General features: G+C 43.3%; 7 protein-coding genes, 1 long non-coding RNA gene and 1 other non-coding gene across 18 annotated transcripts; 5 read left to right on the top strand and 4 right to left on the bottom strand.

Moving 5' to 3' along the window:
- Positions 1 to 5301: 5301 nt before the first annotated feature.
- LOC118384046 (mediator of RNA polymerase II transcription subunit 12-like) lies at positions 5302 to 49997 on the top strand. Its single transcript, XM_052512535.1, has 44 exons — positions 5302 to 5473; positions 6268 to 6372; positions 6484 to 6675; positions 7071 to 7230; positions 7504 to 7679; positions 12146 to 12256; positions 14292 to 14564; positions 14879 to 15025; positions 16134 to 16233; positions 16496 to 16632; positions 18396 to 18527; positions 19003 to 19129; positions 20489 to 20718; positions 20826 to 20885; positions 21061 to 21234; positions 21784 to 21928; positions 26050 to 26168; positions 28405 to 28548; positions 28783 to 28946; positions 31448 to 31579; positions 31774 to 32001; positions 32165 to 32309; positions 32504 to 32624; positions 34078 to 34188; positions 34310 to 34423; positions 34611 to 34774; positions 35496 to 35675; positions 36291 to 36362; positions 36655 to 36812; positions 38211 to 38372; positions 38624 to 38735; positions 39336 to 39425; positions 39919 to 40028; positions 40251 to 40386; positions 41763 to 41912; positions 42354 to 42719; positions 43485 to 43635; positions 44020 to 44234; positions 44522 to 44596; positions 44816 to 45036; positions 45460 to 45634; positions 46169 to 46564; positions 49235 to 49331; positions 49516 to 49997. Exons 1-44 carry the CDS (start codon positions 5372 to 5374, stop codon positions 49551 to 49553), a joined length of 6717 nt encoding a protein of 2238 aa, XP_052368495.1. The 5' UTR covers positions 5302 to 5371; the 3' UTR covers positions 49554 to 49997.
- Positions 49998 to 55255: 5258 nt separating this feature from the next.
- On the bottom strand, positions 55256 to 62415 carry mars2 (methionyl-tRNA synthetase 2, mitochondrial). Of its 2 annotated transcripts, XR_008125372.1 has the most exons (4): positions 61661 to 62415; positions 58032 to 58366; positions 56149 to 57646; positions 55256 to 55789 (listed from the first exon to the last, which is right to left on the bottom strand). XR_008125372.1 is itself a non-coding variant. In XM_035767570.2 (3 exons), exons 1-3 carry the CDS (start codon positions 61953 to 61955, stop codon positions 56453 to 56455), a joined length of 1824 nt encoding a protein of 607 aa, XP_035623463.1. In that variant the 5' UTR covers positions 61956 to 62415; the 3' UTR covers positions 55256 to 56452. The 2 variants fall into 2 exon arrangements, 1 of the variants encoding a protein (XP_035623463.1); XM_035767570.2 differs by having other exon boundaries at positions 55256 to 57646.
- A 622-nt stretch (positions 62416 to 63037) lies between these two features.
- zgc:101583 (uncharacterized protein LOC494104 homolog) lies at positions 63038 to 68072 on the top strand. Of its 3 annotated transcripts, none has more exons than XM_035767512.2 (6): positions 63038 to 63930; positions 64817 to 64955; positions 65104 to 65160; positions 65555 to 65645; positions 65908 to 66068; positions 66432 to 68072. In XM_035767512.2, the coding sequence occupies exons 2-6, from the start codon at positions 64817 to 64819 to the stop codon at positions 67094 to 67096; spliced, it is 1113 nt and encodes a 370-aa protein (XP_035623405.1). In that variant the 5' UTR covers positions 63038 to 63930; the 3' UTR covers positions 67097 to 68072. The 3 variants fall into 3 exon arrangements, with proteins under 3 accessions (XP_035623405.1, XP_035623419.1, XP_035623414.1); XM_035767526.2 differs by lacking the exon at positions 63038 to 63930 and adding an exon at positions 63956 to 64194; XM_035767521.2 differs by lacking the exon at positions 63038 to 63930 and adding an exon at positions 63956 to 64232.
- A 50-nt stretch (positions 68073 to 68122) lies between these two features.
- timm8a (translocase of inner mitochondrial membrane 8 homolog A (yeast)) lies at positions 68123 to 69562 on the bottom strand. Its single transcript, XM_035767555.2, has 2 exons — positions 69251 to 69562; positions 68123 to 68858 (listed from the first exon to the last, which is right to left on the bottom strand). The coding sequence occupies exons 1-2, from the start codon at positions 69365 to 69367 to the stop codon at positions 68697 to 68699; spliced, it is 279 nt and encodes a 92-aa protein (XP_035623448.1). The 5' UTR covers positions 69368 to 69562; the 3' UTR covers positions 68123 to 68696.
- A 91-nt stretch (positions 69563 to 69653) lies between these two features.
- Positions 69654 to 91938, bottom strand: btk (Bruton agammaglobulinemia tyrosine kinase). 6 transcript variants are annotated; one of them, XM_035767485.2, is made up of 19 exons: positions 91780 to 91938; positions 83520 to 83587; positions 82937 to 83095; positions 82005 to 82109; positions 80916 to 80997; positions 80588 to 80716; positions 80019 to 80077; positions 79708 to 79895; positions 76847 to 76909; positions 76380 to 76434; positions 75986 to 76062; positions 73734 to 73861; positions 73384 to 73458; positions 72912 to 73083; positions 71927 to 72146; positions 71226 to 71290; positions 70942 to 71060; positions 70560 to 70717; positions 69654 to 70315 (listed from the first exon to the last, which is right to left on the bottom strand). In XM_035767485.2, exons 3-19 carry the CDS (start codon positions 83075 to 83077, stop codon positions 70247 to 70249), a joined length of 1905 nt encoding a protein of 634 aa, XP_035623378.1. In that variant the 5' UTR covers positions 83078 to 83095; positions 83520 to 83587; positions 91780 to 91938; the 3' UTR covers positions 69654 to 70246. The 6 variants fall into 6 exon arrangements, with proteins under 6 accessions (XP_035623378.1, XP_035623352.1, XP_035623364.1 ...); XM_035767459.2 differs by having other exon boundaries at positions 69654 to 70318; positions 91780 to 91937; XM_035767471.2 differs by having other exon boundaries at positions 69654 to 70318; positions 83524 to 83587; positions 91780 to 91937.
- LOC118380572 (uncharacterized) lies at positions 70207 to 71899 on the top strand. The gene is made up of 3 exons (XR_004824887.2): positions 70207 to 70355; positions 70678 to 70731; positions 70980 to 71899. It is a non-coding gene; the product is annotated as an uncharacterized LOC118380572 (long non-coding RNA).
- A 599-nt stretch (positions 91939 to 92537) lies between the features above and the next one.
- LOC118380546 (60S ribosomal protein L36a-like) lies at positions 92538 to 97557 on the top strand. 2 transcript variants are annotated; one of them, XM_035767539.2, is made up of 5 exons: positions 92538 to 92684; positions 93996 to 94101; positions 94210 to 94277; positions 96556 to 96678; positions 97476 to 97557. In XM_035767539.2, the coding sequence occupies exons 1-5, from the start codon at positions 92625 to 92627 to the stop codon at positions 97494 to 97496; spliced, it is 378 nt and encodes a 125-aa protein (XP_035623432.1). In that variant the 5' UTR covers positions 92538 to 92624; the 3' UTR covers positions 97497 to 97557. The 2 variants fall into 2 exon arrangements, with proteins under 2 accessions (XP_035623432.1, XP_035623436.1); XM_035767543.1 differs by lacking the exon at positions 92538 to 92684 and adding an exon at positions 93801 to 93863.
- On the top strand, positions 96067 to 96203 carry LOC118384098 (small nucleolar RNA SNORA9). Its single transcript, XR_004825800.1, has one exon. It is a non-coding gene; the product is annotated as a small nucleolar RNA SNORA9 (small nucleolar RNA).
- A 1104-nt stretch (positions 97558 to 98661) lies between the features above and the next one.
- gla (galactosidase, alpha) lies at positions 98662 to 106522 on the bottom strand. Its single transcript, XM_035767502.2, has 7 exons — positions 106249 to 106522; positions 105438 to 105612; positions 104662 to 104836; positions 104448 to 104539; positions 104113 to 104274; positions 103653 to 103850; positions 98662 to 99370 (listed from the first exon to the last, which is right to left on the bottom strand). The coding sequence occupies exons 1-7, from the start codon at positions 106407 to 106409 to the stop codon at positions 99107 to 99109; spliced, it is 1227 nt and encodes a 408-aa protein (XP_035623395.1). The 5' UTR covers positions 106410 to 106522; the 3' UTR covers positions 98662 to 99106.
- Between the last annotated feature and the right edge of the window lie 17901 nt (positions 106523 to 124423).

Raw genomic sequence — 124423 nt, 5'->3', positions numbered from 1 at the left:
ACGGAAGCCACTCCTCAGTAAAAGGCACATGACATCCCGCTTGGAGTTTGCCAAAAGGCACCTAAAGGGCTCTCAGATGACGAGAAACAAGGTTCTCTGGTCTGATGAAACCAAGATTGAACTCTTTTTGGCCTGAATGCCAAGCGTCACATCTGGAGGAAACCTGGCACCATCCCTACAGTGAAGCATGGTGGTGGCAGCATCATGTTGCGGGGATGTTTTTCAGCTCCCGGGCTGGGAGACTAGTCAGGATAGAGGAAAAAATTAACAAAGCAAAGTACAGCGAGATCCTTGATGAAAACCTGCTCCAGAGCGCTCAGGACCTCAGACTGGGGTGAAGGGTCATCTTCCAACAGGACAATGACCCTAAGTACACAGCCAAGACAACGCAGGAGTAGCTTCGAGACAAGTCTCTGAATGTGAAAATAGCTGTGCTGTGCTCCCCATCCAACCTGACAGAGCTTGAGAGGATCTGCAGAGAAGAATGGGAGAAACTCCCCAAATACAGGTGTGCCAAGCTTGTAGCGTCATACCCAAGAAGACTTGTGGGTGTAATTGCTGCCAAAGGTGCTTCAACAAAGTACTGAGTACTTGCTGTTCAGGGTTTTAGGCTGGGTTTCTGTGTAGAACTTTGTGATATCTGCTGATGTAAAAAGGGCTTAATACGTACATTTGAGTAATTATATTAATTTAATTTAAGTAGCAAACAATTCTAAACCTGTTTTGATTTGTCGTTATGGGGTATTGTGTGTAGATTGACGAAACAAATCAACTTAATACATTTTAGAATAAGGTTGTAACATAACAAAATGTGGGAAAAGTCGAGGGGTCTGAATACTTTCTGAATGCACTGAATATACAAAACATTAAGGACACCTGCTCTTTCTGACGACTGACTAGGTTAATGCAGGTGAAAGCTATGATCCCTTATTGATGTCACTTGTTAAATCCACTTCAATTCAGGACACCTACAGCACCCGATGTCACAGGAAGGCCAAAAAGATAACCAAGGGCATCAACCACCCGAGCTACGGCCCGTTCATCCAGAAGGCATGGTCAGTGCAGGTGCATCAAAGCTGAGACCTAGAGACAGCTTCTATTTCAAGGCCATCAGACTGTTAAATAGCCATCACAAGCCGGCATCCAACCAGTACCCTGCCCTGAATTTAGTCACTGTCACTAGCCGGCTACCACCCGGTTACTCAATCCTGCACCTTGGATTATGTACATAAAATTGGATTATGTACATAGACATGGAGTCACTGGTCACTTTAGTAATGGAACACTGGTCAATGTAATAATTTTTAGATGTTTTACTAATTTCAAATCAAATTCTATTGGTCACATACACATGGTTAGCAGATGTTAATGCGAGTGTAGCGAAATGCTTGTGCTTCTAGTTCCGACAGTGCACTAATATCTAACAAGTAATCTAACAGTTCCACAACAACTACCTTATACACACAAATGTAAAGGGATGTAATAGGAAGATGCACATATAAATATATGGATGAGCGATGGCTGAGTGGCATAGGTAAGATGCAATAGATGGTATGAAATTGCATATCTTACATTACTCATATGTATATACTGTATTCTAGTCATTCCACTCTGACATTGCGCGTCCTAATAGTTACAGTATATATTTCTTAATTCCATTCTTTTACTTTTAGATTTGTGTGTATTGTTGTGAATTGTTAGATACTACTGCACTGCTGGCGCTAGGAACACAAGCATTTCGCTACACCCGCAATAACATCTAATTAAACTCAGAAAAAAAGAAACAGACCTTTTACAGGAACCTGTCTTTCAAAGATAATTCATAAAAATCCAAAGAACTTCACAGATCTTCATTGTAAAGTGTTTAAACACTGTTTCCCATTCTTATTCAATGACTCATAAACAATTAATGAAGATGCACCTGTGGAATGTCGTTAAGACACTAACAGCTTATAGACGGTAGGCAATTAAGGTCACAGTTATGAAAACTTAGGACACTAAAGAGGCCTTTCTACTGACTCTGAAAAACACCAAAAGAAAGATGCCCAGGGTCCCTGCTCATCTGCGTGAATGTGCCTTAGGCATGCTGCAAGAAGACATGAGGACTGCAGATGTGGCCAGGGAAATAAATTGCAATGTCCGTACTGTGAGATGCCTAAGACAGCGCTACAGGGTGACAAGACGGACAGCTGATCATCCTAGCAGTGGCAGACCATGTGTAACAACACCTGCACAGGATCGGTATATCCAAACATCACACCTGCGGGACAGGTACAGGATGGCAACAACAACTGCCCGAGTTACACCAGGAACGCACAATCCCTCAGACTGTCCGCAATCCCTCAGACTATCAGCGCTCAGACTGTCCGTAATAGGCTGAGAGAGGCTGGACTGAGGGCTTGTAGGCAGGTCCTCACTAGACATCACCGGCAACAACGTCTCGTATGGGCACAAACCCATTGTCGCTGGACCAGACAGGACTGGCAAAAAGTGCTCTTCACTGACAAGTCACGATTTCGTCTCACCGGGGTGATGGTCGGATTCGCGTTTATCGTCGAAGGAATGAGCGTTACACCGAGGCCTGTACTCTGGTGCGGGATCGAGGTGGAGGGTTCGTCATGGTCTGGGGTGGTGTGTCACAGCATCATCAGACTGAGCTTGTTGTCATTGCAGGCTGTCTCAACTCTGTGCGTTACGTGGAAGGCATCCTCCTCCCTCATGCGGTACCCTTCCTGCAGGCTCATCCTGACATGACCCTCCAGCAAGACAATCCCACCAGCCATACCGCTCGTTCTGTGTCTAATTTCCTGCAAGACAGGAATGTCAGTGTTCTACCATGGCCAGCGAAGAGACCGGATCTCAATCCCATTGAGCATGTCTGGGACCTATTGAATCGGAGGGTGAGGGCTAGGGCCATTCCCCCCCCCAGAAATATCTGGGAACTTGCAGGTGCCTTGGTGGAAGAGTGGGGTAACATCTCACAGGAAGAACTGGCAAGTCTGGTGCAGTCCACGAGGAGGAGATGCACTGCAGTACTTAATGCAGATACTGTTAATTTTGATTTAAACCCCCCCCCCCCCTTTGTTCAGGGACACATTATTCCATTTCTGTTATTCACATGTCTGTGGAACTTGTTCAGTTTATGTCTCAGTTGTTGAATCTTGTTATGTTCATACAAATATTTACACATTACGTTTGCTTAAAATAAACGCAGTTGACATTGAGAGGAAATGTATTTTATTGCTGAGTTTGTGTATGTGACCAATGATTTGACTTGAGATGAAGTGGACTAGACAAGCACCATATTTTCATGATGGCCAACATTTATTCTAATGAGGAACTACGTTGATTTACATTTTGTTATAACTAAATAAGGATTCAGTGTAATAAGTCAAATAATGGCTTAAAATGTGTGTTACAATAAGGACAACACACACACCCCGCACACACAATTTAGACAGGGGCACTTGGACCAGCCCATCTGGCGTTTCCCAGAAATGCTATATGGTCAGTCCTTCCCTTGACTGATGTGTGCACTATTCTCTTAAGACAAGAGTAGACATTAATTTATACTGAACAAAAATGTAAATGCAACAATTTAAATGATTTTACTGAGTTTTACAATTCATATGAGGAAATCAATAAATTGAAATACATTTTAGGCCCTAATCTATTGATTTTACATGACTGGGAATAGATATGTTGGATGCAGATACCTTTTTTAAAAATGGGCCTCATAATGGGCCTCATAATGGGCCTCAGGATCTCGTCATGGTATTTTTGTGCATTCAAATTACCTTAGACAAAATGCAATTGTAGTTTATGCCTGCCCATACCATAACTCCACAGTCACCATGGGGCACTCTGTTCACAAAACTTGAGACATCTGTGGCATTGCGTTGTGTGACAAAACTGCATGTTTTTTAAGAGGCCTTTTATTGTCCCCACTACAAGGTGCACATGCTGTTAAATCAGCTTCTTGATATGCCACACCTGTCAGGTGGATGGATTATCTTTGCAAATGAGAAATGCTCACAAACAGGGATGTAAGCAAATTTGTTCACAAAATTTGAGAAAAATAAGCTTTTTGTGAATATGGAAAAATGTTGGGATATTTTATTTCAGCTCATGAAACATAGGAGCATCACTTTACTTTTTGCATTTATATATTTGTTCAGTGTCGATGGGTTTTATAATTGTACCTTTTGTCCAGGTGAGAAAGGGCAGTGAGGAGTGCAGTAGAGATTATGTCGTCTGTGGATCTTTTTGGGGGTGGTATGCGAATTGGAGTGTGTCCATGGTGTCTGAGATGAAAATATGATGAGACAGCTTCTGAACAAATTGTTATCTCCATAAGCTAGGCCAGGTGTTCTCAAACTTTTTGGGGCCAGCCAGGGACCCCTTTTGTTATGCATCTTCATCAGGAACCCCCTCATAATCAGAACACAACTGAAGTGAGATAAACTCCTGATATGCTATTTTTAACTGACATTGGTCCAGGATGAGGAACATTTAAAAAGCCCTGCCTCTTGGCTTCAGAGAGGAAATTGAGCCGTTTTCAATCTAATTTCCTGCAATTCTACACATTTTGTCACAGGCATATATATATATTTTGTTGTTGTCTCTTTAAAGCTATTATCATACAATTATACACATTTTGTTTTAAATCTTACATTACAGTGCATTCATGTTAAAAAATATACATTTTGGGGAATACAAGAAGTATTGAGTTGAAAAATGTATAGTTGGTGGAGTACTGTGGATATCAATATCCTTGTAAACCTCACAAGCCCATGTTGCCCACGGTTAAAAACATAAATTGTAGATGAATTATAATACGTTGTATTGTATTACTCCCTCTAAATGTATTCCACGCATCCCTTGTCCAAAATTCGTTGAATCTGTTTTTGTTAGAGTATTAATAAATACCCCCTACAGTACCGCGGACCCCCACTTCGAGAACCCCTGGGCGAGGCTACATAATATTCAACCATCTTTCTGTTCAACAAATCCATTTATATCTTCAGCCAGACAGAGACAATTTGTACAATGAGAGAGACTGTTTAGCGGACAAACACTTTGTTGCAATATCAGACAGAGTAAATCCCACACTATGCATTAAACATACTGTTTCAGCCAATCAGCATCCAGGATCTAAACTAACCGGTTTATAAATAAACATATAGCATGAGTAAAAATGGGGGAAAATAATAAATAATTGTATTATTTTGTAGCTGGAATATGAAATGACATGCAGTGGGGTATTATGGGATATATTTGAGTTTTCTTGTCTGCATTGGTCTGCGTCGGCGTTCTTCCGGCTTCCAAGACTCGAACGGAAAGGGGAAAGCCTTGGCTGTGATGCCGCTGGATGATGGCTGCTTTCGGGATCTTAAGTTACGAACACCGGCCCCTGAAGCGGCCACGACTTGGACCTCCGGACGTTTATCCCCAAGACCCAAAGCAAAAAGAGGTCAGATAAACTTAAATCGTTTGTCAAACCAACGTTGCAAAGACAAATGGGCACAAAGAGCCTATTTGGAAATGAGCCCTTAGCTACGCTATGGTTGCTAACGTTAGCTAACGTTAATCCCCCCAGACGGCTATCAGGCCCAAACCAGTCTCTCTAGTAATAACAATGAACAGCTACTTGGCTTGTCAGTTTGCCTGATCGCACTGAAAACACCAACTAGCTAGCTGGCTATCTATCTTGATAGCTTTATATGGGGCTAACGTTAAGTCGTACTTTAGTTAACGCTAGCTAGCTAAATGATACGACAAATATAATTTTGGTTCACTTTCAAATTAACAAATATTTCACGAACCGTTGTTTGCATTTCAAATAACGTTAACTAGCAACACAACTAGGATACATTTGGAGAAGCTTGGGTAGATAGCTAGCTAACGTTAGCCTTATTAGCAACTAGCTAATGTAGGTTAGCTAGTTAAATGTCGTCATTGATGGTCATGATGTATTTAGCTACTTTGACATGTCACTTAACGTTTCTGGCATATATGGAATGGGATCCTAAGACTTAGTAAAACAAATAATAATAATTGCCCAACAACCTCAACTCAATTTGATCATGTAGCTAGCTAGTTACCTAGTTGGCAAAGCAGTCCCCCACTGAGATAATCATTTGTTTTGTAAACAAAGGTGGCGAATGTGGTATCCAGTGTCCAGTACATGTGCTCATTGGGTGACTTCATCAACTGCATGGTTTGAATTTCACAATAGAGAACTAATGTAAATAATTTGTGTTCCAGGATGAATTGACTGCGTTGAATGTGAAGCAAGGATTTAATAATCAACCGGCTGTGTCTGGGGATGAACATGGAAGTGCTAAAAATGTCAACTTCAATCCCTCAAAGGTGATCTTCTACTCATCACTGTTTCTTTGTCATCTGTATCAGACACATGTAGTGAATAATGCATGTTGTAGGATCTCTTGTTCATAGCATACGTTCCTATTACCCAAACAGATTAGTTCAAACTTCAGCAGCATCATTGCAGAGAAGTTGCGCTACAACACATTTCCAGACACAGGCAAACGGAAGCCTCAGGTCAACCAGAAGGACAATTTCTGGCTCGTTACTGCCAGGTCACAGAGCTCTATCAACAACTGGTTTACAGACTTGGCTGGGACTAAACCCCTCACCCAGCTGGCCAAGAAGGTAGGACTTTGTACCAAAACACCCTTGGGGGCACGTTCAGCAGAGCATCACATTGTGATAGAAATATGTTACTGTATGTAAAACAAACAAGACTTTGACATGTAGACTACGGAATCATACTGGCTCTATTCATGCCATTTATATATATATAGTTCCAAAATGTTTGCCTGCTGAACGTGGCCCTATTCTTCCTGTGACCAACTCAAATTTAACCGCAATATGTCTGCCTTGGGAGACTTATACACTATCTTTCTAATATTATTCAAAGTAACTATCTTTCTAATATTATTCAAAGTAACTATGTTGCGATTTATAAGACTGACTTGTAAATTATAAAAAATGTATGTTATTTTTCTGCTGCATCTTCCTTTACTGGGTTTGGGTTTGTGTACCAGGTGCCGATCTTTAGTAAAAAGGAGGAGGTTTTTGGCTACTTGGCCAAGTACACAGTACCTGTGATGCGTTCGGCATGGATGATCAAGATGACCTGTGCGTATCACGCCGCCATCACAGAAACAAAAGTCAAGAAGCGGCACGTGATTGACCCCTGCATAGGTAATCAAGCACTCCTTAAAAAATATATAGCCTAACCATTCTCCCTTGAACAACATCGTTTTTTTTTATGATTGAGCATGTTCCAGCTAGCCCCCTGTGGCCAAAGCTCCTCAATAATGGAACATTCCAATATCCTGAGTGTGTTCACTGCCATTTAGAAAAGATAGGCTGCTACATCTCTAGAATTTTGCTCAGTCATGCTGCATTAACAGGAGCATATGCCACTGGGATGAATTGAACTCTAACTGTATGTTATTTCTGTCTGCACTGCAGAATGGACTCAGATCATCACTAAGTACCTGTGGGAGCAGTTGCAGAAGGTGGCCGAGTTCTACCGCCAGTCTCCCAGCCAGGGCTGTGGCTCCCCCCTCCCGGCCAATCCGGCCGAGGTGGACACGGCCATGAAGCAGTGGGAGTACAACGAGAAGCTGGCCATGTTCATGTTCCAGGTTGGTTGGTCCTTTGGTTTGTCTGTTGTTTTTTGTTGTTTGTTTGCCTGCCTATCTCAGGTTCCACGTCTGTCTCCACCGGGGACCTATGTATTTACCATGTCTGATGCATTTGATAAGCAAAATAAATTTGCTTCAGTTGGTAGAGCATGACCCTTGAAACACCAGGATTGTGGGTTTGATTCCCGGGGCAACCCATGCATCAAATGTATGCAAGTCGCTTTGGTTAAAAGTGCCTGCTAAATGTTATATTATTTTTGATATACAGTGCCTTCGGAGAGTATTCAGACCCCTTGACTTTGGGGAGTTTCTCCAATTCTTCTCTGCAGATGCTCCCAAGTTCTATCAGGTTGGATGGGGGGAGTTACTGCACAGCAATATCAAAATCAAATTTTATTTGTCACATGCTCCGACTACGACAGGTGTGGTAGACCTTACCGTGAAATACTTACTTGCAAGCCTTTAACTAGCAATGCAGTTCAATAAATAGTTAAGAAAATATTTACTAAATAAACGAAAATAAAAATTAACATAATAAAATTACATAACAATAACGTGACTATATACGGGGGTACCGGTACCGAGTCAATGTGCAGGGGTACAGGTTAGTCGAGGTAGTTTGTACATGTAGGTTGGGGTAAAGTGACTGCATAGATAATAAACAGCGAGTAGCAGCAGTGTAAAAACAAAGGAGGTGTCAAAGTAAATAGTCCGGGTGGCCATCTGATTAATTGTTCGGCAGTCTTATAGCTTCGGGGTAGAAGCTGTTAGGGAGCCTTTTGGACCTAGACTTGGAGCTCCGGTACCGTTTGCCGTGCGGTAGCAGAAAGAACAGTCTATGACTTGGGTGCCTTTTCAGTTCTCTCCAGAGATGTTCGATCGGGTTCAAGTCCGGCCTCTGGCTGGGCCACTCAAGGACAGTCATAGATGTGTCCTGAAACCACTCCTGTGTTGTCTTGGCTGTGTGCTTAGTGTCATGGTCCTGTTGGAAGGTGAACCTTCGCCCCAGTCTGAGGTCCTGAGCACTCTGGAGCAGGTTTTTCTTGGTCACCTCCCTGACCAAGGCCCTTCTCCCTCGATTGCTCAGTTTGGCTGGGCGGCCAGCTCTAGAATGAGTCTTGGTGGTTCTAAACGTCTTCCATTTAAGTATGATGGAGGCCACTGTGGTCTTGGGGGACCTTCAATGCTGCAGACATTTTTGGTACCCTTCCCCAGATCTGTGCCTCGACACAATCCTGTCTCGGAGCTCTACGGACAATTCCTTCGACCTCATGGCTTGGTTTTTGCTCTGACATGCACTGTCAACTGTGGGACCTTATATAGACAGGTGTGTGCCTTCCCAAAATGTCCAATCAATTGAATTTACCACAGGTGAACTCTAATCAGGTTTTTAGAAACTTCTCAAGGATGATCAATGGAAACCGGATGCACCTGAGCTCAATTTCGAGTCTCATAGCAAAGGGTCTGAATATTTCTGTTATTTTTTTTATAAATTTGCAAAACTTTCTGAACCTGTTTTCGCTTTGTCATTATGGGGTATTGTGTGAAAATTGCTGAGGATTTTTTTTTTAATCCATTTTAGAATAAGGCTGTAAAGGAACAAAATTAGGAAAAAGTCACATGGTCTGAATACTTTCTGAAGGCACTGAGAGGAAACGTCCTCTCACTGTCAACTGTGTTTATTTTCAGCAAACCCAAAATGTGTAACATTTGTATGAACACAACAAGATTCAACAACTGAGACATGTACTGAACAAGTTCCACAGTGGGGGTCAAAATCAAAAGTAACAGTCAGAATCTGGTGTGACCACCAGCTGCATTAAGTACTGCATTAAGTACCGCAGTGCATCTCCTCACCAGATTTGCCAGTTCTTGCTGCGAGATGTTATATATATACACTGCTCAAAAAAAATAAAGGGAACACTAAATTAACACATCCTAGATCTGAATGAATGAAATATTCGTATTAAATACTTTTTTCTTTACATAGTTGAATGTGCTGACAACAAAATCACACACAAATGATCAATGGAAATCAATTTATCAACCCATGGAGGTCTGGATTTGGAGTCACACTCAAAATTAAAGTGGAAAACCACACTACAGGCTGATCCAACTTTGATGTCCTTAAAACAAGTCAAAATGAGGCTCAGTAGTGTGTGTGGCCTCCACGTGCCTGTATGACCTCCCTACAATGCCTGGGCATGCTCCTGATGAGGTGGCGGATGGTCTCCTGAGGGATCTCCTTCCAGACCTGGACTAAAGCATCCGCCAACTCCTGGACAGTCTGTGGTGCAACGTAGCGTTGGTGGATGGAGCGAGACATGATGTCCCAGGTGTGCTCAATTGGATTCAGGTCTGGGGAACGGGCGAGCCAGTACATAGCATAAATGCCTTCCTCTTGCAGGAACTACTGACACACTCCAGCCACATGATGTCTAGCATTGTCTTGCATTAGGAGGAACCCAGGGCCAACCGCACCAGCATATGGTCTCACAAGGGGTCTGAGGATCTCATCTCAGACCTTATGGCAGTCAGGCTACCTCTGGCGAGCACGTTGAGGGCTGTGCGGCCCCCCAAAGAAATGCCACCCCACATCATGACTCACCCACTGCCAGACCGGTCATGCTGGAGGATGTTGCAGGCAGCAGAACGTTCTCCACGGCGTCTCCAGACTGTCACGTCTGTCACGTGCTCAGTGTGAAGCTGCTTTCATCTGTGAAGAGCACAGGGCGCCAGTGGCAAATTTTCCAATCTTGGTGTTCTCTGGCAAATGCCAAACGTCCCGCACGGTGTTGGGCTGTAAGCACAACCCCCACCTGTGGACATCGGGACCTCATACCACCCTCATGGAGTCTGTTTCTGACCGTTTCAGCAGACACATGCACATTTGTGGCCTGCTGGAGGTCATTTTGCAGTGCTCCTCCTGCTCCTCCTTGCACAAAGGCAGAGGTAGCGGTCCAACTCCCTCCAAAGATTTTCTATGGGGTTGAGATCAGGAGACTGGCTAGGCCACTCCAGGACCTTGAAATGCTTCTTACGAAGCCACTCCTTCGTTGCCCGGGCGGTGTGTTTGGGATCATTGTCATCCTGAAAGACCCAGCCACGTTTCATCTTCAATGCCCTTGCTGATGGAAGGAGGTTTTCACTCAAAATCTCACGATACATGGCCCCATTCATTCTTTCCTTTACACGGATCAGTCGTCCTGGTCCCTTTGCAGAAAAACAGCCCCAAAGCATGATGTTTCCACCCGCATGCTTCACAGTAGGTATGGTGTTCTTTGGATGCAACTCAGCATTCTTTGTCCTCCAAACACGACGAGTTGAGTTTTTACCAAAAAGTTATATTTTTGTTTCATCTGACCATATGACATTCTCCCAATCTTCTTCTGGATCATCCAAATGCTCTCTAGCAAACTTCAGACGGGCCTGGACATGTACTGGCTTAAGCAGGGGGACACGTCTGGCACTGCAGGATTTGAGTCCCTGGCGGCGTAGTGTGTTACTGATGGTAGGCTTTGTTAGATCTTAGATCTTGCGTGGAGCCCCAGATCGAGGGAGATTATCAGTGGTCTTGTATGTCTTCCATTTCCTAATAATTGCTCCCACAGTTGATTTCCTCAAAACAAGCTGCTTAACTATTGCAGATTCAGTCTTCCCAGCCTGGTGCAGGTCTACAATTTTGGATTTTTTTCCCCCTCATTTTGTCTGTCATAGTTGAAGTGTACCTATGATGAAAATTACAGGCCCCTCATCATTTTAAGTGGGAGAACTTGCACAATTGGTGGCTGACTAAATACTTTTTTGCCCCACTGTATATATACGGTATATATATTGGAGTTGTTACTTGGTTAGAATTTTGTGACTTCAATGTTAGCTTTTTGTCATTACACAGCTGCCTGTCTTGGTAGTATAACCCTATTTCACTCTGTCACTGCGTAAGAAAAATAGCAGTAAACAGCTAGCAAGTTAGCTTCTATTTAGAGGGTGAGCCATTCATGTTGTCAACTAAACTATGAGGTAACTGATAAGACAATGTATGCATTTTATGACTTAAGGCCAGATAGAATCACAAGCACAACAAAACAGTTTAGGATTTTTTTTGGGTGATCGTCTCTTGCTCGCCCGCATCATTGTTTACACTGACTAATAGTGAAGTGGAGTAATTGCATAGCGTTAAAGATGCAGTCCGGAATCTTAAGCACAACAAACTTATAAATTGTACCAATTAGGTTTGTAACATATCATACGAATTGCAATAACAACAAAAATGCATGGTGTAACTTATCATAGGAAGTGGATCACGTAGTACACAAAAAACGGGGTCCTGCTTTCGCTCGTGATCGCCACTTTCAAAACGAATGGCTGAAATTATACAAAGTTCTGGAGCATCACTTTAACTTACCATAAATACTTCATGCAGTAGAAGAACAAGCAATTACAAACGGTTGTTTGCTTGTGTCCAGGATGGCATGCTAGATAGACACGAGTTCCTGACGTGGGTGTTGGAATGCTTCGAGAAAGTCCGACCTGGAGAGGATGAGCTTCTGAAGCTGCTGCTGCCCCTCCTGCTACAGGTAATGCCGATATACGATCCCTTTAGCTCCCATCTTAATAATAATTTGGTGGGTGCTTCTATTTGTTCTATTTCACACGTGTATTAATATGCATGTGTGAATTGGAAATGTGGTTTTTGCTTATCCCACTCTCCCCGAGACACCCTCGGAGCAATTAGGGTTAGGTTCCTTGTTCAAGGTCACATCGGCAGATTTTTCACCTTGTCAGCTTTGGGATGCGAACTAGCAACCTTTCAGTTACTGGCCCAATGCTCTAACCGCTAGGCTATCTTTCTCCTAATGCAGTGATGAATTTCATTCTCCATCCAGTAGCAAACCATGTATTTCATGTGGAAGAAGTAACTTGACGAGACACTCAGAGATGTAGTTTATCTTCACTAATCAGGGAAAGTCCAGGTTCTTACATCCTCTAATTATACAATTGGGGACATTAAAAACATATTTTTCAAATTCCTTTTTGTGCAACAATGGTACATTGTTAATGCAACAAATTATCTTGCAGGGTGATGGCAAGCACCAAGTAAAGTAGCAATCTTCTAACAATAACCTATCCAATGAAAATAAATTCTGACATATGCCCTTGGAAGTGCAGTTTAATCTACTTTAAAGAAAATGTTTTTACCTGAGCTGCAGTAAATGTTAAGTTTGAATGCCCCCAACTCTACATCATTGAGGCTGACCTAGCTACCCTCCCCAGTTTTTCCCCTATATTCCATTGCTGTGATTACTTAACAGCTCTGAAGAGTTAGAACTGACATTGTGAGTTGTGTACCCTCCCTCAGTACTCAGGGGGGTTAGAACTGACATTGTGAGTCGTGTCCCCTCCCTCAGTACTCAGGGGGGTTAGAACTGACATTGTGAGTCGTGTCCCCTCCCTCAGTACTCAGGGGGGTTAGAACTGACATTGAGTCGTGTCCCCTCCCTCAGTACTCAGGGGGGTTAGAACTGACATTGAGTCGTGTCCCCTCCCTCACTACTCAGGGGGGTTAGAACTGACATTGTGAGTCGTGTCCCCTCCCTCAGTACTCAGGGGGGTTAGAACTGACATTGAGTCGTGTCCCCTCCCTCACTACTCAGGGGGGTTAGAACTGACATTGAGTCGTGTCCCCTCCCTCACTACTCAGGGGGGTTAGAACTGACATTGTGAGTCGTGTCCCCTCCCTCAGTACTCAGGGGGGTTAGAACTGACATTGAGTCGTGTCCCCTCCCTCAGTACTCAGGGGGGTTAGAACTGACATTGAGTCGTGTCCCCTCCCTCACTACTCAGGGGGGTTAGAACTGACATTGAGTCGTGTCCCCTCCCTCACTACTCAGGGGGGTTAGAACTGACATTGTGAGTTGTGTCCCCTCCCTCACTACTCAGGGGGGTTAGAACTGACATTGTGAGTTGTGTCCCCTCCCTCACTACTCAGGGGGGTTAGAACTGACATTGTGAGTTGTCCCCTCCCTCACTACTCAGGGGGGTTAGAACTGACATTGTGAGTTGTGTCCCCTCCCTCACTACTCAGGGGGGTTAGAACTGACATTGTGAGTCGTGTCCCCTCCCTCACTATTCAGGGGGGTTAGAACTGACATTGTGAGTCGTGTCCCCTCCCTCACTACTCAGGGGGGTTAGAACTGACATTGTGAGTCGTGTCCCCTCCCTCAGTACTCAGGGGGTTAGAACTGACATTGAGTCGTGTCCCCTCCCTCACTACTCAGGGGGGTTAGAACTGACATTGTGAGTCGTGTCCCCTCCCTCACTACTCAGGGGGGTTAGAACTGACATTGTGAGTCGTGTCCCCTCCCTCACTACTCAGGGGGGTTAGAACTGACATTGTGAGTCGTGTCCCCTCCCTCAGTACTCAGGGGGGTTAGAACTGACATTGAGTCGTGTCCCCTCCCTCACTACTCAGGGGGGTTAGAACTGACATTGTGAGTCGTGTCCCCTCCCTCACTACTCAGGGGGGTTAGAACTGACATTGTGAGTCGTGTCCCCTCCCTCACTACTCAGGGGGGTTAGAACTGACATTGTGAGTCGTGTTCCCTCCCTCAGTACTCAGGGGAGTTCGTGCTGTCGGCCTACCTGTCTCGGAGACTGGCCTACTTCTGCACGCGACGTCTCAACCTGCTGCTAAGCGACGGGAGCCTGGGACCCGGCTCCGGGGGGCACCCGGCACACAGCATCCTGGCACAGGCGGGGAACACCCTGCCCCCCACACCCACCTCCCAGCCCACGGGGGGCAACCAACCCCAGACCCCCTTCACAGACTTCTATATCTGCCCTCAACACAGGCCCTTGGTGTTTGGGCTCAGCTGCATGCTACAGGTACAAACACACGGAATAGCCTTTCCACTGAATTGAATGGATTGTCTGCTACTGCAGTACTATTACACTGCTATTAATATGACTGTTGAGTCATGAGGCTAGAATAGTAAAAACTATTACACTACTATTAATGGTATTGTTAAGCCATGGGGCTAGTATAGTAAGTACATGGCTATGTTGGTAAACTAGCTCTGGTTACATTATCAAGTTTGGGATTGTTCCTGATAATTCTATTGTAGATGACATTTTTCCTGATTTCCCATATTGTCAATCACATCCCTGAATTCTTCTTTTGCTGGTCTTGGTTTCATCAGAGTATCGTGCTGTGCTGTCCCAGTGCCCTGGTGTGGCACTACTCTCTGACAGACAGCCGGAACAAGACTGGTTCCCCACTGGACCTACTCCCCATATCCCCGTCCAATCTGCCCATGCCAGGGGGCAACAGCACCTTTACACAGCAGGTAAGGCCCAGAGTCTGGTTCCTGTCAAGGTTTCTTCCCGCCTTGGAAGATATTCCATGCCACTGTACCTTTGGCATTGGCTTTATATTGTTTGGGTTAAGACTAATATATTTGTGGTTTAGATTATGACTAATGTATTTGGGTTTTGGATTATGACTAATGCATTTGGGTTTTGGATTATGACTAATGCATTTGGGTTTTGGATTATGACTAATGCATTTGGGTTTTGGATTATGACTAATGCATTTGGGTTTTGGATTATGACTAATGCATTTGGGTTTTGGATTATGACTAATGCATTTGGGTTTTGGATTATGACTAATGCATTTGGGGGGTTGGATTATGACTAATGCATTTGGGGGGTTGGATTATGACTAATGCATTTGGGTTTTGGATTATGACTAATGCATTTGGGGGTTGGATTATGACTAATGCATTTGGGTTTTGGATTATGACTAATGCATTTGGGTTTTGGATTATGACTAATGCATTTGGGGGTTGGATTATGGCTAATGCATTTGGGGGTTGGATTATGACTAATGCATTTGGGTTTTGGATTATGACTAATGCATTTGGGGGGTTGGATTATGGCTAATGCATTTGGGTTTTGGATTATGGCTAATGCATTTGGGTTTTGGATTATGACTAATGCATTTGGGGGGTTGGATTATGACTAATGCATTTGGGGGGTTGGATTATGGCTAATGCATTTGGGGGGTTGGATTATGGCTAATGCATTTGGGGGTTGGATTATGGCTAATGCATTTGGGTTTTGGATTATGACTAATGCATTTGGGGGTTGGATTATGGCTAATGCATTTGGGTTTTGGATTATGACTCATGCATTTGGGGGGTTGGATTATGACTAATGCATTTGGGGGGTTGGATTATGGCTAATGCATTTGGGTTTTGGATTATGACTAATGCATTTGGGGGTTGGATTATGGCTAATGCATTTGGGGGGTTGGATTATGACTAATGCATTTGTCAGTTGATTGATTGAATGCCTTCAACGCGCTGACAGGTTGACATCATTGCATGCCTATTGACTTTGTCTTCTCAGTCGTCCCGTCTGCTTATCTCAGTCTTATCTGTGCTTTTACCTCAGGTCCGTGCAAAGGTCAGAGAAATAGAGGAGCAGGTCAAGGACAGAGGGCAGGCTGTGGAGTTCCGCTGGTCCTTTGATAAATGTCAGGAGACAACTGCTGGTAAGGAAACTGCTCCTTTATGATTACATCAATAACACCTGTAAAATGACATGACATTTCATCCAGACAATGACTAAATGGGCTGGTTTCCCAGACGAAGATTAAGACTAGTCCTGGACTAATAATCTAATTCAACAGAGATTCTCCACTGAGCATGCTTTATAGCCCAGCACTAGGCTTCATCTTTGTCTGGGAAACTGGCCCTGGATGTATAAGGAAAAGGTAAATTAGTAACATTTTGTGTTTTACTTGCTTTTGCCAGGCTTCACCATTGGAAGGGTCCTACACACCCTGGAGGTTCTAGACAACCACAGTTTTGAGAAGTCAGACTTCAGCAACTCCCTGGATTCCCTTTACAACCGCATCTTCGGCTCGGGCCAGAGCAAAGACGGCCACGAGGTAAAGATGTTTTCTCTTAGATGACCACTCTTGCATATGTCAAGTCTGAAGACTTCAAAGGCCCAGTGCAGTTAAAATGTGATTTTTTTCCCCTGTTTTTTATATATCTCACACACAGTGCATTTGGAAAGTATTCAGACCCCTTGACTTTTTCCATATTTTCTTACGTTACAGCCTTATTCTAAAATGTATTAAATAGTTTCTTCCCTCATCAATCTACACATAATACCCCATAATGACAAATCTAAAACAGGTTTTTAGAAATGTTTGCAAATGTATAAAAAACATTACTTATCACATTTACATAAGTGTTCAGACTCTTTACTCAGTACTTTGTGGAAGCACCGTTGACAGTGATTACAACCTCGAGTCTTCTTGGGTATGATGCTTTTAGCTTGGCACACCTGTTTGGGGAGTTTCTCCCATTCTTCTCTGCAGATTCTCTCAAGCTCTTGTCAAGTTGGATGGGGAGTGTAACTGCACAGCTACTTTCAGGTCTCCAGAGATGTTCGATTGGGTTCAAGTCTGGGCTCTGACTGGGCCACTCAAGAACATTCAGAGATTTGTCCCGAAGCCACTCTTGCATTGCCTTGGCTGTGTGCTTAGGGTCATTGTCCTGTTGGAATGTGAACCATCGCCCCAGTAAGGTCCTGAGCGCGCTGAAGCAGGTTTTCATCAAGGATCTCTCTGTACTTTGCTCCATTTCCTCCAGATGTGACACTTGGCATTCAACCAAAGAGTTCAATCTTGGTTTCATCAGACCAAAAAATCTTGTTTCTCAGAGTCTTTTAGGTGCCTTTTGGCAAACTCCAAGCAGGCTGTCATGTGCCTTTTACTGAGGAGTGGCTTCCGTCTGGCCACTCTACCATAAAGGCCTGATTGGTAGAGCGCTGCAGAGATGGTTGTCCTTCTGGAATGTTCTCCCATCTCCATAGAGGAACTCTGGAGCTCTGTGAGAGTGACCATTGGGTTCTTGGTCACCTCCCTGACCAAGGTCCTTCTCCCCCGATTGCTCAGTTTGGCCAGGCGGCCAGTTCCAGGAAGATTCTTGGTGGTTACAAACTTCCATTTAAAAATGGAGGCCACTGTGTTCTTGCGGACCCTCAATGCTGCAGAATGTTTTTGGTACCCTTCCGCAGATCTGTGCCTTTACACAATCCCTTTTCAGAGCTCTACGGACAAATAATTCGACCTCATGGCTAGGTTTTTTCTCTGACGTGCTCCATTTCTAGTTTCATAGCAAAATGGCTGAATACTTATGTAAATACTTTTACATTTTTAAATTATTGTTGTCAAAAATTTCTAGCGCCATTTTCACTTTGTCATTATGTGGTATTGGGGGTGGTATTTAATACATTTTAGAATAAGGCTGTAACGTAACCAAATGTGTAAAAAGTAAATATTTTTATACTTTCCTGAAGGAAATTCGTGTTTGATAAATGTCCCTTTGCTAAGAAGTTATTTTTGTTTCTTTTTGACCATTTTAATTTGAAACAATCACTTGATGCCCAGAAATTATTTTGATATTGAGATAAAAATAGCTGCATTGGACCTTGAATGGTTTTCAATCACATATGAAAAGGCAAAATGTCAAGTGTGAACAAGAGGCCAACTAACACCATCTGGCCCTAACCATTACTGTAGATCACATAGAATTTCTTCTTCTGGAGACAATGAACTGTATTCTTATAGAAACACTACTTAGATGGACCCAGGCTTCCGTGCTGTATGGTCTTCTTCCTGACCTGTTTCTCTCTATTTAGATGTCCCCTGATGACGATGCCGTGGTGACCCTGCTGTGTGAGTGGGCGGTGTGCTGCAAGAGGTCTGGCCGTCACAGGGCCATGGTGGTGGCCAAGCTGCTGGAGAAGAGACAGGCAGAGATCGAAGCCGAGGTGAGACAGTGGCCCACGCTCTCGTGCACATACACATTTCCGATTCATGACTACAGCACTGTGACTGCCCCACAGTGACGCCTTGTCACTCGGCCACAGCTTTTCCTGAGTATTCTCAAGGATACTTCTTGCCTTCTTTCTTGTCTCGTGAGAACAGGTCTCTCTTGCAAAAGAGATCTTAATCCCGAGATTTCACCTGTGTAAATAAAGGATGAAGATGGCCACAGCCTTTAATAACAAGATTCTGAATTGTTTTAGAAGATGTGAGGTGTAGGTTTTTGTATTTCCTCATGGCTATTGTTGTGTGCAATGCTGTCTCAATCCATATAATTAAATTGTATTCCCTGCAAACGTGTGTATACAAAACTGAAGAAACTATTGTTCAAATGTTATACCATGCTTATCACAGATGTAAGGGATATTTGCTCAATGGCAGTGGTTCTCAGGCTGTGTGTGTGCTTGTCTGTGTTCACAGAGATGCGGCGAGTCGGAGGTGGTGGATGAGAAAGGCTCAGTTTCATCAGGATCTCTCTCGGCGGCCACCCTGCCTGTGTTTCAAGACGTGCTCCTGCAGTTCCTGGACACCCAGGCCCCCATGCTCAGTGAGTCTGCCCTTCACTTCACTTGTAGTCAATTATATTCCCTTATTTGGGTTGTCTGCGGCTGCTTCCCAAATCACACCCTATTCCCTATAATGTAAGGTGTCTACCCACTCTGCCCAGATTTCCTACCTTAATACTTCTGATAAGCACTGAGCTCTCTTGACAGAGTGGTGCGCTTTCTCGCAGAGACTTTTGAGGATTCTACATGTTGTGGTGTTCGTCTGCAAAGTTGTTTCCGCTGGTCGCAAAAAGCCAAATTAACATGAGACAAACTGAATTAAATGTAAAAGGCTTTGAAAATGAAAAGCTAGCTGTATGCTCAGTGCTCCGTTGGTGTTTCACAAATGTTTTTCTGAGAAATCTTTGAAATCATTAATATGAAAAGTGAATACTAGAATATGAAAATGTATATATTTCCACTATACTGTTCTATGTCCTCTGGGTTTGAGAAGAAAGATGAGTTCCACTTTGAGCCTATCCGTTAGCCTTAATTCTTCCACAGCATCCAGCCCAGATGACGCAATACTATTTTCCAGATTTTTTTTTAAAACATTTTTTTTTCTCTGACCTCAATTGATTTAGTCACTCTAATTTTAGCCATCCTACAAGAGTAAAAATGTTACCCATTTTTGGTTAAACACCATATATAATGCTCTACTTTTGATTAGGGCCCATAGGGGCACTTGACCACAGCTCAATGGGTCCTGGTCAAAAGTAGTGCACTATATAGGGAATATAGGGTCCCATTTATGAGCCCGCTAGGCTCTCTGCATCTCCTGATTCCAGCACTCTTTTGGATTTAGTCTGCCCAGCGGTTGAGTTGTTATGCACTACTATGGGTTTGGGACTTGAGCTGTACTGTACTGCGCTGGCCTGGTTACACATCCACCATAGTGCTTAAAAGCACAATGGTGAAAATGTAAAAATCCACAACAGCACAGTATGGATCAGGTCAGCAACATAGTGGGAAAAGGGTATTGGTGTTGAGTAGGGTGAAAGAAATCCAGGTTAGAAGATTCCTGGATGGAATAAGCAGAAACTTATGGAATTCCCCACAGGTATTTCTGGAAAACCTGCGAGTTTTTGGAATGTTACCCAAATTTTACAACCTTAGTGTTGGGTTAGCATGGCACACAGGGTCCTGTGTGGCTCAGTTATCAGAGTATGGTGCTTGCGAAGTCACGTTCAATTACCGCTTTAGCCACCCAATATGAAAATGTATGTGTGCACTACTGTTGGTCGCTTTGGATCAAAGTGTCTGTTAAAGATGATATTATAAAGGTTATGACTGGTCTCTTACTTACTGCTGGTAATGCTGGAGTGTATAGTGACAAACTATCCCCATATGTCCCTTCTCAGCGGAGGCAGGCAACGAGAGCGAGCGTGTGGAGTTCTCTAACCTGGTGCTGCTCTTCTGCGAGCTCATCCGCCACGACGTCTTCTCTCACAACATCTACATGTGCACGCTCATCTCCCGCGGTGACCTGGCCTCTGACTCTCACCTGCCCCGCCCCCGTTCCCCTAGTGATGAGCCTTCAGACGAATCAGAGCGCAAAGAGCAGGATGCAGGCAGCAGCGTCAAGAACGAGGCATGTTATGTGGTGGCAGCTGTGCTAGTGTCCACAATGTATCATCAGTAGTTACTCACTGCTTTTGAATTGATTTTGGAATGAAATGTGTACTTTTCTTTATACAGGACACTGGTCTTTCCGAGTTAATGGAGATCGATCACAACTCGAGCGCTAATTTCGATGAGGTAGGTGTATATGCATCATGCCAGTAGAAGTGGGCAGCTAATGTGTACTAGTGAATATTGTCCCTGGCACAACTATATAGTATTCTTACCTGTGCTCCATCAGACTGTCCCATTGACCGTGTGCTGTGTGCAGCCCTATTAACTTGAGCTGTCTCTTTTTTCTCTTTTTTTGTAGATGTTTTCTCCCCCCACTCACTGTGAGTCAAAGGGCAGCCCCTCTCCCGAGAAGCCTGCCCCGGAACAGGAAGGGAAGGGCGCCTGCAAAGACAAGGCCCTGGATCCTGCCTTCCCATTGGTGTACGAGCAACCCCGCCACATCCAATACGCTACCCACTTCCCCATCCCCCAGGTAAGCAGCCCTGAGAGAGGCTTTGACTCAGCTCTAACACGCAGATGGAATTCAATCTGGGTCATCAGTGCAACTGTAGACCACGATAGCCTTCTGAGCTAAAGCCCAGGCTCTGGGTGCTTTATAGTTTCAGACAAGTTTACTTATCACCACAGCAAAGCTTAGTGAACTACCGCAGCTACATTGGGACTGGTTGTTGGTCTAACTCAAGGCAATTTTAGCCCTTCAAGCTTAAACACACATTTTCAGCTTCCTAGCGTTGCTTTGCACCCAACCTCAACTACATAGCCTATGCAAAAATTGACTCACTTGACACAATTGGCCCTCTAAACAAAAGACAGACCTCAGGTGACTCATAACAACTGGGTGGCTCTGTGAACTACCTCCACTATGCATGTATTGACTCACTCCTTGACAGTTAGCCTTCTGAGCTAATGTCTAGGCATTAGCTATTAGTGCCGGCCTAAGTCCTCAGATCTCAGGCAATGTGAACTACCTCCACTACATAATGCACAGTGCACACATTGACTGACTTGTCATCGTCCCTAGGAGGAGAGTGCCAGTCACGAGTGTAACCAGCGACTGGTGGTGCTCTACGGCGTGGGCAAGCAGCGAGACGAAGCGAGGCACGCCATCAAGAAAATCACCAAAGACATCTTGAAGGTGCTCAACCGCAAAAGCACAGCAGAGACCGGTAAGAACAGTACTAGTTCCAGTTCTTATTTGACTCTTGTTTTTAATGACCTCATCTATGGGCCTTCTGTTTTCCCCGGAGCAATATGGCCTGTCAGTTTCTTTCTGCTGTTGCTTTTAGAATTGTTCACGTAGAGAGAAAGACTATGCTCGTTCTGGAAACTCCCGGCTTTGACATGAATTTGAGCACCAGTCGTGACGCGCAACCATAGATTTATTGAGTGAGGTTGTATATTCCCACAACTCTCAGCAGATGTGCCCCCTGTCTATCACATTACAGATACTGTTTGAGCAGATTGCAGTGAGACGTTATTTTGTTAACTTTGTTTTTGATGGACGCTGTGCCAGTTTTTAATGCCTCACAAACGGCACCCTATTCCCACTACTTAAAGTAGTGCACTATGTAGGGAATAGGGTACCATTTGAGAGAGTCTGCTGTTACATCTGCCTCCATCTGATCCCTTCAATAACATTTCCCAAGTTGAAAACTTTCCTCAGAAACCGTTCTCTTCTCCAACACTCTTTCCTCTCTGTTCTTCATTATTGAACACAGGATTTTTGACGATTGACTCCAGGGCTAACATCCTATATTCAATATTCATTTCCACCCTGTCCAATTTCTATGCTAGTAGCTGTAATTTGCTGCCACTCATCTTATCTCTCTTAGCATGTGACATTAACAAGGGGGATTTGAGAAGTTATAATTATGCAGCCTAAAGGGCTTTTTTCTTATGTCATTCAAGTCATTTATGTTCAGCCATATTCCTGCTTAGGAGTTGAGCAGATGGCCTTCTGGTTACAAGGCCATTTCCCTTGTGCTTTGCATAACCTTCTCTGTTCCTTTTTAGATTTTAAGCCATTTGAACATTGTCATTATAATGTGAACTTCGAAAGTGAAAGATCTTGAATGTGACATTTAATCCATTGTAGAATATTTTCCCTCAATCTGCACACGATACCCCATGATGACAAAGCAAAAACAGGTTTAGAAATTTAAAAAATATATAAAACGTAACACATTTGCATAAGCATTCAGACCCTTTACTCAGTAATTTTTTGAAGTACCTTACAGCCTCGGGTCTTTTTGAAGCAATTACAGCCTCGGGTGTTCTTGGGTATGACGCTACAAGCTTGGCACACCTGTATTTGGGGAGTTTCTCCCTTCTCTGCAGATCCCCTCAAGCTCTGTCAGGTTGGATGGGGAGCGTCGCTGCACAGCTATTTTCAGGTCTCCAGAGATGTTTGATCGGGTTCAAGTCTGGGTTCTGGCTGGGCCACTCAAGGACATTGAAACTTGTTGCGAAGCCACTCCTGCATGGTCTTGGCAGTGTGCTTAGGGTCGTTGTCCTTTTTGAAGGTGAACCTTCGCCCCAGTCAGGTCCCGAGTGCTCTGGAGCAGGGTTTCATCAAGGATCTCTCTGTACTTTGCTCTGTTCATCTTTCCCTCAAGACTAACTAGTCTCCCAGTCCCTGCCGCTGAAAAACATGCTGCCACCACCATGCTTCACCGTAGGGATGGTGCCGGTTTTCCTCTAGATGTGACGCTCGGCATTCAGACCAAAGAGTTCAATCTTGGTTTCATCCGACCAGATAATCTTGTTTCTCATGGTCTGAGAGTCCTTTAGGTGCCTTTTGGCAAACTCCAGGCAATCTATCATGTGCCTTTTACTGAGGAGTGGCTTCCGTCTGACCGCTCTACCGTAAAGGCTTGATTTGTGGAGTGCTGCAGAAAAAGTTGTCCTTGGAACTCTGGAGCTCTGTCAGAGTGACCATCAGGTTCTTGGTTACCTCCCTAACCAAGGCCCTTCTTCCCCGATTGCTCAGTTTGGCAGGTCGGCCAGCTCCAGGAAGATTCTTGGTGGTTCCAAACTTCTTCCAATTAAGAATGATGGAGGCCACTGTTCTTGGGGACCCTCAATCCCACAAATGTTTTTTGTACCCTACCCCAGATCTGTGCCTCGACACAATCCTGTCTCTGCGCTCTACGGACAATTCCTTCAACCTCATGGCTTGGTTTTTGCTCTGACTTGGAATGTCAACGGGGACCTTTTACAAGTGTGTGCCTTTCCAAATCATGTCCAATCAATTGAATTTACCACAGGTGGACTCCAATCAAGGATGATCAATGGAAACAGGATTCACCTGAGCTAAATTCCGAGTCTCATAGCAAAGTGTCTAAATACACTGCTCAAAAAAATAAAGGGAACACTAAAATAACACATCCTAGATCTGAATGAATTAAATATTCTTATTATATACTTTTTTCTTTACATAGTTGAATGTGCTGACAACAAAATCACACAAATGATCAATGAAAATCAAATTTATCAACCCATTGGCGGTCTGGATTTGGAGTCACACTCAAAATTAAAGTGGAAAACCACAATACAGGCTGATCCAACTTTGATGTAATGTCCTTAAAACAAGTCAAAATGAGGCTCAGTAGTGTGTGTGGCCTCCACGTGCCTGTATGACCTCCCTACAACGCCTGGGCATGCTCCTGATGAGGTGGCGGATGGTCTCCTGAGGGATCTCCTCCCAGACCTGGACTAAAGCATCCGCCAACTCCTGGACAGTCTGTGGTGCAACGTGGTGGCGTTGGTGGATGGAGCAAGACATGATGTCCCAGATGTGCTCAATTGGATTCAGGTCTGGGGGACGGGCGAGCCAGTCCATAGCATCAATTCCTTCCTCTTGCAGGAACTGCTGACACACTCCAGCCACATGAGGTCTAGCATTGTCTTGCATTAGGAGGAACCCAGGGCCAACCGCACCAGCATATGGTCTCACAAGGGGTCTGAGGATCTCATTTCGGTACCTAATGGCAGTCAGGCTACCTCTGGCGAGCACATGGAGGGCTGTGCGGCCCCCCAAAGAAATGCCACCCCACACCATGACTGACCCACCGCCAAACCGGTCATGCTGGAGGATGTTGCAGGCAGCAGAACGTTCTCCATGGCGTCTCCAGACTCTGTCACGTCTGTCACATGTGCTCAGTGTGAACCTGCTTTCATCTGTGAAGAGCACAGGGCGCCAGTGGCGAATTTGCCAATCTTGGTGTTCTCTGGCAAATGCCAAACGTCCTGCACGGTGTTGGGCTGTAAGCACAACACCCACCTGTGGACTTCGGGCCCTCATACCACCCTCATGGAGTCTGTTTCTGACCGTTTGAGCAGACACATGCACATTTGTGGCCTGCTGGAGGTCATTTTGCAGGGCTCTGGCAGTGCTCCTCCTGCTCCTCCTTGCACAAAGTTGGAGGTAGCGGTCCGGCCTCCTCCACGTCTCCTGATGTACTGGCCTGTCTCCTGGTAGCGCCTCCATGCTCTGGACACTACGCTGACAGACACAGCAAACCTTCTTGCCACAGCTCGCATTGATGTGTCATCCTGGATGAGCTGCACTACCTGAGCCACTTGTGTGGGTTGTAGACTCCGTCTCATGCTACCACTAGAGTGAAAGCACCGCCAGCATTCAAAAGTGACCAAAACATCAGCCAGGAAGCATAGGAACTGAGAAGTGGTCTGTGGTCACCACCTGCAGAACCACTCCTTTATTGGGGGTGTCTTGCTAATTGCCTATAATTTCCACCTGTTGTCTATTCCATTTGCACAACAGCATGTGAAATGTATTGTCAATCAGTGTTGCTCCCTAAGTGGACAGTTTGATTTCACAGAAGTGTGATTGACTTGGAGTTACATTCATTGTATTGTTTAAGTGTTCCCTTTATTTTTTTTGAGCAGTGTATATAATGTATGTATTTTTAATTTTTAATACATTTCTAAAAAACTGTTTTCTCTTTGTCATTATGTGGTATTGTGTGTAGAATGATGATAAACTATTTAATACATTTCATAATAAGGCTGTAACGTAACAATGTGAAAAGGGGGGGGGGGATCTGAATACATTTGAGTGGCCTTTTGTTGTCCCCAGCACGAAGGACAAATGCTCACCAACAGGAATGTAAATTAATTTGTGCACAAAATTCAGGAGCAATGAGCTTTCTGTGCGTATGAAACAAGTTTTGAATCTATTTCAGCTCATGAAACATGGGACCAACCCTTTACATGATGTGTTGTATAGATTTTTTAATAGGACTTTGATTTGTCTCTTCTCTGTCAGGAGGAGAGGAAGGACAGAAGAGAAAGAGGACTAAGCCTGAAGCCTTCCCCACAGCAGAGGACATCTTCTCCAAATTCCAGCACCTCTCCCATTTTGATCAGCACCAGGTCACCTCTCAAGTGAGACAACCCCCCCCCCAGCGTTTTAAGTGTGCTCCAAAACCTGCTATTGGAATCTTCAAGTTATTCGGTATAAAATCGATACTTATGATATGTCTGCCATTCAATTCTTCTGGTGGTACAGTTAAATTATTCTCATAAAACAATGTCTTTAACGGCAAACTGATTTTTCAATTACTTTACTAGAGTATACAATTTTATGGATATTCGGTTATGTTTTTACTGTAGGCCTGTGTAGTATTGATGAAGTTCGGCTCTTTACTGACAAGCCTTTTTGACTCGTTCAGTCAAAATAACCAATCTTTTGACTAATTTCATTAAAAGCACACAGGACCCCCTACCGCGAACGATGGAGCTGAAAACTCAAAAGAGTTATGATCAGGGTTGGAAATTAACATCTGCCAAATGCGGGTAGATTTTGTCATTGGTAGAATTTATATTTTACCAGCCAAGTTGGCAGGTGGTCACAGAGCATTTGGAAACTGTTTTGAAAAATCCAAAGCCCACATGTAAATGTTGGTTAAATTGTCAAGAAAGGCTACTAAAGTGTGACTTTGTCCTTGTGTTTCTTGACCAGTTACATCGTTCTGTTCACACGCTTGGTTTTTAAATGTTAGTTTGAGTTTACTTTAACTGTCTGCTGCAGTCTGAGATTATTTTCTTTTGATCACCGACAAGCAAGTGCCCAAATTACTATGGTAATGGCCTGTACCTTGTTAAAGGGCCATCTGTCATTTAAAAAAATTCTCACCTTATAATTGTGCTTGATTGAGCATGGATGACTCCCCCAAAAAGTATCAGCGTAGATCCCCAAACTAATAATAATAAATAAGCTGCATCACTCCGTTTTTTTGTGGCAGGGTATGCACTTTGTTGATTCTTGATGTTCATTTGTAAAACTGTTTATCTGTTTTAACATATTGGTTAAAAGATGCAGGTCACAAAAGTTAAATGAAGCTATATACCCCATTTACTTCTTATTAGTAAGCATGCTCATCTGTTTTTTTTTTTTGTGGTATAATTATGAAGAAAAAATATTTGGGCTGGTAAAAAAAATCTGAGTGGCTGGTAGATTTTTTAAAATCTACTTGCCACAGTGACTGTTGGACCAAAAAGTACATTTCCAGGCCTGATCATGATTCTACGAGCATGGCGTTCACCATAGGGGGCTTATTGGAGCTGTCATTTGTGACAGACTTGTAAATGTGTGCTTTAAACTATGTATATTGGTTGATTGCTAGGCATACAAATACAATTATTTATTGATAGCTTTGAAACAAGGTCTAGTTGTGGCCGCAACCAGACTAGATTGTGAAATACTCTTGGCGGAATGCATTGACTACTGTCAGGGTAATAAGTATCCTGACAACTCACATTAAATTCTTCCGCTGCTCTGTTGTTCGCTCCATACTGTACATCACATTGATGAGAAAAAACAAATATGCGTGGTGTAGTGTTTGGCCAGTGTAAGGTAATAAACACAGTCGTTCGCTAATTGAAGCACCCCAAATTATTCGAGTTTGTTGAGCAGAGGCTGAGGCTTTTGGTTCTTCAAAGCTGTGTCCATCATAACATTCAATAATCAATTAATTGCAGTCATTCTTGCTCCAATGCGATCAATTATCAGTTCTAAACACAGTGGTGTGTATTCATGTATGCACAGGGAAGCCAGGCTTCCCACAAAAAATGTACCAATTAAAAAAATATATCTTTCGTCTATCTGTTTCATAATTTTCCTTCAATTCGCAAGAGGCTGAATGTATCTCACAGGAGGAAGCATCTGAGCGAGCGAAACAGCACCCCTCTGTCTCTCTACGTGTTGGCCATCTATCTGATGCTGTCTGGTCCAAAATGAGTTGACATTGTTACCGCCCGTAGCATTGAAGACGAGGGATGCCTGCGATCATTTGGCCTTGTCCTTCCCAGTGATTTTACCCACCCACCGCTACTGTCTAAACATGTTTTTTTCTTCTCTATGCTCATGACCTATTGTCCTGCACGCATATGACCGACAGTTGGTGGTCGGAGCACGTCTCTGGAGCCGCTGAGCCGGAGGAACATGTATTAATCCTGCTGTAGGACTCATTGCGACCAGCAGGTCAAACAAATTAGTTACTCAGGGGGAAAAAATGACTCAAGTCAGTAAAAAGAGTTGTTCCAAATTAACTCATTGTTAGCGAACTGCACATCACTACTGTATAGAGGTAATAATCCTGTTGGCCTTCTCTCTGACTAGGTGTCCAGGAATGTTCTGGAACAGATCACCAGCTTTGCCTTAGGGATGTCCTATCACTTGCCCCTGGTCCAGCACATCCAGTTCATCTTTGACCTCATGGAGTACTCCCTTAACATTAGTGGCCTCATCGACTTTGCCATTCAGGTATAGCTTTGTCTCTAATGTCAAGGCATATAATCACAGCATTTAATTCTACTTCTCATAGTTATACAGTAATATTTCCTTTAATGTCTACTCTTATGCCTCGAGTCTGCTTCTCTCTCACCAGTTTCTGTTAGTGGTTGTTTACTGCTGTTCTCCCCCTTTAGTATCATTTGTATGAATCATCTTTCTATAACTAACCTTCTCTCTCTTCCCCGTGCATTTGTGTGTATCTAGCTGCTGAATGAGCTGAGCCTGGTGGAGGCAGAGCTGCTGCTCAAGTCATCCAGTCTGGTGGGTAGCTATACCACAGGTCTGTGTCTGTGCATCGTGGCCGTGCTGAGGAGGTACCATTCCTGCCTCATCCTCAACCCAGAGCAGACGGCACAGGTCTTTGACGGGTAAGTCTTACAGGCTTAACCATTAGGCTTTAGCCAGACTGCTCCGTGGAGAACGGACACCAAATTAGAATGGGTGAATTTTGGTCTGTGTGCGTGCTCCTCTTTTCTAATTGGCTAATGTAACCGTTGGCCTGTCAAAAGTTCAACTTATCTGAACTTTTTGTTCGTTGACCGACAACGTGCGACTCTCATTGAGAAATTATTGGAAATCACGGATATGGATCAAATCTACGGTCCAATTTGGCCGCGCCCTTAACCATTCACCTCTATAGCCTGGGTGCTAATGTTATCCAAGCCTTAACCATTCACCTCTATAGCCTGGGTGCTAATGTTATCCAAGCCTTAACCATTCACCTCTATAGCCTGGGTGCTAATGTTATCCAAGCCTTAACCATTCACCTCTATAGCCTGGGTGCTAATGTTATCCAAGCCTTAACCATTCACCTCTATAGCCTGGGTGCTAATGTTATCCAAGCCTTAACCATTCACCTCTATAGCCTGGGTGCTAATGTTATCCAAGCCGTAACCATTCACCTCTATAGCCTGGGTGCTAATGTTATCCAAGCCTTAACCATTCACCTCTATAGCCTGGGTGCTAATGTTATCCAAGCCTTAACCATTCACCTCTATAGCCTGGGTGCTAATGTTATCCAAGCCTTAACCATTCACCTCTATAGCCTGGATGCTAATGTTATCCAAGCCTTAACCATTCACCTCTATAGCCTGGATGCCAATGTTATCCAAGCCTTAACCATTCACCTCTATAGCCTGGGTGCTAATGTTATCCAAGCCTTAACCATTCACCTCTATAGCCTGGATGCTAATGTTATCCAAGCCTTAACCATTCACCTCTATAGCCTGGGTGCTAATGTTATCCAAGCCTTAACCATTCACCTCTATAGCCTGGATGCTAATGTTATCCAAGCCTTAACCATTCACCTCTATAGCCTGGATGCTAATGTTATCCAAGCCTTAACCATTCACCTCTATAGCCTGGGTGCTAATGTTATCCAAGCCTTAACCATTCACCTCTATAGCCTGGGTGCTAATGTTATCCAAGCCTTAACCATTCACCTCTATAGCCTGGATGCTAATGTTATCCAAGCCTTAACCATTCACCTCTATAGCCTGGGTGCTAATGTTATCCAAGCCTTAACCATTCACCTCTATAGCCTGGATGCTAATGTTATCCAAGCCTTAACCATTCACCTCTATAGCCTGGATGCTAATGTTATCCAAGCCTTAACCATTCACCTCTATAGCCTGGGTGCTAATGTTATCCAAGCCTTAACCATTCACCTCTATAGCCTGGGTGCTAATGTTATCCAAGCCTTAACCATTCACCTCTATAGCCTGGATGCTAATGTTATCCAAGCCTTAACCATTCACCTCTATAGCCTGGGTGCTAATGTTATCCAAGCCTTAACCATTCACCTCTATAGCCTGGGTGCTAATGTTATCCAAGCCTTAACCATTCACCTCTGTAGCCTGGGTGCTAATGTTATCCAAGCCTTAACCATTCACCTCTATAGCCTGGGTGCTAATGTTATCCAAGCCTTAACCATTCACCTCTATAGCCTGGATGCTAATGTTATCCAAGCCTTAACCATTCACCTCTATAGCCTGGATGCCAATGTTATCCAAGCCTTAACCATTCACCTCTATAGCCTGGATGCTAATGTTATCCAAGCCTTAACCATTCACCTCTATAGCCTGGGTGCTAATGTTATCCAAGCCTTAACCATTCACCTCTATAGCCTGGGTGCTAATGTTATCCAAGCCTTAACCATTCACCTCTATAGCCTGGGTGCTAATGTTATCCAAGCCTTAACCATTCACCTCTATAGCCTGGATGCTAATGTTTTCCAAGCCTTAACCATTCACCTCTATAGCCTGGGTGCTAATGTTATCCAAGCCTTAACCATTCACCTCTATAGCCTGGGTGCTAATGTTATCCAAGCCTTAACCATTCACCTCTATAGCCTGGATGCTAATGTTATCCAAGCCTTAACCATTCACCTCTATAGCCTGGATGCTAATGTTATCCAAGCCTTAACCATTCACCTCTATAGCCTGGGTGCTAATGTTATCCAAGCCTTAACCATTCACCTCTATAGCCTGGGTGCTAATGTTATCCAAGCCTTAACCATTCACCTCTATAGCCTGGGTGCTAATGTTATCCAAGCCTTAACCATTCACCTCTATAGCCTGGGGATGCTATTCAATAACATTGCGTTATTGGATGCAGAAACAGTCGGGTACCTAATCTATTCACTGCCAATAAACCCGCCTCTGTTTTTTTTACAGACCTGGGTCATAAAAAATTGTGGCTAAATCAAATATGCCCCTCAAATACTTTGAGGTGTGCACTTTTGGGACTATTCCATTGGTGCCCTTGTATCCTGCACTCGATTCAACCTATCTTCTATAACTCATTTAGTACAGAAAGATTTCTGTCCTTTGTTGTTTTGCATTGTGTTTGAATACTATTCATTGACCAGGTTACGCATCGTGGTGAAGTCGGGGGTGAACCCAGCCGACTGCTCCTCAGCCGAGCGCTGCATCCTGGCCTACCTGTACGACCTCTATACCTCCTGCTGTCACCTAAAGAGCAAGTTTGGAGAGATCTTCAGGTAAAACATAAACATGGACTAGCAACTGTTTAATGCAGTTTTATTGTATACTGTAGTTTCCCTGTGATGTTTTAGGGGGCCAAGTCATGTTGCATGCTAATATTGTTTTGAAACTAAAATATTTTTCCCCCGCATGGTAGCCATATAATGATAGAAGAACCAAACGGTGGCCTTTCTCTCCCTCTTTTGTCCAGTGAGTTCTGCTCCAAGGTGAAGAACTCCATTTACTGTAACATCGATCCGTCTGACTCCAACATGCTGTGGGACCCTGTGTTCATGATGGAGGCCATCGCCAATCCGTCGGCCCATAATTTCAACCACAGCATGGTGGGTAAGATCCTCAATGACAGCCCCGCTAACCGCTACAGCTTCGTCTGCAACGTGCTCATGGACGTGTGCGTGGACCACAGGGACCCCGAGAGGCAAGCATTGTTTTTCTATAAAACCATTATCAGCAATCAATTATTGAAACGTCCAGATGCATTGAAATAATACAGGATTCTTTACTTAGTAACTGTCAACTTACCAGGTATCTTACCTGAATTCAATAGTAAGGTGTTACGAGTTTAATGTGTATCTCTGCAGGGTGAATGACATTGGGATCCTATGTGCGGAGCTGACTGCCTACTGTCGCTCTCTGAGTGCTGAGTGGCTGGGCGTCCTCAAAGCCCTCTGCTGCTCCTCCAACAACGGCAACTGTGGCTTCAACGACCTCCTGTGCAACGTGGACGTGAGTGTTCACACTCGCAGCATACACATACAAGCCTTGCGCCTCTCTCTCTCTGCACCAATTAATGTGCGTTGCTCACTCAGGCTCTGAGAGGCACAGGTTAGAGGGGAACACTGACAGTTACATTCCAATAATTAGCAGTTCACATCAAGTGTGAACATTTCCTCTCTGTTTCCTTCTCTCTTCCGTCTCAGGTCAGCGATCTCTCCTTCCATGACTCTCTGGCCACCTTCGTAGCCATCCTCATTGCCCGCCAGTGTCTTCTTCTGGAGGACCTGGTCCGCTGCGTAGCCATCCCCTCCCTCCTCAACGCTGGTAAGAGCTCCTCTGTCAGCCCCAGACCCGTAGCCAGGGTCCTGTTCTTAGGCATCAAATGAAAGAAAACGAACTGAAACATTGAGGGACTACCTGGACTTGTCCAATAAGAAATGTACTAGGGCTGGGTGATATGGCCAAAATCTCATCCTGATAACGATACATATCACAATATAGCACATTTTCTGTAAATTAAATGAACGTTTATATGAAATGACCATGTAAAGGCCTATTTCTTATTACATTTTGAATTATACTCAAACAAATAGAGGTACTTACTCATATTTGATTATTTTTTAAATTTAGAACCTGTGCAAATTTTTTACTTAAGCATGTACAAATATGTATGTATAAATAGAAAACACTTCAACTACAGTTGCATATAAAAATAAATGTAGGTCTAAAATATATATTTGGGGGGGGGCTTGCTTATTATGCATGTTTTGCATGTTATTTTGGCATTAATACGTGTCACATCAATTTGCATTTGGTACCTTGAGTCGAGTGTTTGCACAAGCTCACGAAACACCCTTTTCTCGACCGTGCAAATTGTGGCCGTGTCTTTGCAGATGTAAGTTGTAACTGCAGCTGTTATCTCCTTCCATCTTCGTGATTCTTTGCCATATGGTGTGCCGCGGGCAAAAGCCTCTTGCAATGTCTGAGTCGAGGGTTTGTTTTGAGCACTCGACCGTACTTTTTGGGGTCTTATACGTAGACTCTCTGTTTTACATGATTCTTGTGTCGGTGGTAAAATAGCCTTAATGTAGCCTAGCTACCCAGCCAACAGGTCCTGTTAGAAATGATTGAATGGTACACCGAGGCCTGCCCTGCTTGAATGGAAGGAACTCCCTGCCCCATAATGCATTCCTTACTTCCGTCTGTCTGAGAGGGAGGTAAATGCCACAATGTGTTTGAGCCCACTCTGCAGTTTGTTTGCACACACACGCACATGTGCTGTGGCCAGTCAAGGCTGCCCCTTGCTCAGGGGACAAGGCCCCATTCAGCTTGTTTTTAAAGTCCCCTGTGGGCGTTAGTTACCACACGTACGGCCAGACAACCCCCTCCACCCTTCCCTTCTCCTCCTCAGCCAGCAGTTCGAATTCTTGTTTGGCGACACTCCTTCGCAGCCAGGCTCTGAAAATGGCACTTAGTATTTGGTACTCCTTAAAAGTCAATTTAGGACACCTTCCAAGTTCTTCAAGCGCTTCTGTTCTCTGTAGTTGGTGTTATTCATTTGCCATGTCATCTTGACAACTTGAAGCTCAAGGCTGTTAGTGTAAAGTCTATTTTTTTGGTCATACTGGCCCATTTCTTATGTATTAGAATTTGGTTTAAATTTGAAAAATGTGACTTTGCTAAAGGAGTCTTAATCCCCTTCAGATTCCTTGTTGAGGGTGTGTGTGTGCCCCTCTAACCTACCTTTCTACTGCTCTCTGTTTGTCTCTCCCCCCAGCCTGCAGTGAGCAGGACTCTGAGCCCGGAGCCCGTCTGACCTGCAGGATCCTGCTGCACCTCTTCAAGACCCCCCAGCGCAACCCCTGCCCCCAGGATGGAGCCAAGTCAGGTACACACACACAGCAATCCCCGGCTCCCCACACCCATTTGAACCCACATTGGAGCAAATGTTAATTAATTAATTATTTGATTTAATGATTGTTTTAAAGATACAATTTTATATTTTGCAGATAAATCTTCTGTTGGGATCCGGTCGTCGTGTGACCGTCACCTTCTGGCTGCCTCACAGAACAGCATAGTGGTTGGAGCTGTTTTTGCTGTCCTAAAGGCCGTCTTTATGCTGGGTACAACTCTCAGTATTATGCTATTATGTTGTCCTTAAAGTTGCATATAAGTCCACTTTGACAATTGAATGTGATTAGATTGATGTAATATAGACATTTAATAACTATAATTACAACTGGTCACCAGTAAGACCACATAACCCTTAAGTTATATATTTTGTAACATTTTATCTCCATCTCTCTCAAGGCGATGCAGAACTGAAGGGATCGGGATTCTCTCACCCCGCCGCCCTCGATGACATCGCCGATGACGACATGGGTTCCAAGAAGTCGGGCGGCCGCACCGTCTCCATAGAAACAGCCAGCCTGGATGTGTACGCCAAGTATGTGCTGAAGAGCATCTGCCAACAGGTGAGAACATGAGAAAGAAGGTTATCGTTCACACCAGGGTTACATTTTTCCCTCACACCAGAAGCTGCATATTTCCGAATGCAGTAATGTCCATTTCATTACAGTTTCATTTCAGTCAACCCAGGAGTAAACTGAAATTCAAATTTTTCAAATTGAAAGCTACTGGAAGTTCTGTTCACTTCCTGAATTGAAATGGAATTGACCCCTTCTCTGGTATTGGCACTCTATTTCTATGCATTTAATCCTATCCGATAGATAACTTTTGAAAACGGGTCACTTGTGCTCTCATGAGGCAAGGTTGACCCCCCCACCCGTTAGTCTGTTATTTTCCTCCACAACACCAACAATTACAAACTTGAGTCATGACCAGTACTTCTGTTTTCCACAGAGAAGCACATTGTCTAGTGGTAGTTGCTGAATGTCGACAGGTGCAGTCATTGTAAATCTCAATTTGCTCTTACCATAAATCAAAGGAGTGTTTGCCAAGCTGTTGTAGACAGATTGTGTACAGTGGAAAACTCAGAAAGTATTTTTAAATTGATGTCGTGAATATATATTTTTCTTCATATGATACAATAAGGAATTTTCAAATTATGATTTTAATTTAGATTCTCTTTCTGCATTGACTGAATTGAAAACTGAATTAACCCAAACCCTGTTCAGTATATACCCCTTGGTGATCTCTCTCTCGTCACTCATCTCTCCTGCTATCCTCTGTCAGGAGTGGGTGGGCGAGCGCTGTCTCAGGTCCCTGTCGGAGGACAGCAGTGCCCTGCAGGACCCGGTGCTGGTTAACATCCAGGCCCAGCGGTTGCTGCAGCTCATCTGCTACCCCCACCGCCAGCTGGACAGTGAGGAGGGGGACAACCCCCAGAGGCAGCGCATCAAACACATCCTCCAGGTCAGCACACACAAGCCCTATGCACTGACCACAGGGCTGCGTTCAGCCCTGTTGTGGAACGTTCAGATAAAAACTTTGTGGAACAAACATGCCTTTCTGTAATGTAGAATAAAGAAACATTACATTTCTGTCTGCGCTGAATGTTGCCCTGGCAACAGACAGCACTTCTCATGGGCAGAGTAGACTTTTCACTTTTCCATCAAGGGCAGCAGATGTATGACCTAAAAGCTTTTTCTGGAAATTGCTTTGAAATGGTTTTTTGAAGCCATCAAGGCAAGTTGTAAGTGAATCAGTGTCAGTCCTAGATGATCCTTGGGGATGGCTGAGAGCACAGCAGAAAGACTCACACGGCACATTCATTAGAAATGGGGGGGGGGGGGTTGTGGGTGCTAGAATGAATCAGTGGGTGAACTGTCTCTGAACCCCTGCCTTAGCTCAGCAGACCACATTAGGGTATATGAGTGTTCTGAGTTTTGTGAATGACATTACTGCCATCTGCTGACTAAAGCAGCACTACAGGGAGAGTGGAGCTAAAGGTCTCTGACTATTTAACTGCTTGGAGATGATTGTGTTATATACATGTCTAAACGTGGTGTCCCATCCTCCTGCCTCTAGAACATGGACCAGTGGACCATGAGACAGTCATCCCTGGAGCTGCAGCTTATGATCAAGCAGAGTACTAACAACGTAAGTTACCAGACTCCAGTGTCCTGTAAGGTCCTGAAAACACTCACAACACTGCCATCTAGGCACAATTAAGCATTTTGGTTTTTTTCTCAATAAAATATTGATTTAGAATACAATCCATCTGTAAAGTTCAAGTGTACCTTTGATTCAATGAAGTACATTGAGATAGTGGATTATGTCATAACCCTTCATAACTGTAGAATGTGGTGATAATGGCAGCCATCTTGTTCAGGGATCAATTCCCTGTGATTGAGGTTAATTGGACGAACTTGTCTTCCTTGTCGCCCTGCAGGAGCTGTACTCCTTATTGGAGAACATCGCCAAGGCCACTATCGAGGTGTTCCAGAAGTCAGCGGAGATGAACTCCACCAACCTCTCAGGGAACGGGTCAGCCGGCGCCGGAGGTTCTGCCTCCAACAGCAACAACCCAAGCAAGAAACCAGTGTTGAGGTGTGTATGTGTGACCTTTATAAATTCTCCCTCCCATTTTAAAAAATAGGCAGAGACTGCGGAACTGTAGGTAACCTCCCCCTCCCGCCCCCATGAATCCCTTTTCACCAGAGCTGAAGATCTGAATCACATTCTGCGCATGGGTTTCTTTGCCTCTACTTTACACACAGAGTAGAGGCATCATTGTCATGCTGAAAGACCCAGCCACGTTTCATCTTCAATGCCCTTGCTGATGGAAGGAGGATTTCACACAAAATCTCCCGATACATGGCTCCATTCATTCTTTCCTTTACATGGATCAGTTGTTCTGGTCCCTTTGCAGAAAAACAGCCCGAAAGCATGATGTTTCCACCCCCATGCTTCACAGTAGGTATGGTGTTCTTTGGATGCAACTCAGCATTCTTTGTCCTCCAAACACGACGAGTTGAGTTTGTACCAAAAAGTTATATTTTGGTTTCATCTGACCATATGACATTCTCCCAATCTTCTTCTGGATCGTCCAAATGCTCTCTAGCAAACTTCAGATGGGCCTGGACATGTACTGGCTTGAGCAGGGGGACACGTCTGGTACTGCAGGATTTGAGTCCCTGGCGGCATAGTGTGTTACTGATGGTAGGCTTCGTTACTTTGGTCCCAGCTCTCTGCAGGTCATTCACTAGGTCCCCCTGTGTGGTTCTGGGATTTTTGCTCACCGTTCTTGTGATCATTTTGACCCCACGGGGTGAGATCTTGCGTGGAGCCCCAGATCGAGGGAGATTATCAGTGGTCTTGTATGTCTTCCATTTCCTAATAATTGCTCCCACAGTTGATTTCTTCAAACCAAGCTGCTTACCTATTGCAGATTCAGTCTTCCCAGCTTGGAGCAGGTCTACAATTTTGTTTCTGGTGTCCTTTGACAGCTCTTTGGTCTTGGCCATAGTGGAGTTTGGAGTGTGACTGTTTGAGGTTGTGGACAGGTGTCTTTTATACTGATAACAAGTTCAAACAGGTGCCATTAATACAGGTAACGAGTGGAGGACAGAGGAGCCTCTTAAAGAAGAAGTTACAGGTCTTTGAGAGCCAGAAATCTTGCTTGTTTGTAGGTGAGCAAATACTTATGTGATTTTTCTGGATTTTTTTTCTCATTTTGTCTGTCATAATTGAAGTGTACCTATGATGAAAATTACAGGCCTCTCATCGTTTTAAGTGGGAGAACTTGCACAATTGGTGGCTGACTATATACTTTTTTGCCCCACTGTATGTTCTGGCCCACCGACCATCCGCTGTGACACAAATCATCCCGTGGCTGAATCTAGTTTCCTACCCCTAAGCTAAAGAATCATCAAACATGCTTTCTCATTGTTGGTGAAATCTAACCTCAGCGTAACAGCTTATTATTTTTCTTTGTGTTCCCCCCAGTTCGTCTGAGCGGTCTGGTGTGTGGCTGGTGGCGCCACTGATAGCCAAGCTGCCCACCTCGGTCCAGGGCCACGTCCTGAAGGCGGCAGGGGAGGAGCTAGAGAAGGGCCAGCATCTGGGGTCTTCCTCACGCAAGGAGAGAGACCGGCAGAAACAGAAGAGGTCAGATGACTCACCCTGACTATTTTGGGTCATGTCGATAATGCTCATTTTGTCAACATGGTTGTACTTTCATCCAGAAAGCGTGGTAATCTGCGTTAGATACTAAAAACAAATTGGATGCAGGAGTTATTATTGAAGCTGGGGCAAAAATGTTATAATTATCATGCAATTATGATAACATTTTTGCCCCAGCTTCAATATTCCCAAATTGATGGTGGATGTATTGCCCTTACACTTTTGTCTGTTTCCAGCATGTCTCTGCTGAGCCAGCAGCCCTTCCTGTCTCTGGTGCTGACCTGTCTAAAAGGCCAGGATGAGCAGAGGGAGGGCCTCCTCACTTCCCTCTACAGCCAGGTGCAGCAGGTAACACTCAACACAGCCTCTCCTCCATTTTCCTGTCTACCCAAACTCCACATCCTACGCCACACCCACAGAAGTTTGTTTCCTTTCCGCAATGAGTCTGGATCGGGGGTTACCTCCCTGACGATTTCGAGAACACAAACACATTCTAATTTTTCCGATTGCTCCCAGAAATTGATGGGTTGGGCCAGAGCCAGAACACATGTGGGTAAAGCAGCGGTTTGAAAATCCCATTGGTTTTAATACTCTGATTACTTAGAGATAATCCAATCACTGATGACTTTGTTTTGTACAACAGTCAGACTGACATTGTTGAAGTGATGTCAAAATGACAGAAGTATGTAGCTAACATAGAGCAGCGGAAGAATTCAGCTGGAGTCGTCAGACAACTCCCCCCGTCTTCTCCCACCTCACCTCTATTAGACTCAAATCACAACTTGAGATCTTTGTGCATAACTGAAGATTCCGTTGACATCAATGAACACACTTTTGTGTAAAAATGTACATCTCATGTTAGGATCCCCCCCCCTCGGTGTGCTTAATGTTGGCTAAATGTGCCGTCTCATGCTGACTGCGGCTATTGGCTGCGTTTCCATCTTCCAGATTGTAACGAACTGGCGGGAGGACCAGTACCAGGACGACTGCAAGGCCAAGCAGATGATGCATGAGGCGCTGAAGCTGCGGCTTAATCTGGTGAGGGCTCTTCATCACCGTCGTCATGTTGTCCCTGTCATGCCTGGAAGTGGTCACTTGTATCAGTTTGGACCAGATGGTATCGAAGGGGACAGAAATTCCTCACTAGGAAGGATTGGAAAGTGTTAACTTAAAATGACATGACGACTAGGTTCCAGTTTAACAACGTTTACTAAACCTTATTTCCACAGTACATGGTTGCCATTGCACTCAGGCCAGGTCCATCAACAGTGAGACTCCGGCGCAGACTTACTAATAACAGAGTGATAGCACCGTAATAACAGAAATATAGGGATACTTAAAACATGAACTTAACAGAAAGTATGTCTGCAAACGGATTAAACCCATTTACTTACTGCTACAGAACACTGTTGTTTTATCCATTTAAACTATGTAGAGATCAAATTATTATAATGTTGTTGTTTTTTACTCTCGCCCTTTGAGTTTTCATGCATACTAAAAAGAAATTGGATGTGTTATCTTCGATGTCCAGGTGGGTGGGATGTTTGACACGGTACAACGCAGTACACAGCAGACCACGGAGTGGGCCGTGCTACTCCTCGACATCATTAGTAGCGGTACAGTGGACATGCAGTCCAACAAGTAAGTCACAACACAACTGCTCACACATTTTAAACTTCATGTGTTCATTTGTTGTTATTGTAATGTCACCGTGTAATGCATCACTGTATAATTTCCCCCCTTCCCTCTCTCTCTTCTAACTCCTGCTCGCTCTCTCTCCCTACCTCCCTCCCGCTTGCTCGCTCCCCCCTGTTCTCTTTCTCTCTCTCTCTCTTTCTCTCTCTCTCTCTCGCTCTCGCTCAGTGAGCTCTTCACCACGGTACTAGACATGCTGAGTGTGCTAATTAATGGCACGCTGGCTGCTGACATGTCTAGCATCTCTCAGGGCAGCATGGAGGAGAACAAGAGGGCTTATATGAACCTGGTCAAGAAGCTCCGGGTAAGATCACACACATCACACTGGATGTACACTATATATGCAAAAGTATGTGGACACCCCTTCAAATTAGTTGATTCGGCTATTTCAGCCACACCCTTGCTGTATAAAATCGAGCACACAGCCATGCAATCTCCATAGATACACATTGATGTAGAATGGCCTAACTGAAGTGCTCTGACTTTCAACGTGCCACCGTCAAAGGATGGCACCTTACCAACAAGTAAGTTGATCAAATTTCTGCTCTGCTAGAGCTGCCCCGGTCAACTGTAAGTGCTGTTATTGTGAAGTGGAAACATCTAGAAGCAACAACGGCTCAGCCGCAAAGTGGTAGGCCACACAAGCCCACAGAACGGGACTGCCCAGTGCTGAAATGCATAAAAATGGTCTGTCCTCAGTTGCAACACTCACTATCGAGTTCCAAACTGCCTTGAAGCAACATCAACACAATAATTGTTCATCGGGAGCTTCATGAAATGGGTTTTCATGGCCGAGCAGCCGCACACAAGCCTAAGATCACCATGAGCAATGCCATCTGGCAGTACGACCGACGAATCTGTGTGTGGTGGATGCCAGGAGAACACACACTGCCCAATGCATAGTGCCAACTGTAAAGTTTGGTGGAGGAGGATTAATGGTCTGGGGCTGCTTTTCATGGTTTGGGTTCGGCCTCTTAGTTGCAGTGAAGGGACATCTTATTGCTACAGCATACACTGACATTCTAGATGATTCTGTGCTTCCAACTTTTGAGGCAAAAGTTTGGAGAAGGCCCTTTCCTGTTTCAGCATGACAATGCCCCCATGCACAAAGCGAGGTCCATACAGAAATGGTTTGTTGAGATCGGTGTGGAAGAACTTGACTGGCTTACACAGAGCCCTGACCTCAACCCCATTGAACACCTTTGGGATGAATTGGAACGCCGACTGCGAGCCAGGCCTAATCACCCAACATCAGTGCCCAACCTCACTAATGCTCTTGTGGCTGAATGGAAGCAAGTCCCTGCAGCAATGTTCTAACATCTAGTGGAAAGCCATCTCAGAAGAGTGGAGGCTGTTATAGCATCAAAGTAGAGACCAACTCCATATTAATGCCCATGATTTTGGAATGATATCCTTGACGAGCAGGTGTCCACATACTTGTGGTTATGTGGAATATATAATAATGTATGTCCTATGTAGCAGAGTATTCCACCATTTGTATTTTATTTATTGAAGTCAATAGAAGGGTGTTATGCTATGTGCTCGCCACAAGAGGTCCCCACTCACCTAGAATTCAGTTGAATCAAACTACTTTCAATGCTAAGAAACATTTCAATGAAATACTTTTTGTCTCGTTCTCTGCTCAAAGGTATCAACAACTCAAATGTTGTGTATTTGCAGAAAGAGCTGGGTGACCGGCAGTCAGAGAGTCTGGAGAAGGTGCGGCAGCTGCTCCCTCTGCCCAAGCAGACCCGTGATGTCATCACCTGTGAACCACAGGGCTCGCTTATTGACACCAAGGGAAACAAGATCGCTGGCTTTGAGAAGGAGGTACAGTACTATGAGCTCTGAGCCTTTGAAGGCATTGTCAACTCAATTGTTGCCTATATTACTGTTTCTCTGTCACCAGTATTGAGATGGACTTTTTGGCCCACACGGTTCTTCATAAAATCTTGTCTTTCAGCTGTTCACTAGGAATGTCTTCAGTAACTTTTCTAAATAGCAGACCTGGGTTTTAGTTCAAATACTTGATTGAGATTGCCTGGTGAAGTGGAACCAATGGAATAGTCCCAAAACTGTAAACCATACACTCTGTCTAGATGCAGTCCAGGCACCTTCAAATGCTCAAAGTTTCTGAAAACATATAGTATTTTAACCCATGTCTGCTTAATTTTCCTGCATCTTAATATCGTAGTTGTCAGGAGATATTTGTGGCAACACCACTAATTGTAATTTTTATCGATGTAAAACCATCTTCCCCCTTTCCGTCAGGGTCTCCAAGTGTCGACCAAGCAGAAGATCTCTCCGTGGGATGTGTTCGAGGGCCTCAAGCACTCGGCCCCTCTCTCTTGGGGCTGGTTTGGTACGGTGCGCGTGGACCGTAAGGTGACCAAGTTCGAGGAACAGCAGCGCTTCCTCCTCTACCACACCCACCTGAAGCCCAAGCCGCGCAGTTACTATCTGGAGCCCCTCCCCCTGCCCCCTGAGGATGAGGAGCCGCCCACGCCCGCGCCCCAGGAACCCGAGAAGAAGATGGCAGAGCCAGTGAAGCCAGAGAAGAGCGTCCCTGCGGTGTCGTCCGATTCAACCAAGAAGAAGACCAAGAAGAAGAAGACACCGTCCACCAACAAGACTGAGGTTAGTGAGACACTGCGACAGGTCCTGTCCAACAAGACTGAGGTTAGTGAGACATTGGGACAGGTCCTGTCCAACACTGGGACAGGTCATGTATTCTACCCAGGCAAGATCTAGAAATATAAAGTTACTCATAGCTTTAAGCACTCATGCGTGGCATCTTGACGAGGGATTTGAAGGCCTTGTTCTAAGGGTCCAAAAGCTGGATGATGATGTTATTGCACATATGACCCTTTTTTTTCTTTTTACTCCTTCTTCTCGCCAATTTCATGATATCTATTTGGTAGTTGCAGTCTTATCCCATCGTTGCAACTCCCTTACGGACTCAGGAGAGGCGAAGGTCGAGACCCATGCGTCCTCCGAAACACGACCTGACAAGCCGCACTGCTTCTTGACACACTGCTCGCTTAACCCGGAAGCCAGCCGCACCAATGTGTCAGAGGAAACACCGTACAACTGGCGACTGTGTCAGTGTGCATCTGCCCGGCCCGCCACAGGAGTCACTAGAGCATGATGGGACAAGGACATCCCGGCCGGCCAAACCCTCCCCTAACCCGGACGACGCTGGGCCAATTGTGCGCCGCCTCATGAGTCTCCCGGTTTGTGGCTGGCAGCAACACAGCCCGGTATCGAACCCAGATCTGTAGTGATGCCTCTAGCACTGCGATACTGTGCCTTAGACTGCTGCGCCACTCGCGAGGCCCACATATTACCGTTCTATATAAGTAGCTTGCCTCATAGAAGATGCATGTTTTCTCCTCTCTCCAGGACTATGTGACCCGTACCCAGGGTGGACTGCCGTATGGGACGTGTATACCCCCAGACCCCCTCATGGGCCAGCAGGCCCACCCCTACAGTAGGATAGGCTACAACCAGCAGCCCATGGGCATGTATGCCCAGAACCAGCCTCTGCCTCCAGGTCAGTGCCAACATTATCATTGTCTAAAATCAGGGTTCTGATCCACGATCAGGTTTGCCTTATAGATCATGACGAATAAGATGACAAGGACAGCGGGGGTGCGTGCGTACCTGATCTTTGGTCAGCACTCCTACTCCGATACTGATGAATACAGGCCCTGTTGTATTTATTACTAGTGTGTTTTTACATTACTATCAAGAAACAAAACACTCTGGAAACCTGTATTCCTCTCATGACCTTTGAATGTGACATGTTTTGTTCCAGCCCAGGACTAGATTTTAATGCTGGGGTGGAGCAAAACCCTGCAACCTTGTAGTTCCCCCGGGTCTGTGTTGAAGCTATTTGGAATTTTGACATTATAACGCTCATCTTTTTCCCCTTCAGGCGGCCCTGGTTTGGACACCCCGTACCGACCAGCCCGGAACCCTCAAATGGGCAAGATGATGCCCACGCGGCCCAGCTACCCAGGCATGATGCCCGGCATGCAAGGTGGCATGCCAGGCATGATGGGCATGGACAAGCAGTACCCGATGGGCTACAAGCCCCAACCCAACATTCCACAGGGTCAAATTCTGCGCCAGCAGCTACAGGTCAGACTGGTGAGTGTGCAGTAACTAGACTCCACTGGAAGGGGACAGTAGTGAGTACAGAGGTTATTCTGGACTGGATCTACCACAGTGTGCCTGAGGGGTTTTCTAGAAGTGTTATTAACATGCTCACAGAATAGGACCTTGAACCTGGCTTTCGCTGTACGCAGGACATGTTGATAAGTTAGAGTTGGAATTCACTCCCTGTGGAGAATAAAATGTTGGCCTTCAGGTGTAAAAAGCAGCACATTGCTTTTAGAGAATGTCGGAGGATGACTGTTGTCTCTTGTAATTTTCAGAACCAGAGTATGATAGGACCACAGATGAGGCAGATGACGCCTAACCAACAATACAGCTCCATGCAGCCAAGCCAGGCAAGTCTTTCAGATGAGACACTCTCAGCAACATTTCATGTGATTTTCTTTCCCGATGAATCCGTAGAACTTGTTTTCTTATATTTCCTCCACCTCTGAAATTGACCGCATGTATAAACCAGTGTCCTCTATTCCTGATCATCAGTATTCTACCCATCTCCTCCCTACATATTGGTCCTATTTTCATGAACATTCTGGTTTCCCTCTCTCCATGTGCAGAACATCTCCCAGGGATATACCACGTACGGCTCCCACATTGGGATGCAGCCACACCCCTCTCAGGCGGGTGGTATAGTCCCTCCATCATATGGGAACCAGGGCTTCCAGGGCAGCCACCCGGGGGCCAACCCGGCCGTGGTGGACTCTCTGAGGCAGAGGCCCAGCGGCTATGTTCACCAGCAGGCACCGGGCTACTCACACACCATGCAGAACACACCAAGGTGGGCAGGAGGGAGGGGTTGCAGAGGGGTGGGTGTGTGGACAATACACTCCAATAGCACAGGGTTGTCTACTGTCCATTTATTATGGATATTTAGGTTACTTTTAGCTCATATTGTGTTCATGGGGTTCCATTTTTCACTCCTTTTTCTTGCACATATCAAGGCCTTAAATATGTCACATTTAGCATCACTGCCTAGTATCTGGATACAGCGTTATCAGTCAGTCCCACCTTTAAACTGGACTCTTGATTTACTTTAATGAGGTAGATGGGAACATTGGACAGTGCAGTCACAGAACACGTCTTTGTTCCATGCTGTAGCACTATTGGACAATAGTGACCTTATTCAAGATATAGTGGTGTATTTATGAAACATTGATGATGTACCGGTCCACTGAATCTGTCTCTCTTCCACCATCTCCAGGTTTCCCCACCAGTCCATCCAGCCAGCTCCCGTCATGCAGCCCTTGAGTCACATGGGGGTCCACCCGGGCATGAGACCAAACCAGATGCTGGCCGAGCAGCAGCAGCAACAGCAGGCCCAGCAGCAACAAGCCCAGCAGCAACAGCAGCAGTACCTCAGACAGCAGGCACTCAGAGTATGCTTTGTCTAATTGTCTAAATACTACTAACAATCTCTAACACTACAGACCAACATGGAACAGTGGGCCAATACTATTGCAACAACACATGTACTGCTATTGCCACTCAATGTGCTATATATATCTACATAACCACTTGAACATTCATTCAATGCTTTACCTGATGATCTAACACAGGTGTGGACAAATTTGTTTGGCTCTAGGGCCACATGGGATTTCGAAATTCAACTGAGGGCCACACAGATTTTTTTTTTGGGGGGGCGATTTGTTCTTCAGTCTATTTACAGGCCAGAAAAAGGGCTGTTATTTGAAAGTATATAGGTCCCATTTCTACATACTTTCTATCTAGTTTTAGATGTTCGAGAGGCCTGGAGTGTTTTTTTGCAACCCAAAATAATCAACCCTAATAACATCCCATGGGCTGTTATTAGCCCACTGCTGCTCTAGCATCATAGACAGTGTTGGAATTCCTGTATAGTTGTACTATGGTCTAACCCTGCTCTTTTCCTGTGTTTGTCCCTGGCCCTATAGGCCCAGCAGCAGGCTCAGCAACAACAACAGCAGCAGCAGCAGGCTCAGCAACAACAACAACAGCAGCAGCAGGCTCAGCAACAACAACAGCAGCAGCAGCAGGCTCAGCAGCAGCAACAGGTTCAGCAGCAGCAACAGGTTCAGCAGCAGCAACAGGTTCAGCAACAGGTTCAGCAGCAGCAACAGGTTCAGCAGCAGCAACAGGTTCAGCAACAGCAACAGGTTCAGCAGCAGCAACAGGTTCAACAGCAGCAACAGGTCCAGCCCCAACAAGTTCAACAACAACAACAGCAGCAGCAACAACAACAACAACAACAACAACAACAGCAGGTAGCGTCGGCCCAGCCCCCCGGTACCCAGGCTCAGAACCAGGCCCTGGGCATGCAGCAACCCATGGTACGTTCCACTTAGAGGGTTACGCTGTCAAATTACCCGGGGGTGGTTCCAAAAAGACGGATCAACTTAGCCAACTAACTGTCCTAAATATTCACATTTAACTTAATCTTTTTGAGAAATATAGACTTGAAATTAGCATGGTATAATTGACTTGACAACCAACAACGTGTATTCAAGTTTATCAAAATGAACCAAAAAATTATATGTACAAATTTGTGTGTGTATACTATGTTTGTGCAGAACCAGTCAAAAGTTTGGACACACTTACTCATGAATTGTAGAATAATAGTGAAGACTTCAAAACTATGAAAGAACATATATGGAATCATGTAGTAACCACAAAAGTGTTAAACAAATCAAAATATATTTTATGTTTTAGGTTCGTCAAAGTAGCCCCTGTTTGCCTTGATGACAGCTGTGCACACTTTTGGCATTCTCTCAACCAGCTTCACCTGGAATGCTTTTCCAACAGTCTTGAAGGAGTTCCCACATAAGCTGAGCACTTGTTGGCTTTTTTTCCTTCGCTCTGTGGTCCAACTCATCCCAAACCATCTCAATTGGGTTGGGGTCGGGTGATTGTAGAGGCCAGGTCATCTGATGCAACACTCATCACTCTCCTTGGTCAAATAGCCCTTACTCAGCCTTGAGGTGTGTTGGGTCATTGTCCTGTTGAAAAACAAATGATAGTACCACTAAGCGCAAACCAAATGGGTTGGTGTATCACTGCAGAATGCTGTGGTAGCCATGCTGGTTAAGTGTGCCTTGAATTGTAAATAAATCACTGACAGTGTCACCAGCAAAACACCATCACACCACCACCTCCATGCTTCACGGTGGGAACCACACATGCGGAGATCATCTGTTCACCTACTCTGCGTCTCACAAAGACAGCAGTTGGAACCAAAAATCTCCAATTTGGACTCATCAGACCAAAGAAGAGATTTCCACCGGTCTAAAGTCCATTGCTCGTGTTTCTCAGCCCACGCAAGTCTCTTCTTCATATTTGTGTTCTTTAGTAGTGGTTTCTTTGCAGCAATTCGACCATGAAGGCCTGATTCACACAATCTCCTCTGAACAGTTGCTGTTGAGATGTCTGTTACTTGAACTCTGTGAAGCATTTATTTGGGCTACTATTTCTGACGCTTGTAACTCTAATGAACTTATCCTCTGCAGCAGAAGTAACTCTGGGTCTTCCTTTCCTGTGGTGGTCCTCATGAGAGCCAGTTTCATCATAGCGCTTGATGGTTTTTGAGACTTGAATGAACTTTCAAAGTTCTTGACTGACCTTCTTGTCTTAAAGTAATGATGAACTGTCATTTCTCTTTGCTTACTTTAGCTGTTCTTGCCATAATATGGACCTGGCCTTTTGACAAATGGGGCTGTCTTCTGTATACCCCCCCTACCATGTCACAACACAACTGATTGGCTCAAACGGATTAAGAAGGAAAGAAATTCCACAAATGAACATTGAACAAGGCACACCTGTTAATTGAAATGCATTCCAGATGACTACCTCATGAAGCTGGTTGAGAGAATGCCAAGAGCGTGCAAAGCTGTCATCAAGCGAAGGGTGGCTACTTTGAAGAATCTCAAATATAACATATATTTTGATTTAACACTTTTGCTTACTACATGATTCAATATGTGTTATTTCATAGTTTTGATGTATTCACTATTAATAGTAATATACACACAGTACCAAGAAAAAGTATTTGCCCCCTTTCTGATTTTTACTATTTCTGCGTATTGTTGATACTGAATGTTATCAGATCTTCAACCAAAACCTAATATTAGATAAAGGGAACCTGGATAAAAGGTGAGCCACTTTCATGGTACCGGTTATCCTTAACACCGAGTTGTCCGAAGTTACCTCGCTAACTCATCAAACCACGTATGTAGTATAGGGCTCTGCTTTCTGGAACACCCCACAAGTCCAAAATCAAACCCTACCTTGCCCTGATCTATTTCCAAATATCACGCTGACCTGAACAGTTATTTGCTAGTATATATTTTCACTGAGGTCGGTTCAGTTTAAGGTTAGCGCACCCTGCTTATGTCCAGCCTGGTTTAGTCAAGGCATGGCTAGTGAACTATGCCCCTCTAGGTTGGCACCAGCCATGTTATTGGATAGAGGTTTGGGTCAGCACGATATATCGAAAATGGATGTTATTCCTATATCGATAAGGATAATATGGGTGTAAGTAATTAGCAGGAAACTAACATATTAAAGCTGGCTAGAGGAAACTCCTGCCTTATTGCCAGTTGGGGCCCTCTCGCAGAGTACTGATATGAGATTCACTAGTACAAGACTGACGTAGCCAGACAGAAATGCATTAATAGGAATTTGTATCTTATAAATTCTGTTTTTTCCATTAAAAGTTACTCAAGTCAATTATTTTTGGGACGAGTTGCATATGCGCGAAGGCCTAAATGTTGTGTTTTTGGACGGACAATCTTGTCAACGGTCTCAAACATTGGTTCAATTTTCCGATTCTGAATCTCTGACCTCTCTTGCCTCATCTTTTTTTCTAAATGTGTGCTACTGGAAAGAGACAATGAGTCCCAAGTCATGGTCACAGTATTTTCTTTATTAGTTCATTCCTCTCAAATTAGGTATGATGTGAAGTTATAGTCTGTACGTTCAACCACCGAAATATGTGTGTGTGTCAGTTCCCACGACAGGGGATGCAGCAGACTCAGATGCAGCAGACTCAACAGCAGCAGCAGACCGCAGCACTGGTCAGGCAGCTCCAACAACAACTCTCAAGTAAGAAAGAGACTCATTGTGTCAGTGTACTTTAGTGAGATCTGCTATAGCCTTGTACTAACCCCAGGGTCACATTCATCAGGCACCAAACAAGAAAATAAATCCCTAAATGTGACATTTATTTTCACCATTTCCAGTCATTTTAGGTGTGTTGATAACAGGTGTGTTCTTTTCTTTTCCCCAGATACACAACCCGGACAGAACACCAACTCATATTACTGATAGTGCTTGTTGTATATTAGTGTGTGTGTGGAAGGATAGGGAGACCCTGTGTGTGGGCGTGTCCCCAGCCAGCCCGTAGATTGGCAGATAGATGTGTCCAATGCCCCGCAGACCCCATATTTAGAGGTGTAGGCTCTTAGGAGGGAAAGGCTGCTATTGGCCAAGAAAGACGACCAGGCGGAAGAACCCACAACTCAACCACAGAGGCCCAACATGCCATTCAAAAACCATCTCAACTTCAGTCATGGAATTTCTGAACATCCAAGGAGGGATTGTGCTGTGAAATATTATGATAATGGAGAATAATGGAATGGAAGAGTCTATGTAAAAAATAAGTACAAGAAATTATAAGAATAATGCAATTTTTTATTTTATTTCAATTTGTACAATTTTTCAGTTTAGTGTATTTCTCATTAAATATCATGTCAGTTTTTATGTCTTGTACTTGTGTTTGGTGCGTTCTTTTCATCCTGACACAGCATTTTACTAATCAGGTTGTGAATAATCAGGATATTATTAATGATATTGAAATACTATGAGTCATCATTATTATCCACTTATAGATAGTATTGTTTTCATTTTTTGTGTAGTCGGGTTCGCACAGGTCAGTGATTTGTTTTTGGGAAGTCATGGAATTTTCTGATGTGCATTCCAGAGGGATAGTCAGGGAATTTTGCATATTGATCACTCCTTGGAAATTAAATGATCAGAAAAATGTATTCTGTTCTTTTTCCACATTGTATTGCCCAGTGAGCTTTTGTCCATTGTCATGTACATTCTGTAAGGTATATGGAAAGTCATGGAATATTTTAGAAATGGGAACCCTGTTAGATATGTCGCTAAAACCAGGCAGTCCACTAATAAAAAAAATATGGAGGTTAGTCTTTTTTTCTTCATGCGAGCTTCTTAGAGGACTTTTGATCCAAAACCATGCCCCCGCTTCAACATCTTTATGACTTAACAGGGGCATGATGCTTTCATTGGACAGAGCAACAACAAAAAAACTATGAGCAGACTCACAGGGTTACTTGCGCTAACCAAAACGGTATGCTAATTACTAATTAGCGCGTCTTTTGAGACGCATCGTGTAATGGTGCAGTACATTTCACAATGGAAATGGTCTCTGCGTGTTGGATCCTGTGTTTTACATTATAGCCATTACCATATATACGATTGAATATTATCTGCTGTTGCCTTGTGTGGATGTATGTGTTATGGAAATGGCCTCTGTTCAAATGCGCCATTTTGGACGAACCCTTTCTAGGAGCCTCAGGAGGCACGCAGAGGCCACATTTTGCTCTTTACTGCATCGCGGTGAGCTTCACATTTTGCAACAATGCGGAGGGCTCCGCATTGACATGATTATTTGCAGGTAGGTGAGGGCGGGAGGTCTTGTATAAACACACTAACTTCACACCATCTCTGCAGAAGCCACATCACCATAAATGCTGCACGGCCAATACAGACAACAGATTGACCATGCGGCGCATTTCACTAATTACCAGAGACGGTGGAAACTGAAATGTCATGACCAGTGATGTACGCAGTGGAGGGGTAAACTCAGTTATGCACCTTTATTTTGTGAGTAGGATTTACATGGCCAGACACAGCTCCTGTTTAAAAACCCTTTATTTAGAAGAATTTAGATCATTGACATTTCCATCTTGGCCATTGGAGAGTATGCCCAGGGAAGCGTGGGGACAAACTTTCCCGAAAAGAGGGGAAAGTGTAACAAACCATGTCCAAGAAGGCCTGTTTCAATGCCCCCCCAAAAGGGTTAACTGTTAGATGATAGTATACTGTAGTGTACAGTGATAAGACAATTTATTACTACTATTGGTTGTGGGGTTTTGTTGTTGTTATTAATATAATTTTCATGTAAATCATTGTAAATCACTGATGCTAAGGCTCTCTTTGTTGCATTTTATTTTGGTAGCGGTTAGTTTGTTAGTATTACGAACAGACAGAGCGACGGCCCTGCCCTTCATGAGTCCCAGGCTCCCAGGCTCAGCTGGCCCGGCTGTCAGTACCTGGTAATGCATCATGATCAGTCCAATCAAAGCTACTGTAGATATGTGATTTTAAGTAATTTTATCTGTGTCCAATGACCTTCCTTGAGCCTTCTTGGATGGGCACTTCTAATGTAACTCTATGGCAGCACCCAAGGGGCTAGAATTTTAGAACTCTACCCTTAGACTTGGAGGTGACGTAGTGTCCCCATGAGTGACAACACTGAGCCAATCACGGCGCAATGCTCCATATTTTCTGTAGGCTTGCTCCACCACCACAGAAAGCACTGAGCTAGGCTGAAGCACCTGTTTGTATGTGCCTTTATTAACTCAATGATATATATTTTTTACATTGTTTGCAAACTGAGATGGGACACATATTAATGCCAAAATAACATGCAAAACAGGCAAAATGTTTGTTGTGCCTTCCTCACAACTGTCTTGGTGTGTTTGGACCATGATAGTTGAAACTTTCGACCCATACCTACATGTTCAAATTACCTCGACTAACCTGTACCCCTCGCATTTCAGCCCTGCCACAAAAGGACCAGCTGACATCATGTCAGTGATTCTCTCATTAACACAGGTGTGAGTGTTGACGAGGACAAGGCTGGAGATCACTCTGTCATGCTGATTGAGTTCGAATAACAGACTGGAAACTTCAAAAGGAGGGTGGTGCTTGGAATCATTGTTCTTCCTCTGTCAACCATGGTTACCTGCAAGGAAACACGTGCAGTCATCATTGCTTTGCACAAAAAGGGCTTCACAGGCAAGGATATTGCTGCCAGTAAGATTGCGCCTAAATCAACCATTTATCAGATCATCAACAACTTCAAGGAGAGCGGTTCAATTGTTGAAGGCTTCAGGGCGCCCAAGAAAGTCCAGCAAGCGCCAGGACTGTCTCCTAAAGTTGATTCAGCTGTGGGATCGTGGCACCACCAATACAGAGCTTGCTCAGAAATGGCAGCAGGCAGGTGTGAGTGCATCTGCATGCACAGTGAGGCGAAGACTTTTGGAGGATGGCCTGGTGTCAATGTAACAGTACAACTTTACGTCCGTCCCCTCGCCCATACCCGGGCGCGAACCAGGGACCTTCTGCACACAACGACAACAGTCACCCTCGAAGCATCGTTACCCATCGCTCCACAAAAGCCGTGGCCCTTGCAGAGCAAGGGGAACTACTACTTCAAGGTCTCAGAGCAAGTGACGTAACCGATTGAAACGCTATTTAGCGCACACCGCTAACTAAGCTAGCCGTTTCACATCCGTTACATCAAGAAGGGCAGCAAAGAAGCCACTTCTCTCCAGGAAAAACATCAGGGACAGATTGATATTCTGCAAAAGGTACAGGGATTGGACTGCTGAGGACTGAGGTAAAGTCATTTTCTCTGATGAATCCCCTTTCTTTTTGTTTGGGGCATCCGGAAAAAAGCTTGTCCGGAGAAGACAAGGTGAGTGCTTACCATCAGTCCTGTGTCATGCCAACAGTAAAGCATCCTGAGACCATTCATGCGTGGGGTTGCTTCTCAGCCAAGGGAGTGGGCTCACTCACAATTTTGCCTAAGAACACAGCCATGAATAAAGAATGGCACCAACACATCCTTTTCGGTCCATGGCAGGAAACTCCCCAGACCTTAATCCCATTGAGAACTTGTGGTCAATCCTCAAGAGACGGGTGGACAAACAAACACTCACAAATTCTGACAAACTCCAAGCTTTGATTATGCAAGAATGGGCTTCCATCAGTCAGGATGTAGCCCAGAAGTTAATTGACAGCATGCCAGGGCAGATTGCAGAGGTCTTGAAAAAGAAGGTTCAACACTGCAAATATTGACTCTTTGCATCAACTTCATGTAATTGTCAATAAAAGCCTTTGACACTTATGAAATGCTTGTAATTATACTTCAGTATTTCATAGTAACATCTGACAAAAATATCTAAAGACACTGAAACAGCACACTTTGAAAATGTATATTTGTCATTCTCAAAACTTTTGGCCACGACTGTATATGGCCTCATTATCTTACATATCCCGTCTTCCAGGGTCTCCACAGGGTCGATCAGTTTGTGTCTCTTTAGGGCTGGGGCTATCTGATGCGGCTGCAGGTGAGTCTCACAGAAATAATTTAGACAATCCAGACAGGACTTCAGGGCCTTGAGATTCGTCCTAGTGCGGACATCACAGAACACTTCTCCAGGCACAGTAGGGTGATGGTCTGAGCAACTAATAGCTTTCACCTCAACTGACTTCCTGAACTTAATAGCTATCTCAGAAATGAAAGTATTGACAAACAGATCTGGTCTACTAGAAAATGTTTTCTAACATACTGGACACTGGTAGTATTCCAGTATCTGCTGATACAGACCTTGCAGAAGTTGTCCACATAGAAGAGAGACAGGCTCAGTGAACACATGAACTGGACAACTACAAATACCTAGGTGCTGGTTAGACTGTAAATTCTCCTTCCAGACTCACATTATTAAGCAACTCCAATCCAAAATTACATCTAGAATCGGCTTCCTATTTTGCAACAAAGCCCCTTCACTCATGCTGCCAAACATCCCCTCATAAAATTGACTATCATACCGATCCTCGACTTTGGCGATGTCATTTACAAAATAGCACCCAACACTATACTCAACAAATTGGATGTAGTCTATCACAGTGCCATCCATTTTGTCACCAAAGCCCCATATACTACCCATCACTGCGACAAGTATGCTCTCGTTGGCTGGTCCTTGCTACATATTTGTCGCCAAACCCACTGGCTTCAGGTCATCTATAAGTCTTTGCTAGGTAAAGCTCCGCCTTATCTCAGCTCACTGGTCACCATAGCAACACCCACTCGTTCCACGCACTCCAGCAGGTATATTTCACTGGTCATCCCCAAAGCCAACACCTGCTTTGGCCACCTTTCCTCTGCTGCCAATGACTAGAATGTATTGCAAAAATCACTTAAGTTGGAGACTCATATCTCCCTCACAAACTTTAAGCTTCAGCTGTCAGAGCAGTTTACCAATCGCTGCAGCTGTACACAGCCCATCTGTAAATAGCCCATCCAACCAACTACCTACCTCATCCCAATATTTGTTTTTCTACTCTTTTGCACACCAGTATTTCTACTTGCACATCCTCATCTGCACATATATTACTCCAGTGTAAATAGCTAAATTGTAATTCCTTCACCACTATTGGCCTATTTATTGCCTTACCTCCTTACTTCATTTGCACACATATACAGATTTTTCTATTGTGTTATTGACTATGTTTGTTTATCCCATGTGTAACTCTGTTGTTTGTGTCGCAGTAGTAAGTGAGAACTTGTTCTCAACTGGCCTACCTGGTTAAATAAAGGTGAAATAAAAAGATTGTTGTAATATGCGCAGGTGGCATAGCCATTTATAAATCAAATCAAACTTTGTCACATGAGCAGAATACAAGTATAGACCATTCTGTAAAATGTTTACTTACAAGCCCTTAACCAACAGTGCAGTTCAAGTTAAGAAAACATTTACCAAATAAACTAAACAGTCAAAAAATATATATAAAAAAATAATTAAATAACAATAACGAGGCTATACACAGGGGGTACCGGTACCGAGTCAGTGTGCGGGGGTACAGGTTAGTTGAGGTCATTTGTACATGTAGGTAGGGGTGAAGTGACTATGTATAGATAATAAACAGCGAGTAGCAGCAGTGTACAAAACACATGTTTATTTAACTGGGCAAGTCAGTTAAGAACAAATTCTTATTTACAATGACGGCCTACCAAAATACAAAAAGGGACGGGGGCCTGGGATATATATATTAAAAAAATATATAAATATAGGACACATCACAACAAGAGAGACAACACTACATAAAGAGAGACCTAAGACAACATTGCAAGGCAGCAACACATGGTAGTATTCCAGTATCTGCTGATACAGACCTTGCAAAAATGGTAGCAACCAATTTGTAAGTCGCTCTGGATAAGAGCGTCTGCTAAATGACTTAAATGTAAATGTAAACATAACAACATGGTAGCAGCACAAAACATAATGCAAACATTATTGGGCACAAACAACAGCACAAAAGGCAAGAAGGTAGAAACAACAATACATCACACAATGCAGCCACAACTGGCAGTGAGTGTCCATAATTGAGTCTTTGAATGAAGAGATTGAGATAAAACTGTCCAGTTTGAGTGTTTGTTGCAACCTTTTCCTGTTGCTAGCTGCAGCGAACTGAAAAGAGAGGATGTTTGTGGTTTGGGGACTTTTAACAGAATGTGACTGGCAGAACGGGTGTTGTATGTGGAGGATGAGGGCTGCAGTATATATCTCAGATAGGGGGAGTGAGGTCTAAGAGGGTTTTATACATAAGCATCAACCAGTGGGTCTTGCGACAGGTATACAGAGATGACCAGTTTACAGAGGAGTTGAGGCCACTAGGCTACCCTGCCGTTATACAGTCCTTTATTATCATTGTGCTTTGGAATATACAGTGTATTCATTACCACTGTTTTCTGTCCATTACATAGCCACTACCATTCCACTACCTTTTCATTCATGTGTGTCAAAGTATCCTTGTGTGTAACTCTTACCATGTTTTGTGCTGCTGCCATGTTGTTGTCATCTGGTGTTGCTACCATGCTATGATGTTGTCTTGGGTCTCCCTTTATGTAGTGTTGTGATATCTCTTGTCGTGATGGGTCCTATATTCCTTATTTTGAATCAAATCCAAAAATGTTTAACACCATTTGAATATAATAATGATCAATTGTAAACAAAAGCAGCAGTTAGGACAGCTCAAACAGACAGGAAAAATAATGCATTACACTAATGACATATTCAATCTAATTTATTTCAACTCATTTTACATGGATAGAAAACATAGAATTTCCATGTTTATGATTTCACTTTAGTGGCTTTCTTAGCCTTCTTGGGCTTTCCCTTCTCTGCATTTGGCCTCTCCAGACGATTAAACAGGACTCCAGTGTCAGGACCCAGTGCTCTGCCCTCAAAGGGGCAGTCCTTTCCCTGATATTTAACCAGGAAGTCCAGAGCAGCCCAGCTCTTCTCCTCTGGCTTTACCCCCAGCCTGGACAGAAGTTTGTCTGCTATCTCTGGCACTATGGGCTGTAGGAGTGTCCCATACATCCTCAGACACTCTAGGGACACGTGGAGGATGGTGTCCAGCCACAGCTGGTCCATCCCATCCCCACTGCCCAACTTCCATGGTGTGTGCCGCTGGACAAAGCCGTTGGTCTGCCTCACGCACCGGTTAATGGCCTCCAGAGCTTTGTACACCTGCACACTATTGTAGTGCTGCTCCACCACAGCTGGTAGTGCACGTACAGCATCCAGCATGTGATAATCTTCATCCACAGCCCTCCCCTTATGTGCTACAGTCCCTTGACTGGGGAAGGAGTCAGAGCAGAAGTGGGGGTAGACCTGAGCTGGGTTGAGAGAGGGAGCAGTGCAGCGGTTTAGAAGGCCACCCAGCGAGTCTGTCAGCTCGGCATTGAGCAGTTTGACCACTTTATCATCGTCATAGTCGCAGTCTGTGTCTGGGACCCCCTGGCGCAGGAGGAAGTACCTCATACCGTCTATGGTGAACCTTTGAGACCTCTCCAGGGGGTCCACCACATTCCCCAAGCTTTTAGACATTTTCTTCCCTCCCACTGTCCAATGAGAGTGCACATGTATGGTCTGTGGGAGGGGCAAGTCAGCAGCCAGTAGGAATGCCGGCCAATAGATGGCATGGAATTTGAGAATGTCCTTTCCCACGACATGATGGGCAGCCCTCCACCATTTAGAGTGTGAGTCCGGGTAACCAGCCACTGTGAGGTAGTTGACCAGGGCGTCTAACCACACGTAGATTGTCTGGTCGAGGTCACCAGGAACTGGAATGCCCCACTGGAGGCGGCTTCTCTGGCGGGAGACAGAGAGGTCTGGGAGGTCCTCCTGGAGCCACTGGAGAACGGCGCGGTGGAACCGTTCTGGCTGCACTGCTCTGGGGTTCCCCTCCAGCCACTCCTGCAGCCGGGACCGGAACTCAGACAGACGGAACATGTAGTTGTCCTCCTTCATCCACTCCACCTGCAAAAGACAAACCAGATTTTATTTGATGAGAAAAACAATGTATAAAAGAGCACTAGAGTAGTAAATAAAGTTTTTTTTTAATAATTCAAACCTGCTTGAGTCACTGGACCTGAATTTATCTGACACGATGGATATGATTTTTCCTGTTCTCTTTCAGATTGTGTAGGTGTTACTTCAGAAACATCACGTTTTGAATACAGACACCTTCTACATTTTATCTCACCTTCCTAATCGTTATTACATTTCTTATGCTAGAAAGAGAAGCGTTGCATGGCCATACCAAGGAACAACACTCAGTAAATGACATGAATCAATGAGATGTAGTAGTAAACCTTGTTATGATGCGAGCAACAACTATTTATGAAGTCATCCTTTAGCCTACCTTGTGGCCGCTCTCCAGAGAGATCTTGATCTCCTTCCCTGATGAATCCTTGGCATCTCCCACCTGCGATGGCATGAGGAAGCTCTCGTCCTGCGTGGAGTACCAGCCTTCATAATTACCCTTATAGATGAAGCCTTTACTCTGAAGCACGGTCCAGAAGTGCTCCACTGCACAGCGGTGTCTCTCCTCAGTGGTACGGATGTAGTCAGTGTATGAGATGTGACAGCTCTTGAAGAGGTATTTGAATCGCTCAGATACTTTAGTGCAGAAACTTAGAGGATCCTGTCCGGCAGCATTGGCAGCCTGTTGGATTTTGAGTCCGTGCTCATCTGTACCTGAAATGCAAAGATGTTATTTAGATATTATGAATGAAGGGGGTGAGTCTCGAAACTCGGGTCGCCTGTCCCCAAGGTAAATCAAATGACAGTTTAGCAGATGTTATAGCCGTTACAGCGAAATGCGTGTGTTACTAGCTCCTAACAGTGAGGCAAAATGTCAAACAAGTACACAATCAAAAACGAGACAATAAATCATGAATGTCCGAACGAATACAGTTAACAACCCAAATAACATTACAATTGGATTACTGAAACAATCTATGCGTATATACACCAACAAGACATATGTACAGCAGTAGATATTAGTGAGCTATGTTGAGAATCATGTGTATAACAATAACTAATAGCAATGTACAGTAGTAGATATCAGAATGAGGTAAGTGAAGAATACAGTATAAAAGAAACAGTCCCGTGTTCAATGTCTCTATATACGTGGGACTGCAGCATTGGCTGTGTGTCTGTGCATTTGTAATGCGCAGGTGGGTTTTGGGTCATGAAATATTATGTGGATGAAGGGCGAGTGGGTTGCAGTCAGATTGAAAAAAAAAATATATATATATATATATATGTGTAATTTCTATAGGTTACATTGAGGTTTTTACTTCATTATTTTGGCATAAGTGAGTAAGCATGCTTCAGTAACAGAGCTCAGCTAGCCGAATGAGTGCTCACATACTCTTAAAAGACCTTCGGCTTGAAAAACAAGAATAAAAAGCAACAATAGTACTGTGTTGGTCAATTTTGAGACACTGTAGGCTGAATTAGTCTAGGATAACTCAAGAAATGTCATGAATTTATGTTTTTGCATCTGACTTGGATGTTTGGTGCAGTATTTTCAAGTGAAAATATGTACACGAGAACAACTCATCTCTCGTTGAAAAACAACAGGCACTTCATTGAAGAATCCCTACTGTTAACCAATCACCGACGAGTGGGCGGAGACTTCGGCTTGCCTCAAGAAAATGTTTTGTGTGCCCTAACAGAGAATTTCTGTGTAGGTAGTTGTGGAAAAATGTAGGGACGTGACAAATAGACAATTTTGTCAATGTTTAAACTGCCATTTTTTAAAATCAGCTTTCCATAAAAAATGATAAGACCTTTTTATAAAATTCCAGGTGAAATCCTATTGCGTGATATGACCACGAGGAGACATTTCCTTTTGCCGTCTTCACTGGAGTCTCGCCCCACTACTGAACTGACAAGTGTTGTTTGTAACACAAGATGGAGGAGAGCCTGTCTCCTGTCAGAGATTGCAGTCATTTTGGGAGATTGCAAAATGACTTTTTCATTCAAAACAGGATAAATATATAGTTTCAGGTGATAATAAAACATGTTTTCTTTAGTTACTTCTACCTCAACTTGTTTCTTTAACTTTATTGTCCATTGAAATGCATGTGATCCGCCGCAACGTAACAGAGTGCTTATGGGTAATGTGAATGAGGTTTATGCGTTCATCTGGATGTGTGTAACACAAGTTCAACATTCACCTTTTGCTACTATTTCTGTCAAGCCGTCTACAGACAGTTTGACGCATACACAATAAATCCAATGAATGCACCGCATAGAACGCGCTGCAAGGCAAAGACATCGTTCCATCGGAAATGAATGCACAGTGCATTCGGAAAGTTCTCAGACCCCTTGACTCTTTTCACATTTTGTTACGTTACAGCCTTATTCTAAAACAGGTTAAATTGTTTTCCCCCCCCAACAACCTACACACACAATACCCAAATATGACAAGGCAAAAATAGTTTTTTTAGATGACATCACATATTCAGACCCTTTACTCAGCACTTTTGGCAGCGATTCCAGCTTCAAGTCTTCTTGGGTAAAATGCAAAATGCAAGGTGTTACCAAAGTGTTAAGGTTTGGGCCTAACTTTATGCACGGCAAATATCTTACATGCCAATCGCTTTTTGGGAATGGGCAGAGTCAACCTTGATCCACTGTCTCAAAAAGGATAATGTCTGAGTTTAGGGTTAAATGGACACTGAAATCTGGACACTGACTATGTCTATAACCTCTTTCAGTCTTAATATTAACTCCTGCAGGATTAAAAACATTTATTGCTGTAAAATTATACACCAAATGTACATTTTGACTAGGGAACAGGAGTGAAGAAATATGATTTCTTCCAGCATTTTGAGAGAACGCAAATGCACAGTCTGTAGAGGTTCCATTTTTATCAGCATCATAAAAGTGGACGGTATTTCACCGTAAAACATAAAATATGCATTCGAACTGAAATGTTAACAGAAACATGTTGGGTCATTTTCACAGCTTTCTATTTCCTTACAAATCGGTTAAACTGATGTCATTTAGAAATTTTGCACAAAAAAAAAATCTGATGGCTGTTCAACAGTCTGATAGAGACCTGGGGATCGAAAGAAGCTGTTTTTCAGTCTGTCCCGGCTTTGATGCACCTGTACTGTCTCAGTCTGCTAGATGGTAGTAGAGTGAACAGACCGTGACTCAGGTGGCTGAGATCCTTGATGATTTCTTGGCCTTCCTGTGTGTAACCGATGTGAAATGGCTAGCTAGTTAGTAAGTGGGGTGCTCTCTAATACCGTTTCAATCAGTGACGTCACTCGCTCTGAGATCTCGAAGTAGTTGTTCCCTGTGCTCTGCAAGGGCTGCAGCTTTTGTGGAGCGATGGGTAACGATGCTTCGTGGGAGGCAGTTGTTGATGTGTGCAGAGGGTCCCTGGTTCGAACCCAGGTAGGGACGGGGAGAGGGACGGAATCTATACTGTTACATGTGACACAGTGCTGTAAAGCTTTTGACTCCCATGCGGATGAGGGCATGCTCCCGCTCTGTCTCCTGTAGACCACAATCAGCTCCTTTGTTTTTTTTACATTAAGGAAGAGGTTATTTTTCTGGCATGACTCCGCCAGAGCTCTAACCTCCTCCCTGTAGGCTCGTCATTGTTGATAATCAGGCCTACCACTGTCATGTCATCAGTAAACTTGATGATTGAGTTGGAGTCGTGTGTAGCCACACAGTCATAGGTAAACAGGGAGTACAGGAGGGGGCTGGGGACAAACCCATGGCGTGCCCTGTGTTGAGGATCAGTGTAGCGGAGGTGTTGTTGCATACTCTCACCACCCTGGGTCTGCCCTTCAAGGATGGGCTAGGTAAGCGTGTTAACCAATGCTTCAATAGGGATATTTCACTTCACGCTTATAAACAAGGGCAACTACAATATTACCACAATAGTGTAACGACCCTGGGTTTAGAGCGTGGAAATCGACTCAATCAATCCACATTGATTTGCATGTGTTTTTCACTCACCTGTGACAAACCTGGAGTTGAACCCCTGTAGAAGCTTGTATCTGTGCAGGAAGTCAGCAGTAACAGCCGAGTACAAGTGTCCAATATGAGGGGCAGCGTTCACATAGAAGATAGGGGTGGTGATATAATAGTTCCGGTCTTCGGTCGGAATATCAGTGCACAGGCGTCTCACCATGAGCCTTTTGCAATTCCAGAATGATGGGGATGGAGAAAGTGCACATCTTGTAGCATGGCTGAATGACCATCTCTGTGCAACCTTACAGTTTCTGATAATGGAGAGGTACGTCTTCATCATGGGACAATAGGCAACTGTTGACAGCGTCCACAAATTATGACTGTGAGGTTATGACGGACCATATGACAAACGTTACCAACTCAGCGTTGATATTGCGGTCCATTGTAAATGGCAACAGTGATATCCTCGCCCGGTGTTAATTCATTTCTAAAAAGCCTATGAGTCGTAGAGAAAAGTAACGACACCAGAAATGTCAAAACAGTTTAGTATTTTGAGTAATCCTGGTATTTGTTTGTTTTTATATAAATATAATTCCGTAAAGGACTCCACTTTACATATCTTTATGAAACCCACGTGTTTCCCTGCCAAGGTTAGATCTTCTTCCGTTTGCTACAACGTAATTTCGGATTAATCCAATCACAGTGCACAACAAATTTATACCACCCCTTTCTACAGGGAACAACCAATCCGATCAGCAGGAAGACGCACAATTCGTTTTACATGGCCCGGTGCCCCGGTTTAACGTGGTTTTGCTTACTTTCAACTATTCCATGGTTTAAAAAAATATCCACTCACCCGAGGCACCTTGTACCTTGTAAAACGAGTGTTATGCGTTATCATTGGGACGAAACCACGGATGCGTAAATGTGAAGCATCCGGTTGGCGGTTGGCACTACCAAATATGGTGACGAGGAAGCCCAGTGGCCGGTAGTGGGAGAAGATGGCTCGAGATGGATTTTGGCCAACATTCTGATCATTTTCTCAACGATTAAACATTTGATCTCAATACAGTTTCCGGAACTGAGTTTTATTTATTTAACCATGTAAGCCAGTTGAGAACAAGTTCTCATTTACAACTGCGACCTAGCCAAGATAAAGCAAAGCAGTGCGACAAAAACTACAGTTACACATAAACAAACGTACAGTTCTGAACCGAGTGCACGAAGTTTTGTAGATTTCACACTTTTCACAGTTTTTTTTTTAAATCGCGTTGTTCAGGAGTGCAAGGGCGAATTGAGTTATTGCACATGCGCAACTTCACATTCCCGGACTGAACTATGCAAATACATGCTAGAACGCGCCAATGCTCGTGCTTGACTATGCCCACGATGATTCATTTGCTCCCATTGGAAATGACAGGCTGTATGTAGTCTTGGGTTAGTTCTTATCCTACAGACCCTGGTGCGACTCCAGGCTGTATCACAACCGGCCGTGATTGGGACAAAGTGTTGTGAGTCTCTTTAAACAAATCAGATGGATCAACACCCTCGCTATCTTTCTGTAGTCTCTCCAATACTTCTAGATCAACTACTGGAGGTCGGAGTAGCCATGGTGGATTTACAGGAATAGCTACCATTGGACTAAACTCCCTTCCATACAGTCCAATCTCTTTCACCTGGGTATTACCCACCCAAAGTTTGTGTTCTGTCTTCGGTCATGTTTCCAACATGCCTGTAAAATCCGTTTTGTAGGATGAGACACCCCATGTCCCTGTAGGTTAACCCAATAATGAATTGCCAACTGCTGTCTCCTAATCTACAAAAGCGACAATGTCACCCATTTCCACCTACAGTGCAGCCACTGGGGTGATTCAAATAATCAACTAATCATCACGCTTTGATCATTTGAATCAACTGTGTAGTGTTAAAGCAAAAACCAAAACGTGCACCCCTTGTGAAACCCTGTCCTAGCGCTTACTTTAACTATTTTAAATGTCAACTTCAATGGCGTAGGGATGTACCAAGGATCCCGAATAGAACAGACCCGTGTAAAACGAACTCGCCCATTTTTGTCTCTGATATGTCCCACATAAACTCCCATTTGCTTGTTAATTTGGGTTTTCATAAAGTCAGTTGATGTAAATTATAAATGATTGTGGCGAGTTCGTAAACGTTGGCCAGATATGGTATGAAACAAATATAGCTATAAAATTACATATTCGACACTGACACTGCACGAGGAAGTGCAGTATCCATTCTGGGCGGACTCCAGCAGTCAGCTGCTTCTTTTCAGATCGAATGGGTTGAAAGCAAAGGTGAGCTCAAAGTACATGTTAGGATGTGTACTATACTAGCCTTTCGTGTTCACGTGAATGTTGTGTGCAAACAAGAAAGTAGAATAGCAAGTCCGCTATACAGCCCAATATGTGATGTAGAAACCTTTCTCTTCTTCTGCCTGGCTTGCTTATTTCAAAAGTTAGCTGGCTAGCTAGGCTAATAGACCCGCTACATTGCTTTGCCAGTCAAGTTATTGTTACCAGCTACGTCTTATGACCTCTGTTCAGAATGAGTAATTACAGGTAAAAAAAACAACAAAAAAAACGTTATTCAGATTCAGGTAGGAGATATTGCTGCTAATACTACCTCACCGCATACATCTGATCAAATGTGTAACGTTAGTAGACATCGTCACGCGATTAGAAAGTTAGCTAGCTAGCTGGCAACAATAAGACTAGCAGTTGAAGGAAATATTCAGGCTGAATTGAACTGTAAAAGCTAAGTATGTGGTCGTTACTGTAATTTCACCTTGACTCATTTATAGCTCCTCGTGAGCATATTACTGTTTATCATAACTCAATGTTTGTTTAAATTCAGACAGTTTCTAAAAAGTAACGTTTTTGTTAACAAACCCAGACACTATATAGCTTCTAAATATGCCTATGATCTAATCCATAGTTGCATCTACAAATTTGAGAATGGTTGCGTTTCTCCAGCCCGTTCCTCAGCTGTATTTGCAAACCCGTTGTGTCAAGGCTGCGGGATTGAACAACAAATATATTGATTGTCTTTAGGGTTAGTTAGGTGTTTAGGTTAATAGACATTAACAGTAGTAGACATGGTTAGAGAACCGCCATCCAGAACCTTTCAAAACCTGGGATCTGTGTACTCTGCATTATTATCACATCTGGTGGTGAATTTCAGATGGATATCGGAACAAACCGCACTGACTTCTACATTGGCCTCTCTCTTGCCATGAGCTCGAGCATATTCATTGGAGGAAGCTTCATCCTTAAGAAGAAAGGTCTTTTGCGATTGTCCAGCAAAGGGTTTATGCGAGCAGGTATTACCACCATCATACATAACTTCATCTTAACTTTAGCTACGTTGGGCAATTGAAAGTATGCTTACTGAATAAAACTTTAAACACTTGTATTATTAGTATAGTAGGCCCTATCTGTATGATCATACATTATATTTGTATTTATTAGGTCAGGGGGGATATGCTTACCTCAAGGAATGGCTATGGTGGGCAGGACTAATATCAAGTAAGTGTAGAAAAATCTGTCACCTGATCACAATGGTTCTTTATTTTAGAATACCAATTTAGCATTACTGAACTTTAGCATGTGGTACAGTAGGGTAAACCTTGTAGTAACAGTCCTCATTGACCTTTCCCTGTTAACATTGTGGTCTTTGTTTTCAAAGAGAAAGGGAGGCTGTTGTGGGTTTGGTATTTTTGCTGGTAGTCTTTTGTGATGATGCAACGACCCACATTGTCGTATTGAAATCTTTGAAGTACACATTCCTCAGAAGATCACATTTGTACATGTAGGCTGAATGAGAGCATAGTTATCAAAACTCACCTCCGCTTACAATTACAGTACCATGTGCATCGTCCCATGTCATTGTTGCATATTAATGCTGGTTTCTGTGTTTCAGTGGGAGCTGGGGAAGCAGCTAACTTTGCCGCTTACGCTTTTGCCCCTGCCACATTGGTAACACCACTGGGAGCAATGAGCGTTCTTGTGAGGTAAATGGCTGATTACTGAACTTCAGCTTGTGCTTTGATCGGTACTGAGTTCCTCATCTCATGAACTGTTAAGATAAGCGTGAGGTGACATTCTGTTTCAAAATGTAATAATCCATTTGCAAAGAACTAGTTCTAGGATGTTTTCCTGACACGTATTTGGGCCTAAAGTCAGTCAGACCTTATTGCATGCCATTAAAATGAAGATCGCTACAGAAAAAAAAAATCTGTTCATTTTGACTAGACAAACTTATTTTGCCTGCAGTGCTGTGCTGTCCTCATACTTCCTGAATGAGCGGTTGAATGTTCACGGGAAGATGGGCTGCTTGCTGTGCATCCTGGGTTCCACTGTCATGGTCATCCACGCCCCTCAGGAGGAGGAGGTGGCCTCCCTTACTGCCATGGCTGAGAAGCTCCAAGACCCAGGTACTGTAACTGACATCATGGGTCCAGATATACACAAACACTTTTCTATAATATCATCTTGCATCCCAAATAACTACTCATTATGTGATTTTTTTTTTTTTAAGGTTAAAAAAATATGTGCATTGCCTTTAGGCCAATCCCCTTGCATGCGCTGATAATGTTTTTGACCATGTTGAGAAACGTATTACTTCAGTCATACCAATGTCTCACATGTTGACCTATGCTGAATCACTCAGCAGCTGTTCAGAGCCACTGATCCCAAAAAGCATTGGCTTGTTAATAAGTAAAAATGCAAGAATCTCAACTATTGTATCATGCTCTTACAATTTACTCATTCAAATGTTCCGACTTGATGTCTCCCAGGATTCATAGTGTTCGCCGTGTCTGTTGTGACGAGCAGCTTGATCCTCATCTTCCTTGTCGCCCCGCGTTACGGCCAGAAAAACGTGCTGGTTTACATCCTGATCTGCTCCGTGATTGGCTCCCTGTCGGTGTCCTGCGTCAAGGGCCTGGGCATCGGCATTAAGGAGCTGTTCGCTGGCACTGCTGTCCTAAAGGAACCCCTGTTCTGGTGTCTACTCATTTGCCTGGTGATCTGCGTCAGCATCCAGATCAGCTATCTCAATAAAGCCCTGGACATTTATAACACGTCCATCGTCACGCCCATCTATTACGTGTTCTTCACCACCTCTGTAATGGCATGTTCAGCTATCCTCTTCAAGGAGTGGCTGAGCATGAGCACGGACGGAGCTGTGGGGACAGTCAGTGGGTTTCTCACAATTATCTTGGGTATCTTCCTCCTTCATGCATTTAAAGATCTCACATTCAGTTGGGACTCGCTGCCACTGTACCTGAGGAAGGGACCTCATGGATCCCCTTGGGGCCAGCAGGCCTACGTGGCCCTGCCCAGCCAGGAGAGCCAGGCAGAGGGGCCAGGGGAGGGGAAGCTGGCCAGAGAGGGGAACTCAAAGGGCAGCTACTCGCCAGAGGGCTCAATGAGGAGGAACAATAGCTTTGTCACCACTTAGCACTTGGGATCAATTCAGTTTTTAATTCAGTATGATTGAAGCTCAATTCATGACTCTGAAAACAATAGGCAATTTTGAATTCCTTAATTGAATTTCAGCTAATTTCCTGAATCGAAAACTGAATTGACTCCAACCCTATTTAGCACGAAGGCCAAATGTTTAGAGATCAATTTCCCATTGCCAGTTTTACATTTCTGTTTATTTGATATTTAACCACCTGCGTAGACAAGTGGAAAATATGTTTACTAAATACAGTCTTACAATGCAATAGCCACTGGAAGGATTGTTTGCCTAATTATCATGCACTGCAATCCAGTGAGCACATTGCATTTCTATACCGACAAATGTACAGTATGTCTAGAGATTAGCAAAGTCCAACAGAATTTTATTTTACTTCATGGTACACCTAAACCATTCAACTGGTTGAAAGTATTAGTCCTACAGGTTTCCCCTTAATCCGAATGGTTTCTACTGTATAAAAAAAACTGGTGTACATACACTTAATATTTAATCATGGACAGTGATAATTGAATGTATTGATTTTAGTTCAGATCCACTAGTTTTGATATGAACCGACTAGTGCCTTCTGTTTTTTACTGACTGAACTGTAACTTATTGATAGGCCTGTCTTATTCCTTTGTTTTAATGTTCTTTTAAAAATGCGAGACCTGTGAGTCAAGGCAATGCAGCTTTTACCTTTTGTGTACTTGCTTCAATCATCTTTCAAAGTTAGTGATTGTTCAATATTTGCAATCTGAGTGTGAAGTTACTGTAATGTAATTACCTCAATTGAATTTATTGATCATGTATATGAACATCAGTATTAACTGAGGCACTTTCCTTGAAATAGCCTCTTTTGAAACACATTCCTACTACTGCACGTGCCAAACTTAATGTATTTCTTAATCATTGATTTATAACATACTGCTCATTCTTTTAGTATGTCAATAAACAATTACCTTTTTATACAACAAGACCCTAATACTTGGACCACACTGTATTCAAAATGCCAATGATGACAAAGCAGCCAATAAGATTTGTTTATTGCATATATACAATGGAACACTTGTTTCAGCCATAGATAGTGCTCTTTTCCCAACAAGACATTGTTCGCACTATGACTTGGTATTGAATGCAGTGAGTTTTTGTGGCTTTCCGACGCAATGTCAAATTGAATGTCCCAGATTTTTGGCTCTTTGTTTCTGCCCCAGGACAACCTCTACAGCTGGGTAAACTTGTTTTAAAAGCATACTAATGAAGTTCTCCCATCTCAGTTTATGATATGATTGACATGCAACAGGCTCATTCAATTTACTACACAGTTTCAGAATCACCAACAATATGAAGATATTAGCTAGCTACCAACCAGAATTGTTACCACTGCACTTAATCTCATGTCCCACTAGGTGTGAGAGAACTTGGCTAGGTGACATGATACAAGGTGCAAAAACGAGGCACTTATCAAAACGACTTGTTTCTTCCCCACCTGGTTATTGGACAGTGTTCTCATTGCACCATATAGAAAGCTGGCATTGCTGTAAAACAACTTGATTGGCTGTTCAGCACCTTGTCAGTCTATCCAGTGGAGGATGTTGCTAGACTATTCAGACATGGATTCTGAGAAGGAGCCCTTACTCCTCTGTGTTTGTTCGAGTCTGTTCAGGATGAATTGGCTTGTGTCAATGAAGCGCTCTACACAGTTCACAAAGCAGATCTCTGTCCGGGAGTCCAGCTTGGGCCCAGGTTTGTCCATGCATTTCTCCTGTAAGGAACCAGAGTAGACGGGTGCTCAATCATTGGCTGGATCACATGTCATTGCATGGAGTGGAAGAGATTGCATCGTGCATGAGTAATTTGTTCACATCTAAAACACTATTTTAGGCGAGTACCCTACAGGTGGTTGATTGTGTAGGAGCTTAATTCAGGAGCCTAGTTATTGTAGCCAGTTAGCTTAATGCAGCAAACGTTTGCATTGAGCCACAAATACTGGCATTACAAGTTAGATAGTACAATAAAGAAGCATACATGTCCAATGATTCACTGGCAAACTATGTACATTTTTATGCATTCATGTACTTGATCGCCAGATGTTCAAGTAGCTAGCTACAGTAGTTCACCGAGCTAGCAAGTTGTCATTGCAGAAGCGTTTCTTACCCAACACACTTCAGTCATCTGATGGACCAACTGCTGAAACCTTTGTTTTTGGGACTCGATTTCGATGAATTGCTGAAGCTGAGGGTCTGCTGTGGCTCCTTGGTTTTCCATGTTCATGTGCAAATCGCTTATAAATTAGACAGAAATGTACAATTATTTGATAATTGTAAACGATTGACTGCAGTTCCTGACCTTCACGTGTGTGAATCGGCTTGCGCATCACAGGAAACGGAAGAGTGCTGGACCAATCAGAAAGTGCGCCACTAAGAACAGTCAATTCCATTTGATGTGGGGACATGCTAGTCACCAAAACATTTTGTTATCAAGCTTTATCGACTTTATCCATATTGTCATTATATGCAATATGTTTCTCTTAAGATACTGAGGCTCAGACGCTGCAAGGTAGGCTGCTGCTCTTTCTCAATCATTTAATGAAAGAACATAGCTACATTTTCAGTTGATAAAGGGTGTTTCTTCTTACTATACATTTCAGTGGCTAGACATAGAAAAGAAACAAGAAATCTTACAGAAACAGATTGGCCTCTCGTATGTATATGTATGTATGTATGTATGTATGTATGTATGTATGTATGTATGTATGTATGTATGTATGTATGTATTATTGAATGCAGTTCACCAATGATAGTAATAAAATAAAACATACAAAATAAATAAGGAAAAACTTTTCATATCTATCTTCATATCTCAATAACCAACAGATACATTCATCAAATAATATTTTATTTCACTACTGGAGTTCATCATGGGAGTCCCATGTTCAACCATATAGCATCTCTCAGCGCTCCCATAGGATGGCTGATCCTTCTTTAACAGTTTTATCTACTTCTCCTAAAGCAGGTTCCTCAATGGCCGATGCACAGAATGAATGAGGCCCTGAGGGGATGAAGCCTTGAGTCTGCTCTGCATGAGGAAGTGTATCTGCCAGAGGGATGAGTCTGCGAACTGTGTTTCAATCTCAGAATGTGGTGGTTGGTTCTACTGGAGCTCATAGAGCAAGTCCTGAACAGTCACCGACAGCTCCTGAAAGGTGGGTCTCTCGTCCGCCTTCTGCCAGTCAATTCAAGAGGAGGGACAAGACATGAAGGTGAGGCAAACTGTTTTAGATTAGAAGCTGTCAAGCTGACATGTCCATTCTACTGACATTTATCTTTGACCCCCACTCATCTAGCCTGATCCCTGAACTGTGCAGTTTTGCAAACTTGGTTTGACAGTGACCATGAAATTTGTCAAGACAGAATATACAGATCTGGGACCAGGCATTATGCTGGCTACTTTATACTGTACGTACATCCAGCCAACAGCTGGTCATGATGGTGTAGACTCTGTCGTTGGCCAACTGGGGGCGATAGAGGCGATGGCCTCGGGACACCTGTTCCACTATCTCATTGTTGTTTAACCGTTCGTAGGGAAGCCTCCCTAAGGTGTAGACCTCCCACATTAAGACCCCTATGGAGAGCAAGGTAACCTTGTCAATATTTATTAAATGATCAGCAGTAATGTAATGATCAGTTAGTGAATTAAAGGCTAAATAGCTGGAACCTGTTCCCAGATCTGTTCACTCTCGCCAACTCATATGGTCATTGGTGTGACAACAACCATACCGAGTTGACAAGACAGCTCAAACAGACCTGGGACCTGGATCTGAGCTAAGATAGGAGGCCTATACAAACCATAAGCCCAGATGTCTGACTTGCTGCTGAATTTACAGTAGAGCAGGACCTCAGGAGGAGACCAGCGCACTGGGAACTTGGAGCCTGCAGAGCTGGTGTACTCATCATCCAGGACATACCTGACATGACAGGGAGAGTTGTCAACTTGTCAAGAAAGTAGCAAGAATTACATAATATTGCTGTAAGAATCAACTGTAGATTTGATTTATTTGTCAGGTATTTCTGCAGTGTGTGCTTATTTGTAAAAGCTGCCAGATTCAAGTACAACAATCACAGTCGTTTACCTCGACAGTCCAAAGTCAGTGACTTTAATGGTCCCATTGGTATCTACCAAGCAGTTTCTTGCAGCCTGAGAAATAGAACAGAGTATGTGTTATTTGGGCCCAGTATTGTTTAGTATAGGATATTAGTAGTATCATGTCAGGATCAGACTTGCTGTGTCTTTCAAATATGTGAACTGCGCTTGATTTAGTTTGAACAATCAGTGTAATAGTCCCAAAAGGGAGACAGTGGAATAGTCCCAAAAGGGGAAATGGCAAAACCCAAGCTATTTGACTTATAAGTATGTGATGGAAATGTTTATCATGTGAAGAGACAGCCTTGAAAATGTTAATATTGTCTTAGTGTCGTAAATAATCCTTGGTTCCTGCCTGTGCTTGGTAAAGATATGAGTGGAGGGGCGACATGACCTCCTCCTTAGGACCATCTGGCAGAACGCCCAGAATATGTTCTATAAGTTAAGATGGGTGACGGTGCCAGACACATGCCGGAACCAATCCTATGAACGAAACCTATGCAATGTGTCTGGAACCAGTATATAAGGATCTAACAGGACTGCCCCAGGTAGAGCTCCTGAGCGACATGTGTACTTGGTGCATTGAGTTGGTTGGAACCTCTCCAGCGCGCTGATAATAAATAATGTATCATTTAAGATTGACTTTGAGTGTCCCTCTGTAGAATTTCCACAACAATTATAATATCTTACCAGGTCTCTGTGGATGTACTGCTGAGCCTCCAGATAGGCCATGCCCTCTGTGACGTCTTTACACATTTCCAGGAGCTGGATGGGGGATGGATGCTGCTTCAGCCCTTCCCGCAGATAGCTGAGTAGGCAGCCGTTGGAGAGGAACTCTGTGACAATGTAGATGGGCCTTTGTTTGGTGCACACACCGTACAGCTGAACCAAGTTCTCGTGGCGGAGCTTCCTAGTTCAAGCGAAAAGAGACAAGAATAAGCATGTGTTGTAGGCCTATGTAGGTTAAATTGAGCAACACTATTGTCTAAGGTGGCAAAATTCCGAGAACTTTCAATAAATTCCCTGGTTTTTCCGAAATCCCATTTGGAGGATTCCCAGAATCAGGAGGGAATAAGCAGGAAATCCAGAATCCTCCAATCAGGGTTTTTGGAAAACCAGGGAATTTATTGAAAGTTCACGGAATTTTACAATTCGACTGCCCCATAAGAGGAGAATTTCAGCAGGGGACAAGGTAGAGCTGTTACCAAATATGACTCTAAATACTGTACCTCTTGTCCACAGGAGTTAGCTGGCATCTCAATTGGGGAGGACAGCCTCATGGTAATGACTGGAGCGGAATTAGTGGAATACTATCAAATACATAAAAAACATGGTTTCCATGTGTTTGATGCCATTCCATTAACTCCGTGCCAGCCATTATTATGAGCCATTCTCCCCTCAGCAGCCTCCAAAGCTCTGGATATATCTCTACCTATGGATCTATTCCCTATGGCTCTAGTCCCTATTGCTCTATTTACCTAGTCACTTTACCTCTACCTATATGAATGTGACAAATACGATTTGATTTGATTTACATCAGCACAAGTGCCTTAGGTGTAGCAGGTATGGTAGTAGGAGATAGGGATTGAATTGAAATTGAGCATTCATGTAATACATTTGACCCCATAGTCCACTGACTGCAGCCATCTGAGATAAAAAAAAGAGCTTTGCTTACATCATGACTTTGGCCTCCTCTATGAAGTCGTCTTCAGACATGGAGCCCTCCTTGATCATCTTGATGGCCACGTCATGCTGGCCCTGCCACTTTCCATACTTCACCACTCCAAACTGCCCGTTGCCCAGCTCCTTGATGAAGGTGAGGTGGCGTGGGTCAATCTCCCATACCCCTGGAGGACAAAACAACAAATTGAAGGAACACAATGTTTACTCATGTTAGCAATCAAGCCACAGATAGCATTTCTCAAAGTCAGTCATAAGGGTTTCTGTTACTGCACTATTCTGGTCCCATATTGTATGTGCCACGACAAACTATTCTATTGTTGTCAAGTGGTACAGCTACATATCTTCAGCCTGACAACACACACAGACAGAGAGGAGTTGCCCAGAACACAAACAGACCGGACCACCAGGCTACAGTATATACACAATACTCTCTCAATAGAAATGTATTGAAAGAACACACTCACCATAACCAAGCCCTGCTGTAGAAGGGGCATTTTTTGCACGACTTGACACAATGTATTTCAGCCTGCTGACCATACCTGGAATGGGACATGATGGACAATATATCGTAAGTGCTGTATTTCATCATGATGAACCTGTACTGTTACACAGATGCATATGAAGTGATGTGTTGGTGTAGGGTTGCACATTTCCGGCTAGTTTCCCAAAATGTCCTGGTTTTCCAGAAATCTCGGTTGGAAAATTCCTGGAATAAGAAGGAAATCTAGAACCCTCCAACCAGGATTTCTGGAAAACCTGGGAATTTTAGGAAAGTTACTGGAATTTTGAAAACCTTAGTTGGGGTTAGTTGTACCTGCTGCATTGTGCTGGTGGTAGTTAATGAGGTCTGGGATGCTGCTGAAATTGTGCTTCTCTGCCAAGTAGAACTGGCCTTGTTGGGTGGTGCAGATGTTGTAGTGTCTGCAGTTACCCGCAGTCTCCCTAATGGGAAGAGTGAGTAGTGTTTGGTTTGGTTTGAGTTAGGAGTGTTATGTTTGGTGTGAGTGAGGAGAGTTACTAGGTTGTGTTAAAGGGATAGGAATTTAAAGGGACACAACACTCCAAAATCAAACTTTGTCAGATGCTTTTAGACCTCAAAAGTAGCCTAATTCCATTGAATCTACATCCCACGCCCTTGGTTGTGTAGATCTAGTTATATGCCTCAACCCCAAATGAATGTAAAAGATAAGCACTGCACACCTAGAAATTACATAGTTCTTATCTCTTTTGTAAACAAATGTTATTGTGGTGTATAGCTGGATCTTTAATATTGGAGTGTAATGTCCCTTTTTAATAGTTTTGTTTATTTTCATGAGCTGTGAATCTGAAAGTAACAACAAGATGCTCTGTTCACACATTGATTGCATCCAAAATGGCACCCTATTCCCTATATCTTGCAAATTCAAACCTGGACCTCGAAGCTAGTTCCACTGCTTTAAAAAAATGATTCCCCATAAATCGGGGATTGATTTAGACCTGGGACCAATGATTGAACTCTACTCAACCTTCTAGAGTTTTCCCCTTTCGTTAACACGATCAACATTTTGCTCTACTGTGAGAATTGTGCTCAAATCAATGTAATATTAGCCACTTTCAATGTCACATACCCAAACAAAATGAACTATGCAAGACTTAACTAACTGTTTAAGAGATTTTCTTGTAGGCAGAGCACCTTGTAGGCAGAGCACCTTGTAGGCAGAGCGCATTGGAGTAGAATTCAATTGCATTGACAGACACAACTCAGGCCTGTATTCTACACAGACCACTGCACCATAACCAATCAGAGCTGAAGTAGGCCTATAAGCAAATAGCCATTGCCATATGGATCTGTGCCATTCACTTTGAACTGGACTGTGTTTACAGTGTGAGCAGTCAAGAGAAGATGCGCTTGTTTTGAGATCAAAGCGAGAGCTGCATGAAGCCCCACCTGTGCACATTTGTTAATATTCTTTGCTAGTAAGTGAGTTATTAGCCCAGTTATAGCTCATTTATCCTCAACAATGGGGGAGTGGTTGCTTCCTACAAGAGCACAAAATGTGTGCATTTCTAGACATCTTTGAAAAGCAAGTCAGGTCAATAGCTTTTTTATGTCTTAAAGGGGCTGTGTTGTATTTTGAGACAGGCTTGAATAAGCTATGTAGCCAATAGGTTGATGGTAGCATAATTTGTCTGATTCTCTGTAATAATGGTATGTGAATAATGAATAATGAATGCTATTTTGTACAGTGGTTTCTTGCATCACACAACACACCCTTTTTCATCGCCTGTTTGAAGGACATGTCAATAAACAGGATAATGTCAAGTTTTTTCAAAACTCTCATTGAACACAACACATTGCTGTTACTGTAGACTGAGTAACAGAACAGGTATTTCATGTTCAGATGTTATGGGATACATTTTTCTCCATGTTTTTTTTAAATAGTAGGCCACTCTGGTAGGCCTACATTATGATCAAATAGCCACAGTAACCTACTTGGCCACAGTGAAAACTATAACTTAAAGCGGGAACAGCCTCAGTGTTCACAGCCTCCGTGCTCACAGTAAATTACATTTGCTCAGTGCCAAACATTTTTTGAGGGAACATTGCCTGGGACACCAACAGTTTCAGGTAGAACATTTGAATACTCCTGCCATATATAGTGTGGTACTTTTGACCCAAGCCCTTTGAAAGGTTGTGCAGAAAGAATAATCCTGGTTTTGCATGGAGACATTTACATCTCTCTTCCTCTGTAGGCGGCTGTTTTTGCTTTCAATATCTACTGCTGAGCAGTTCTTCTTTTGACTTTCCATTTATGGTCTGTGTTTGACATTGCATCCAATTCCTATGTAGTGCACTACTTTAGACCAGAGCCATATGGTCAAAAGTAGTGCACTACATAGAGAATTGTGTACCATTTTGGACTCATTCACGGTTTTGACTAGTGGATAGGCCTACTCACAGGATGTGTCCCAAATAGCACCCCCTGGGCTCTGGTCAAAAGTATTGGACCATAAAGGGAATAGGTTGCCATTTGGGATGCAGACACAGTTAGCCATGCCCCATCTGTCTGCCCTCAATAAACTCACCCGCCCTTGGTGAACACAGAAACGGTGTACTTCCCAGCTTTGCTTGAGTCACGTACTAAGAAACCACCATCTTTGTTCTGGGAAAATGAAAATGAAAAAAGAAAAAACAACAACCTCAATAGCAGAGGTACATACAAAGCAGAGGCAGTATTGCTTTGTGAGTATCCCATAGCAATGTTCTGTCATTCTAAGCTATTTGACAGATGATGGTGCCCATAGCTAAAATTGGTGTCCATAGCTAATGGTATAAGGACCACAATGGAAATAACTTTTGTGATATTTTAAATGATTTTAAATGCAGCACTTGTGTTGCTGGTGTAAGCAAAAGAGAGGAACAGTGGTATGTCAACTGATACTGTATGTTACAGATGTTTTGTTTTCTCATTGAGATTACCTCTGTCTTCAACAGATTCTCTGCCTGGCTACGGTTCATGCTCTTGCAGTACCAGCTGGGAAAAAGAAAAGGTGAAATGTGCATGTTATAAACCACTATGGTTAACCTGACCTCATAGCAACGGGTATTAAAGCAGGTCACATGAGGCAGTATTCTGCTGAATCGTGTTAATTAGGCACTAAACGGAAGAAAACGGATTGAAACAGGGAGGGACTACCTTGATTCATCCAATAAGAAATGCACATTTTCGCATCCAGTTGCAAAACATTTTGAAACGTTTTCTGTTGCGTGCCCCACTGAACACGGCCCTGCTGGGATTTAATGTGTTCGGAAGGTGTGGTGACTTGGTACCTCATTATTATTAGTTCCCACAGGATTAGAGAGGTGTAGGATTACATCTGAAACCCTATCATTGTAATGCAATGTTTAATAGTCAATGTTTTCTAGCAAGAGAATTCCATACTCACTCAAACTTTTCCAGTTCATTTCCAGCCTCCACAACGTAATTACTGGGAATGTATCCCTCCTTGCTGCAAAGGAAGGCCACACACAATCTCCTGATAAGTCAATGTACATTTAGCATGCTAAAGACACAGGGTGACGTTTTCATGCTGCACAACAGTTCACATCTGTGAAAAACATACCTTAAAACTCAACATTTTAATCTAGCTGTGTGATTCAATTTAACACTTTTCCTCAACAATATGCATGATAAAAATATGATTATTTAACTGAGTTTAGTAATCGCAGCAATGCATAAACACACATTTCTGAAGAAAAGTATCAAATTAAATCACACTGCCAGATTAAAATGAGTTTTACTGTGTTTTGCATCATCACTATTTTGCATCATGAAAATGTCGGCCATAATGTATGAAAGGGATATGATTGTTATTCTTACTGCATGTTAAAACAACACACATATCATGAAAACAGTTTAAATGCACCTGTGACTTTAAGATACCAATGTACCTTAACCTTGGTATACTGATCACCAGTCCTCATCTCTATTCTTGGAAGCATGTCATTGTTTTGTTACAGGGCCAAGGGTCAGTCAGGGCTTTTTTAAACAGTTTTTTTGTTGATAGGTGTTATGTTTAAAATCGAGGGGCGGCAGAACATGTATTTTGTAAATAACAGCTGGTGCACGATATCTAAGGAAGTCTCAAGGTTTTGCTCGCCTGAGTTAGGGTGGTCTACAGAGTACCTCATGATAAGCTATCCACCGAGAGAGTATTCATCTGTATTTTTCGTAGCTGTATACATACCACCACAGACTGAGGCTGAGTCCGCACTCAATGAGCTGTATTCCGCCATAAGCAAACAGGAAAACGCTCATCCAGAGGCGGCACTCCTAGTGGCCGGGGACTTTAATGCAAGGAAACTTAAATCGGTCTCACAAAATTTCTATCAGCATGTTAAATGTGCAACAAGAGGGAAAAAACTCTGGACAACCTTTACTCCACACACAGAGACTCATACAAAGCTCTCCCTCGCTCTCCATTTGTCAAGTCTGACCATAATTCTATCCTCCTCATTCTTGCTTACAAGCAAAAATTAAAGCAGGAAGCACCAGTGACTCGATCAATTAAAAAAGTGGTCAGATGAAGCAGATGCTAAACTACAGGACTGTTTTACTATCACAGACTGGAACATGTTCCGGGATTCCTCCGATGGCATTGAGGATTACACAAAATCAGTCACTGGCTTCATCAATAAGTGTATCGATGACGTCGTCCCCACAATGACCGTACATACCTCAGCCAGAAGCCATGGATTACAGACAACATCCGCACTGAGCTAAAGGTTTGAGCTTCCGCTTTCAAGGAGCGGGACTCTAACCCGGAAGCTTATAAGAAATCCCGCTATGCCCTCCGACGAACCATCAAACAGGCAAAGCGTCAACACAGGACTAAGATCAAATCTTACTACACCAGCTCTGGCGCTTGTCGGATGTGGCAGATGTGGCAGGGCTTGCAAACCATTACAGACTAGAAAGGGAAGCACAGCCGGGTGAGGGCTTTTTTAATGTGTTTTTCTTGTGCTTTCTTGTTGATAGGTGTTATGTTTTAGAAGTGTTCTTCCAGCAAACACACAGCCCAGCAGGTAACATACAACATCATAATGGTATAATTTCCAGGTTGTAAACTGGTTACATTTTACTGGTTGCTAAAAGACTTGTTCCTTTAAAAACAGTGTACAACCTGAACAACTTCACATAATATTGTCATAATGATTGCAACCAAGTTTTGCCCACTGGGAGGCGAGTGCACAAAACATTAAAAACATCTGCTCTTTCTAGGTGAAAGATATGATCCCTTAATGATGTCACTTGTTAAATCCACTTCAATCAGCGTAGATGAAGGGAGGAGACAGGTTAAAGAAGGATGCTTAAGCCTTGAGACAATGGATTGTGTGTGTGTGTGCCATTCAGAGGGTGAATAGGCAAGACAAAAGATTTAAGTGCCTTTGAACGAGGTATGGTAGTAGGTGCCAGGCGCACCGATTTGTGTCAAGAACTGCAACACTGCTGGGTTTTTCACACTCAACAGTTTGTCGTGTGTATCAAGAATTACCCATCACCCAAAGGACATCCAGCCAACTTGACACAACTGTTGTTGTGTAGAGCATGTAGAGTCCCATGCCCAGACAAATTAAGGCTGTTCTGAGAGCAAAAGGTGGGCGGTGCAACTCAATATTAGGAAGGTGTTCCTAATGTTTGCTATACTCAGTGTATGTCAATCACTAGCAGTTACTCAATTAGCCCATGTCAGCTAAAAAAAAAAAAATATTGGTAAATTAGTCTTGTTAGTCTAGCCAGCTACCTCCAGGGGCCCCCATTGATTTTGTTAGTCACTCTCACTCAGATATCATATTAGCATGGCGTAAGTCAAGGAAAAATGTGTAGAATTGCAGGAAATTAGCTTTAAAACTGCAACACTTTCTCCCCACCCCATGGCAAAATGTGTAGAATTGCAGGGAATATACTGTAAAACTGCAAAAACATTGTTCTGTAAAGCAAAACGATTTGTTACCCTTCTTTTAATAAAATACATTTTCTGGTAACAGATCCCTCTGTATATATTAAATGTGAGTTCATGTGTAGTGGCTAATTGTATATCTAATAGGCTATGTGTTTGTAGATGGGCTGAGGTGAATGAAGCTACAGTGATAATGGCTGTGGCCATTTTTGCTTCTTTTTGCTGTTCTCCAAATAACATTTTAAAATGAGCATAAATTGTATAGAAATGCAGAAAATGAGCTTCAACTTTCTTAAACAACCCTTCCTCCACCTGTCTCTTCTCGATTTCCTCTCTGCCTCTCTCACCCGTATTTGTCCCTGGCCCTCCACCAGTTGGAGTCAGACATCTCCAGAATGATGTACTCCTCATCCTTCCTCAGCTCCAGATCCTGGGGCGTGGAGGGTGTGTACTCATACTCAGCGACCACCGTCATGCCTGTGGTGAGCGCAGGCTCCTCGGGAGGCTGCGGAGGTAAAGGCCTCAAAGGTTTCTCCTGAAAAATGGGATGGGAGACAACATTGATAAAGATGTGTGATGCTGTATATCCTTCCTGTATCAATCAGAAGTAGAGATACTGTAACTGAACACAAGAGTGGCGAGAACATGTAAGACAGACCTCTTCTGGCGTCGGTGGAAGGGGTTTTCTGGATTGCCTCCGAGACCCCTTTGAAACCCCTATAAGGGAAAGGGGGTGCTTCATGTTTTGTTCTCTGTGACTACAATTTATGCTTCTCTGCCGTTACCTATAATACTTATTTCCTCAGTTACTTGTTATCACTTCAAGCCTGCAGGTACAAGTTGTAAATGGTTATATATGTATGTATCTCTATGTATCAACATTTATACTGATACAAAATGGCTGGTATTAGTCTGGGGTATTATGAGATGATTATAAGACATCATAGATGCATTATAAAGACATCATACATGCATTATAAAGACATCATACATGCATTATAAGACATCATCATCATATATCATACATATCTTTCAATGCATCAGTCATATATTGAGGTATATCTGAATATATGGTTCTGCGATGCATTATAACAGCATCATAGTGCATTATAACTGCAAGCTTTAAGTAAAATGTTCCCATTTACTTCCTAATTATATAAGCTGGTAGAGAACACATACTCTTTTTACTGCCAGTTTTATTGATGGCTTTTCCACCACATTACTGACCTACATTCTTGTTCTCCAGCACCCTGCAGCCCATGGCTTGTTTGACTTCCTGCTGGCAGCACTGCCACATGCCGTCCATCCAGAAGCATGGATGGTACTTCTGCATCAGGTCCTTGTTGAAACGCACCACTTAACATGGCGGCACAGAATGTGGGACGACATTTACATTGGATCAACACTGGCAATTTGCATAGACACCTAGATCTGACTAAACAATGGGGCTGGTATTATGGGCCGTAAGGAAATGTTTACGGTATCTCATGTCTCCCTTTGTCTATTCTTCGTCCGACACTTTAGTGTTTGGTGTACAATAATGCTGCATACTGACCATGCTTCAGCTTGTGGAGCCACTGCTTTCGGACCTCGTCGCTCTTGGCGAATATGTAAAGTGGGCCCTCATCGTAGATTATCTGTGGTAAATGGGGGATAGAGAGAAACAGCTGTTTCTTCAGTTGGTGAAGGGTAGTACCAGGTCAGGCCGTACACATGAAAGCAATACAATAGTGTAGAAGTATCTATTCTATCACAACTATAGGGACACAAACACTATTTTCTGAACCTGCTCTCAGATCTGTTTGTGCTATATAGCAAGAAATGACCATAGGTTACTGCTTTGGAGATAAATAAATGCCTGCTACATTAGGTTAGCTTATTGTGCTTCTGAGCCTTGCTGCCACCCATCCCACAAACTCCTCATTTAGGGGTATGCAAATATATTGGGTATTTCCTGTGTCTTTATAGAGGCTGTAATATCATTTGCTGCTTAGTCACCATGTCTACTGTGGTGACACCTGCACTGTTGCTGAAACCCTCAGTTCAGCTCGGTCTCCACTGTCAAGAGAGTTGTTTTCACTTCTTCTTATTGACTTTCAGCATGTTAACCATTTCTGCACTGCTGGGTAAATTAGTTTCTCTGTTGAGGTAGATTGACTTTCAGCATGTTAACCATCTCTGCACTGCTGGGTAAATTAGTTTCTCTGTTGAGGTAGATTGACTTTCAGCATGTTAACCATCTCTGCACTGCTGGGTAAATTAGTTTCTCTTAGGTAGATGCAGTATATCCCTTTTCACCTCAAAGCTACCTGAATAGTCTCTGTGGGCTTTTCATCCTGCATGATTTTAGCCCAGGGCTAACTGGACCCTCAACTAAGACTGAGCAAAGTAAATGCCTGGAGAATAGTGTCAGAGAGTTAAAGGAAGCACAACGCTTCATTAAACATCTACAGTATCTAGAGGTCATCTGATGTCACTCAACTGGAGCAACAATGATGGAGTGCATTCTCTTTTTACTGCCACATAGAATTATTGTAACAGGACACGAGAAGAAGAACGAGTGAACTAAAACATCCACAGGTCTGAGATCTGTGGTTGTGTTAATCTCATTGGTCTCACTGATCTAGGACCAGCAGTAGCTCACCTGGAACGGGTACTGGCGCTCCGCGGGGGCACTGGGCTCCGGCTGTACTGTCCCCACACACTTGATCTTATCGATGCCCACGGTGCCTTTCAACCCCTTCTTTTTCTGCACAGAGGATTAAAGGATTACAGTAAGTGGGGGAACGGCAGGACTACTAAACCCAGACCTATTGAGATGACCAACAATACAGGTACTGCAGTATATTTGTGGGAGCATAGCGTAGTATGATAAAATTGTTATAGTGTTAAACTACACTTGGGTTATGGTCAATGTTTATAATGATAACATAAGCCAGCAGCATACCACCCTGCATACCACTGCTGGCTTGCTTCTGAAGCTAAGCATGGTTGGTCCAGATCAGTCCCTGGATGGGAGACCAGATGCTGCTGGAAGTGGTGTTGGAGGGCCAGTAGAAGGCTCTCTTTCCTCTGGTCTAAAACTGCCCTGTGTAGGGTGCCGTATTTCGGATGGGACGTTAAATGGGTGTCCTGACTCTCTGAGGTCATTAAAGATCCCATGGCACTTATTGTAATAGTAGGGTGTTAACTCTGGTGTCCTGACTCTCTGTGGTCATTAAAGATCCCATGGCACTTATCGTCAGAGTAGGGGTGTTAACCCCGGTGTCCTGACTCTCTGTGGTCATTAAAGATCCCATGGCACTTATCGTCAGAGTAGGGGTGTTAACCACTGTGTCCTGGCTAAATTCCCAATCTGGCCCTCAAACCATCACAGTCACCTAATAATCCCCAGTTTACAATTGGCTCATTCATCCCCCTCCTCTCCCCTGTAACTATTCCCCAGGTCGTTGCTGCAAATGAGAACGTGTTCTCAGTCAACTTACCTGGTAAAATAACAGATAAATAAAATTAAAAATACAGTACATTAACCTGGTCCCAGATCAGCACAAACAGATCCAGGCTACGAGTACATACCCCTTTGTCCAGATCATAGTCGTAGTAGGCGATCTTGTCCTGCGTGAGGATGAACAGCCTCTCTTTGAAGTTTAAAGGGGAGGTCTTCTTCTTCTGCTGGGAGCGTTTTATAAAGATCTCTTCCAGGAGATTGTCTGACATGGTCTGATCAGATGTTACCTGGAGAAAAGGCAAGTCAACTTAACAGCTACAGTCAGAGATGGAAGAAGGTATAAAAATGTTTTGGTCCCATGCATTCAAGGCCTAATGGGGGATAAAGAGACCAACAGCTTCAACCACATCAAGTGCTGTAGCAAACCTTGCTAGTGACCGTAGCTACTGGAGGAAATGTGTAGTTGACTGTTCTCCATTGGATAAATCATGAACAACATCATTTGATTAATGGTGTACTGTACAGGTATTTACCCAAAACTCAGCTTATCACAAGTTTCCACAGTGCTTAACAGAGTAGGGTAACATTTCCCTCTAGACACTGCCCTAAGGTCAGTTTTACATTGTCATCCCTCATGGTTAAGGTTAGGATTTTGGGAAGGTATATCTATAAGACTATAAGACCAACTTCCCCCAGGTTCTAACTACTTACCTACTCTTCATGAACTCTGTGCTTTGTCACTTCAGCATTGATCTAAAGCATAGATCTACAGCATAGACCTGAAAGCAGATAGAAACAGATGTGATCCGGAGCAGATATCAGTGTGTATATATTAACCCCTGGTTTGCATGAGCGCTCCTGCCAATGTTTCCTCCTTCGTTGTGGCACAACTGTTTCCTTTACCCACATCTTCCTGCTTCTCTACAGATGTAGGATCTTAATTCGATCCAGTTTGCTACAGCAGGAAAGTAATACTGCAGCAACAGGAAATATGAATTATTATGTAGATTATAATTAATGGACATTTTTGTAGGAGTTGATACATTGAAAATCAAGTCTGAAATTTCAAAGTGGAACCTCAACATTTTTTAAATGTCCTCCATTGCAGGAAAGTTCTCCAGCAACAGTGTGATCAAATGAATATCCTACATCTGTAAGATGGTGCCAGAGAAGATGGCTGACAATTTACTTGTTCCTATCCAATTGCGTTTTTGTTTGTTTCTTTGCATTGTTTGTAACTTATTGTTTTACTTATTTTGTACATAATGTTGCTGCTACCGTCTCTTATGACCGAAAATAACTTCTGGACATCAGAACAGCGATTACTCATCATGATCTGGCATAATCCTTTTTTTCCTTTAATGACAAGCCCGACGTGAATGATATGCTGCTTTTCTGGGACCAGGCCCAGATCCCCATCATTTGCGTGAAGAGAAGGCGGAGAAAAATATAAGAGCGTCTGCTAAATGACTTAAATGTAAAAATGGACCGGAGGGCGGGCTGCCTTCTGAAAATTCGTAGGCGATCGAATAAACCCGCACTGCCTTCCATTCTGCTAGCAAACGCGCAATCTTTGGAAAATAAAATCGATGACCTACGCGGAAGATTAAACTACAGACGGGACATTAAAAACTGTAATATCCTATGCTTCACGGAGTTGTGGCTGAACGATGACATTGTCAACATACAGCTGGCTGGTTATACGCTGTATCAGCAGGATAGAACAGCGGCGTCTCGTAAGACGGGGCGGCAGACTATGTATTTTGTATATAACAGCTGGTGCACGATATCTAAGGAAGTCTCAAGGTTTTGCTTGCCTGAGTTAGTGTGGTCTACAGCTTATCATGAGGTACTCTATCTACCGAGAGAGTTTACATATAAATACCACCACAGACCGATGCTGGCACTAAGACCGCACCAAATGAGCTCTATTCTGCCATAAGCAAACAGGAAAACGCTGATCCAGAGGTGGCGCTCCTAGTGGCAGGTACTTTAATGCAAGGAAACTTAAATCGGTCTCACAAAATTTCTATCAGCATGTTAAATGTGCAAACAGAAGGAAAAAACTCTGGACCACCTTTACTCCACACACAGAGACGCATACAAAGCTCTCCCTCACCCTCCATTTGGCAAATCTGACGATAATTCTATCCTTCTGATTCCTGCTTACAAGCTGAAATTAAAGCAGGAAGCAACAGTGACTCGATCAATAAAAAAGTGGTACAGGACTCTTTTGCTGGCACAGACTGGAAAATGTTCCGGGATACCTCCAATTGAATTGAGGAGTACACAAAATCAGTCATTGGCTTCATCAATAAGTGCATCGATGACGTTGTCCCCACAATGACCGTACATACATACCCCAACCAGAAGCCATGGATATCACCGACAATAACAAGACAGCCTATAGGGAGGAGGTCAGAGACCTGGCCGTGTGGTGCCAGGACAACAACAACCTCTCCCTCAACATGATCAAGACAAAGGAGATGATTGTGGACTACAGGAAAAAGAGGACAGGGCACGCCCCAAATCTCATCGACGGCGCTATAGTGGAGCAGGTTGAGAGCTTGGTGTTCACATCACCAACAAATTACCATGGTCCAAGCACACCAATACAGTCGTGAAGAGGGCACGACAAAACCTATTCCCCCCCCAGGAGACTGAAAAGATTTGGCATGGGTCCTCAGATCCTCAAAAGGTTCTACAGCTGCACCATCGAGAGCATCCTGACCGGTTGCATCACCACCTGGTATGGCAACTGCTCAGCCTCCGACCGCAAGGCACTACTGTGGGTAGTGCGTACTGCCCAGTACATCACTGGGGCAAAGCTTCCTGCCTTCCAGGACCTTTATACAAGGCGGTGTCAGAGGAAGGCTCTAAAAATTGTCCAAGACTCCAGCCACCCAAGTCATAGACTGTTCTCTTTGCTACCGCACGGCAAGCGGTACCGTAGCACCAAGTCTAGGTCCAAGAGGCTTCTAAACAGCTTCTTCCCCCAAGCCATAAGACCACTGAACATTAATCAAATGGTTACCCAGACTTTTGCATTGCACCCTCCCCCCTTTTTTACACCGCTGCTACTCTCTTTTGTTATCATCTATGCATAGTCACTCTAATAACTCTACCTACATGTACATATTACCTCAATTACCTCAACTAACTGGTGCCCCTGCACATTGACTCTGTACCGGTACCCCCCTGTATATTGTCTCGCTATTATTAATTTACTGCTGCTCTTTATTTACCTTTAGTTACTTTTATTTGTTATTCTTATTTGTATTGCATTGTTGGTTAGGGGCTCATAAGTAAGCATTTCACTGTAAGATCTATACCTGTTATATTCGGCGCATGTGACATTTTATTTTATTTGTATGTTCCATAACACATTGACCCTCTCTTTTCCCCATACGATGAAGGCAGGACATTATCAGCTACCCCTCGCAAACCTTTCCCCACCTACAATCGTTGCCAATGCTTATGCTCTCATGTCTGATATTGTTAAAGGGAAAGTTCACTACGGATTTGGGTTCATTGACTTACAGCTTAGCGTTAATATTGCTTAGTGCAAAATAATGCGTATCTCTGTTGGCATGCTGGCATACACTATCCCTTTTATTTGATGAATGTCCACAAACTCTATTTTTGGTAATGCAGTTCTATTGAAGTGACAATACTTTGTTGAACTCGTGAAATATGGGGAGAAATAGGTCCCTATTGTAGGAAACATAAGACACAGAGACAAAAGGATTCCTATGCTCTTCTTTGTATCTACCACTCATTGCACCTTGCTGGGTTGGTCAACCACACCACTGTCAGCCTTCCACACAAAACAAGGCCTCTATTGATTCATTCCAGCATCAGACGGAAGGAAAGCAAGTTTGACAAATAGACAGATAGCGTCAGATATTTGTTAATTATCTGGGGATCAGGATAATGGCTCCACTATGGACACTGGTGTGGTGATGTCACCTCAGCTGATACCACAGGCCACAAATGTACAGAGTATGATCAACTGATAACATAAACCATGAAAATGCCATTGTTCACCATGCAGAAGAGCTGGGTCCAAATTCATACATATGTCAAATACTTTGTATTTGAAGTACTCTAGATTTACTGGTATCTTGGCGCTCAAAAAAGGAATACTTCAACGTCACAGACATGTAACGACAGAACGTTTCTCACCAACTCCAACTCACCCATGTTCCTTATACCGTAGATATATTCAAAAGAGCTTAATCGTTAAGGTTCCTCTGCATGCTATCTCCATGATACAAGTTTACTCAGCTCAGCTCAGACTATTTTAAACACCCTCCTTCTCACTTCCTGATTGCATCTGCTGCTGATACCCCCTCTCTTTTCACACTACAAGATAGTAGACACATCCGACTAGCCATGAGTGTAATGTTTTTTTTTCACACTAGCTAGATGATTTTGATACTATGCAGTATCTCAACAAAAGTATTATAATTTTGTGTAATGTTATGTTACAAATAATCCTCTTTGACACATAATCAAACCCCTTGCCTCTGCTGCAAGCTCATACTGTGCAGTCCACACAATATTTCAAACAGGTTGTTTACATGCAGATATAAGCCTGGGTAAAACACTGACCTAAAGCTTCTAGGTAGAGCAAGTATAAATGTGTCTCTTTAGTGGCTGCAGCTGTCCTATCAATCGTAATATCTTGTATTACAACAGTCGTGTTTAGCCTGTCAGCCACACAAGTGCTAGGTTTTTTTCTAAAGAGCTTGAGTCACTTGGGCTGACACAGTATAATTTATAGGGAAGTTGCAACAGTGATGCACTGCAATGCTAAATAAAAAGAGACAATGTTGGAAAGTATCAGTGGCGCCACTGTGGTTCAACTGGTTACTGTTACATCCCCTCTTCCTCTCTTGACACTGTCATAACACTACTAACACATAGTATAATACATACTACTAACAACATACCACCAAAGTATTTATTTGTTTGATACAAGCCTCAATGTGGGATAAACAAAGGATGAGGATGTGTCTCTTAAATCGACTAACCAATGGTGAAGAGGAATACAGACTTTATGCACAGTAACATACATGGGTTCAGTATCATTTTATGGAGTACTTTGTCTTCTTTTCAATGACACACTCCCTTCCAATGAAAGTGTTGGTTTGTTGATAACAGGAACCTTGCAACAAATGCTCTCTGGACGTTTCCTGTCTGATAAGTGTGTGTGTCTTTACATGGAGAGTTTACTTTTGTGGTGACACACAGACACACTCAGTCACAGTAACACACATACACACTCAGTCACAGTAACACACATACACACTCAGTCACAGTAACACACATACACACTCAGTCACAGTAACACACATACACACTCAGTCACAGTAACACATACACACTCAGTCACAGTAACACACATACACACTCAGTCACAGTAACACACATACACACTCAGTCACAGTAACACACATACACACTCAGTCACAGTAACACACATACACACTCAGTCACAGTAACACACATACACACTCAGTCACAGTAACACACGTACACACTCAGTCACAGTAACACACGTACACACTCAGTCACAGTAACACACATACACACTCAGTCGCAGTAACACACGTACACACTCAGTCGCAGTAACACACGTACACACTCAGTCACAGTAACACACGTACACACTCAGTCACAGTAACACACGTACACACTCAGTCACAGTAACACACGTACACACTCAGTCACAGTAACACACACACACACTCCGTCGCAGTAACACACATACACACTCAGTCGCAGTAACACACGTACACACTCAGTAACACACGTAACACTCAGTCGTACACACTCAGTCACAGTAACACACGCATACAGTAACACACATACACACTCAGTCGCAGTAACACACATACACACTCAGTCGCAGTAACACACGTACACACTCAGTCGCAGTAACACACGTACACACTCAGTCGCAGTAACACACGTACACACTCAGTCGCAGTAACACACATACACACTCAGTCGCAGTAACACACATACACACTCAGTCACAGTAACACACATACACACTCAGTCACAGTAACACACATACACACTCAGTCGCAGTAACACACATACACACTCAGTCGCAGTAACACACATACACACTCAGTCGCAGTAACACACATACACACTCAGTCGCAGTAACACACATACACACTCAGTCACAGTAACACACGTACACACTCAGTCGCAGTAACACACGTACACACTCAGTCGCAGTAACACACATACACACTCAGTCACAGTAACACACATACACACTCAGTCACAGTAACACACGTACACACTCAGTCGCAGTAACACACATACACACTCAGTCGCAGTAACACACGTACACACTCAGTCACAGTAACACACATACACACTCAGTCACAGTAACACACATACACACTCAGTCGCAGTAACACACATACACACTCAGTCGCAGTAACACACATACACACTCAGTCGCAGTAACACACATACACACTCAGTCGCAGTAACACACACACTCAGTCGCAGTAACACACACACACACTCAGTCGTAGTAACACACATACACACTCAGTCGCAGTAACACACACACACACACACACACTCAGTCGCAGTAACACACACACACACTCAGTCGCAGTAACACACACACACACTCCGTCGCAGTAACACACATACACACTCAGTCGCAGTAACACACATACACACTCAGTCGCAGTAACACACATACACACTCAGTCGCAGTAACACACATACACACTCAGTCGCAGTAACACACACACACACTCAGTCGTAGTAACACACATACACACTCAGTCGCAGTAACACACATACACACTCAGTCTCAGTAACACACACACACACTCAGTCGCAGTAACACACACACACACTCCGTCGCAGTAACACACATACACACTCAGTCGCAGTAACACACATACACGCTCAGTCGCAGTAACACACATACACACTCAGTCGCAGTAACACACACACACACTCCGTCGCAGTAACACACACACACACTCAGTCGCAGTAACACACATACACACTCAGTCGCAGTAACACACATACACACTCAGTCGCAGTAACACACACACACAGTCGTAGTAACACACATACACACTCAGTCGCAGTAACACACACACACACACACACACACTCAGTAACACACACACACACACACACACACTCAGTCGCAGTAACACACACACACACTCCGTCGCAGTAACACACATACACACTCAGTCGCAGTAACACACATACACACTCAGTCGCAGTAACACACATACACACTCAGTCGCAGTAACACACATACACACTCAGTGTGTGTCTGACCACAAAAGGAAACTCTCCATGTGAAGATATTTAGGCAGAAGGGTTCCTCACATCCTCAGATAATACAAACAGGCCAAAACATACAAACAGATCTTGGTTTTACAAACCCTACTTTCTTCCTTAATGTAACATACCAGCTACTAAAAGAAATGGGTCAAGAAGACGTACTGCATAGCGGGGTGACTGTTCTTTGTAGAAGCGAAGGCAGCTTTCGGCTTGCAATTTCTTTGCATCAATGTTTCAGGGATATCGCTGAAATTGCACAGACCAACATACACTGGGTGCACAAAACATTAAGAACACGTTCCTAATATTGAGCCTCAATTCGTCGGGGCAAGGTGTAGAAAGTGTTCCACAGGGATGCTGGCCCATGTTGACTCCACTACTTCCCACAGTTGTCTCATGTTGGCTGAATGTCCTTTGGGTGGTGGACCATTCTTGATACACACGGGAAACTGTTGAGCGGCAAAAACCCAGCAACATTGCAGTTCTCGACACACACAAACGGGTGTGCCTGACCGTACCAAGTTCAAAGGCAGTTAAATATTTTGTCTTGCCCATTACCCTGTGAATACCACACAGACACAATCCATGTCTCAATTGTTTTAAGGCTTAAAAATCCTTCTTTAACCTGTCTCCTCCCTTCATCTACACTGATTAAAGTGGATTTAACAAGTGACATCAAAGCTTTTCCCTGGAATCACCTGGTCAGTCTGTCATGGAAAGATCAAGTGTTCCTTGTGTTTTGTACACTGTGTATGTTATCAAATTAATATGAAGTCATTCATGTTTAATATCCAGCTCCAAAACTCTCCACTGTGAAATGTAAACATAAGAGCATGGACAGTGGACACGTAACAACAAAGTTTAAGAATGAACATGATAGAGTTTGTTTTCTATTTCCAATCACTCCACTGCTATCCAAAGTGCATTGTAACTCATTCATTGACAAAATATTATACATTAAGAGCAATGTCTTTAATATGAAGAAGGGAAAAAAAGTACTGACTACATGTTCTTTGATATGCATGTGGGCATCATCCACCCTCCAACATACAATGTGTTCAAGACAGGCCTGGACAATGAATGAACATCTAATAGAGATACTGAGGAATGATACATGAATGATATGCTGTAGTTTGTTTGGACATTTTCCATCACTTTTCATGAACAACAAATGTAATTTAACCATGTTGCTGCTTTGGATACGATAGTGAAAGTCCAGAAACGTCAAGCTTGCTTCAATGTTGGAGCTCCCGATGTCCTCCCAATGTAATGGTAGCTTACTATCATTCATGCTTTACATGATGAAACCTCATCAAAAGAGACCAAATTGATGACTTTTAATTCATTCTTAGATATCATGTAGTGGTAATGTCAACCTTCTGACTTACCTTTTAATATAACAATTTAAACCTTTATTTACCCAGGTAAGTCTTTCAGAACAAACTCTCTTCTACAATGACCATCTGGTTCTCTCTCAGGTAACGAGGACCTGCATACTCAATAGAAGCCTATTTTTCAATGTAACGCATACAGTAATACATAGCCTGCATGTAACCTACAGAGCTTTCGTCTTTCCCAGCAGATGGACCCCTACCATTTAGTTAGCAAATACCTCATCACTTACCTTAACTCTGACACTCAGCAACGCCTATAGACAGACCACTGTCTGCAGACTGTGTGTGATGTGGAGGGTTGACATGGACAAAGACCTCTGCTATGGCTGCTCTTATTCCATGTACTAACAGTGTGTGGCAGCAGGAGACTAAACCCCACCCTTTCAGAGGAATTGACTTCACGCAGTTCCCTTTTTGCTTCCTGCTCATTTTTATATTAGCTCTCTGAAGCAGAGTTTGTGTTGCGTTGAAGAGGGCCAACTAACCATTAACGCGCCAGTATCCGTAAAGTAGGCTAAGGAATAAGTTATTTACAGTAGCATTAGACTGTGTTCAAAGTTGACTGCCTCTGTGAAATGATAACTTCCTTGAGGCCTTTATAGACCAATGATAAGAAGGAAAACAGCTTGAGTATAGGCTTAGTGATGAATATGGAATGTATGTGTATACATTATTGTTACCATTTTGTCAGCAAGGACTTTTGCCTGTGTGTCATATAAATATAGTGGTGCAAAATAGTGTATTTATGGTCGTCATCTGCAATTAAATATATGTTTAGCCCTAATTTATCACATCACCTGCATGGAACCTAAAGGAACCTGATTTAAATTATGATTATTAAAGTATAATTTATCGGGTAATAATTTATCATTCAGAAAAATTTGATGACTTCATGGATTCTCATATGATTAAGCATACACACCAGTAGCCTTGTCATTTTGCTAATATATCGATCTTTTTAAAGCTTTGTACTGAAGGACGACTGCTACTACTGTGGTCAACTTGGTTCTATTCTACACTCAAACACAAGGTGGCAGTGTTCAAAATTAGGACCCATTGGTATCCAACGTTCTTTATGAAAAAGTGCTTCCGGCGTCAACCTTCCTCTTTTCGTCTGGATCGGATTGTCGTCATGGTATGAAACTCAATCACTAATAGACTTTTAAAAAACTATCAACTGTAATCTTCAAACTATACATTAACTTGTTACATTTGAAAGTACCCAATGTGTGAATGCAATGGTTAGGGACATGTATATGCCATTATTAATGATTTTATCTGTATATCCCCCCGCAAAAGTTGCCTATATACAAAACGCGAGCGAATGGCTACGGTGATTGTATCGCTAACTACCTAGCTAGTTAATGGCAGTCTCTTATTGAAATTGCCATTCTTACTGTGTACTTGGCAGTATAATGGTGTTAACATTTTATAAATGCATCCTTGCCAAATACCTTTCAAAGTTGTAATCATAGCAAATGCATTATAACTACCAAGTAGTGCTGCCCAATGTTGCGTGCTATCAAGGAGATCCTGTTGTGTAACGATGGAGCTAGCTGCTCACACCAAAGCCTTTGGCAAATGGATTGTTGGTAGAGGTGTTTATACAACTTTTTGAGTCAACAACACTAAACGTATGTACATGTAGTCGTTGGAACAAAAATGCCACATAGATGGTGAAAAGGCTCTTGGCCTACCTGAGAAACACTTGACTTGAGTAGCTATCTTGTATCAGTGATCATCACCTAAATTCAGCTGCGCGATTGATTTTTTTTCTTGAGCGGATGGTCGGAGGGCCAGAACATAATTACTAATAATTTGTCAACTGCAAATTGACCTTAAGAAGCTTAATATAATAAAACAGAATAATTATAAACCTTGCTTACATTTGTATACAATCACATACTGTATGTCTCTGTTATGCGTGGGAATACTTTGGAACAGATTTCCACAATTAAAATCACTTGGAGCAGATTTTCTGGTGTTGTATATAAAATAATGTAGGAAAAAGCTGCTTGTATTAAAAGCTGTTTTTTAAATTAAAAATATGAATTTCAGCACCACGCGGAAAGGACGCAGTTGTATAGTACAAATATAGGTTCTGGTAAGCGTTTTCAGAATTGACATTTTTACAGATATCGACTGCTGGTGATTCAGGGAAATTGCATGACCAGATATCCAAACTCCACTCTTCCTCGATATGCGAAGGGAGTTAGTGTTCCTCGGCTAGTAGCCCCCTAGGTTGAATGGTAGTGACCTGACCCCCATGCTGGATATTTGCTGTGAAGCCCAGAGACTCAATTTGAATGATAAGGTGAATGCACCAATTTGTAAGTCGCTCTGGATAAGAGCGTCTGCTAAATGACTTAAATGTAAATGTAAGAGGTACTTGAAATATACCAGACTGCAGCACTTTGTCCGTATACATTCTAAATCTGTGATTCAGGTGAACGTGCCGAAGACACGCAGGACCTACTGCAAGAAGTGCAAGAGACACCAGCTTCACAAAGTTACCCAGTACAAGAAGGGAAAGGATTCCCTCTACGCACAGGGTGAGTTTCTGTCTCAATATGAGCATTGGCAGATGTGATGAACATATGACGTAGTATGGACAGCTATGTGTTACAAATTAAATAAATGATGTACGATCTGTGTTTTAGGTAAGAGGAGATATGACAGAAAGCAGTCCGGTTACGGTGGACAGACCAAGCCTATTTTCCGCAAAAAGGTAAGCTTGCAAAGCTTTGTGTGTACTGGATACGTTACCAAAAGGTATCTTATATCAGTGGTATACTTCTATCCTTGAGGAACCCAAACAGTACAGTTAAGTAGTCCTGGGGGTCTGGGGCAACATACAGTTGAAGTCAGAAGATTACATACACTTAGCTTGGAGTCATTAAAACTTGTTTTTCAACCACTTTACAAATTTCTTGTTAACAAACTATAGTTTTGCCAAGTCGGTTAGGACATCTACTTTGTGCATGACACAAGTCATTTTTCCAACAATTGTTTACAGACAGATTATTTCACTTATAATCACAATTTCAGTGGGTCAGAAGTTTTACATACACTAAGTTGACTGTGTCTTTAAACAGCTTGTAAAATTCCAGAAAATGATGTCATGGTTTTAGAAGCTTCTGATTGGCTAATTGACATCATTGATGTCATTTGATTCAACTGGAGCTGTACCTGTGGATGTATTTCAAGGCGGACTTTCAAACTCAATGCCTCTGCTTTACATCATGGGAAAATCAAAAGAAATCAGGCAAGACCTCAGGATTTTTTTTTTTTTGTAGACCACAAGTTTGGTTCATCCTTGGGAGCAATTTCCAAACGACTGAAGGTACCACGTTCATCTGTACAAACAATAGTTTGCAATTATAAACACCATGGGACCATGTAGCCGTCATACCGCTCAGGAAGGAGACGTGTTCTGTCTCCTCAAGATTAACGTACTTTCCTGCGAAAGATGAAAATCAATCCCAGAACAACAGCAAAGGACCTTGTGAAGATGTGGTAGGAAACAGGTAAAAAATATCTATATCCACAGTAAAACAAGTCCTATATCGACATAACCTGAAAGGCCACTCAGCAAGGAAGAAGCCACTGCTCCAAAACCGCCGTTAAAAAGCCAGACTACGGTTTGCAACTGCACATGGGGACAAAGACCGTACTTTTTGGAGAAATGTCCTCTGGTCTGATGAAACAAAAATATAACTCTTTGGCCGTAATGACCATCGTTATGTTTGGAGGAAAAAGGGGGAGGCTTGCAAGGCCAAGAACACCATCTCAACCGTGAAGCACGGGGGTGGCAGCATCATGTTGTGGGGATGCTTTGCTGCAAGAGGAACTGGTGCACTTCACAACATAGATGGCATCATGAGGATAGGAAAAGTATGTGGATATATTGAGGCAACATCTCAAGACATCAGTCATGAAGTTAAAGCTTGGTGGCAAATGGGTCTTCCAAATGGACAATGACCCCAAGCATACTTCCTAAATTCAAGTCAAGGTATTGGAGTAGCTATCACAAAGCCCTGACCTCAATCCTATAGAAAATTTGTGGGCAGAACCTGAAAAGGCGTGTGCGAGCAAGGAGGCCTACAAACCCGACTCAGTTACACCAGCTCTGTCAGGAGAAATGGGCCAAAATTCATCCAACTTATTGTGGGAAGCTTGTGGAAGGCTACCTGAAACGTTTGACCCAAGTTAAATGCTACAAAATACTAATTGAGTTTATGTAAACTTCTGACCCACTGGGAATGTGATGAAAGCTGAAATAAATAGTTCTCTCTATTATTATTATTCTGACATTTCACATTTTAAAAATAAAGTGGTGATCCTAACTGACCTAAGACAGGGAATTGTTTTAGGATTAAATGTCAGGAATTGTGAAACTGAGTTTAAATGTATTTGGCTAAGGTGTATGTAAACTTCGACTTCAACTGTACATGTACTGTTGATTACTCAAGGAAAGGAGTTGAACCACTGATATACCTTACAAATGTGTACTATTTGTGCAGGCCATTGTCAGCGAGGCTTGGCCTGTAGTGGCTTTGTCCTTTCCTAAGGTGTCTGCTAGAGAAAACTGAGATGGTTTGAGGCCCTGCTGTGTCTCTTCCGTGGCAAGGTTATAGGTAAACCTCAGACAACTTGATTAATGAACACTTTATTTCTCCTTTACTTCTGCACCTACATAAAATACAGTATTGACAAATCTTTTTACACTCCAGAAAATGAAAAGGTGTTAAGGGGTAGAATTTTAAGCTCTGAAATTGAGAAACACAGGCAACGCTCTGATTGTCCACCCCTCTTCCATATTTTGCCCTCAAACGCCCTCTCATGGATTAGAAAGGAATGGGTGGAAACTTCCTCTAGTCATTTAATGCATGAAGGGGAGTGAACGAGAACACACTTCAAGAGAGGGGTAGATCATCAGTATGCCGCTGCCTTGTGTCATGTGTGCATGGATCCTGGGCCGTGGTAACATTGGATTCTCTCCTCAGGCCAAGACCACAAAGAAGATCGTGTTGAGGCTGGAGTGTGTGGAGCCCAACTGCAGGGCCAAAAGAATGGTGCCCATCAAGAGATGCAAGCACTTTGAGCTGGGAGGTGACAAGAAGAGAAAGGTAAGCACGAACTCGAGCCATGTAGTGCAACACAGATGTTCCTGGCCCGTGTTTATTCTGCATGTGGGTTGGGTTGTGTATTTGTTCCACAGCCATGAAAAGCAATGTGTGTATGTACAGTGCATTTGGAAAGTAAGGGTCTGAATACTTATGGTAATGTGATATTTCAATATGAATCCATTTTAGAATAAGAATAAAGTAAATGGGTCTGAATGTACTATACCAGGGGTATTCAACTCTTACCCTACAAGGTCCAGAGCCTGCTGTTTTTTTATGCTCTGCCTGATCATTAATTGCACCCACCTGGTGTCTCGGGTCTAAAGCTATCCTTGGTTCGAAGGGAACAATGTAAACATGTAGTGGAACTGGCTTCAAGGTCTAGAGTTGCCTTTGAGGGGTCTATGGTTTCTGGACATCTAAATGACGTTTAGTGTTATCGGTGACATTTGACAATGTTCAACTATCCTTGATACACCTTGGAGCTCTTCCACTTTAAATCGTTGCTCTATAGAACATTTAGTCAATTACAAAAATGCATGCTTCCTCTGAACTCAGGGGTTGTTAGACAGCCTGGAGAGGAATTGACAATAGCAGTCTTGAAGGCCCTCTCTGGCCAAACGTGTGCGGCTATTGAATTGTTTGAATTTTAGATATGCCCTAATGAATGTTAACAAGTTGTCGATGTGATTGGATTCAGAAGGGGTGTTTTGTATTTTTCATTGTGGAAAGGTGAATAGTTTCAATGTGCTGGTTGAATATCTGAGCTGCCTTATAACCTTGTTTTTGTCTCCTTTCAGGGCCAGGTCATCCAGTTCTAGGCTGTGGGTCAATCTATTGGATAGACTTATCCCCCCCCCCAATAAATGTATTAAAATTGTACCAGATGTCTCATCTCTCCTTAACTGTACCTTGGTGGTAATCACAAGAGTGATGGCAATTACAGCTGGTGGATATGAAGATGTAAATTCTGGAATGACCAATTACAACTTCACCTTTCCAAGAGTGGTTGAAACACATCAGTATAAACACACTAGCGAATAACCATGCCTGAATCGTATCCCCATGGGCTTAGTACAACAGTCTCACCCAATCAGAACCGAATGATGTATATAAACCCTAGAATGCTGACGCTATGTATTGGCCATTGAGGCTTTGAAGACACTGATCGGCCATATTGGCACTCCTTGTAGGAGCAGTCCTCCATAGGAATGAATGGACTGTGTTTCAAGGTCAATTGCATGTATTTAATATTTGTTATCCTTACATTATCAAATTATACTTTAGGAATGTTTGTATACATTGTTTAGCTCACATTTAAAAATGTAATGTAAATGCATTTCTATAACTTCAAATATTTTTACAATGGTGGGGTCCAATATCTAGTGTGTGTACGTATATTGAAGTGATAAGAACCCCAAAATAAGGTTAAAGGGGTACGGTGAGATTTTGGGATTAAAGCTCTTGTTCTACTTAACCAGAGTCAGATGAACATGGATACACATTTTTCCTGTAGTTTGAAGGAAGTTGGCAGTTTTGCCAGCCAATGCTAACTAGGGTAGAGCAAAGAAAGCTTTAAAACAATCATTTCGATATCAGTCCTTGCCTGTGGAAATTTGTGGACACCCAGCATCATAAGTTTGATACATTGCATTATTTTATGGCCGGTTATGACACAAGGCAAAACATTCCATTACACCATATAGCGTACTTGTCAATAGTATATACTACAATTTTCTAAAATTGACCAAATTAAATTGCAATTGCACACACATTGATGTCAGACATGCACCGACCAACACTTACTGATGACTGGAATGAATGCAGGACAAAGACACCCTCTTGACATAAGGGCATATATTATGGTCAGACACTAAGTGGTAATGTTTTTCCAGCCCCATCCCTAAGCTTACCAAAAGTGACAGGTTGATAGCTTTGGTTGTTTGAATTCCAGATTGCCACTAAGTAAATGTGAACATTTCCAAACATTGTCACAAAGTAACATTTATTTCAAATCAGAAAAAATTGTTACAGTACTACTGATTTTTGATGTCTGAACATTCAGGTGTCTGCCATCCAGAAAATCTTGTGACCAGATCAATTAGCATACAAAACATGGACAATTACTAACACATTCCACACTTAGAATAATGAAAGATTTCAAATAATTCAAGGGAAGCACACCAACTAAATAACCTATTCAAAGGTGAGCATATACATGGCTCTTTGGTAAATAAGCACACTATCTAGAATAATCATAATAAGCAACATAACTTGCTGTGAATTAAAGTGCTCATAAATCCTGTGCATTTCAAATCAGTGCTGGGTGAGGGCCAGGGCCCACAAGCTTGTCTGCTAGCTACACCATACTAAAGAACTGTTCACGTTGGGCATGTCCTTCCATAATTGCCATTGGGTGTTGAAGTCACACTTAAATGGGGGTGACAGTCAGCAGTGCTGTGCCAGAAGGGTTGACCACCACCACAAGTTTACTGAGGAGGGTCTGGACCCCCAGCTCCTTGTAGCTGGGCAGGACCTGAGTGACATTACACTGGGGGTGGCAGATCTTCCAGCTAGGCAGTGTGGCCAGGGTGAGGGGGAAGCGTCGGGGTCCACCGATCTCCTGCTTGTTCATCACTGCCAGAGCCAACCGGCCACCAGACAGGTGTCTTTCCCACACCTCGAAACTGTCCACCTGTCAATCAAGAGTCAGGTTAGTTTCAACAGCCTGATTTCAGATTATTAACTGGGTGGTTCGAGCCCTGAATGCTGATTGGTTGAAAGCTGTGGTATATCAGACCGTATACCACGGGTATTACAAAACATGTATTTTTACTGCTCTAATTACATTCGTAACCAGTCTATTATAGCAATAAGGCACCTTGGGGGTTTGATATACGGCCAATATACCATGGCTAAGGGCTGTTCTTAGGCAGGACGCAATGCGGAGTACATTTAAACTCAGTTTTTCACATTTCCTGACATTTAATCCTAGTAAAAATTCCGGCTCAAGTCAGTTACGATCACCATTTTATTTTAATGTGAAATGTCAGAATAATTTATTTCAGCTTTCATCCCAGTGGGTCAGAAATTTACACACACTCAATTAGTATTTGGTAGCATTGCCTTTAAATTGTTTAATGTGGGTCAAACGTTTCAGGTAGCCTTCTACAAGCTTCCCACAATAAGTTGGGTGAATTTTGGCCCATTCCTCCTGACAGAGCTGGGGTAACTAAGTCAGGTTTGTAGGCCTTGCTTGCACATGCTTTTTCAGTTCTGCCCACACATTTGATATAGGATTGAGGTCAGGGCTAGGTGATGGCCACTCCAATACCTTGACTGTTGCCCTTAAGACATTTTGCCACAACTTTGGAACTATGCTTGGGGTCATTGTCCATTTGGAAGACCCATTTGCGACCAAGCTAACTTCCTGACTGACGTCTTGAGATGTTGCTTCAATATATCCACATAATTTTCCTCCTCATGAAGACATCTATTTTGTGAAGTGCACCAGTCCCTCCTACAGCAAAGCACCCCCTCAACATAATGCTGCCACCCCTGTACTTCACGGTTGTGATGGTGTTCTTTGGCTTGCAAGCCTCCCCCTTTTACCTCCAAACATAACGATGGTCATTACAGCCAAACAGTTCCATTTTTGTTTCATCAGACCAGAGGACATTTCTCCAAAATGTACAATCTTTGTCCCCATGTGCAGTTGCAAACCATCTCCTGGCTTTTTTATGGCGGTTTTGGAGCAGTGGCTTCTTCCTTGCTGAGTGGCCTTTCAGGTTATGTCGACATAGGACTCATTTTACTGTGGATATAGATACTTCTGTACCCGTTTCCTCCAGCATCTTCACAAGGTCCTTTGCTGTTGTTCTGGGACTGATTTGCAGTTTTTGCACCAAAGTACATTCATCTCTAGGAGACAGAACGCGTCTCCTTCCTGAGTGGTATGACGGCTGCGTGGTCCCATGGTATTTATACTTGCGTACTATTGTTTGTAGATGAACTTGGTACCTTCAGGCATTTGGAAATTGCTCCCAAGGATGAACCAGACTTGTGGAGTTCTACAATTCTTTTCCTGAGGTATTGGCTGATTTCTTTAGATTTTTCCCATGACGTCAAGCAAAGAGGCACTGAGTTTGAAGGTAGGCCTTGAAATACAAGTACACCTCCAATTGACTCAAATGATGTTAATTAGCCTATCAGAAGATTTTCCAAGCACAGCCAACTTAGTGTATGTAAAGAAATTTGTGGAGTGGTTGAAAAACTAGTTAATGACTCCAACCGAGGTGCATGTAAACTTCCGACTTCAACTGTAACTACCACAACATAAGCTACAGATGATGATCAGTGATCAGTCTTGCATATGGCCAGTAGGTGGGGTATATACAAAGATCACTGAGAAGGGTCTCAAGCTGGGTTGGTTGGCTGACCGACCATGCAGCAAATCGATGTCATATCTATGTTAATATGGCAAAAACTCACTAAACAACTAACAATGTATTTGAGACACAAGTGTTAATTGTGCAAATGTATTCATGTTTTCAATGAACACAGGCTCAATATAGTTTATGTCAACAGTTGAAGCCAACCCCGTCTGTATTGTCCCATAGTGCGCCACGTGACTTGTGTTGCTAATCAACCAACCCAGCTATATGTGTTACCGGCATCGGTGGTGTTGATCATTGGGGAAAGTAAATATTTTGTGGCTACAGTTGAATGCAATATAGTTTCAGAGTTGTCAATTTATAGTGAATGCATTATGTTAGATGTCATTTCTTTGGAGTTTCAGGCTTTTTGAGTTTGATTAGGCTCTGTGATAGTGTAGCTGCATAAGGGTATTTGACCATTATTACACTGAATAAAAATATAAAACACAACATGCAACAAAGATTTGACTGTTACAGTTCATATAAAAGGAAATCAGTCAATTGAAATAAAATAAAAAATGGGCCCTAATCTATGGATTTCACATGACTGGGAATACAAATACACATCGGTTGGTCACATATACCCTTAAAAGTCAGTATCTGGTGTGACCACCATTTGCCTCATGCAGCGCAACACATCTCCTTCACATAGAGTTTTTCAGGCTGTTGATTGTGGCCTGTGGAATGTTGTCCTACTGCTCTTCAATGGCTGTGCGAATTTGCTGGATAATGGTGGAAACTGAAACACTGTTGTACACATCAAACCAGAGCATCCCAAAGATGCTCAATTGGTGACATGTCCGGTGAGTATGCAGGCCATTATCCGCTTCTAGGAATTGTGTACAAAGCCTAGCAACATGGGGCTGTACATTATGCTGAAACATGGTGATGGCAGCGGATGAATGACACAAGGGTTCTCAGGATCTCGTCATGGTGCCTCTATGCATTAAAATTGCCATCGATAATTGTCGGTAGCTTATGCCTGCCCATACTATAACCCCACTGTCACCATGGGGCACTCTGTTCACAACTTTGTTCACAACATTGACATCAGCAAACTGCTCTCCCACACAACGCCATACACGCCGTCTGCGCAGTTGAAACAGAGATTAATCCGTGAAGAGCACACACCTCCAGCGTGCCAGTGGCTATCGAAGGTGAGCATTTGTCCACATAGTCGCTTACGATGCCGAACTGCATTCAGGTGGTCAAGAGGACAACAAGCACGCAGATGAGCTACCCAGAGACTGTTTCTGACAGTTTGTGCAGAAATTCTTTGTGCAGAAATTCTTTGTGAAAACACAGTTTCATCAGCTGTCTCAGACGACGTGGCTGGTCTCAGACGATCTCCCAGGTAAAGAAGCCGGATGTGGAGGTCCTGGGCTAGTGTGGTTATACATGGTATGCGGTTGTGAGGCCGGTTGGATGTACTGCCAAATTCTCTAAAACGATGGAGGAGGATTATGGTAGGGAAATGAACATGCAATTCTCTGGCAACAGCTCTGGTGGACATTCCTGTAGACAGCCAAATGCAGCCTCCCTCAAAACTTTAGATATCTGTGGCATTGTGTTGTGTGACAAAACGGCACATTTTAGAGTGGCTTTTTATTGTCCCCATGCACAAGGTGCACCTGTGTACTGATATGCCACACCTGTCAGGAGGATGGATCTTGGCAAAGGAGAAATGCTCATTAACAGGGATGTAAACATATTTGGGCACAACATTTTAGACAAATAAGCGTTTTGTGCTTATGGACAATTTCTGGGATCTTTTATTTCAGCTCATGAAACCAACACTTTAAAATGTTGCGTTTAAATTTTTTTATATTTTGGTTCAGTGTTGTATTGAACTGTATTAGCACCGAGTAGTCACATTTAAAGTAGGGTTTGGTACTGCACAACAGAAGTTGCATATGCCCTGTTTGTTTTATGTGTGGCGGTAATTCTATTCTCCATTGTGCATTACAATGAAATATCCCTAGTGAGTGACAGAGTAGGTCGCAGCCCGTCTGGTGTTCAACCTTCCCAAGTTCTCTCACGTCACCCCGCTCCTCCGCTCTCTCCACTGGCTTCCAGTTGAAGCTCGCATCCGCTACAAGACCATGGTGCTCGCCTACGGAGCTGTGAGGGGAACGGCACCTCAGTACCTCCAGGCTCTGATCAGGCCCTACACCCAAACAAGGGCACTGCGTTCATCCACCTCTGGCCTGCTCGCCTCCCTACCACTGAGGAAGTACAGTTCCCGCTCAGCCCAGTCAAAACTGTTCGCTGCTCTGGCCCCCAATGGTGGAACAAACTCCCTCACGACGCCAGGACAGCGGAGTCAATCACCACCTTCCGGAGACACCTGAAACCCCACCTCTTCAAGGAATACCTAGGATAGGGTAAGTAAGGGTAGGTAATCCTTCTCCCCCAACAAGATTTAGATGCAAGTGGCTGTTCCACTGGTTGTCATAAGGTGTATGCACCAATTTGTAAGTCGCTCTGGATAAGAGCGTCTGCTAAATGACTTAAATGTAAATGTAAATGTAGGTGTACTACCTTGGCGGTGCGATAGCCCTGCCTGCCCAGTGGGTCCTGACTGATGGCGATGATCCTTGTGTTCTGCAGCAGCTGCTTGGACCGGGGGCAGATGTCTCTCAGGTCATTGGACATCAGCAGAGGGGAGGCCATGATGGCCCACAATGCCATCTGAGACTCCTGTTGGGCGTGACTCAGGCCAAAGTTTCCAATAACCAGCTGAGGAAGGAACAGCGTCAATGTCAATCAGACATACTATTCAGACAAAGTACATGGGTTATGGCAGGAACATCTGGTGTGAGTAAGGTGAAGAGTTGATGATTAATCATTACTCAGACTAGTTTTACTGAACGCCATTAACTAAGTAGCAGGATTGGATTGGTCAATTGAGGAAGTTCACTTAAACATTCCCCATAGAAAATAATGGGATGAATTGGCCCCAACCCCTTATCCATAGCGAAAAGTAGAACCGCCACAGTACCATGTCAGGGTCATTCCAGCCCCCAGGCCCAGCCGCTGGGACAATGACATCCTGATGGTCGGCAGTCCAGTCCAAGATGGTCTTCACACTGTCCCAGGAGTCATACACATCCGCAAAGTTGCGCCAGTGGTTACAGGCCTTCCGTATGGCAGCATAGTCTGGCTGTGAGTACATCATTGATATGGTGGGACACAATCAATGCAAAATGAATCATGAATGAATCCTCCTGACTAAGATGAAATCAATTCAGTTTCAGGTGTATTTAGCATTTTCATTAGCCAACGAACTGAAGAAATGCTAGGAATAAAGGCATTTACCACCTCACTCTTTCTTACCTGATGGTGTGGCCACTCATACAGTGGCCACTCACAGGAGTACAGGATACTTCTCCCAGTTTGGTTCAGTGCTATTGACATGTTTGTGTAACCTGGGGGGAAAAAAGGTCACACAGCAGTAATTATAGGGTTTCATGAAACGTAATTTCATCTGAAAGACTTTTGAGCTGTTGAATTAGTAGTTTTGTAGCATGACATTTAATACATAAATCACCTTCTCCCAGTAAAGTCCACTTCATGTAGCACCCATCAAATTTGAGCAGATCCACACCCCAATCAGCAAAGGTCTGAGCGTCAATGTCGTAGTATCCCATGCTCCCTGGAAAGCCTCCACATGTAAAGGTTCCCAAATCAGCATAGATCCCCAACTTGAGACCCTTGGAATGAACCTGTATAACCAAATCACAAATAACAATCTTACAATAAGGCTTTTAGAAAAGGTTTGTCCTGTAGGCCAAAATCCATGAACAAAGTGGACCCTTACAGTTGAAACCAGTAGATGGTGATGTTGTATTACCAAACCACATTTTCATGGCACTTCAGAGGGTTTTGAAACCTTTGGTAGTTTAGCACCATGGTAATAGCAATATTCCCTTTGTTTGCTCATAGTTATGTGTCACTCTTAGCAAAGTGGATGATCTAATTAGTAAACCAACTAACCTTACAGTCCCATTGGGTAGGTTATCACTCGAGGAAGGACATGTTTCTGTTTGTTGTGTTAAAGTGACACAGAGGGTGTGATAGAAAAGCACTGGGAACTAGAAAACATTGGAGTTAGAGCTGACATAAGCAGTGCATCACCAACTGTATGTGGATAATATAAGTTGTCCCTCAACAACTGGTTCATGTTCAGTAGACATAAAACCAAATAAAATGGCCCAAAAATGATTGTTTAAATAATAATTCTATAATGGAAAATTATTATTATTATATATAATTTTTTTACATGTGTGCCCTAATGAGCACGACCTCTGTAGCCTATACACTCACATCGTCGGCCAGTTTCTTGATGCCTCTGGGGAACCGCTTCGGGTCTGCCTGAAGGCGTCCCTTGGCGTCACGTTGGTGGCTGGGCCAACAGTCATCGATGCAGACATACTCGTAGCCAGCCTCCTTCCAGCCTTCCGTCACCATCACATCTGCCATCTGCATGTAGAGATTCTCACTAGCAGCACAGAGATCAGGGACAGACAGAGGAAACTATTAGCCAGTTCATATTGTGATATTAACTATGCTTCAATGTGTCAATGAAGTAACAGTGAACGTGTGAGGCCATTTATACCTGATGAATGTAGAACCATCCCACTTACCGCCTACTGTTACTCTACTTCCTTGCTATGAGTTTGAATTGAGCGGTCATCAAAATGGTCTAAGCTAGTTTAGTGGTGTCAATTAGGGTGGTTATACTTTGTGGAACGTTAAAACAGGAATCTGTTGCAAAAACGTCGTAAATAACAAGGCTGCCAACAAACAACGCATACATAGTTGTATAGCGGCAGAATAAGATTTTATTTCGAAAAATGTCTGTCCTCACTCTGGTAGACTATGGACAAACATTAATAATACGCTACGTGGTGAGTTGATGCCTATTTGGCAGCTAGTTAGCTAGGTGAATTGCTCATGCTACTTTGTATGCTTTTGTTGGCATCCTACTTTACGAAGTTTTTGGAACAGATTCCCGTTGGAACGTGCCACAAAACTATACCCATCCTGTCAATTGTGTTTCCCTTGCATTCTGTTTGATTGAGTCTGGAACATTTAAATGTATGTGTAGAGTTGAGGGTGAAGCCAGATGTCATACCTGATGCAATTATTGGGGTCCGTGTCACAGTCGACATTGCACATGAATCTCTCCCAATGCAGCCAACCCATTGTAGGCTTGAGCGCGAGACCATTGTCCAGAGATTTAACTGGACTGATAAAAGCACCGATTGTAAATAGCACCAGAACTACAGCACCCATTTTAGTTACTGGTTTCACTTGACTAACGAATAATCTTCATTAACAATGTGTGAATTGAAAGCACGTCTATTTCCTGATAGTGACACAAACTGTGTCTGCCTTACCGGAAGATTGACTGCAACACGGACCAGTAATATCATGATGCGCTGGAAACTAGCCAATCACGTTGCACCCGTGTCTGGATATAAACAAGGAAGCGCACCTGTGTCAAGTGTTTGCTTGATGACATGGATTGTAAATTCAATATTTTTGCCTGTAACGTCTTGTGATGTGCACCTGGCCATAACTCCATAATCTTTTTAGCTCGGTTTGAAAAAGAATGGGCTACAGGTCTGGCTGTAGCTTTTTTTGGGCCCTATGCGGGCAAGACAGTGATGGCAAAGAGAAAAATGCACTTCACATGTACATTTGTCATTTAGCAGAAGCTCTTATCCAGAGCGACTGGATAAGAGCATTCATCTTAAATAGCTAGGTGAGCTAGGTGAAACAACCACACAACACAGTTATAGTGAGTACAGTTTTCCTCAAAGTAGCTCTCAGCAAAGTCAGAGCTTGTACGGGGGAAAAAGTCAAGTGTGAATGTTAGTTCACGAAAGGCATATACTGTATACAGTACATTGAACAGTGTTCAATATTTATTTATTTTATTATTGAGGAGCTGCTGTAGGAATATTTAACATACTCTTTGAAGAGGTAGGGTTTCAGAAGATAGGACTGGACTCTACTGTCCTAGCTTCAGGGGGAAGCTGGTTCTATCATTGGGGTACCAGGACAGAGAAGAGCTTGGACTGGGCTGAGCGGGAGCTGCCCTCCTGTAGTGGTGGGAGGGCCAAGGTTAATTTTCCTGCAATTAATTTCCTACAACTCTACACATTTTCTATGGGGCTAGGAGAAAATGTTGCAGTTTTATAACACATTTAACTGACATAAAAATACAAAAATTGTTGATGCACAACCAAATTCTCAACTTCCACCTTGTGTATTCTACTATGTTATGTTAACTGTCAACAGTCAGTTGAGACCCTGACTGAGTCACCCCCCCAAAAAAAAAGGAGGCTTGAGGCCCGAAGCGACCACTTATGTCACTTATACCTGGAGCCGGTGTTGTGCCGAAAATCTCCTCCTGCCACACCCCCCCTTCTAATTTCCTTAATTTCGTCACTAGAGTCAAATACTTTTTGTGGCACACATTAGAGTCAAATACTTTCTATAGAACAAACTTCACATCAGGATGGGCAACCAAAATTAATAATTAATATGTGTGTTATATTAAACATAGAGGAGGGAGTCAAATGTAGGCAATAAACATTTCAGAACAATAAACATTTGGTCCTTCTGTAGAACAACTAAGAAATGGGAGAGATGACAAATTTTGGCAAAGAAATGGCATATATTATTTTTATTAGACAAAGAGATTTAATACACACTTGAAACAAATAGCCAAACCGAAAACTGCAGACAAAAATGCTCTCTGCTACTAAGATCAGTGAAATTTAGGCTAAACTGAAAACGGAGTGAAGAGCAGAAATCTCAACTTCAAACAAGTCGCAGCAATGAATAACACAAATTGGGGGGAGAATTCTGGCAGGGGGGACATTTTCTGCACAATACTGGCCCTGATGGTCTTGTTCGACATTGCATGCAATTGCTGACTGGCTGAGCTACAAAGAACCTTGCATCATGAATAACTACTAATTATTATTTGTATATCAGTCAGTCAATTTACCCATGATGCATTATGGTTTTAATCCTCTCTAACCATCTCGGACACAGTCAATATTTTACCCACCTCAAGCGCATTTTAACGAGATTATACATGTTCACATACCGTTGGCAGCGTTAGAGAAGCAGCCATGCGTTGTCAATGACTTGACTATTCAGCAGCATTGAAATCAACAGAAAAAGCAAGTGTATCAGGTATGAAATAGATGTCAAAAATTGTTATTTGACCTGTGTGTCAAGGCTCTCCAAATCTGATATGGAGGCTATCCCTGTGTTGGCCTAATTGAGGTCCACATAAAAGATTATCACAACCACATGCACCAATTAAACATCTTACTATAATTTGTTTGACCAGGCCAAGGCCTATCCAATGATCAGAATGTTGCCACACCGAAAAGACAACTTCTTGACTGGTGAACACCTGGCTCTTGATCATGACTCTCAGTTCCATTACATTACATATAAGAGTCATTGGACGAAGGGATCTTCTGTATGGTGGAGTTTTGGTAAGAGCTCCGATGCTCGGTCTAAACATTAACACGCGTCTCTTGCGGTACGGTTTTGGAAGCATAAGGACCATATCTTTTATATCATCAAGAAATAATTTCCCAAAAACAAAAGGTTCAATTGATACACGTTTATAGGGTTAGGGTTCCCACATATTTCCATGTTACAGCGCTTGTTTACGGAAAACAGACAGAAGACAGAGTGGACTACCTGTGCTAATTAGCTATCTGCATCTTCGAACACCTGTGTCTAAATGGAAAACGGATGCCACAAACGTGTTGTCACTGTTTGGGGAGGGCTTGGTCGGTAGGGATGTCCTTGTCTCATCGCGCACCAGCGACTCCTGTGGCGGGCCGGGTGCAGTGTCCGCTAACCAAGGTTGCCAGGTGCACGGTGTACCCTCCGACACATTGGTGCGGCTGGCTTCCGGGTTGGATGCGCGCTGTGTTAAGAAGCAGTATGGCTGGTTGGGTTGTGTATCGGAGGACGCATGACTTTCAACCTTCGTCTCTCCCGAGCCCGTACGGGAGTTGTAGCGATGAGACAAGATAGTAGCTACTACAACAATTGGATACCACGAAAAAGGGCTAAAAATTCAAAAAAAAAAAAAACTGTCTACAGTAAGTGTGTATTTTGCATTTGTGAATTAATTTTTATGTGGTATGAACTTAAGTTTCTAGAACCGTACTGCAATTGAGAATCAATTCACGTTTAGATGGAGAATTTGACTGTTCTGGCTTCCAGATCCAATTTGCCTTTAGTAATAAAATATTATTAATAATGATCTAGCAGAGCTACCTTGGACTATGGACTGACTTTAGGTTCCTTTAGTCCATTATTGGGCTAATGAACACCAAGCCTATATTGTAAACAAGCAAGGTAGAATTATTGACATGGCAAATCCCAGACTATCATAATAATCCCTGTCGCTGTGCTGTCATGGGTCTAGAAAGCGAGCATCATAAAATGAACACAAAACCTGACCTTTGTGCAAATGTCAAGGGTGTGTATTTCAGCCCTGAACATCATCAGAGGCCTTACCAAGAGGGACAGGCCTGATACAAAGAATTTGTCACTCACTGTATTTCATATCAGAGAGCCTGGGCAAAGAAGTGGAGGCTATAAATGACTCGTCCCACCTGAGCGATTGACCATCGACTTACTTGGTTACAAACTTACTTGGTTTCCTCACTATAAAAAGGATCTCGCTCCCAGCCACAGCAGTGATAGATTCTTAAATTTTTCTCAAACTGAACTCGCGGTCATGTGTTTCCAGGCGATGTGTTTCCACTCCTCAATTGTCCAGCGTTGGTGATCGGGCGGCCCACTAGAGTTGCTGCTTCTTGTTTTTAAGAGGGGAACCCGATATGGTCGTCTGCTGCAATATCCCATCCGTAACAAGGATCGACGAGTTGTGCGTTGCACACCACTGTTGTACTGCAGCGTTATTTGTCTGTTTGTGGCCTGCCTGTTAGCTTGCACGATTCATGCCGTTCTCCTTCGACCTCTCTGATCAACAAGCTATTTTAGCCCGCAGGACTGCCGCTGACTGGTTGTTTTTTTGTTTGTCTAACCATTCTCTGTAAACCCTAGACACAGATGTACATGAAAAGCCCAGGATGGCAGCTGTTTCTGACATACTGGATGCAGCGAGCCTGGCACCAATGATCAATACATGCTTAATGTCGCTTGGGTCACTCGTTTTGCCTATTCTAATGTCCAATCGAACAGTAAGTTTATATAGCAAGCCATGGCCACGTGACTGACTGTCTGTAGGAGCTATCCATTTTTGTGAACAGCCTGGTGTACCTAATAAACTATCCAGTGAGTGTATTCTGCCCACCTCATAAGCCCCCTGCCCCCAAGACTAAACATACTGTACCTTTGTATGTGCGGTGTTTGTGGACTCCCTTCAAATTACTGGATTTTGCTATTTTATCCACAAACGTTGCTGACAGGGGTATAAAATCGAGCACTCAGCATGCAATCTCCATAGACAAACACTGGCAGTAGAATGGCCTTACTGAAGAGTTCAGTGACTTTCAACGTGGCACCGTCATAGGATACCACCTTTCCAACAAGTCAGTTCGTCACATTTCACAAAAATCGTCTGTCCTGATTTGCTAAACTCACCACCGAGTTCCAAATTGCTTCTGGTAGCAACGTCTTGCCAAGAACTGTTTGTCGAGAGCTTAATGAAATGGGTCTCCATGGCCGAGCAGCCACACACAAGGCAAAGATCATCACGCGCAAGCCAAGCGTCGGCTGGAGTCATGTAAAGCTCACCGCCATTGGACTCTGGAGCAGTGGAAACACGTTCTCTGGAGTGATGAATCATGCTTCACCATCTGACAGTTTGACGGACAAATCTGGGTTTGGCAGATGCCAGGAGAATGCTACCTGGTTCAATGCATAGTGCCAACTGTAAAGTTTGGTGGAGGAGGAATAATGGTCTGGGGTTGTTTTTCATGGTTCGGGCTAGGCTGCTTAATTCCAGTGAAGGGAAATATTAACGCGAAAGCATACAATGACATTTTAGATGATTCTGTGCTTCCAAGTTTGTGGCTACAGTTTGGGGAAGGCCCTTTCCTGTTTTAGCATGACAATTCCCCCATGCACAAAGCGAGGTCCATACAGAAATGGTTTATCGAGATCAGTGCGGAAGAACTCGACTGGCCTGCACAGAGCCCTGACCTCAATCCCACCTAACACCTTTGGGATGAATTGGAATGCCGACTGAGAGCCAGGCCTAATCCCCCAACATCAGTGCCCGACCTCACTAATTCTCTTATGGCTGAATGGAAGCAGAATGGAAGCAAGCAATCATCTGCATAAACGTGCCTTAGGCATGCTGACTGCAGATGTGGCCAGGGCAATAAATTGCCATGTCCGTACTGTGAAACGCCCAAGACAGCGCTACAGGGAGACAGGACACACAGCTGATCGCCCTCGCAGTGGCAGACCATGTGTAACAACACCTGCACAGGATCGGTACATCCGAACATCACACCTGCGGGACAGGTACAGGTTGGCAACAACAACTGCCAGAGTTACACCAGGAACGCACAATCCCTCCATCAGTGCTCTGACTGTCCGCAATAGGCTGAGAGAGGCTGGACTGAGGGCTTGTAGGCCTGTTGTAAGTAAGGCAGGTCCTATGGGCACAAACCTACTGTTGCTGTACCAGACAGGACTGGCAAAAAGTGCTCTTCACTGACGAGTCGCGGTTTTGTCTCACCAGGGGTGATGGTCGGATTCGCGTTTTTCATCGAAGTAATGAGCGTGACACCGAGGCCTGTACTCTGGAGCGGGATCAATTTGGAGGTGGAGGGTCCGTCATGGTCTGGGGCGGTGTGTCACAGCATCATCGGACTGAGCTTGTTGTCATTGCCGGCAATCTCAACGCTGTGTGTTACAGGGAAGACATCCTCCTTCCCTCATGTGTTACCCACAATGCCACCACCCATAATGCTCATTCTGTGCGTGATTTCCTGCAAGACAGGAATGTCAGTGTTCTGCCATGGCCAGTGACGAGCCCGGATCTCAATCCCATTGAGCACGTCTGGGACCTGTTGGATCGGAGGGTGAGGGCTAGGGCCATTCCCCCCAGAAATGTCTGGGAACTTGGTGGAAGAGTGGGGTAACATCTCACTGGAAAATCTGGTGCAGTCCGTGAGGAGGAGATGCAGCTGGTGGCCACACCAGATACTGACTGTTACTTCTGATTTTGACCCCCCCTTTGTTCAGGGACACATTATTCAATTTCTGTTAGTCACATGTCTGTGGAACCTGTTCAGTTTATGTCTGTTCTTGAATCTTATGTTCATACATATATTTACACATTAAGTTTGCTGAAAATAAACGCAGTTGACAGTGAGAGGACGTTTCTTTTTTTGCTGAGTTTATCTGTATATTGGTAAACAGCCACCAAAATACTTTAAAATATTTATTTACTCTTATTTACTTGTACATTTCCGGAGAGAACAGATTATCAGTCCCACTTGATGGGACACTTTCTAGGGCCAGACACTCTGGTCCTTGCACACACACACATTGGTATTTCAATAGTCCTACTACTGAAAGCTCTGTTGAAACATCTATTTGCAAAACTTAAGCCCAAGCCCAGATAGTGAATCAAACAGTGGAGAGAGTAATACCGTGAAACGTATGCACCTAATTATAATTTTACATTGGTCGCTGTTATGAAAATGGTTTTCAATAATGGCTTCTTCGTGATTGCAATCAAAAATATTATTAATAATGATCTAGCAGAGCTACTATACCTCATTGATGACTTGCAAGGCCTTGGTGAAGGGCCTTTCAGTATATTAGAAAAATAAAAATCAATTTTAATAGTGTAATCGATACATGATTCAGCTTGTAGTCCTTTAAAGAGTCTGAGAGTACACAAAGCCTAACCTTCGCTCTGACTATGATTACTGTTCGCAGCACTGTACTGCATGCAAGGTTGCCATGACTAATCTCAACTTTGAGGAGCCTTGATGGATCTCATGCCCCCTGTAATAATTAGATAGACCTGCATATTATTGCTTTTTTGCTGGAGTAATAGCTGGTAAACGAATAGCCACAGCAAAATGCCAGGCAAAGAGTAGCGGCAGTATGTTTCCCGCAGAAACAGGCTGCAGGCAGGCTGGTGGAGGCAGAAGCTCAAGGATCTTTGCAGACAATTTTCCTGTTGTTTGTCTGAGTGTATTTTCTTCTCCAGAACAGTCACAAATCATCTGTCTGTCTGTGTAGGACTTGACTAGACAAGTAGATTCATGGGTACCGGTAACACTGGATTTAGTCCTAGACCTAGGCTATTTCAGGGAGGTGGTATTTTTTACTTGGTGTGACACAGAGGACATTCACTTCAAATAATTCAACACAATTAGCAACTACCTGATACCAATTTATACTGTGTGGTGCTTGTTTTAGTGTTTCACAAATTAAACAAAATGAATTATTATACCTTTGTAAAAAAACAGGTAAATCAGTGGTACACACAAAATACATAAACTGTCCCTCACTTTTAAAGTTAGCATATTTTGTATTCTTTTCACAGATAAAATAATGTGAAAGGGAACAAAAAAAAGTGTATTTGCTCCAGGAGGCTTTGATGAGTCCTTTGTGTCATCCAGCTACTGCCATGCTACTTTACACCACTGGTCCTTCACGCTGAGTAAGCTGCATCAGCAGTACCTTTGTGCTCACTGATGAGGTAAATAATATCCTCAGGTGATTTTTGATTAGAGAATTATTGTTGTGTTGCCTGACAGAGAGGAGACGGCAGTCACACTGTATAATGCTCTGCCTCTCTATCACCTAACCTTGCCATATGGCACAAAGTAAGAGATTTTTACTAGGATAAAATGCCTTTTTTTTTTACGGTTCACAGCACATGTTGCGTGAGAGAGTACAGAAATTACCTTATCATTCTGAGATAAAAACAGTGGTGGCCCCCAAAGGCTGGATGAGACATTAAGCCTCGTTTACACACCAAGCTCCAAGGCACTTGAAACTCCCGAGGAAAAACCGAAGCTTTAGATTTCCTGATTTGTATAAGAATCATAAAGGAAAGTCATTTTACTGGCTCTGTGTTGCCAGGTTTGTTCCAACGATACAGTATTGGATGTGATTTGGGATTTTGTATACCACATTTGTTTGCGGTTTAAAAGAAGTCAAATCAAATTTATTTATATAGCCCTTTGTACATCAGCTGATATCTCAAAGTGCTGTACAGAAACCCAGCCTAAAACCCCAAACAGCAAGCAATGCAGGTGTAGAAGCACGGTGGCTAGGAAAAACTCCCTAGAAAGGCCAAAACCTAGGAAGAAACCTAGAGAGGCTATGAGGGGTGGCCAGTCCTCTACTGGCTGTGCCGGGTGGAGATTATAACAGAACATGGCCAAGATATTCAAATGTTCATAAATGACCAGCATGGTCAAATAATAATAAGCACAGTAGTTGTCGAGGGTGCAGCAAGTCAGCACCTCAGGAGTAAATGTCAGTTGGATTTTCATACCCGATCATTAAGAGCATCTCTACCACTCCTGCTGTCTCTAGAGAGTTGAAAACAGCAGGTCTGGGACAGGTAGCACGTCCGGTGAACAGGTCAGGATTCCATAGCCGCAGGCTGAACAGTTGAAACTGGAGCAGCAGCACGGCCAGGTGGATTGGGGACAGCAAAGAGTCATCATGCCAGGTAGTCCTGAGGCATGGTCCTAGGGCTCAGGTCCTCCGAGAGAGAGAAAGAAAGAGAGAATTAGAAAGAGCATACTTAAATTCACACAGGACACCGGATAAGACAGGAGAAGTACTCCAGATATAACAAACTGACCCTAGTCCCCCGACACATAAACTACTGCAGCATAAATACTGGAGGCTGAAACAGGAGGGGTCAGGAGACACTGTGGCTCCATCCGATGATACCCCCAGACAGGGCCAAACAGGAAGGATATAACCCCACCCACTTTGCCAAAGCACAGCCCCCACACCACTAGAGGGATATCTTCAACCACCAACTTACCATCCTGAGACAAGCCCGAGTATAGCCCACAAAGATCTCCGCCACGGCACAACCCAAGGGGGGGGGGGGCAACCCAGACAGGAAGATCACGTCAGTGACTCAACCCACTCAAGTGACGCACCCCTCCTAGGGACGGCATGGAAGAGCACCAGTAAGCCAGTGACTCAGCCCCTGTAATAGGGTTAGAGGCAGAGAATCCCAGTGGAGAGAGGGGAACCGGCCAGGCAGAAACAGCAAGGGCGGTTCGTTGCTCCAGAGCTTTTCCGTTCACCTTCACACTCCTGGGCCAGACTATACTCAATCATATGACCCACTGAAGAGATGAGTCTTCAGTAAAGACTTAAAGGTTGAGACTGAGTCTGCATCTCTCACATGGGCAGGCAGACCATTCCATAAAAATGGTGCTCTATAGGAGAAAGCCCTGCCTCCAGCTGTTTGCTTAGAAATTCTAGGGACAATTAGGAGGCCTGCATCTTGTGACTGTAGCGTACGTCTAGGTATGTATGGCAAAATCAAATCAGAAAGATTTAAATCACAAATAATATCAAATCATTTGTGCTGTTTTGCATTGAGCCATTGCTGCTGTAAAATGTGCAGAGATTTTCCTGGCATTATGACTGCACTGTTTCACCAACTATCAACCAGCAAATAGATTTCCTAGTATTGTGCAGCATTTCTTATTCTCCTTCCTCTGAGGTAGAAAATATGTCACGATTCACTAACACTGTTCTTCTAAATCTTATCTACTTCCTAAACTAAACACAATGTGCAATATGGCTCTATTTGGCGAGAAAACAAATCTGATAAGACGATCGGGTTATCAAATGATTTCATCTAGTCACTTAGGACGATAAGATGAGCCAAAGGCAAGGGTTTTGGAAGAGAACACATGGGATCTCAATCCTATCAGTTTGGTTAAAATACCTTTTTAAATTTGGCATTGTCTGTTGCAATCGTGTTTGAAATCAACACACTGGTTGTTAACTTGATAAGCCAGTGGAGAAGGAGCGAGTACATAAGTTGTTTCCTTTTTACCATAGCATTATTTACTATAGAACACAATAAATGAATATCAACAAATATATCCACAGCCATATACAGTGTATGTCTATAGACCTAGCTAAATGGCACTGGGTATATCCATATACAGTGTATGTCTATAGACCTAGCTAAATGGCACTGGGTATATCCATATACAGTGTATGTCTATAGACCTAGCTAAATGGCACTGGGTATATCCATATACAGTGTATGTCTATAGACCTAGCTAAATGGCACTGGGTATATCCATATACAGTGTATGTCTATAGACCTAGCTAAATGGCACTGGGTATATCCATATACAGTGTATGTCTATAGACCTAGCTAAATGGCACTGGGTATATCCATATACAGTGTATGTCTATAGACCTAGCTAAATGGCACTGGGTATATGTCTATATACAGTGGCATGTCTATAGACCTAGCTAAATGGCACTGGGTATATCCATATACAGTGTATGTCTATAGACCTAGCTAAATGGCACTGGGTATATCCATATACAGTGTATGTCTATAGACCTAGCTAAATGGCACTGGGTATATCCATATACACTGTATGTCTATAGACCTAGCTAAATGGCACTGGGTATATCCATATACACTGTATGTCTATAGACCTAGCTAAATGGCACTGGGTATATCCATATACAGTGTATGTCTATAGACACTGGGTATATCCATATACAGTGTATGTCTATAGACCTAGCTAAATGGCACTGGGTATATCCATATACAGTGTATGTCTATAGACCTAGCTAAATGGCACTGGGTGTCTATAGACCTAGCTAAATGGCACTGGGTATATCCATATACAGTGTATGTCTATAGACCTAGCTAAATGGCACTGGGTATATCCATATACAGTGTATGTCTATAGACCTAGCTAAATGGCACTGGGTATATCCATATACACTGTATGTCTATAGACCTAGCTAAATGGCACTGGGTATATCCATATACACTGTATGTCTATAGACCTAGCTAAATGGCACTGGGTATATCCATATACAGTGTGTGTCTATAGACCTAGCTAAATGGCACTGGGTATATCCATATACACTGTATGTCTATAGACCTAGCTAAATGGCACTGGGTATATCCATATACACTGTATGTCTATAGACCTAGCTAAATGGCACTGGGTATATCCATATACACTGTATGTCTATAGACCTAGCTAAATGGCACTGGGTATATCCATATCCAGTGTATGTCTATAGGCCTAGCTGTATAGCACTGGGTATATCCATATACAATAGGGATCACTATGGAAACTAGACAAGTTAATATCCTTGAATCTATGTTCAGAGGATCCCATGGAAGCAGTGGGAGTGTTCCTCTGCCCAGGCATCGCTGACGCATGCCAGATCCTACAATGCCTGGAAAGGTATCAGCTAGCCGGGGCGGCAGCGTAGCCTAGAGCGTTGGACTAGTAACCGGAAGGTTGTGAGTTCAAACCCCCGAGCTGACAAGGTGCAAATCTGTCGTTCTGCCCCTGAACAGGCAGTTAACCCACTGTTCCCAGGCCGTCATTGAAAATAAGAATATGTTCTTAACTGACTTGCCTGGTTAAATAAAGGTAAAAAGATAAAATAATAAATTAAATAAAATATGCTATAGCAATTTGTCAGTCGATGATGTGGCACTCAACCATTGGTTGACGCATGCAACATCTGAGCAGGGTAACGCGACCAATATGTCCCCATGGCTGACATCAGAAGGTTTTGGAGCGTGTTCATAGACTCATATCAGAGACTCATATCAGAGACTCATATCAGAGACACATATCAGAGATATGAGTGTTCATAGACTCATATCAGAGACTCATATCAGAGATATGAGTGTTCATAGACTCATATCAGAGACTCATATCAGAGACACATATCAGAGATATGAGTGTTCATAGACTCATCAGAGACTCATATCAGAGACACATATCAGAGACTGATATCAGAGACACATATCAGAGACTGATATCAGAGACTCATATCAGAGACACATATCAGAGACTGATATCAGAGACACATATCAGAGACTGATATCAGAGACTCATATCAGAGACACATATCAGAGACTGATATCAGAGACACATATCAGAGACTGATATCAGAGACTCATATCAGAGACTCATATCAGAGACTCATATCAGAGATATGAGTGTTCATATCAATGTTCATAGACTCATATCAGAGACTCATATCAGAGACTCATATCAGAGACTCATATCAGAGACTGATATCAGAGACTCATATCAGAGACTCATATCAGAGACTGATATCAGAGACTCATATCAGAGACTCATATCAGAGATATGAGTGTTCATATCAATGTTCAGAGACTCATATCTCCCTCATTAGCTTTAAGCACCAGCTGTCAGGGCAGCTCACAGATCACTGCACCTGTACATAGCCAATCTGTAAATAGCCCATCCAACTACCTCATCACCATATTGTCATTTATTTTGCTCCTTTGCACCCCAGTATCACTACTTGCACACTCATCTTCTACACATCTGTCACCCCAGTGTTTAATTTGCCATACTGTAATAATTTCACCACTATGGCCTATTTATTGCCTCACCCCCTTTATTATCCTACCTCATGTGCACACACTGTATATAGACTTTCTCTATTTTATTATTGACTATGTTCGTTTATTCCATGTTTGTGTCACACTGCTTTGCTTTATCTTGGCCAGGTCGCAGTTGTAAATGAGAACTTGTTCTCAACTGGCCCACCTGGTTAAATAAATGTGAAATAAAAAAAGTGTTCCTCTTCCCAGGCCTGACACATACCAAATCCTACAACGCCTGGATAGTTATTTTTACTTATCAGCTAACCACATATGTTATCTTGTCGAGTCGACTGCGTGGCATGCAACCATTGGTTGATGCATGCAATGTCTGAGCAGGGAATGCAACCTAGATGTTCATTCTTGCGGCATCCAGACATTGTCTGGTCTGAAATTTACATCATGCTAAAACGGGAAGGTTCAACCCATCATCGCCTCTTGTTGCACTTGACTGGCAAGCATGGCGACGTGGGAATCATGTGACAAAGGCAACATTTTATTAAAATTACTTTTCAATCCAGTCAAAAATAATATATTTCTCTAGTGCATGAAGGTGTTATAATAGGAATGCACATTTGGGGGGGGATTAGAGAAACTGATCCAAGTAGTGCCTAGTCCCTAGTAATCCCTCTTGCCTTTTGTTAAATACCTCCCATTGCCTGTTCAGTCTCTGTTACTGTAAGCAAAATGGGGATGCTGTATGATGTTGAACACTGCCTCGTCCATGTTACACCTTGTCTTTGAGTGGTAAAATATTATTTCCCAAGGGTTTTGTACAGTATGAAAAACTTTTCAGAAAACAGAACAAAATCTGATGTTGTAATACACAATTTCTTCTCTGTCCTTAGAGGGGAAAATAAAATATGCTCCTAATCATTTGTACGAAGTGAGAGTGGCTCATCTTTTATGAGTTTCGTGTAAAGCATCAAACATGCTCAGGGGATGTTCAGCAGTATGAAACAAACAATACCAGTTTCATATTTGCAACCACCAGTAAACCAGTAACTCTTTCCCTGTGAGAAAATTAACAGGAAAATATATCAAACAATATGGAGCCCACAGGTTTTTGCTCCATCAATGAGCCAGGTAGCTAAAGCAGATAATCCATTTTCTCCACGTTTCTCATGAATGAAAATTCAAAGGCTGCAGCTTCAAGCCCTATCAACGATTGATTCAATCAAACAATGCTCTCAGGTACCTCTTGTTATTGTTGTCTATGAATACAAATATAAAAACATATTCATAAATTATTAAATGACTTTAAGTTCAAGTACTAGAATACGTCCTTGAATGTAGAGAAGAGTTTTATGTGTGTCACACTTGCATTTTGTAGCCCATGCTCATCCAAAATGAAAATATAGGTGATGCAGGGATAAAGTGATAACTTTTCCAACTCGGGAGCAGGGTTGAGTGCTTGACAAATAGCATTCATCGACCCATTTTCTGTATCTGCAACACGTTTATTTGTTTAGATTATGAGCAATGGCAAGGCCCCAGACATATTTGAGTTTGTACAGCACTTTTTATTTCCAGTAGTTAAGTTGACACATTGCGGTGGTGTGTAGCGGGGGATGACTGGACTGGATGGGCAACCAGCAGCATTCGGTGCTCAACGCAGAGGGCAGACAGTAAATAATGGAGCGTAGGAGCACCTCTAGAGCCTTGCCCTCCTGAGCCTCTTGCACCACCAATTGGTGGGCCAGTCCGCCCCTACAACACTCCTTCACCTCCACCCAAACACTCCACACACGAGAAGCTGTGAAGCAAGACTTCTCCCCTTCAACGCAGTTAATGAAGAGAGATGGGGAGACAAATGTTGTTGCTGGTGATGATGATGTCGGGAGTTGGGTCATCTAGGGGTGTGTGCATGTGGAGAGGAGATGGGGGGGGTGAACAAATGGTCCGAGAGTTCAATTCAGCATGGTTCTAGTCACATCTTCTCCTCCTCCTCACCCCACAGCTCTTATGGGTTAGGTTGCCCTCCTCCTCCCACAGAATGACTTGCTCCCAGCTTCTCAGCAGGCCCTTGTTTCCAAGGCAACAAGATGTTGCTGTGTATCTGGGAGGTTGTTCTGGTCTAGACAAACATCATTATTTTGGTAACCACACATAAAAGAAGCAAAGGCTTGTTTAGAAAAAATGTACAATGTTAAATTGTTAATAATAATTCATTTATGGAGCACATTTCCCCATAATGCTAAACAATAAGAAGACATTTTATATTTCCAGCTCTTGCATCCGCTTTGACTCAAATCTCTTCTTGGGAGACATACACTACATATACAAAAGGATGTGGACACCCCTTCAAATGAGTGGATTCGGCTATTTCAGCCACACCCGTTGCTGACCGGTGTATAACATTGAGCACACAGCCATGCAATCTCCATAGACAAACATTGCCAGTAGAATGGCCTTACTGAAGAGCTCAGTGACTTTTAATATGGCACTGTCATAGGCTGCCATTTTTACAACAAGTCAGTTCTTCAAATTTCTGCGCCGCTAGAACTGGGCTGATCAGCTCACAGAATGGGACCGCTGAAGTGCGTAGCGCGTTAGGGAGGGTTTGGCCGGTAGGGATATCCTTGTCTCATCGCGCACCAGCGACTCCTGTGGCGGGCCGGGCGCATTGCACGCTAACCAAGGTAGCCAGGTGTACGTGTTTTCTCCGACACATTGGTGCGGCTGGCTTCCGGGTTGGAGGCGCGCTGTGTTAAGAAGCAGTGCAGCTTGGTTGGGTTGTGTTTCGGAGGATGCATGGCTTTCGACCTTCGTCTCTCCCGAGCCCGTACGGGAGTTGTAGCGATGAGAGAAAAGTGGGTAAAATAAAAAAAATCTGTCTGTCCTTGGTTGCAACACTCACTACCGAGTTCCAAACTGCCTCTGGAAGCAACGTCAGCACAAGAACTGTTAGTCGAGAGATTCATAAAATGGGTTTCCATGGCCTCACACAAGCTGGCCACCATTGGACTCTGGAGCAGTGGAAACACTTTTTTGGAGTGATGAATAATGCTTCACCATCTGGTAGTCCGATGGATGAATCTGGGTTTGGCGGCTGCCAGGAGAATGCTACCTGCACCAATGCATAGTGCCAACTGTAAAGTTTGGTGGAGTAAGAATAATGGTCTGTAAGTGTTTTTCATGGTTAACCCTAACCCTGCACAGAGCCCTGACCTCAACCCCATCGAACACCTTTGAGAGGAATTGGAACGCCGACTGTGAGCTAGGCCTAATCGCCCAACATCAGTGCCCAACCTCACTAATGCTCTTGTGGCTGAATGGAAGCAAGTCCCCGCAGCAATTTTCCAACATCGAATGGAAAGCCTTCCCAGAAGAGTGGAGGCTGTTCTAGCAGCAAAGGGGGACCAATTCCATATTAATGCCCATGATTTTGGAATGAGATGTACGTTGAGCAGGTGTCAACATACTTTTGGTTATGTAGTGTATAAATAGCTGCAGTGTATATGAAGGAAAGAGGATCTTATCAATGCTCTTTGACAATTAGTTTGACACTCAAAAAGAAAACCACCAACTTGTAGTTGGCAGGGAACTTCTCCAAACGTCCTTTAAGACACTCAAAAAGAAAACCACCAACTTGTAGTTGGCAGGGAACTTCTCCAAACTTCCTTTAACAGAAAAACAAAGCAGCAGTTCAAATGAAAAAAATTGAAAAATAAATCAAAACAAACCATTAACTCCAAAAGGAGTCCAGGAGCTTTGTTCTCCTCCAACACCTTGACCTTGCAGCTTATTATTATAGTTGTGTTGCTGACAAGAGCAGACAGTGTAGAAAGTGAGAAATGGTTTGGCTCGCCCAGACAGAAGGTAGTCTTCTAATTCCAGGACAAAGTGGTAAGAAAAATACCCCTCTAAGTTTGACTCTTTTACCTAAAATAGCCCAGAATTACCCAAAGTTAGTCCAAGGCACAAATTAAGATCAGCTCTCTAGATGCACCATTTGGGTGAGAAAACACTAATTTAACCCATCTTACCTAGATGAATGTGTTTGTCGCCTTCCCAGTTAAACTTATTCAGAATCCTATCTCAAACAAATAAAAACAGTGTTATAAAGTAGTTTCCACTGTGTTTGGGTGACATTTTGTAAATTGACATTTGTTAATTGTATTGATTAAATACCCCTGAACAAGACAGTTAACCCACTGTTCCCAGGCCGCCATTGAAAATAAGAATTTGTTCTTAACTGACTTGCCTGGTTAAATAAAGGTGAAATAAAATGAATAAAAATCAAATGCGTCAAAGAGTAAAGAAATACCGTGAGACTAAACCCAGTGTGAGAGGACCCTCTCCCTTATTGCCTCGCCTATCACCTGTCCTTGGAAACAAGCATGAGGATGACGAGAACGGACAGGCTAACCTTAAGACGCTCATTATAATGCAGTGTGGCATTCGGAGGGATCCACATGATATTTAGCAGAGGGACTTTTACCTCCCCACCCCACCCCCTTGCTAATTAGCATGGAGGAAGTTACCTTTTTATTCATTACAGGCCTCTGCCGTTGTTGCCCTGGTGAGGTCCAGGCCACTGGGATGACACCTTGGCTGTGTTCATTATGCACCAAACAGAGGAAAACTAACTGAAACACACAGGGACTTACTAGGACCCGGACTTGTCCAATTACAAATGCTTCTGTTACAAAACGTTTTAGAATGTTTTCTGATGCGTGCCTTTTATTGAATACGTCCCTGTTTCTTGAAAGATGCTTGTATGTTAATGCAAAGCAACTTCTTTTGAAAGGCATACCAAAGCATTTACAGTGCATGGCCGCCGAAAAGAAAAGCCTGAGGAATCAGATAGTCAGACAGTCATACCTTTCACTGATAAGAGATTGAAGATACTGTCCTTGGCTTGATGAATTAGGGGTTTGAAGACTACATTTAGATGTCATTCCCCTATCTGTCTCCTCTATGGCTTTTACAAAGTATTTCTGAACACAGTGTTTTTTAAAGTTACATTTTAAAAGAGCCCAACTGTCAAAGTGTAAAGGATTGCCAATGTCCCTGTCAAGTCTGACAAACTCTGATGGGTATGTCTCATTAATCCCCCCTCCAATAAAGGGAATCGCAGTGAAAAAGTGATCAATTGGGTTCAAAGCACAGACATGTACCTTCAGAGTGGCCGACGTATGGAATGGTGAGACAGACAGCCACACTGTAATGGTCATCACTCAGTGGTGTGGTATTGACAGGGGAGCAAGAGGAAGGGGGGTTAGTGGCTTTCCTCCATATTTCCTCTGCGGGGAGGCAAGGAGGCGTGTAGCTGTGTTACCTTAACCCTCCGCTGTGTATCTGAGCATCAGGAACAGAGATGCACACACACACGCACACACACACACACACACACACACACACACACACACACACACACACACACACACACACACACACACACACACACACACACACACACACACACACACACACACACACACACACACCACACACACACACACACCTCCCAGGGATGGAAATAATTATTTCCCCCGTTCTCTTGCCTCTCTCCCGGGCCAAACCTACAGCACTGAATCAGTGTCAGAGCGCGGTGGAAACCGGTGCGGGGCTGTCTCACTCGCCCATTCTCCTGGGCATTTACACCAGTGTGAGTGATGTCAGATGGGCAGAAAAAACG

The sequence above is a fragment of the Oncorhynchus keta genome, chromosome 4 (genome assembly GCF_023373465.1).
Source record: "Oncorhynchus keta strain PuntledgeMale-10-30-2019 chromosome 4, Oket_V2, whole genome shotgun sequence".
In the NCBI taxonomy this organism is placed as follows: domain Eukaryota; kingdom Metazoa; phylum Chordata; class Actinopteri; order Salmoniformes; family Salmonidae; genus Oncorhynchus; species Oncorhynchus keta.
This window is presented reverse-complemented; position numbering and strand designations above follow the sequence as displayed.

Coding starts and splice junctions, on each gene's coding strand:
- LOC118384046 (XM_052512535.1), top strand. CDS start 5,372: ATGATGGCTGCTTTCGGGATCTTAAGTTACGAACACCGGCCCCTGAAG. Junction 21,235..21,783: donor CCCACTTCCCCATCCCCCAG/GTAAGCAGCCCT, acceptor CATCGTCCCTAG/GAGGAGAGTGCCAGTCACGA. Junction 43,636..44,019: donor GAACCAGCCTCTGCCTCCAG/GTCAGTGCCAAC, acceptor TTTCCCCTTCAG/GCGGCCCTGGTTTGGACACC.
- mars2 (XM_035767570.2), bottom strand. CDS start 61,955: ATGATGAAGACGTACCTCTCCATTATCAGAAACTGTAAGGTTGCACAG. Junction 58,367..61,660: donor CAACTCCAGGTTTGTCACAG/GTGAGTGAAAAA, acceptor TTTGCATTTCAG/GTACAGATGAGCACGGACTC. Junction 57,647..58,031: donor CTCTGGAGAGCGGCCACAAG/GTAGGCTAAAGG, acceptor TGTCTTTTGCAG/GTGGAGTGGATGAAGGAGGA.
- zgc:101583 (XM_035767512.2), top strand. CDS start 64,817: ATGGATATCGGAACAAACCGCACTGACTTCTACATTGGCCTCTCTCTT. Junction 64,956..65,103: donor CAAAGGGTTTATGCGAGCAG/GTATTACCACCA, acceptor TGTATTTATTAG/GTCAGGGGGGATATGCTTAC. Junction 65,646..65,907: donor GCAATGAGCGTTCTTGTGAG/GTAAATGGCTGA, acceptor TTTTGCCTGCAG/TGCTGTGCTGTCCTCATACT.
- timm8a (XM_035767555.2), bottom strand. CDS start 69,367: ATGAACATGGAAAACCAAGGAGCCACAGCAGACCCTCAGCTTCAGCAA. Junction 68,859..69,250: donor AGATGACTGAAGTGTGTTGG/GTAAGAAACGCT, acceptor GGTTCCTTACAG/GAGAAATGCATGGACAAACC.
- btk (XM_035767459.2), bottom strand. CDS start 83,077: ATGTCAGACAATCTCCTGGAAGAGATCTTTATAAAACGCTCCCAGCAG. Junction 76,910..79,707: donor AGGGCCAGGGACAAATACGG/GTGAGAGAGGCA, acceptor CTTCCTTTGCAG/CAAGGAGGGATACATTCCCA. Junction 73,459..73,733: donor CCACCAGCACAATGCAGCAG/GTACAACTAACC, acceptor GTCCCATTCCAG/GTATGGTCAGCAGGCTGAAA.
- LOC118380546 (XM_035767539.2), top strand. CDS start 92,625: ATGAAAAAGTGCTTCCGGCGTCAACCTTCCTCTTTTCGTCTGGATCGG. Junction 94,278..96,555: donor AGCCTATTTTCCGCAAAAAG/GTAAGCTTGCAA, acceptor TTCTCTCCTCAG/GCCAAGACCACAAAGAAGAT. Junction 96,679..97,475: donor GAGGTGACAAGAAGAGAAAG/GTAAGCACGAAC, acceptor GTCTCCTTTCAG/GGCCAGGTCATCCAGTTCTA.
- gla (XM_035767502.2), bottom strand. CDS start 106,409: ATGGGTGCTGTAGTTCTGGTGCTATTTACAATCGGTGCTTTTATCAGT. Junction 104,540..104,661: donor GTGGACTTTACTGGGAGAAG/GTGATTTATGTA, acceptor TTTTCCCCCCAG/GTTACACAAACATGTCAATA. Junction 103,851..104,112: donor GCTGGAATGACCCTGACATG/GTACTGTGGCGG, acceptor TTCCTTCCTCAG/CTGGTTATTGGAAACTTTGG.